This window comes from Oncorhynchus tshawytscha, linkage group LG01 (genome assembly GCF_018296145.1).
Source record: "Oncorhynchus tshawytscha isolate Ot180627B linkage group LG01, Otsh_v2.0, whole genome shotgun sequence".
Taxonomy (NCBI): domain Eukaryota; kingdom Metazoa; phylum Chordata; class Actinopteri; order Salmoniformes; family Salmonidae; genus Oncorhynchus; species Oncorhynchus tshawytscha.
Genome location: NC_056429.1, coordinates 85,090,190 through 85,204,085, shown reverse-complemented (window position 1 = coordinate 85,204,085; position 113,896 = coordinate 85,090,190). Strand labels below are relative to the sequence as shown.

Here is a 113,896-nt window from a genome sequence, read left to right as displayed (position 1 = left end):
GGTCATTTGTGCCTGTGTGAATTATGGTGTGGCTGGAGAACCCTAGTCCGTCCTCTGACAACAGCTCCAGGGCATGCCTAGTGTTTGGGCACCAGAGTTTAGCCACTTCGTATTTGGGAAACAGTTTTTCTTCATGAATGTATTTGCCATTTGAGTCAATGAGGAGCACAATCTCTGGCTTTTGTGTGTCCTCAGTGGATGTGGGCAGGTTGTAAGGAGGGCTATCGGGGGAGCCGACAAGAGGGCTGTTAGGATGGGGTGGGGTCTGTTGGGTTGGTGAGTCCTGTGTTGTCTGTCCCGTTGTGGCCCGGGTCTGAGGTGGGCTGTTCTGCTGGCTTCTCTGGGGGAGTGTCCTGCTCTCTGTCACACCTCAGCATTCTGACCTCGTCCTTCGGTGCCATGTGTTCTCTAAGTTCTCTCACGTCAGTCCGTAGAGCAGCCAGCTCTCTCGGGAGGGGGACAGTTTGAAGAGGTGTGATCAGTCGTCACAGAGAGAGAGCGTTTCCTGCTGTACTCTCTCTTTGATCCCGTAAAAGTCTGCTTGAACTGCATGAGGATGCACTGCATACAGGACTGTCCCAGTCTTGTACACGTTGACAGAGGTTGTTTTAATTTCCTTAATGTCTACTATTCTGAGTTTCCACCCTTGGCCAATACCCTCTATCTTGACATATAGGGGTAGTGTGCTCTTACAGCACTGTGCCATGCCAGGGGATGGTCTGTTTTTATTTATTTATTTAACTAGGCAAGTCAGTTAAGAACAAATTCTTATTTACAATGATGGCCTACCCCGGCTAAACCCTAACCCAGACGACGCTGGACCAATTGTGCACCGCCCTGCACCACCACACACACACACAGACACAACAGTGTTCCATGAGGCATGTGCATGCCAGCAGAGCAGAACTCTCAGCCTGTTGCTCTGGCCTGGCTCCAGCCTGACTCTAGGCCTTGGCAGGAAGATAAAAGAGAGGTGCCTGAAAGAGGCATGCATCTAAAATGGCACCCAATTCCATATATAGTGTACTACTTTTGACCAGAGGCCATAGGTGTCTGGTCAAAAGTAGTGTACTAATTAGTGAATAGGGTGCCATTTTGGTGCAACGCTGTTCTCTGCTCATGTTGTGATGATAGGCCCTGGCACCTTGAGACCAGGCTGTTGTCATGATATTTTAAGCTAGAGCAGGGATGGGCAACTGGCAGCTGCGGACCCCTTTTGTAAGCCTGCGGATACATTTTCAGAATAATTACACAAGTGCAATTTTAGAATTTTGATTGTGCAGTTTTTCTCTAATGACAGTCTTTTGCTTCTGTCTGGCCACTCTACCTGATTGGTGGAGGGCTGCAGAGATGGTTGTCCTTCTGGAAGGTTCTCCCATCTCCACAGAGGAACTTTGGAGCTCTGTCAGGAGGTGACCAAGAACCTGTGACCATCTCCCCTGATTGCTCAGATTGGCCGGGCGGGCCAGCTCTAGGGAGAGTCTTGGTGGTTACAAACTTCTTCAATTTAAGAATGATGGAGGCCATTGTGTTTTGGAGGACCTTCAATGCTGCAGAAATGTTTTGGGTACCAGATCTGTGACTCTACACAATCCTGTCTCGGGGCTCTACGGACAGTTCCTTCGAGCTCCTGGCTTGGTTTTTGCTCTGACATGCACTGTCAACTGTGGGACCTTATATAGACAGGTGTGTGCCTTTCCAAATCATGTCCAATCAATTGAATTTACCACCAGTGGACTCCAAGTTGTAGAAACATCTCAAGGAGGGTGAGATGAAACAGGATGCACCTGAGCTCAATTTCAAGTCTCATAGCAAAGGGTCTGAATACTTATGTAAATAAAATATTTACGTTTTTTATTTGTAATACATTTGCGAACATTTCTAAAAACCTGTTTTTGATTTGTCGTTATGGGGTATTGTGTGTAGATTGAGGAAATGTTTTCATTAAATCAGTTTTAGAACAAGGCTGTAACGTAACAAAATGTAGAAAAAGACAAAGGGTCTGAATACTTTCCAAATGCGCTGTATATTATTACAGCATTTTATGAGACCTATTTCAGATGTATTTAATACAATGTTAATGAGGAGAAAAGGGAGAAGACCCTGTCAAACGGCATGCACTGGTCAGAACTGAAATCAAAGGATTTGGCACTGGCCATTATCACCTCCTAGCACCTGTAGCCCAATACTTTCACAGCCAGTAGACAGCCTGTCTCTCAACCCTTCAAATACTGTAACTACAGTGATTCTAGTCTCTGCACATCAACACACCCACAGATCACCATTTGAGTTGATTTCAGTTGAAAGCTTTCATGGAGGAAATATTGCATTTTTTGTGCACTTGTGAGGTGTTAAGCGCTTTCGTTATCAAGGAAGAGCATTTTTTATGGTGTTTCAATATGGATTATTGGGTGCCTTGATTTCAAGGAGGCATCCTCAAACTCTCTGGACAGATTTGTTTGAGTCGTCAATGGACTGTATAATTACGAAGCTGTTACTGAATACTGTTATTGGTTATTTATTTTCATGACCTTTTGATTACTGAATACTGTTGTTGGTTATTTCTTTGAATGACATTTGATTACTGAATAATGTTGTTGGTTATTTCTTTGAATGACATTTGATTACTGAATAATGTTGTTGGTTATTTCTTTGAATGACATTTGATTACTGAATAATGTTGTTGGTTATTTCTTTGAATGACATTTGATTACTGAATAATGTTGTTGGTTATTTCTTTGAATGACATTTGATTACTGAATAATGTTGTTGGTTATTTCTTTGAATGACATTTGATTACTGAATAATGTTGTTGGTTATTTCTTTGAATGACATTTGATTACTGAATAATGTTGTTGGTTATTTCTTTGAATGACATTTGATTACTGAATAATGTTGTTGGTTATTTCTTTGAATGACATTTGATTACTGAATACTGTTGTTGGTTATTTCTTTGAATGACATTTGATTACTGAATAATGTTGTTGGTTATTTCTTTGAATGACATTTGATTACTGAATAATGTTGTTGGTTATTTCTTTGAATGACATTTGATTACTGAATAATGTTGTTGGTTATTTCTTTGAATGACATTTGATTACTGAATACTGTTTTTGGTTATTTCTTTGAATGACATTTGATTACTGAATACTGTTGTTGGTTATTTCTTTGAATGACATTTGATTACTGAATAATGTTGTTGGTTATTTCTTTGAATGACATTTGATTACTGAATAATGTTGTTGGTTATTTCTTTGAATGACATTTGATTACTGAATAATGTTGTTGGTTATTTCTTTGAATGACATTTGAGTTGCATGTTTTCTTCCAGCCAATCTTAACTTGATTTTCTTCTGTATTCCATGTCTAGCCATGTGCCTGGCATTTACCTCATGTTTTGATGGTGTTTCATCAGAAGACATCCCCTTTATTGAGGCTACTATAATTTGTAGCCTAATCTCAAACTGTTTTTCCAAGACATCAGAACTTGAGTTGAAAACCTGGTATTCCTCAGGATGTGGTATGTATGTATGTATGTATGTATGTATGTATGTATGTAATGTAATGTATGTTAAACAACTATTTCTCACAACACCCACACAAAACTAAAACATTCACACAGGTGAAGGTTGCCCAAAACACAGAGATCATGACGTATATTCATTTTTCAAACACACTGTAAAAAATTCCTCAGAGCATTATCCACCCCAGAGTCCTCTGCCAGGGCCTTGGACACTGATCTGTCTGGAGTTGAGTCATCAGGCACCAAATTACCTCCCATACACTCCCACCCTTTTCAGCCAGCAAACATATCCAAGACTATTCTATTCTGCCAAGCCATTCATTACATCTCTGGTATAATTGATGAAGCGCTGTGGATTATAATAAATATAATTGATCCAGTTCACATTCTTATTGAGAGTGGACCACTAGAAAATACTTGACTCTAATCCTGCTAGGATCTGATTTCTTGCTTTGAACTCATCTGGCATTCTCTCTCTCTCTTCTACCTGGCTCTGGGTAAGGGTAAAGAGCATAATGTCATTCCCCCACACAACCACCAGATGTCAGCCCTGAGCCACTTAATCCTACTGAAATCCCTAGAGTTTAACCAGCCTGTCAGATCACTCATAGTTTCATCAGTAGTAACATTCCCTGTAACTGTGAAAGAGAAGAATCTGGATGTAATCGGCACCTGGAGACACATATCACAGATCAATGCAACTGTCATTGTTCAGCTGTCAAGTGTCTTATCTACTTTAAGAGGTATCTGTGCTGCTTATATATGTTCTTAAATATATATTTATAGATTTAAACAGTAACCCTTTTCTCTCCTATCTTTCAAATATTAACTAAGCGTCTCACTATTTGGCTTTATCTAAAATCATTGATTTTGATAAAAAACATGTCTGGTGGCAATCTCTAAAGTCCTTACATATCCTTAATCAACCTATCAATAATCCTAAATCATCACAGATGTCATATCCCTGTTAACTTTAATACTATTTAAATAAAAAACTTCCAATGGTCAAATAAAACCAAACCAAATGCTAACCATATCAAATTCTTCCTATACTAATAAGCTCTTTCCTTCAGGGGTCCACAGTATTTTATCTAACAATAACATGAGTTATCCTTAAAATCAGTTTCATCAATAATTTAATATATGTTGCATAGTGTGGGATACCTTATCTTCAGTAATTTACCACCCCTAAGAACTGAAACTTATTTATTTTCATTAATAATTTTAATGCTTATAAAATCACTCTTTTTCTATGTATTTTCCTGCCCTATTGGCTTAAAATATCTCCTGTCCAAACCTCAATGTACCATATCTCCCCCTATTTATTATCGATGATAAATACGATTTTTTTCTGTTGTAATACCAAATCAATAATAGCCAATTCAAAAACTTCACAGCCAATGTTTTAAAGCAGAATCCTGAACCACTTCCTCTTTTCTCACTAGAGTTTATTTCCCCGCTCCCCATAATTTGTCCTACCTCCTACTATAATTATATCCAAGAACTATAAACTCTATTATAATTAATTTACCTTAAAACTAGTATCCCAAATGACCACAAATTCATTATCCAAATGCCCTCCCGAGGCTGATCAGACCACAAGAGATAGCCATGATAAGGTCAGAGGTTATACCACCCTTTTATAGTCATGTTTCATACCACATTAGACATTTTAAAGAACCCTTTAATCTAAAAAAAAAAGAATCACTTGTAATTAAAACTCTAAATAAAAACTCATAAAATTCCACGTGAGTGTGCCCCTTCAAGATACCTTTGCACTAAAACAAATGGAAAACTCACCAAACCCAAAGGAAATTTAAAAAACAAATCAAACATTTTTTTTAAACACCAACAAATTGTCCTAACAAATGTTTTGTGTGTGTATTTGCAAACATTAATGAAAAAAAAAAAAAACTTCCAGATCCTTTTCAATTTGGTCTTTTATGGCCTCAATCTCACCCACTCTCCCCAAGATTATAGTCCCAGGAAACATCCAAATCCAGAAGAGAGACAATGAAACACCCACTCTCCCAGGAAAAACACAAAACACCTAGCTAACATTCACTATGCTACATCGATTCAGAAACTCAAAAGCGAACTACAAACCAAACCCAATGACAATTCCTCTGTACCTCAAATCATCAATCACAAGCCCCGATCAATGTATATGTATGCCCAAGTGAACACGCTACCTAGACACAACCATCCAAATGCAACACTTTTTTCCTCTGTCGCAAATGCAGCACATCTCTCAGTGTAAGAAACCAGCAATTCAATCCCAGGTATTCAACTAAAATGTAAACGTGTTCTCCCACAGCTCCTCCAACCCACACAGCTCCTCCAACCCACACAGCTCCTCCAACCCACACAGCTCCTCCAACCCACACAGCTCCTCCAACCCACACAGCTCCTCCAACCCACACACTTCCGTCCCGGAAGAAGGAATCTTACTCAAACACATCCGTCCCGGAAGAAGGAATCTTACTCAAACACATCAGATAATAGTGTTTAAGTAAAATCAACAATAAACAGTAAACAAATAAACAAACCAAGAATCAACAACCATCAGAATACATTATCACAATGTTTTACGATTCAAACATTCAGATCTCCCTTTCTTATAGCCAAATATAGCCCAGCGAACGCCACCAATCAGTGATGGCCACCTAGCGATTTTGTTGCTAGTTTTAGCATCTTTTCAGACTACCCTGACGATATACAGCTACTTTTAAAAATGTATTTGGACATTTTTATCAACTTCTGAAAAGTGACTCAAAGCATGACACAAACAATGTTCTCTGACACCCCCAGTCACAACATCATTGCCGTGGCGACAAAAGTGCATTGTAAGTGTTGTCAGTAACAGGCGCTCAGCCCAGCCCAAGCCGCAGCGACTTTCAATGAATTGCAAATTATTGTTGGCTCTCTGTAGCAGCAGTAGTACGGGTTCGATAACCCAAACCCCAATTTATCACAAATGTTGGACCTTGAATAGAACTTAGAACATCAATCAACATATCTCAATCAAATTGTACTGCCAGAAGTACAGAAAAGAGTGTACCTGAACAACGGTCAAACCAATTTGAGTAACGTTATTGTGTATCCAACGTAATGATGCAGTTTTACGTTATTTCACACCAAATCTACCTGCCTCTGGCAACTTACACTGAAAATAAGTAGCCAACACAGCAACTAACTCTCTTCCTTACTTTCAGCATTTTAATTACGACTCCATTCCCAATACATTATTCAAACAGATAATTTAGCGAACAGACATCGTCTTGCACCAAAATTCGCTTCGCTCTTATTTTAAGTTTAATGAATTAGTCTTTCAATTTGAACCAAACAAACTATTTAAAACGTCCAGTTTATATATTATACAAACACTAGCGACTATAACTTTCTAGGCAAAACATACAAATAGTTTAATTACAAACAAAAACTCTGATTTTAGTAAAAGCATTTACCGGGAATTGAACCCAGGCCTCGCGTGTTGCAGGCAAGAATTCTACCACTGAACCACAAATGTACATATGTAGATAGTTTTCACACAATGTAAGGACACATACATTGGAATAGTAACCATATTTCTCGAGATCAAAATAACTATAAGAAAGTAGTGAAGTTGTCGACGGTAGCCAGATGGAGGTATGCCGGCTGGTCATTGTCATCCTCCTCCTCGCCCGTCTGCTCCCCTCCGTCCCTCCCCGCCCTCCTCTGCTTCATGGACAGGGTATTCCTCTTCTCCATGACCTCTGACCCCAGCGAACGGTTGTCCAGACATTCCTGGATCATCTTGGCCAGATCCTGCTGCAGACGCTGGCAGTTCTCCCTGCAGGGAGGGACAAGAACGTAGGAGTTAATTACAGTATATATGGTAGATCAACATAGATATCTAGCTCTTATGACCTCTGTTTACCCTACAAATGGAGAAGGACATAGAATGTAGAAGTTGATAATATAGATGTAAATATGACGTGTAGCTCTAGTGATGTACAGATGTATAGGTGAGCATTTACATGGATTCTCAGGGCTGGATGGAGAGAGACAGAGTTGTATTTACTCACCTACCATGACAGCTGATGAACTGTTTGTATAGAGTTTATGGCATTTATTGTAGCTGGGGATTTTAACAAAGCTAATCTGAAAACAAGGCTCCCTAAATTTGATCGGCATATCAAATGCTGGCAGCATTCTGGATCATTGCTACTCTAACTTCCGCGACGAATACAAAGCCCTCCTCCGCCCTCCTTTCGGCAAATCTGACCACGACTCCATTTTGTTTCTCCTTTCCTATAGACAGAAACAAAAACAGGAAACGCCCGTGCTCAGGTCTGTTCAACGCTGGTCCGACCAATTGGACTCCACGCTTCAAGATTGCTTCGATCACGTGGACTGGGATATGTTCCGGATAGCCTCAGACAACATTGATGTATACGCAGACTCGGTGACCGAGTTTATTATCAAGTGCATCGGTGATGTTGTACCCACGGTGACTATTAAATCCTTCCCTAACCAGAAACTGTGGATTGAAGGCAGCATTTGCGAAAAACTGAAAGCGCGAACCACTGCTTTTAATCATGGCAAGGCGACATGACTGAATACAAACAGTGCAGCTATTCCCTCCGCAAGGCAATCAAACAAGCTAAGCATCAGTATAGAGAATGTAGAAGTTGATAATATAGATGTAAATATGACGTGTAGCTCTAGTGAGGTACAGTTATAGGTTAGCATTTACAGTAGCAGGAGGTTAACTCACGCTGTCGGTGGCATTGGCAGGTTGTAGTCCTCTCCTGTTTCACCTGTCAGCCAGTAGGTCAACTCTGTGCCTTTACCCTGGCATAGACACACATGCGCAATCTTCTATGATATTCAACACAGTAGACAAGAGTACTATACAGAACAAATTCATCTGTATGATTCTATCATGACAAATGGCAAAGTGGCATGTGCCATGTCCATACCTTGAGGATAGTCTCCCCTCTCTTCTCGTACTCAAACTTGCAGTCTGTCCTCTGTAGGATGCTGATGGTGGGCTGACTGACGTGGATTCTCAGGGCTGGATGGCGAGAGACAGAGTTGTATATTACTTACCTGCCATGACAGCTGATATGAACTGTTTGTATAGAGTTGGTATGGATATCTCTTGTGTTCCTGTAGCCTGCTTACGATGTCCCGTTGACTCCATGCTAGAGGCAGTGTTGACTGTGTCTCCAAACAGGCAGTATCTGGGCATCTTTATCCCCACCACTCCTGCTGCACAGGGGCCTAGGGAACAAGTAGTAAGCATAAAGGGGTATTGATAACAGACAGAGGGAAAGAGTGAGGAAAGTTACAGGAAGGAGGGAGAAGGAAAGAGCAGAGACCAAGGAGGCTTGATAATATAGAGAGGAGAGAGGGAGGTGTCATGAATTCAGTATTGGGACTTGGGGAGCTAGGGGTACCTGAGTGCATCCCAATGCGGATCCACACAGGTAGCCCTGGCAGGTGTCTGAGCTGGAAGGTCCCCATAAATGCCAGAATGTCCAGGGCCATGCGTGAGATGTCCACCGCGTGCCTGTTACCGTTCCGCTGCGGCAACCCCGACGCCACCATGTACGCATCACCTATGGTCTCCACCTGACACAGGACAAAAAGGAAGATTGGACTTGGTTGGACCACAACCCTAACCCTAGCCTCAACCACAACCCTAACCCTAGCCTCAACCACAACCCTAACCCTAGCCTCAACCACAACCCTAACCCTAGCCTCAACCACAACCCTAATTCTAGTCTCAACCACAATCCTAACCCTAGCTTCATGTCCACATCCCAGTTCAACTCTCTCACCACAACCCTAACCTAAACCACAACCCTAACCCTCAACCCTAACTTCAACCACAACCCTAACCCTCAACCCTAGTTTCAACCACAACCCTAACCCTAACCCACAACCCTAACCCTCAACCACAACCCTAACCCTAGCCTCAACCACAACCCTAACCCTAGCCTCAACCACAACCCTAACCCTAGCCTCAACCACAACCCTAACCCTAGCCTCAACCACAACCCTAACCCTAGCCTCAACCACAACCCTAACCCTAGCCTCAACCACAACCCTAACCCTAGCCTCAACCACAACCCTAACCCTAGCCTCAACCACAACCCTAACCCTAGCCTCAACCACAACCCTAACCCTAGCCTCAACCACAACCCTAACCCTAGCCTCAACCACAACCCTAATTCTAGTCTCAACCACAATCCTAACCCTAGCTTCATGTCCACATCCCAGTTCAACTCTCTCACCACAACCCTAACCTAAACCACAACCCTAACCCTCAACCCTAACTTCAACCACAACCCTAACCCTCAACCCTAGTTTCAACCACAACCCTAACCCTAACCCACAACACTAACCCTATCCCTAACCTAAACCACAACCCTAACCTAACCTTGTATACGTCGTGGTGGTCGAGGATGCAGTCGAATCCTTTGTAGATATCGTTGAGCATGTCCACCACTTCCATGGGGGTGCTGTACTGGCACAGGGTGGTGAAGCCCACAATGTCGCTGAAGTACACCGTTACCTCCTCAAACAGCTCCGGCTCCACAATGCCCGTCTCCTTCAGAGAACGCACCACAGGACTGGAGCGAGAGGAAGAGAGAGATGGAGAGAAGTAATTTGCTGGTCTTAAAGTGGTTTTCTGGTTGTGCAGTCTGGCAAAGACCTTCTGGTCAAAATATTGCACTTAATAAAACAACAGGAGCATTGAATTGTGTTTGGATATGTTTATTTTTGTTGTTGTTGTTGACAGACCCAGGCAGCAACATAAAGTTGAGGCAGTCGGCCCTGTCTCTCTCAGCCTTGTACAGCGCCGTCCTCTCCTCCACCAGATGCTCCAGGTTCCTGGAGTACATCTGTAGACGACGGATCAGGTTGTCCATGTAACTCTCATTAGCTTGGTTGTGCAGGTTACTGTGGAGAACAGAAGAAAGGATCAGTCACACACACATACACACACACACCACTTTACAATGTAGGTGTTGCCCTTTCTCAAATGTCTCTCTACAGTAATTAAATATGAATGTTATTTTGAAGCACTGCAAACCATAACCATGCTCCCTCTCACTCATACCTCTACAACTCCATTTTGACCATTTATTATGTTACAGAGATATTTTACCATCTTTGTACAATGTCCAGTCTCTTGACAACAAGATAGACGAAATTCGAGCAAGGGTTGCCTTCCAGAGAGACATCAGAGATTGTAACATTCTCTGTTTCATGGAAACATGGCTCACTCAGGATATGTTATCAGAGTCGGTACAGCTACCCGGTTTCTTCACGCATCGCGCCGACAGAAACTAACATCTCTCTGGTAAGAAGAAGGGCGGGGGTGTATGCCTCATGATTAACGATTTGTGGTGTGATCATAACAACATACAGGAACACAAGTCCTTTTGTTCACCTGACCTAGAATTCCTTAGTCAAATGCCGACCGCATTATCTTCCAATATAATTCTCTTAAATTATAGTCACGGCCGTGTATATCCTCTCAAGCAGATACCTTGATGGCTCTGAAAGAACTTCACTGAACTCTATGTAAACTGGAAACCATATATCCTGAGGCTGCATTTATTTTAGCTGGTGATTTTAAAATGCTAATCTGAAAACAAGGCTCCCTAAATTTTATCAGCATATCGAATGCGTGACTCGAGCTGGCAGAATTCTGGATCATTGCTACTATAACTTCCGCGACGCATACAAAGCCCTCCCCCGCCCTCCTTTCGGCAAATCTGACCACGACTCCATTTTGTTGCTCCCTGCCTATAGACAGAAACTAAAACAGGAAACGCCCGTGCTCAGGTCTGTTCAACACTGGTCCGACCAATCGGACTCCACGCTTCAAGATTGCTTTGATCACGTGGACTGGGTTATGTTCCAGATAGCCCCAGACAACATTGATGTATACACTGACTCAGGGAGCGAGTTTATTATCAAGTGCATTGGTGATTTTGTACCCACGTTGACTATTAAAATCTTCCCTAACCAGAAATCGTGGATTGATGGCAGCATTCGCGCAAAACTGAAAGAGCGAACCACTGCTTTTAATCATGGCAAGGCGACCAGAAACAGGACTGAATACAAACCGTGTAGCTATTCCCTCCACAAGGCAATCAAACAAGCAAAGCGTCAGTATAGAGACAAAGTACAGTCGGAATTCAACGGCTCAAACACGAGACATATGTGGCAGGGTCCACAGTCAATCACGGATTACAAAAAGAAAACCAGCCCTGTCGCGGACACCGACGCCTCGCTCCCAAACAAATTAAACAACTTCTTTGCTCGTGGCCAACACGTGGCCAACACGAGTAAAGCATTTAAACGTGTTAACTCTCTCAGGGCTGCCACTGCCTGTTCACCCCGCTATGATCCAGAAGTCGAGGTCAGTACAGGTGCATCAAAGCTGGGGCCGAGAGACTGAAAAACAGCTGCTATCTCAAGGCCATCAGACTGTTAAACAGTCATCACTAACATTGATTGGCTGCTGCCAAAATACAGACTCAAATCTCTAGCCATTTTAATAATTAATAATTGGATGTAATAAATGTATCACTACTCACTTTAAACAATGCCACTTTATATGTTTACATACCCTACATTACTCATCTCATATGTATATACTGTACTCTATACCATCTACTGCATCTTGCCTATGCCGCACGGCCATCGCTCATCCATATATTTATATGTACATATTCATCCCTTTACACTTGTGTGTTTAAGGTAGTTGTTGCGAAATTGTTAGATTACTTGTTAGATATTACTGCACTGTCGGGAGTAGAAGCACAAGCATTTCGCTACACTCGCATTAACATCTGCTAAGCATGACCAGTAAAATTAGATTTGATTCTACAACTTTCTGATAAAATGCCCTGGCAAGTGTTTAGCTCTATCCAATAAAATAGAGATAAAAGTAGGTAGCTGGTACCTGAAGATCTTCCCCAGTGAGCTCTCTATCTTCTTAAAGTCAGGCCTTCGCTCTGGGTCCTCATCCCAGCACATCTTCATCAGCATGTACATCTGTGGGCATGAAAGAAAAAACACACGTGGATTTTAGTGTCTGTCTCTGTCTCTCACTCTCACTCTCACTCTCACAAATGGCAATCTTACCTCCAAATCCTTTTCTCCTGCAGTCTCAACATTCAGATCAGGTCTGAAATAGATTTCACTGGGGTATTGCACTCTGGACATTTTTTCTGATGAAGACAGAACAACATGTGAGCGTCTTGTTTTTCTGCTACCCTACGTGGCACTCAACTGAACAATGCTACATTTGGCCTCAAGAGGGGTCGATAATTCCCCAGAATTAAATGCAGCACCACATCAACGTGACAAATTCTAAACAAGGGTGACTACAGTATAGTGAAACTGATGCATTGATTCTGTTGCAAGTTTCTATATAAAGTGTTATATATGAATGTGTTTTACCTGCGCGGTCGGAGCAGGCCTGGGTGTAAAAGGTGCTCCTCCTGAGAACTATCTCCTGGGCGATAATGGCAAAACTGTAGACATCCCCCTTCTGGGAGATCCCCTGTCTACGCAGGTGCTCTGGAGCTGTCCACAGGTCTGATGGAGAGAGAGGGCCAGATAAAGGAGGGGGGGGGGAGAGAAGGGAGTGGAAGGATGGAGAATAGAGTGAGGGGATACGGGATAGGGGAGGATAGGTAAAAGAAAGTAGCTAAAAAAAATAAGGGGACATATCCACAGACCTCAAGGGATGTGTATGACATGAATGCTAACTATGCTAGCAAGCTAGACCTACAGGAGAAATAGTTCCTACCTCTGCCTGGGTCTAGAATGGTGTTGCAACCAAAATCAGTGATCTTGACCACCATGCGGTTGTCCACCACACAGTTAGTGGACTTGAGACGGCCGTGGACCTGAATGTCACTGGAGTGGAGGTAGGACATACCCTGTGGAGATGATGGAGGTTTTGTCTTTGAACTTACTGTATTTCAATGACTCAATGTTGCCAAACGGATCGAAGCACTTTCAGAAATGTATATCAATATTGACTAGATCAAAATTCTTGTCTAAGGTTCCAGCTTGGGGTCAGGTCATCTCACAGGTCATCTTGAGTTGACATCTTCTGAGCTCATACAAACCAACAGCAGACTAGAGTTGTTGCCAGCTCACCTTAGCGATGTCGTACATGACAGAGATCTTAAACTCCCAGTCCATGAAGGTTTCCTCCGGGTACGAGATCTTGTCATTCAGCACATACTGAGGAAGAGGATGAAAAGTCAAAGTGTGTGTGTGCATGCGTGTGTGCACGCATGTGGCCGTTTGCGTGTGTGTTTCTCACCCTTAGGGATCCTCTCTCACAGTACTCGAACACCCCAAACACACCATGATCATACTTGACTGTGCCGTAGAACTTAGTCAGGTTGTAATAGTCAATACGCAAAAGCTGTAAATCAGGAAGGATAGGTATGATAAGCAATAGGAGTTATAATCAAATCTAATACAAAAACAAAAATAATAAGATACCACATGAACACACATAAAAATGCATACTTGATACACTTAAGTAGCCTACTCTACGTTGACAGACTTGCTGTGTAATCGATGACTCACCGAGTTGAGTTCTATCCTCTGACTCTCATTAAAGTTCCAGTCCGAATGGTTCAACTCCTTCAGGATCACAATCTGAAACCATGACAACAACCGTAGCATTAGTACACTGACCTCCATCACCATGACAATGGGAGAATTAGTACACCTGACCTCCGTCACCATGACAACCGCAGTTGCCTCAGTAAGCCTGACCTTCATCACCATGACAACAACAATAGACTCAATGCATCTGACTTCCATATCCAGCTCCCTCAAGATCCTGCTTCAAGTGTCAAAGTGAAGGACTTGACGAGTCTATGGAGTCTGGCAACATGAGACTACAATACACCTGACAAGACCACTGATGCAGCACTCCATCACTCTCCTTCTTGGTCAAATTGCCAGTACACAACCTGGAGATGTGTTTGGTCATTATCCTGTTAACCCACGACTGCTTGGCCATGCGCGCCTCTAACTCAATCATCAAGTTTGCAGACGACACAACAGTAGTGGGGCTGATCGCCAACAACGACGAGACAGCCTACAGGGAGGAGGTGAGGGCACTCAGTGTGGTGTCAGGAAAACAACCTCTCACTCAATGTCAACAAAGCAAAGGAGATGATCGTGGACTTCAGGAAACAGCAGAGGGAGCACCCCCTTATCCACAACGAAGGGAAAGCAGTGGAGAGGGTGGAAAGTTAAGTTCCTGGGCGTACACATCACGGACAAACTGAAATGGTCCACCCACACAGACAGCATGGTGAAGAAGGCGCAGCAGAGCGTCTTCATCCTCAGGAGGCTGAAGAAATTTGGCTTGTCACCCAAAACACTGACAAACTTTTACAGATGCACAGTCGAGAGCATCCTGTTGAGCTGTATCACAGCCTGGTACGGCAACTGTACCGCCCTCAACCGCAAGGCTCTCCAGAGGGTGGTGCGGTCTGCACAACGCATCACAGAGGGCAAACTACCTGCCCTCCATGACACCTACAGCACCCGATGTCACAGGAAAGCCAAAAAGATCATCAAAGACATTGACCAACCGAGCCACTGCCTGTTCACACCGCTGTCATCCAGAAGTCGAGGTCAGTACAGGTGCATCAAAGCTGGGACCGAGAGATTGAAAAAAAAGCTTCTATCTCAAGGACATCAGAATGCTAATCAGCAATCACTAACTCAGAGAGGCTGCTGCCTACATTGAGACCCAATCACTGGGCACTTTAATAAATTGATCACTAGTCACTTTAAACAATGCCACTTTAAATAATGCCACTTTAATATTGTTTACATATCTTACATTACTCATATCACATGTACGTCCCTTTTTCAGGACCCTGTCTTTCAAAGATCATTTGTAAAAATCCAAATAACTTTGTAACATTGTAAAGCGTTTAAACACTGTTTTCCATGCTTGTTCAATGAACCATAAACAATTCATGAACATACACCTCTGGAACGGTCGTTAAGACACTAACAGCTTACAGACGGTAGGCAATTAAGGTCACAGTTATGAAAACTTAGGACACTAAAGAGGCCTTTCTACTGACTCTGAAAAACACCAAAAGAAAGATGTCCAGGGTCCCTGCTCATCTGCGTGAAAGAGCCTTAGGCATGCTGCAAGTAGGCATGAGGACTGCAGATGTGACCAGGGCAATAAATTGCAATGTCCATACTGTGAGACGCCTAAGACTGCGCTACAGGGAGACAGGACGGACAGCTGATCATCCTCGCAGTGGCAGACCACGTGTAACAACACCTGCACAGGATTGGTACATCCGAACATCACACTTGCGGGACAGGTACAGGATGGCAACAGCAACTGCCCAAGTTACACCAGGAACGCACAATCCCTCCATCAGTGCTCAGACTGTCCACAATAGGCTGAGAGAGGCTGGACTGAGGGCTTGTAGGCCTGTTGTAAGGCAGGTCCTCACCAGACAACACCGGCAACAACGTCGCCTATGGGCAAAACCCACAGTCGCTGGACCAGACAGGACTGGCAAAAAAGTGCTCTTCACTGATGAGTCACGGTTTTGTCTCACCAGGGTTGATAGTCGGATTCACGTTTATCGTCGAAGGAATGAGCGTTACACCGAGGCCTGTACTCTGGAGCGGGATGGATTTGGAGGTGGAGGGTCCGTCATGATCTGGGGCGGTGAGTCACAGCATCATTGGACTGAGTTTGTCGTCATCTCAACGCTGTGCGTTACAGGGAAGACTTCCTCCTCCCTCATGTGGTACCCTTCCTGCAGGCTCATCCTGACATGACTCTCTAGCATGACAATGCCACCAGCCATACTGCTCGTTCTGTGCATGATTTCCTGCAAGACAGGAATGTCAGTGTTCTGCCATGGCCAGTGAAGAGCCCGGATCTCAATCCCATTGAGCACGTCTGGGACCTGTTGGATCGGAGGGTAAGGGCTAGGGTCATTCACCCCAGAAATGTCTGGGAACTTGCAGGTGCCTTGGTGGAAGAGTGGGGTAACATCTCACAGCAAAAACTGGAAAATCTGGTGCAGTCCATGAGGAGGAGATGCACTGCAGTACTTAATGCAGCTGGTGGCCACACCAGATACTGACTGTTACTTTTGATTTGGACCCCTCCTTTGTTCAGGGACACATTATTCAATTTTTGTTAGTCACATGTCTGTGGAACCTGTTCAGTTTATGTCTCAGATGTTGAATCTTGTTATGTTCATACAAATATTTACACATGTTAAGTTTGCTGAAAATAAATGCAGTTGACAGTGAGAGGACGTTTATTTTTTTGCTGAGTTTATAGACTGTATTTTATACCATCTACTGCACCTTGCCTATGCCTCTCGGCCATCGGTCATCCATATACTTATGTACATATTCTCATTCACCCCTTTAGATTTGTGTGTATTTGGTTCTTGTTGGGGAATTGTTAGATATTACTGCACTGCCGGAACTAGAAGCACAAGCATTTCACTACACTCGCATTAACATCTGTTAACCATGTGAGCAATCAAATTTGATTTGATTTTGATTTGAAAAATAAATGATAGCCCCACTAAGCCCAACTCCTCCTCCATGCTTTACGGTGGGAAATACACATGTGGAGATCATCCGTTCACCTACTCTGCGTCTCACAAAGACACGGCAGTTGGAACCAAAAATCTCCAATTTGGACCCTAGACCAAAGGACACATTTCCACCAGTCTAATGTCCATTGCTCGTGTTTCTTGGCCCAAGGAAGTCTCTCCTTATCAGTGTCATTTAGTAGTGGTTTCTTTGCAGGAATTCAACCATAAAGGCCTGATTCACGCAGTCTCCTCTGAACAGTTGATGCTGAGATGTGTCTGTTTCTTGAACTCTGTGAAGCATTTATTTGGGCTGCAATTTCTGAGGCTGGTAACTCTAATGAACTTATCCTCTGCAGCAGTTATAACTCTGGGTCCTTTCCTGTGGCGGTCCTCATGAGATCCAGTTTCATCATAGCGCTTGATGGTTTTTGCGACTGCACTTGAAGAAACTTTCAACGTTTTTGAAAGAAACTTTCAACGTATTGACTGACCTTCATGTCTTAAAGTAATGATGGACTGTCATTTCTCTTTGCTTATTTGAGCTGTAATATGCCATAATATGGACTTTGTCTTTTACCAGATAGGGCTATCTTCTGTATACCACCCTTTACCTTGTCACAACACAACTGATTGACTCAAACGCATTATGAAGGAAAGAAATTCCACAAATTAACTTTTAAGAAGACACACCTGTTAATTGAAATGCATTCCAAGTGACTACCTCATCAAGCTGGTTCAGAGAATGCCAAGAGTGTGCAAATCTGTCATCAAGGCAAAGGGTGGCTACTTTGAAGAATCTCAAATATCATGATTTGTTTAACACTTTTTTGGTTACTACATGTTTCCATATGTGTTATTTCATAGTTGTGATGTTCTCACTGTTATTCTACAATGTAGAAAAAAATAAAGAAAAATCCTTGAATGAGTAGGTGTGTCCAAACATTTGACCGGTAGTTTACATGGTTCTGTAGCAGTCCCAGAGCCATGGTTGTTGCTTGAACCTACATATACAGTGCATTGTGAAAGTTTTCAGACCCCTTTACTTTTCCCACATTTTGTTACATTACAGACTTAATTTAAAATGGATTAAATAAATATTTTCCCTCATCAATCTACACACAATACCCCATGATGACAAAGCAAAAACAGGTTTTTAGAAATGTTTGCAAATTTATTACACATAAAAACTGTGGGCCTCCCAAGTGGCGCAGCGGTCTAAGGCACTGCATCAAAGTACTTCTGGTGTCACTACAGACCTGGGTTCGATCCCAGGCTGTGTCACAACTAGCCATTATCAGGAGTCCCATAGGGCGGTGCAAAATTGGCCCAGCATCGTCCAGGTTAGGGGAGTGTTTGGCCTGGGGGGGCTTTACATGGCTCATCGTGCTGTAGCAACTCCTTGTCGTCAGTTGAACAATGTTTCCTCTGACACATTGGGAAAGGAAAGGGGATACCTAGTCAGTTGTACAACTGAATGCATTCAACTGAAATGTGTCTTCCACATTTAACCCAACCCTTCCGAATCAATGTGGATAGTTAAGGGGGCGGGTGTTAAGAAGTGTGGTTTGGCGGGTCATGTTTTGGAAGTCGCATTACTCAACCTTCGCCTCCCAAGCCCGTTGGGTAGTTGCAGCGATGAGACAAGATCGAAATTTGGAGGAAAGGGGGTAAAATAGCAAAAATATATAAGAAAAAAAAGAAATAGGGGAAGGGTAGCAAAACATTTCTGCAGCATTGAAGGTCCCCAAGAACACAGTGGCCTCCATCATTCTTAAATGGAAGAAATTTGGAACCACCAAGATTCTTCCTAGAGCTGGCCACAGCGTCAAACTGTGCAATCGTGGGAGAAGAGCCTTGGTCGGGGAAGTGACCAAGAACCTGATGGTCACTCTGACAGAGCTCCAGAGTTCCTCTGTGGAGATGGGATCAACTTCAAGAAGGACAACCATCTCTGCAGCACTCCACCAATCAGGCCTTTATGGAAAAGTGGCCAGACGGAAGCCACTCCTCAGTAAAAGGCACATGACAGCCCACGTGAAGTTTGCCAAAAGGCACCTAAAGGACTCTCAGACCATGAGAAACAAGATTCTCTGGTCTGATGAAACCAAGATTGAACCCTTTGGCTTGAATGTAAAGCATCACTTCTGGAAGAAACCTGGCACCATCCTTATGGTGAAGCATGGTGGTGGCAGCAGCATCATGCTGTGGGGATGTTTTTCAGTGGCAGGGACTGGGAGACCAAAGGAATCAAGGGAAAAATTAACGAAGCAAAGTACAGAGAGATCCTTGATGAAAACCTGCTCCAGAGCACTCAGGACCTCAGACGGGGGCAAAGGTTCACCTTCCAACAGGACAATGACCCTAAGCACACAGCCAAGACAACGCAGGAGTGGCTTCGGGACAAGTCTCTGAATGTCCTTGAGTGGCCCAGCCAGATACCGGACTTGAACCCGATCGAACATCTCTGGAGAGACCTGAAAATAGCTGTGCAGCAATGCTCCCCATCCAACCTGACAGAGCTTGAGAGGATCTGCAGAGAAGAATGGGAGAAACTTCCCAAATATAGGTGTGCTAAGCTTGTAGCTTCATGCCCAAGACGACTTGAGGCTGTAATCGCTGACAAAGGTGCTTCAACAAAGTACTGAGTAAAGGGTCTGAATACTTATGTAAATGTGTTATTTCAGTTTATTTTTAATACATTTGCACAAAAAAATCAGAAAACTTGTTTTTGCTTTGTCATTATGGGGTATTGTATGTAGATTGATGAGGGAAAAAATAATTTCATCAATTTTAGAACAAGGCTGTCACGTAACAAAATGTGAGAAAAGTCAAAAGGTCTGAACACTTTCCAAATGCACTGTATATGACTCTGTATTAGTCCCTGAGCTGTGGTTGTTGCTTTAACAAACATATATAGAAGGAGAGTGATGGAGTGCTGCATCAGATGACCTGGCCTCCACAATCACCCGACCTCAACCCAATTGAGATGGTTTGGGATGAGTTGGACAAGCAGCCAACAAGTGCTCAGCATATGTGGGAACTCTTTCAAGATTGTTGGAAAAGCATTGCAGGTGAAGCTGGTTGAGTGTGCAAAGCTGTCATCAAGACAAAGGGTGGCTACTTTGAAGAATCACAAATATGAAATATATTTTGATTTGTTTAACACTTTTTTGGTTACTACATGGTACTACATGATATGTGCTATTTCATAATGTTGATGTCTTCACTATTATTTTTTTCACAAAAAATAAAGAAAAACCCTTGATTGAGTAGGTGTGTCCAAACTTTTGACTGGTACTGTATACTGTATAGTATATTTACGGCTCTGGTGGTTTTATGCAAAAGTTTGAGTTACCTTTTTGTCATAGCGTCCTTGGTGGATATTATAACTTGTGTTTTTTCTGTGGTCTTCGTCAATCTGACAAACAAACAGACAGAGACAGGTTAGAAGACGTACTGGAGTATGTGACTTAACTTTCAGGGGTTATCGCACACTGATGACAAGCTGACCTTGAGGGAGACCAGGCTGCGTTCATTGTACTCCAGCGGGGTGATGAGGTCAGAGTGCATGTGTGACCATCTCTTCCTCAGCCGGCGCTCTCTCTTGTTCCTCCTGGTAACAAATAGCAGCAAAGTATGAGAGGTCTCCCTCATTGAAATATAATTACTAGAATGGAGATCCCCATTCAAGTAAATAATATGTGATGGCTGGAACCCCATATCCCTGTTCTAGTAATTATATTTCTATGAGCGAGACCTCTCTCACACTGCGCTGCTATCTGTCATCTAACTCTTACCTGTAGAAGATGAAAGCGATGGTAGCCACCCCCACCACAGTGACAGCTAACACAATGACAATGATAGCATGCGCCTTCAGACCTGGGGGGGCACACCGCACTAGTTAGACCTAGGCACGCATGCACGCACACACACTGTTTCGCTCGGGCATTACTACGTCTATGATACGATGAGCAGACCAATAAAAAAGACTGCGTCAGAACTGTAAAATGTCTCAATGAGTGTTCAGGCCAGGGGGTAATTGAGTTGGTATTAGTGTACATTGAATCTGGAGTTTGATCCCTCCACACCGGTTCTGTACTGGATTGTCCCATATCTATCAGGAATGACAGCTAATGATCCGTTAATGCTGCCAACTAAGCCAGTCACAACGGCTGTGGCTCATGAATTAGGGAAAAACAAGCCAGACTCAGATGCACAAGTTGAGTCGTGTGTGTGTGTGTGTGTGTGTGTGTGTGTGTGTGTGTGTGTGTGTGTGTGTGTGTGTGTGTGTGTGTGTGTTGAGCACATACGCTGGGATGGAGCGTCATCTGGGAGGCTTCTGCCCCAGATGAATGATGGGTTACTGTTAACGACCTTGGTGTAGTTGTAGACGGTGTTGAATATAAATAAAGTTTCATACTGCGGAGGAGACAGGAGAGGACTTATGTTAAAACATTAACTTTGACACAATAGAATCATATGATATGCATGATAGCTGACCTACCTTGTTGTCAGTGGTGGTGTAAATGACTGAAAAATTCACATCTCTGTCCCCATAGTCATCCAGCTTGTAGTGGCCTGCAATGCCTGCATGGAAACACAGAACTACACTACAGAACTACACAAACACACACACACACACACACACACACACAGACAGGGGCGTCATGCACCCCAAAAATCTGAGGGGGCACAAAATATGTGAGGATGGCTGAGTGGTGAAGAATTCTGCGTTTTTCAAACACCTGGAAGAGCTTTTTCCTGCGGTCTGCATTGATAAACTGAAATGGGGTCATCATTAGTTACTACAGCCACAAAGTCCTAAACACTGCCTATGTCTACAACTTCTGTTCTTAAAATCTGATTTTAAACTGAAACCTAAACATAACCCTAACCTTAACCAAACTGCTAACCTTACACCTAATCTTAAATTAAGACAAATAAATAAATAAATAAAAAATGCATTTTTACAATATGGCTTTGTGGCTGAGGATTCTAGTGGAACCACTGAAATGGCTTCTTGATAGCTAGTTGGGAGATTGGGAACCTATCTGGGCTAGCTAAAGCCAATGTCATAAAACTGCACCCACTGTCGAAAAATTGTTCCGCTGTGTCTGACTGTGGCCTGCAACGCATTTTCTATATTTGCGGGTTAAGGTCGGGTGGGGACCCTCCTTTTTTTCACTTTATCAGGCGGTTGTGGATGGGTTATTACCAATTGTGGTCGCGTGTGGGTGAACAAACAGCTGACCAGCGCACCACTACTACACACATGTATACACACACACACACACACACAAAACACACACACACACAGGTGGCCACATCTCCAGGCCAGACCACACAGCTTGATGTGTTGCTTCTTGGTCTCTTACCGTCAAAGGAGACGTTTCTGAAGTGGTTGATGCTGACTACCTCCATGGGGTTGAGCTCAGACTCAGGCTTGTTCCAGAGCTTCCTCATCACCTGACCAAACATCAGCACTGCATCATGGTACGCTGCCATATAGTCATTCATCTGGACAGAAGGCAGATTTATTGGACCCTGGTCAAAAGTAGTACACAATATCGGGAAAAGGATGAATAGGACACCTCAGAGTACAATGATAGACGGGGCCTCAACCCAGCAGGGAGTCTCACCATCACGTTGTTGCCCAGGTCTGTGTCCACAGTATAGTTCCTAGTGTTGGGCATGGTGAGAACCAACACGTTCTTCATAGCAGGGATAGAGGACTTATTGGTGTAGTACTTATCACTGTGTGGAGTCATGGGTTCATTGTCAATGACACTGAAAACACTGGTGCTCTCAAACACTCCCTGAAGCATGGCGATTACAATATTAAACCTTTCTGAACTTTTTACAAGGAAAAATGAAAACACAAAGACAAATAACAGACTGGGGAGAGCGAGAGCATTGCAGTTCACCAGACCCAAATCAAGAGCTGTAAGGCTCTCACACACACGTGCACACACACGTACACACCCCTCGACCCACCGAGTAGTCAGCAGCGAACACGTTGTAGGTGGTGAGGACGGCGAGGGAGAGAGGGGGAGAGACACAGAGACACAGAGAGAGAGAGAGGACTAACTTGTAAAGATTGATCAGGATGAAAACAACACTAGGATCAGCCTCTATAGTTCCATTCTTCAGGTCCACGATGTCTTCTGGTGTCCCACACACTATGAACACTGCACAGTGAAGAGGAGAGAGTCAATGTAATAGAAATGGAGACTGTTGGTATCTGTTCACTGCCCTGTCGACAGTATGTGCAAATGCTCCCGATTTGTTAGATGTTGTGGGCTTACTTACAATTGCTTGTCCTATTTTTGGAGCTTAATTCCTTTCTAAGGTCCTCTGCTTTGCTTATGACGTTTGTTTTTTTTATGTGTAAGGAAAAGTGGGCTGAAGCTGTACCCAGTGCATTGATATACCTGAAGAGGGATGGGCAGATACCATGACATCAGTATCAACATCACATCTAAGCAAATATAATAAACACAAATAAATCATCTCAAAGTCATCTAAATGTCCATTAGATTAGCATACAGAATCACATGTCTAATTCGTATCCACCGTCACCCTTTTCCATCATAATTACACTTAAAAGAATTCACAAACAAGTCAGGACACCTGTGACTCAAAAGGAACTCACAGGCGACTCACAAGCCACTCACAAGTGACTCACTCACCAGAAGCAGTCCTCAGTGTTCTGCTTCTTATAGAGGGAGGCTGTGGACCACTTGGGTTTGATATCATTGTTGAAGTCCCAAAACTTGATAAAGAAGGTGGAGATCTTGCGTGCGGGGGGAAGTATGCGTGTCAGATATTCTTTGTAGTCACAGGACAGAGCAAAGCTGCCTGCTGAGATGATGGGCATTTTGAGCTCCAGACCAACCTCAAGACTGACACATAGATAGAGGGGAGATGGTGAGGGGGAGAGAGAAAGCGAGAGAGAGAGAGAGAGAGAGGTGCAAAAGAGATAGAGAGTTAGGGAGAGGGGGGGAAGAGAGAGACGGCGGGAAAGAGAGAGAGCGAGAAAGAGACAGAGAGAAAGAGACAGAGAGAGAGAGACAGAGACAGAGAGAGAGAGAGAGAGAGAGAGAGAGAAAGAGAGAGAGAGAAAGAGAGAGAAAGAGAGAGAGAGAGAGAGAGAGAGAGAAAGAGAGAGAGAGAGAGAGAGAGAGAGAAAGAGAGAGAGAGAAAGAGAGAGAGAAAGAGAGAGAGAAGAGAGAGAGAGAAAGAGAGAGAGAGAGAGAGAGAGAGAGAGAGAAAGAGAGAGAGAAAGAGAGAGAGAAAGAGAGAGAGAAAGAGAGAGAGAGAGAGCGAGACAGAGAGAGAGAGAGAGAGAGAGAGAGAGAGAGAGAGAGAGAGAGAGAGAGAGCGAGAGAGCGAGAAAGAGACACAGAGACAGAGAGAGAGAGAGAGCGAGAAAGAGACAGAGAGAGAGAGAGAGAGACAGAGAGACAGAGAGAGAGAGCGAGAAAGAGACAGAGAGAGAGAGAAAGAGAGCGAGCGAGAGAGAGAGAAAGAGAGCGAGCGAGCGAGCGAGAAAGAGAGCGAGCGAGAGAGAGGGGTGTGAGAGAGAGAGAGAGAGAGAGCGAGAAAGAGACACAGAGAGAGAGAGAGAGAGCGAGCGAGAGAGAGGGGTGTGAGAGAGAGAGCGAGAGAGAGAGAGAAAGCGAGAGAGAGAGATATATAGAGGTAAGTAAAAGGGATAGAAAGGGATATGGTGTCACGACAACACAAATCATATCAAATCAACACTTACTCAACCATCTGAAAGGTTGCATAGGTGCAGGTGGGCCCCAGGAGAGCACAGCCCACCTCCCCTGTCCTCTAAAACAGAGGAGAAGCAGCTTAGATATGTGAATATTTGAGCGACACAGTATGTGTTTGTGTTTCTCTGTGTGCGTGTGTGAGGTGGTTAACACTCACATTTAGGTTCTTCACGGTCTCCACCACCTCACAGGTGCTGCTTCGACAGCCTTTATTGCTGTACAAACTAGTCTCGAGCCCTCGAAAGTTGGCAGTCAGGTTGCGCTTCACTCCTTGGCAAAGACAGTGCCAATACACCATAATGATGAAAACACAGATTGTGGACCCACAGATAGTGATTAAGCCAAAGAACATCAACACTTGATGACAGCTATAACACAGTGTAGGCCTAGGATATCCTTATAAACCAGGGCTCTTCAACCTTTTCTTGCTCAGGGACCCCTGCCCAGGGACCCCCATCATATGTTAGCAAAACATGTTTTTTCCCATGTCTTCTCTTATCATCTGGTGAATGATAATGGCAAGGACAAGTAATAAACATGTTTTTATTAATAGATTTGTTAATCAACCTCCCCATTCCCAACATTATAATTGGAAGAAGTGTAGACTCTAACATAGACTAATAGCATTTCGCTGCACCTGCGATAACATTTAAAAATACGAGTATGAGGTCAATATCATTTTTTTATTTTTTTAAAACTAAAACGGTATCTCTAAACACATGTTCACTAATAGCAGCTGTTTAGCTGGTTAAACAAAGGTTAGCAATGTGTTGGCAAAAATGAATGTCCAAGTCAAGAAAGCTTACCAGCAGCCAGCGGTACTTGCTGCGACTGGTACTATGTCAGATACCTCAGTGCATAGCTGCAGGAAGTAGATTGGGGTGGGGGTGATTTTTGCCAGCACTGAAGGAGGACTAGTAAAGGCCCAGTGCACTACTTTTGTGTTTTAAAAAATGTACTAAATGTTTTTGAGTGTTTACGAGCATTTGTAACTTGAGTCTGATAATTATCAGTACAAAACAGTTAATCTGATAATACTTGTGGAAATTCTTTGCAAATGCAATTTATTTATATGTGAAAACTGAAACGGTCTATTCATTCAACCAGAGCCACATTTTCACAGTGGTCCCCTGTGGGAATGGAACACACAATCCTAACATTGCAAGCACCATGCTCTACCAACTGAGCCACACCATCACATCACATCATCACAAACCACTTGATGTCTCAATATACTCATTTACTGTATTGTGCATTGTTATTCTTCATGGTGATGGAAAGTCTACAGGTACAAACCTAGATGACCACCAGCCTATGTATAATACAGTAATGTACATTTACATTAAGTAGTTTGTAAGGATGGTAAATGAATACTGCACAAAAAGTGGTTGTTCCCATGTTATTTGAACAAGAAAAATATTTAATTTGATGTGGATGTTTGTGTCTTTGCCCAAAACGTTGCACTTATTGATGTAAAGGCCCCCTTTACACTACTTTTGTGAAAATTATATTCTTCTTCTTTTATGATTCTGATTTATCAGAGCACAGCACCCCTACTACCAGCGGCTATGCTCCAGTGAGTGTAATTAGTAGACTCCCTGCAGTACCCTGGTTGAATACCCCTAAAAACCTATGTTGTTGTTGTTTTATATCCTGCCCTATTAGTGCTTGCATACTACCAATTAAGGGGGATCAGCCGCAGTTGAACATGAACCAGCAACCTTGTGTCATCTCACTATTCATTTGCAGTTGTACAATTCTGATTCCATTTACCATTTGGACAGCAGGTGAGTTCAGCGTCGTGCTGTATCGCACGTTCCACAGCACCACGGACAAACTTCATACTCCAGGGAGAGACGTCGTCATCCAGCAGAACCACGTTCATCATGATCCCATCCAGACACGGTGGATAGGTCGCCTCGCATCGTCCTACGATCAGCACCAGCCAGCAGACCCACAGCGACAAACCTCTATAAGCCATTCTGAGGACTGTTCCAACTTTTCACAAAGTGAGTCTGGATTTTCCAGCCTCGACGACTTGTTCTCTTGTCAATTCTTTTGAGATGTTCAATTACAAGGCATTTGAGCTGTGGGTTGGCAAAATCCAATTGCCAGAAATGTTCTACTAATTCCAAAAAGTAAAAACTTAACAAAAAAGATGGTTACTTGTCACCCCTTATGATTCTGTATTCCAAATATCTCAATATTCTGACGCTATATTCCTTTCATATGTTCCATTCAGTCCAGACACTTTTTCCAGTTTGAAAAGAAAACATAAAACCTGTGTGCAAAAACCTATGAAGGCTATGAAAATGTAGCTCTCAGAATGTCCCAATGTTTTTTTAAATGTAATGACTGACTATGACTTGACTGCTTTGTTTAAAAAAAAGATATGTGGATTTACACACCTGCTTTGTTCCTCTTAGATTTGGCAACTCACGTGTGCTTTCCTAACGCACCTGTTAATGAACAACTGGAATCAACACACAGCCTGAGGGAGGTGGTCAGACAATAATAACCTTCTCACCATTGTTCCAAGGTCCATCAAAACCAATAATCACACACACTTCACATCATCAGGGATCGTGTCAATTCCAGTCAATTCAAGAAGTACACTGGAATTGGGTTTGCTTTCTGAATTGCCCTCAACCCTGCACATCAGACAACCACAATACACACAGTCCAGTACACGGCCATAGGCCTGTAGAGGGCATGTAGGCCTATGGGGCAGTGGGAATTACTGGGGGCCAGGGAGGGCTAAACAATTTCTATTAAATGCAATTTGTACCGCTACAGTGGTAAATATGAAAATTCCAAATGAAATCGGAAACATTCCACCTCTGTGTCATGATGTAAAGAGAATAATAATAATGTATTCCAGCATGTATTCAGGTGTCCTTTAGTCAGCAAGACGCATCAATTCATTCAGGCTACAAGAGTGTAGACCTAATGACATTTGCTGAATGTCCTTACACTTTTTGGTGTTTTGTAACAAATGTATCTTTCCCTTCATCTTGGACAAATATGCGCAGATAGCCTACTTTTTGGGGTGATTTGTTTGACAGTAAGATGAAAACATCATGACTTTATGTACCGTTTTCTTAGCTGAAGAGCTACCACTCCAACTTAACTTCGAACAATGGTAAAACAGGAAATTAGGGTTTCTAATCGCAAAGCTAATTCTAAATTCTACATTCTGTTTCAAATGGCAGCCGAGATAAGAGCATAACCATGTGTAGGCATAAGGTGGACTCAGTGTCAGAACATTTTGGAACTCAATTATGTTTCAAATTCAGATTCAAAGCTAGATGGAATGGGCAAGTGGTTGCAATTGATCAATGACCCATGCTGTTCATTTGGCAGTGAGGGTAGGAATAGAGGGGAGCCGTCAGCATCATGCCGTCAGCCTCGTGCAGTATTGTTAGGTTTAGCACACCTAGTCATAACAGATGGACACACTCACCTGTTTACTCAGATACAGAACACACCAATGCCTGTCTTTTGTCTAAAGGTGATCTCAGCTGAGTTTCACCAAAACAGCTCACCTTGTAGATCATCCTGTCTGTAGACACACCTCCAGACAAACATTATGTCCGGCTATGGCCCTATTTCCCACGCCCCCCCCCCGTTACCTGCACAAACATCTCATTCATCAATATGCCAAGTCAAGAGGACAGACCATTAGGTTTACTTAGTTCTGTGTGTATATTTTAGCTTGTGTGTGTGTGTGTGTGTGGTGTGCATGCGTTTGTACGTCCATTCAAGCATGTGTCTAGGGGTGTGTGTGTGTGAGTGCGTCAGTGCATGCATTGTTATCATGGACCTGGGGCAGGAGGTCCTTATCTATTAAGGCAAATGCTTAATAGCAGGTTTAAAGTCTAAGTCTGGTTACTGACCAGCATTCTGATCACATGTTTCTGATGGGCTCTGTATGTACAGTTGAAGTCAGAAGTTTACATACATCTTAACCTCAGTTTTTCACAATTCCTGACATTTAATCCTAGTAAATATTCCCTGTCTTAGATCAATTAGGATCACCACTATATTTTAAGAATGTGAAATGTCAGAATAAGGGTAGAGAATGATTTACTTCAGCTTTTATTTCTTTCATTACATTCTCAGTGGGTCAGAAGTGTACATACACTCAATTAGTATTTCGTAGAATTGTATTTAAATTGTTTAACTTGGGTCAAACATTTCAGGTAGCCTTCCACAAGTTTCCCACAATAAATTGGGTGAATTTTGGCCCATTCCTCCTGACATAGCTGGTGTACATGAGTCAGGTTTGTAGGCCTCCTTGCTCGCACACACTTTTTCAGTTCTGCCCACACATTTTCTATAGGATTGAGGTCAGGGCTTTGTGATGGCCACTCCAATACCTTGACTTTGTTGTCCTTAAGCCATTTTGACACAACTTTGAAAGTATGCTTGGGGTCATTGTGCATTTGGAAGACCCATTTGCAAAGCTTTAACTTCCTGACTGATGTCTTGAGATGTTGCTTCAATATATCCACATAATTTTTCTGCCTCATGATGCCATCTATTTTGTGAAGTGCACCAGTCCCTCCTGCAGCAAAGCACCCCCATCACATGATGCTGCCACCCCCGTGCTTCACGGTTGGGATGGTGTTCTTCGGCTTGCAAGCTTCCCCCTTTTCCCCACAAACATAATGATGGTCATTATGGCCAAACAGTTCTATTTTTGTTTCATCAGACCAGGGGACATTTCTCCAAAAACTATGATCGGTTGTCCCCATGTGCAGGTCTTGGCTGATTTCTTTTGACTTTCCCATGATGTCAAGCAAAGAGGCACTGAGTTTGATGGTAGGCCTTGAAATACATCCATTGGAACACCTCCAATTGACTCAAATGATGTCAATTAGCCTATCAGAAGCTTCTAAAGCCATGACATCATTTTCTGGAATTTTCCAAGCTGTTTAAAGGCACAGTCAAATTAGTGTATGTAACCTTCTGACCCGCTGGAATTGTGATACACTGAATTATAAATTAAATAATCTGTCTGTAAACAATTGTTGGAAAAATTAATTGTGTCATGCACAAAGTAGATGTCCTAACCGACTTGCCAAAACTATAGTTTGTTAACAAGAAATTTGTGGAGTGGTTGAAAAACAAGTTTTAATGACTCCAACCTAAGTGTATGTTAACTTCAGACTTCAACTGTATGTATTTAATTATTTAATTCATTAAGATATTTTCTTTTTGATGCTGGCTTGGAGGATAGTTGGCAGTCTGGAGGACAGATTAGACAGAAGCAAAGTTGACATCCTCATAAAAAATAACTGGAAAGATTTAGATCTATACCGTGTTTTAAACCGAAGCAGTGTCCTCATGGCTTATCTATCTTGGATTTACAGTGCCAAAAAGTGGATCGTCCAAAATACTGTATGATGCATGACATCAGGGGTTAAAACAGGTCAGGTTTAACCATTACTTCACCCCCACTTTAAAGAGCTTGAGAGTTCACCTGTTTTGTGAAGTACTGTGTTGTGTATACCTTTGAATTTCTCAGAAATTGGTTGAGGATTACTTGTCCTTGTCTGCCCTCTAATGGACTATCAATATTACATACCATTGTAATAAGCAATATTTTAATTGCTAATAAACTTTTTTTGACCACAAGTTAACTTATTAATGCAAATAATCAAATGTTCACACAGGTATGTGAATAATACAGTAGGAATGACAAGCCGCTGTCCCAATGATTCAACAGAAAAAGTGCTCTTGAACACAGTGAAACTTCAGTTTCCCAACAGAAGAAGAGCGTTATGTAGTACACTAGCTACTATATATTTTTTTTGTCGCAATCAAACATGTAATTAAACATGCATCGAACCCTAATTATGTTTACAAAAGGCTAAAACAAGGACACTGCATGATGAAAGTATGAGACTATTGACAACAGCGTATGTCCATTTAAAAAAAAAAGAAGCTGTGTCTGTTAATCTGGATAGCATTGGTTTTAATGATAAAAAATGGGGTTTGAACCACATATAGTAATCATCAGTAACCTGTTACAAAGATGAACAAATGGTCATTGGTCAACATTAGACTGAAGGAGTAGGTGTTACCAGGGCAGTATCATCAGAGTGAATTGTGTAATGGGTTAGACCAGGTATATATTGACACAAAAACACACATTTATAAATAATCTGATCAACAACATCTACCTCACCTGTCATAACAAATGGAAAATAAATAAGTCAATCAATCAATCAAAAGTATGAATAAAAACAATACAATTTAGGAAAGTTTGATGCTCTGTTTCACGTTTTCCCTACAACAGTGATTTATTAAACTTACTCGACTCCTGCTATTTTAAATTATCTTAAATAAACCATCAACCTTTAATCTTAAATCAAAGTTAACCTTGATATTTTTTCTTAAAATTAAATCATTTACTTTTCCTCATTCACATTCCAACTGAAACCTACGTAAAAACCATCTTAAGCCTTATACCACATTCCAACCCCTTTACTTATTCACTCCTTCCTCTGCTCCCCTTGCCCGTTTACCTCTCTAGGCTCCTTCCTTCCCTGCCTTCTCTCCCTACCCTGGACTCCACTTCTCCCTCTTCCCTCCCCTTTACCTATCCAGGCTCCTTCCCACCTTCCCTCCCCAACCCCACCCTCCACTCTTCCCCACACCGCCTCTCTGAAGGTGCAGGTGGAGGTCTAGGAGCTGATGATCTGTCCAGACCAGGTCTCATGCTTGGTTCCTGGGGCCAGGTGGGTGATGATCACCTCCACCGCCTGCATCTTCTGGTTCTTGGGGGGGATGGAACAGACTTTGTACGTGACCTCGTCGCCTTCCATCGGAACATATTCTCCATCGATACTAACGAGGGAGATCATTTTTATGAGAGACTGCAGACCTCTCTAGGTCTCGGACATTCTAGGTTCAATTATAATCTACAGCAAAACACTTTAGGACTGACAATTCAAATCTACACCAAAATACTTTAGGACTGAAAATTATAATCTACACCAAAACACTTTAGGACTGACAATTATAATCTACACCAAAACACTTTAGGACTGACAAGTGTTATACCGCTATGCGCTGTACATAATATCAGATGTTATAATCACAATATACCTTATTGCTTTATCATACAATTATAATCTTAATGCTTCAGAACCACTCACTCAGAGATGTGTACAAAGATATCCTCTCCACCGTTGGAGGGCTTTATAAAGCCATGACCCTGGCACCTGTAGAAGGTCCTGCACACGCCCTTATACACTGGGCCTGATCTGGCCCGCACCGTCCTGAGACACACAGCAGAAAAACAACACACATTAACCCTTGCAGAATATTCTCAGACCTCCCCAACATTATCCCCTGCAGACTGTTCTCAGGCCTCCCTAACATTATCCCCTGCAGACTGTTCTCAGGCCTCCCTAACATTATCCCCTGCAGACTATTCTCAGACCTCCCTAACATTATCCCCTGCAGACTATTCTCAGGCCTCCCTACATTATCCCCTGCAGACTATTCTCAGACCTCCCTAACATTATCCCCTGCATATTCTCAGGCCTCCCTAACATTAACCCCTGCAGGCTATTCTCAGGCCTCCCTAACATTAACCCCTGCAGACTATTCTCAGGCCTCCCTAACATTAACCCCTGCAGGCTATTCTCAGGCCTCCCTAACATTATCCCCTGCAGGCTATTCTCAGGCCTCCCTAACATTAACCCCTGCAGACTGTTCTCAGGCCTCCATAACATTAACCCCTGCAGACTATTCTCAGGCCTCCCTAACATTATCCCCTGCAGGCTATTCTCAGGCCTCCCTAACATTATCCCCTGCAGGCTATTCTCAGGCCTCCCTAACATTATCCCCTGCAGGCTATTCTCAGGCCTCCCTGACATTAACCCCTGCAGACTATTCTCAGGCCTCCCTAACATTATCCCCTGCAGACTATTCTCAGACCTCCCTAACATTATCCCTTGCAGGCTATTCTCAGGCCTCCCTAACATTATCCCCTGCAGGCTATTCTCAGGCCTCCCAAACATTAACCCCTGCAGACTATTCTCAGGCCTCCCTAACATTAACCCCTGCAGACTATTCTCAGGCCTCCCTAACATTATCCCCTGCAGACTATTCTCAGGCCTCCCTAACATTAACCCCTACAGGCTATTCTCAGGCCTCATAACATTAACCCCAGCTGACTATTCTCAGGCCTCCCTAACAGTAACCCCTGCAGGCTATTCTCAGGCCTCCCTAACATTAACCCCTGCAGAATATTCTCAGGGCTTGCTTCCAAAATGGCTCCTTAATCCCCAATAGTGACCAGGTCACCCTCAAGGTCATGCACACACACACACAATCACATACACTACTACTTATACCACCACAGATTATTACTACTCACGCTGAGTATGTGCGGGTGCGTTTGGTGGGCAGAGGGCTGGGTAGCTCGCCTGGCATCAAGGGGGGTTTCCTCTCCCTTTCCCACACCCGACTTCCCTGCCTGAGGAAGGGGAAGGACAGGGAGAGGGGAGTACGGGGGGAGCTCAGAGGCTGTGGTGGATCGGAGGGGGACGAGGGGTCAGAATCAGCCATCTCTGTGGTGGTCCCCCTGGGGGTGTGGAGCTTCGTGGGAGAAGCTGCCTCAGTCTCGAGTGGGACACAGCTTGGGAGACAGGCCTAGACTGCCAACATGATAAGGGTGATGTTGGTGTGTCAGTGGTGGTGGTGGTGATGTGTCGGTGGTGGTGGAGGTGGTGGTGGTGGTAGTGGAGGTGGTAGTATTACTGTTAGGATACGTCTGGAAAGCGGGACAATGGAGGAGCTTGGAGGTTTCCTGGAAAGAGAGGAAGAGAGAAAGAAAAAAAGTGTAAGAAATAGAGAGATAAATATATGAATAAATCCTCAAAGACTGCAAAACAAGGAGGGACAACAACACAACAACACACTCAGTGAAATAACAATAACACAGTGATTTGGTTTGAAGCACCAGCACTGACCTCAATGTTTTCAAAATATCTGTCTATATAACCCAGCCTCGCCGAGTAGAGCCTTAGCTCCAATATTGAATACATTATTATAATACCAACCCCACTATTCACATAGAGCTGGGTAAGCATTACGTTACTGCTCTTATACTGTATTTTGTATTCAGACGTCAAACCCTTTAAACAGACTGAGGCAGCGCAACCAGCAGATTCTTTGACTGAAGAATCCCTAGACAATATCAAATTATTTAGCCATTGGGAGCATTGTTGTGTCATTTTGAGACTTATTACCATAGCCCTCCCCTCTTAGAGTCTGCCTGCTGATGTCTGTCAGTGCTCTCTATGTAAAAGATGAGTGAAATGTGTAGCAGACCACATCCCTAGGGCTTCTCCATCTTTCTATGTGACAAGTGGCACCATCTAAATATGGCTGCCTGCATGGTGGAGTAGAGTCTGCCCCATTATTGACTGGAGGGTCAGGGTGGATACCAGGGTTTAGGGAGGAGGGTTTAGTGTGGTAGAGATCAATAATGATCCAATAACGAGGAATGGGCATCCTTTATTGTTTATTGGTAAGAGGAGGTGTTCTGTTTTATCCCAAAACGAATTTAAGGGAAGGGATTAATCAAATGTCCCCCATCCATGTGTCAAAGAAAGATGGCAGGTTTTATTCTGATGACAACATCACATAGGCTGGTGCAATGTTGACTTGAAGGTGTACACATATCTGTCACAATTTGGCACAGAAAAAATACACAGTTCGAAAACTATTATTGACTTGAATTATTAGCTACTAAATGACACATCATGATATATTGATAACAACTACCTTAATATAACAATAAAGTTTATCTAATCGTATGTGTCTCATGAGGAACATTTCATATATTCTCGCTTGTAAAAGTAGTGAGAGTGACTGTAAACCTATCAAAGAGATAATGGGATTATAGGCAGTACGCTGATATTTGGGTCGTTTTGGAGCACTGGAAACCCCAGGGCGGACCAGAGTGGCTTCAACTAGACAGAAAGGCTGTCCCAACTAGCCTTGCGCCTCCCAAAATCAGAAGGGCACTGTGGCTGCTTGTCATTAGCATCATCAGCATGGGAGACACGTAAATATTCAGTACACTACACACACAGACAGTGACACTCACGACGCTGCTCTTTTCCTTTCTGGACACCTTTAATGTGTCTAATCCTTTTTAATTTGTCAAATAGCGGTTTCAAATATAATGTTGTCTAGATTCTCACTCGCTCCCAAAATGAATCCCACTGGCATCTTGATTCCAGAACATTCTCATGTGTAGCATACCAGCTGAGACAACAGGAGAATACATTGATCACTCAAAATAAAGTAGAAGCGGCACAAAAAAACCAAAAAAATGTAAAGGCTAGTCTACTCATCATAAAATATTCATCAAGATAACAGTTTACATAGAATATAACTATTTAACCTGGGTGGTAAATTGTATATAAATCGGACCGATAAGAAAATATATAGCCTAAAGCGCACTATCAAACTAAAGGCTATTGATTTATCGAGCTCTTACCGTAAAATGTCAAGCTGTTTTCGGTCAAACGTGCAGATGTCTTGACTCTTAACTGTTATATAACGATAATTATATAATTAAATAAAAAATAAACCTGCACAGACATGTGGAGAGAATACCTATTGCTTGTGGCTGGCTGGCTGCGCGGCACAAGCTGGTCTGTCTTGATGATTAGGGAGCAAAATGAAAAGGGAGCAGAAAGAGAAGGGTACAGGGGTTCTTGTGCCGACAAAATGAAGACTGCAGGTGCGTTTATGTTTTGTATATTGTAATAGGCCAGGCGGCTATAAATTCCTAGTAGTCCTAATCATAGAAGAAGTGGGCTAACAATTGTGAACATCGGTGAGCTCTGATCAAATAAATATTGTTGAAAAATAACATCAAACTGTATGAGAGCAGTCAGATAAGATTCTGATATAGTCACTGTGAGTGAAAAAATATAACATGATAGGTCTAAGAGACCATAAGGACTTCTAGAGCAGAGAGTCAAATTAATTTTGCATTCGGTCTTCAACGAGGCCCGGACGGAGGGCCGCTCTGACAATGTGTTCTATTTCCTCGCCATCAAAATCTGCAAAAAAAATTGCCCTCTATCCATCGGTTTTTAAATGTTCGATTCTCCCTGACTGTCTAGCTTTTATTATGGTGATTATTAGCGAGCTGGAGACAGTCCAAAAAAACTGCGTAATGTAGGTCCATTATCATTTATACAGTTTCGATTTTGTTTTTGTGTTCCCAGAACACATATTTTATGTTCTTTAAATGTTTCATTGGGTTGGTGGCAAATGTTCCCAGAATGTTTCATTAGGTTGTGGGAACAGTCTGGTGGGAACATTGTGGAGACATCACAAAATATATGTTCCCAAAATAAAAATAAACTGTCCAGTTGTGCCGATGATTATGCAATGTTTATTTTAGGGTGCAAAAAACCTTCACCTGATGTTACAAGAACGTTCCCACAACACATTTAGTCGGTTCTTAAAAGGTTCCCAGAATGTTTCATTAGGTTGTGGGAACATTGGGTCAAGGACATAGAGGCAGGTGTTACTTAGACTAGTATTCTAGGCCCACTACAGGGTGATATAGACACTGCATTTTAATTTTATTCATAGGACATTTGACCAGCATTTAATCATACAAACATATGGACATATACAACAAAAAGGTCAATTGAAAAAAGGTCAAATGAAACACAGCTTATTTGCAGTCTTTCCAGCTTCAATTTGAAGTGATTGTGCTACTGTAGCTGTGAACAACAGCGTTCCGATGAGAGAGCACATTCTCTATGCCAGGTGAAATCGCACTTTATTAGCTCATTGTTATGGATGTATCCAAATAAATGTCACTAGAAAAGAGCTTAAACAATTGCAAACGCAGTTACTTTGCTGTTATTCTGGCTGAACTTTTTGATGTGACTAAGTTAGCCGTAGATGCCTAGCTAGCAAGCAAGGGATAAGAATGTTGCAAGGGATAAGAACGATGCCTCGACTTCGTCTCAGGCCTAATTACCTGTGCCAATATCCTCCAAACACCGGCTTCTCGGGCATTATCACGTAATTGTATACTCAGTGTGTTCTAGGAACGTTCTTGCAACATCAAGCAAAAGTTTTAGACAAACATTCTATAATCATCAGCACGACTGGGCAGTTTTGGTGTTATGAAAACATTTGCCGCAACCTAACGAATGTTCAGGGAACTCTTGCAGAACGAATGTTGGTTTGCTGGGTTCTCGCTCAACCCCACACACAAATGAACAAAGGAAAACTCCAGACAACACAACTTAACCCACAGAAGCAGTGGTCTATATTCATTGAAATGTCAGTTTATTTTACAACCCACCGTGACCGAATAACACTAATTTATTCAACATCAGAGAAAGGAAAACCAAAAATATTTAAATATACATGATCCAGACATTCAATACTATAGACAGGAGGGGAGTGGTGATGGTATACAATGGAGATTATTACAAAGCAGAACACACCACAACAGACTCAGAAAGTTGCTGCCCTTGGTCACAATTTTAATGCTGTTGGAGTCAATGTTTCAATGTGGTTAATAACTTTACAGAAATTCATACAAAATGTGTAATTCATTGTTGAAATGTTTCTAGGAAGAGTTAGCTAGTGTGTTTGAGAGAGTTCCCATTCACTGCCAAGCAATGGGAGTTGTGCAGTGGTTTCTAACCTTTTTCGGTTACTGTACCACCAACTGAATCTCTCTCTGCCTGGAGTACCCCTGGTTGGGAACTACTGGTCCAGCAGTATCTAGCTTTGACACAGGGGTTCACTTCTGTGATAAAGACACCATGAAAAACACATAAGGGCCAGGAGTTTTTCCCTGACCAGGACAAACTCTGCACCCTAACATAACAACACCCCCCCACAAAAAAAAAAGAAAAGGCACTCAAAAATACACAGGACAGCACGAAAGAGTCTAGTAGTCCAAATAACACATTTCTCCAGAGGAGACCGAAATAAAAAACGAGCAAAATACCACTTTAATGCACATCCAAGCTTTTAGAGGAAAAATAGGTAAGTAATCACTCTAAAATATTGGAAGCTTTGACCAGTGTGGTAATATTCAGTAAGATCCAAAAGCACAGGGGTGTTTGGCTGTTGTTACGAAGAGTTAACGCATACACACTAATTAATATATAGACAACACATACATACACAGATGTCCGTTTGCTGTGTGTTAACCAGTCTCTGTGTATTCTAGTTTTTGAGACTACAAGAAAATGAACAGCAGCTTACAGGGTGTGGATGGAGCTGAAAGGACAAAGCAAACACTCCATCACACAATCACTAAAGCGGATATCTCATGCAGCCTGTGACAGATACAGCGTTAAGACTCAGAGACCAGGTGAGCGACTACAGTTTGGATGGACTGTTTGAACAGCTGTGATAACTGGAGGAGCTGCAGTTGGCAGTGTGTTAGGTTACCGTTCCACTCAAAGAAGAACATGTTGGTGTGTGTCTCAAAAGCGGTAAGCCTTCCTTTGTAAACAGTATCTGAGTCTACTACAGCAATTCACACTACCTTAAACTGTACAGTAGTACTGGTCTGTGTCTACGCACTCCTGTCGTCTGTACTGCGAGGTTAAACATGTCTCTTACATATGAGAAGTTGTTGGACTCTCTACGGTGTGGGCAGCGGATGACACATGCAGTGGTTGATGATTGGACTGGACTGGAAGCTTCATATAATCTGAGGGGGTGTGGCTTTTATTCTTTACCATGGCCATGTCTCAATACTCTTTAAATAGTTTCCTCTCCTCCTTTCCCTACTTATCACTGATTGGTTAAATGGAGCAGATAGTCATTAAAATTTACCTTCAGAACAGGGTAACGAACATAAGGAGAGGAGGAAAGGAAGCCGTTCAAGATTGAAACACATCCCATGTCTTTAAACACTGAAAACCTGCCCCCATCTCTGCCTAACCAGTGTCCCCCATCTTCTCCACGCCTCCCCCTGTATCCGTAGATCTCCCTCTCCAGTTACTGGAGCTCCTTCATCCTGTTGAGGGCGGAGCCGGCCTGGAACCACTCGATCTGTGTCTCGTTGAAGGTGTGGTTCAGCTGGAAGTCATCTTTGCTGCCGTCACTGTGCTTCACTACTGCAGACAGGGGCTGGAGGGGGCAGCAACACAAAGACAGACATACATGGTGAACCTTATCTGGAAACAAACTTCAAGCCTAAACACTGGAGCTGGCTGGTTCGGATCTTGTCTAATTTAGACCATGATTAGTTAAATCAGATGTGATCATGACGGGCTGAAACTAAAGCCTACAGATTGGCATTTACACCACTCACCTTTCCTGGGGTGAAGTTTGCGAGTCCTTTGATGGAGATCTTGTCGTCTGGTCGGATCTTGTCGTAGTCAGCAGGGATCTGGAAGGTCAGGGGCAGCATACCCTGTTTCTTCAGATTAGTCTCTGCAGATAGAAGAAAGAAAAGGTTCGCTTCAGGAAAGCAAACTGGTGAGGATCCCCCCCAAAATGTAACTTTTTCCCCAGTACAGAAACACAAATTAATTGTGAAGTGCAAGAAAATCCATTTGCCAGTTCAGAGAATAATTAAGTGTGTATTATGCATTTGTTAATCTGAATACTCCTAACTTCCCAACTCACAAGACAGAAAAATTGTGTCATGGGGGGAGCGCTTAAGGTTGTTTATTTTTAAAAATATATTTGTACATTACCCCCTTTTCCTCCCCAATTGGTAGTTACAGTCTTGTCCCATCGCTGCAACTCCCGTACGGACTCGGGAGAGGCGAAGGTCGAAAGCTGTGTGTCCTCCAAAACACAACCCAGCCAGCCCGCACTGCGTTTTGACACAATGCCCGCTTAATCCAGAAGCCAGCCACTCCAATGTGACGGAGGAAACACCGTACACCTGGCGACCATGCACTGCGCCTGGCACGCCACAGGAGTCGCTAGTGCATGATGGGACAAGGACATCCCTGCCTGCCAAACTCTCCCCTAACCTGGACAACGCTGGGGCAATTGAGAGTCGCACCATGGATCTCCCGGTCGCGGCCGGCTGCAACAGAGCCTAGACTCGATCCAGGATCTCTAGCGGCACAGCTAGCACTGCGATAGTGCCTTCGACCACTGTGCCACTCAGGAGGCCTAGGAGCTTAAAGGTTTATCATCACATGAAATTATAAATGTCTCCACCGACAGGAAGACAAAGGGAACTATAAAATCTTTGTTGCCAAATTAGTTTTTTCTCCTTCAGGTTCTCAAAACAAAAAAAAAGGTAGAAAAACTAAATTGGATGTTCTAAGTCCACAACAATGTTTAAACCACAAAGGGAGACATTTTGAGGTCTGGGGATGGGAGAGACCAGACCGCCCACCAGATTCATAATGATATCATTCTGCCAGATAGGCCTACTTTGTAGTCAACGTTTAATTGAGAAGGTTCTGGAAAAGCCTTTTTAGGCATGCCAACTGCTTATACATCATACGGTACCAGTCAAAAGTTTGGACACACCGACTCATTCAAGGGTTTCTTTATTTTTACTATTGTATACATTATAGAATAATAGTGAAGACATCACAACTATGAAATATCACATATGGAATCACATAGTAACCAAAAGTGTTAAACAAATCAAAATATATTTAATATTCTTCAGATTAGCCACCCTTTGACTTGATGACAGCTTTGCACACTCTAGGCAGTCGCTCAACCAGAATGCATTTCAATTTACAGGTGTGCCTTGTTAAAAGTGAATTTGTGGAATTTCTTTCCTTCTTGATGGTTTGAGCCAATCAGTTGTGTTGTGACAAGGTAAAGGGTGGTATACAGAAGATAGCCCTATTTGGTAAAAGACCAAGTCCATATTATGGCAAGAACAGCTCAAATAAGCAAAGAGAAATGACAGTCCATCACTACTTTAAGACATGAAGGTCAGTCAATCTGGAAAATGTCAAGAACTTTGAATGTTTCTTCAAGTGCAGTCACAAAAACCATCAAGCTTCTATGAGGAAACTGGCTATCATGAGGACCACCACAGGAAAGGAAGACCCAGAGTTACCTCTGTAGCAGAGGATAAGTTCATCAGAGTTACCAGTCTCAGAAATTGCAACCCAAATAAATGCGTCAGAGTTCAAGTAACAGACACATCAACTGCTCAGAGGAGACTGCCTTCATGGTTGAATTGCTGCAAAGAAACCACTACTAGGACACCAATAAGAAGAGACTTTCTTGGGCCAAGAAACACATTAGACAAGTGGAAAGCTGTCCTTTGGTCTGGTGAGTCCAAATTTGAGATTTTTGGTTCCAACCGCCGTGTCTTTGTGAGTAGGTGAATAGATGATCTCTGCATGTGTGGTTCCCACTGTGAAGCATGGAGGTGGTGGTGTGATGGTGCTTTACTGGTGACACTGTCTTTAATTTAGAATTCAAGGCACATTTAACCAGCATGGCTACCACAGCATTCTGTAGCGACTATCATTTGTTTTTCAACAGGACAATGTCCCAAAACACCTGTGTACGGGCTATTTGACCAAGGAGTGTGATGGCACTGCATCAGATGACCTGGACTCCAAATCACCCGACCTCAACCCAATTGAGAAGGGTTGAGGAAAAGCAGGCAAAAAGTGCTCAGCATTTTTTGCCTGTGAGTTGGAAAAGCATTCCTCATGAAGCTGGTTGAGAGAATGCCAAGAGTGTGAAAGCTGTCATCAAGGCAAAGGGTGCTACTTTGAAGAAACTCATATTTTGATTTGTTTAACACTTTTTTGGTTACTACATGCTTCCACGTGTTATTTCAGTTTTGATGTCTTCACTCTTATTATACAATGTAAAAAATAGTACAAATAAAGAAAAATCCTTGAATGAGTAGGTGTCCAAACTTTTGACTGGTACTGTAGGTGCAAATAAACAGGCATTACTTCAGAAAGTGGCATGTTATGATAAACGGTACAATTAATGTTCCATACATCTAACTTTCTGTGCCGAGCCCAGAGGCTCAGTCAATGATTTCGATACGAGACACGCCCCCTCCCCTTCGGATCTACACGATTCACTTGGATGGTCTATTTTGAGATCAAACCGGTGAATATCGCCAAAAAGCAATGACTTTGCATCCCTGCATTTAGGTGGATGTTGGGAAGGAAGCAATGTACACTGCTCAAAAAAATAAAGGGAACACTTAAACAACAATGTAACTCCAAGTCAATCACACTTCTGTGAAATCAAACTGTCCACTTAGGAAGCAACACTGATTGACAATACATTTCACATGCTGTTGTGCAAATGGAATAGACAACAGGTGGAAATTATAGGCAATTAGCAAGACACCCCCAATAAAGGAGTGGTTCTGCAGGTGGGGACCACAGACCACTTCAGTTCCTATGCTTCCTGGCTGATGTTTTGGTCACTTTTGAATGCTGGCGGTGCTTTCACTCTAGTGGTAGCATGAGACGGAGTCTACAACCCACACAAGTGGCTCAGGTAGTGCAGCTCATCCAGGATGGCACATCAATGCGAGCTGTGGCAAGAAGGTTTGCTGTGTCTGTTAGCGTAGTGTCCAGAGCATGGAGGCGCTACCAGGAGACAGGCCAGTACATCAGGAGACGTGTAGGAGGGCAACAACCCAGCAGCAGGACCGCTACCTCCGCCTTTGTGCAAGGAGGAGCACTGCCAGAGCCCTGCAAAATGACCTCCAGCAGGCCACAAATGTGCATGCGTCTGCTCAAATGGTCAGAAACAGACTCCATGAGGGTGGTATGAGGGCCCGACATCCACAGGTGGGGGTTGTGCTTACAGCCCAACACCGTGCAGGACGTTTGACATTTGCCAGAGAACACCAAGATTGGCAAATTCGCCACTGGCGCCCTGTGCTCTTCACCGATGAAAGCAGGTTCACACTGAGCACGTGACAGACGTGACAGAGTCTGGAGACGCCGTGGAGAACGTTCTGCTGCCTGCAACATCCTCCAGCATGACCGGTTTGGCGGTGGGTCAGTCATGGTGTGGGGTGGCATTTCTTTGGGGGGCCGCACAGCCCTCAGTGTGCTCGCCAGAGGTAGCCTGACTGCCATGAGATCCGCGATGAGATCCTCAGACCCCTTGTGAGACCATATGCTGGTGCGGTTGGCCCTGGGTTCATCCTAATGCAAGACAATGCTAGACCTCATGTGGCTGGAGTGTGTCAGCAGTTCCTGCAAGAGGAAGGCATTGATGCTATGGACTGGCCCGCCCGTTCCCCAGACCTGAATCCAATTGAGCACATCTGGGACATCATGTCTCGCTCCATCCACCAACACCACGTTGCATCACAGACTGTCCAGGAGTTGGCGGATGCTTTAGTCCAGGTCTGGGAGGAGATCCCTCAGGAGACCATCCGCCACCTCATCAGGAGCATGCCCAGGCATTGTAGGGAGGTCATACAGGCACGTGGAGGCCACACACACTACTGAGCCTCATTTTGACTTGTTTTAAGGACATTACATCAAATTTGGATCAGCCTGTAGTGTGGTTTTCCACTTTAATTTTGAGTGTGACTCCAAATCCAGACCTCCATGGGTTGATAAATGTGATTTCCATTGATAATTGTGTGATTTTGTTGTCAGCACATTCAACTATGTAAAGAAAGAAGTATTTAATAAGAATATTTCATTCATTCAGATCTAGGGTGTGTTATTTTAGTGTTACCTTTATTTTTTTGAGCAGTGTAGTTGCAATGTTCTAAAGGCATGCACACATACACAACACACACGGCCCCTTTTGGCCTGTGCTTAATGTTACCGTGGATCCTGGCGAAGCTTTTGACGATAATGCATCTTCCTCCCAGGTGTCTGGGCTCCAGGGCGGCATGCTCTCTGCTGGATCCCTCACCGTAGTTGTCATCTCCCACGACCACCCACGACAGGCCGTTGGCCTGGGAGAGATCAAACACATCAGGGATACTATTAACCCTCCTGTTGTGTTTCGGTCAAATTGGACCGATGTTCTCTCTGAAAAATGTAGTTCAATTAATCTGATTGTCATAAGGTTCCATGACTTTGTTCACGCAGGGCATCTGAACACACAAAATGTAGGATTTTCATTTAAAAAAAAAGTTTTTAAAATGATTTAACTTTTGTACACCTGTGGTGTTCCTGGTCAAAAATGACCGGTCATAAGAAATCAATGGGTGAGACTACATTTAGTGTATAAAATTGAGTTCAGGCACATGCACATTCATCAGATGGACACACTTCCTCTCCCAGGCCCCCACATGCATGTGTGTTTGAGCACACACACACTCAGATTAAATATATTGGCTTCCATGGCAACCTTTCCCCAATAGAATCTTTCCCCCACGGGAACCACACGTTGGCATTCTCATAAATAATTGCAACATATATTATTAAAACTATAGAACTTTTGTCGCAGCTCAGGTATATAAAGATTTTAAGGCCTTGCTCACAATTCATTCTGTGGCAGCACAATGACCAAACGATATACTGTATGTGAGGCTCTTGAGCATATCTTTGATCATGACACTGGTGAGGAGAGTCCTTGTTAAACTTTGACACAAAACAGTCTGTGATAAATAGCACAATATATTTAATCTGAGTATTTGTTATAGTCAAAATAATCCAAAAATTACACTTTTTTAACTCAAAAACAAGTTGTATGAGCTCAGGTCAATGAGGCCTACAGGCCATAAATAGAAGTTCAAAACTTGTAATGTTGTAAAGAACTTAAGTTGATAAAAAGATCTAACACAACATTAGGTGATAATATATGTATTATTATGGATTTATAATCAGCTAAGGAGCGGAAACACAGACTGAATTAACATGAAACAAACAACAGGAGGATGGAAGTCACTCATTGCTATTTCCTACACTGATGGCCAAATGTTTATGGGTATTCTGTATCTATGAAAAGCGCACAGCATCCTTTCAAAAGGGAAATTTAAATCAACATTTTTTAGCCCTAATTTCATGGTATCCAGTTACAGTCTTGTCCCATCGCTGTCTCTCCCGAGTCCGTACAGGAGTTGCAAAGGTCGAGAGCCATGCATCCGCACTACTTTTTGACACAATGCCACGCTTAACCTGGAGGAAACACAATACCCCTGTCGACCATGCGCCCGCCACAGGAGTCGCTAGAGCGCGATGGGACAAGGATGTCCCTGCCAGCCAAACCCTCCCCTAACCCGGGCGACGCTAGGCCATGGGTCTCCCGGTCGCGACAGAGCTTGGACTCAAACCAGGATCTCTAATGGCACAGCTAGCACTGCGATGTGCCTTACACCACTGCATCACTCACTTTTTAATTTTATTTTCAATTTTACCCCTTTTTCGTGGTATCCAATTGTTTTAGTAGCTACTATCTTGTCTCATTGTTACAACTCCCGTACGGACTCGAAGGTTGAAAGTCATGCGTCCTCCGATACACAACCCAGCCAAGCTGCACTGCTTCTTAACACAGCGCGCATCCAACCCGGAAGCCAGCCGCACCAATGTGTCGGCGGAAACACCGTGCACCTGGCAACCTTGGTTAGCGCGCACTGCGTTCGGCCCGTCACAGGAGTCGCTGGTGCGCGATGAGACAAGGACATCCCTACCGGCCAAGCCCTCCTTAACCCGGACGACGCTAGGTCAATTGTGCATCGCCCCACGGACCTCCCGGTCGCGGACAGTTACGACAGAGCCTGGGCGCGAACCCAGAGTCTCTGATGGCACAGCACCACCCGGGAGGCCCCCGAGGGTACACTTTTTAATCTCAAGTGAGGATGTTGTTTGAGCCAGGGGTCAAGGTTCATCATCCGGAGAGCTAACCTTGTAATGGCGGGCGACGTCAGGAACACCGCCATACTCTCCCGTCAGCTGGTTCTTGATCTTGTTGATGCCGTCGTTCTCTATGTTGACTGCTCCGATCAGCATGTTGTTAGAGATGTTGTCAAGGTGACCACGGAACTTTAGCCAGGGGCCGGCAGCACTGATGTGGTCTGTGGTGCACTTCCCCTTCACCTGGATGGACAGAGAGAGCGAGCATGGTGGGATGCAAGAAAGAGTAAGTTTGACCAGAAATATATTTTTAAATCAGAAAGATATGCAACTCTGCACCCTCCTGAACAGACCCTAGTTTTCCCCCTTTGACCCCTGACCTTGATGAGGACTTGTAGGTCCTCCAGATCTCCGCCCGCCCACTTGTCAAAGGGCTCCAGCAGCTGCAGCCGGGTGCTAGTGGGGCTGACGTCCACCCTCAGCTTGGATCCACCCTCTGCAGGGGGGTGCTGGTAGGTGTCCTGACCAGGGTCAAAGTCCAACTTGGGCAGCTCGTCTGCGCTGGGAGGCTCCAGCTTGAACTTCTCTCCGTTGGCGGCAGTGAGGTAGTCAACCTCAGGGTTGAAATCCAGGGTTCCTGCTATTGCCAGGGCTGTGACGATCTGGAGGAGGAGAGGACAAAGTAGTTGGTGGTGTGTAGTGTTTACCGGTGAGAGCAAGTGTACAATATCTATCATGGGAGTGAGTGAGAACAGTATGAAGGCGAATCAGCAAAGAAGCAGTGTGTGTGTGTCAAGGTATCTATTAGCCGGTAATCAAAATAAATAAATACATAAATACAACAGGACAACGGCCCTAACTGGCGCCGGCCAGAAAAAAAGAAACATGACAAAATAATGCTTTTTAGCCTATTCATTGATGGAAATACAAATAACATGTAATGCTTATCGATCTATAGGTTGCATGATTTTGTGGAATTAAATTGGCTCGTGTCTATTTTTGTTTGTGGTTGTGTTTATCACACGCGCACAGCATAAATATTTTTTTTATTTATTTCACCTTTATTTAACCAGGTAGGCTAGTTGAGAACAAGTTTTCATTTGCAACTGCGACCTGGCCAAGATAAAGCAAAACAGTGTGACAGACAACAACACAGATTTATACATGGAATAAACAAGCGTACAGTCAATGACACAATAAACAAGTCAATGACACAGCAGAAAAAAGAAAGTCTATATACAGTGTGTGCAAAAGGCATGAGGAGGTAGGCAATAAATAGGCCATTGGAGCGAATAATTACAATTTAGCAGATTAACACTGGAGTGATAAATGAGCAGATGATGATGTGTAAGTAGAGATACTGGTGTGCAAAAGAGCAGAAAAGTAAATAAAATGTAAAAAACAGTATGGGGATGAGGTAGGTAGATTGGGTGGGCTATTTACAGATGGACTATGTACAGCTGCAGCGGTTGGTTAGCTGCTCAGATAGATGATGTTTAAAGTTGGTGAGGGAAATGAAAGTCTCCAACTTCAGCGATTTTTGCAATTTGTTCAAGTCACTGGCAGCAGAGAACTGGAAGGAAAGGAGACCAAATGAGGTGTTGGCTTTGAGGATGATCAGTGAGATATACCTGCTGGAACGTGTGCTTCGGGTGGGTGTTGTTATCGTGACCAGTGAACTGAGATAAGGCGGAGCTTTACCTAGCATAGACCTATAGATGACCTGGAGCCAGTGGGTCTGGCAACAAATATGTAGCGAGGGCCAGCCGACTAGAGCATACAGGTCGCAGTGGTGGGTGGTATAAGGGGCTTTGGTAACAAAACGGATGGCACTGTGATGGCAAACTGGATGCAGTCTGAGTAGAAGGTTGGAAGCTATTTTGTAGATGACATCGCCGAAGTCGAGGAAGATAGAGCCTATGAGTGGAAAATCTGTCAGACAGCTACAGCTTCTCAAACAGCTAATTTCTTTCTGCTGTTGTGCTTTTATAAGACCAATCATTGCATAACAATTCTAATTGCAAATCACCTGTTTTTTTATTTATCTACTGGTAATTGAAGCATGCTTCCCATTCGCCATTCAAGTGCATATAGGTAGGCAGGCTTCAGCTTCACACCACTCTGCATTGAGCTGGAGACCGTATGCATTTTGAAAACACAGTGCATTCGGGAAGTATTTCAGACCCCTTCCCTTTTCCAAATGTTGGATTAAATAAAAGTCCTCACTCTACACACAATACCCCATAATGACAAAGCAAAAATAAGTGACTTTTTTGAGCACAGGTGCATCCTGTTTACATTGATCATTGATTGGAGTCCACTTGTGGTAAATTCAATTGATTGGACATGATTTGGAAAAAGGGAAGGGGTCTATATAAGGCTCTACAGGAATTGTCCGTAGAGCTCCGAGACAGGATTGTGTCAAAACATTTTTGCAGCATTGAAGGTCCAAGAGCACAATGGCCTCCATCATTATTAAATGGAAGAAGTTTGGAACCACTCTTCCTAGAGCTGGCCGCCCGGCCAAACGGGGGAGAAGGGCCTTGGTCAGGGAGGTGACCAAGAACTCGATGGTCACTCTGACAGAGCTCCAGAATTCCTCTGTGGAGATGGGAGAAGGAGGGAACACCCCCCTATCCACATCGATGGGACAGTAGTGGAGAGGGTAGTAAGTTAAGTTCCTCGGCGTACACATCACAGACAAACTGAATTGGTCCACCCACACAGACAGCATCGTGAAGAAGGCGCAGCAGCGCCTCTTCAAACTCAGGAGGCTGAAGAAATTTGGCTTGTCACCAAAAGCACTCACAAAACTTCTACAGATGCACAATCGAGAGCATCCTGTCGGGCTGTATCACTGCCTGGTACGGCAACTGCTCCGCCCACAACCGTAAGGCTCTCCAGAGGGTAGTGAGGTCTGCACAACGCATCACCGGGGGCAAACTACCTGCCCTCCAGAACACCTACACCACCCGATGTCACAGGAAGGCCATAAAGATCATCAAGGACAACAACCACCCGAGCCACTGCCTGTTCACCCCGCTATCATCCAGAAGGCGAGGTCAGTACAGGTGCATCAAAGCTGGGACCGAGAGACTGGAAAACAGCTTCTATCTTAAGGCCATCAGACTGTTAAACAGCCACCACTAACATTGAGTGGCTGCTGGCAACACACTGACTCAACTCCAGCCACTTTAATAATGGCAATTGATGTAAAATATATCACTAGCCACTTTAAACAATGCTACTTAATATAATGTTTACATACCCTACATTATTCATCTCATATGTATACGTATATACTGTGCTCTATATCATCTACTGCATCCTTATGTAATACATGTATCACTAGCCACTTTAACTATGCCACTTTGTTTACATACTCATCTCATATGTATATACTGTACTCGATACCATCTACTGCATCTTGCCTATACCGCTCTGTACCATCACTCATTCATATATCTTTATGTACATATTCTTTATCCCTTTACACTTGTGTGTATAAGGTAGTAGTTTTGGAATTGTTAGTTAGATTACTCATTGGTTATTACTGCATTGTCGGAACTAGAAGCACAAGCATTTCGCTACACTCGCATTAACATCTGCTAACCATGTGTATGTGACAAATAAATTTGATTTGAAGTACACAACCAAGATAACACAGGAGTGGCTTCGGGACAGATCTCCGAATGTCCTTGAGTGGCCCTGGCAGAGCCGGGACTTGAACCGGATCAAACATCTCTGTAGAGACCTGAAAATAGCTGTGCAGCGACGCTCCCTGTCCAACCTGAGAAAGCTTGAGAGGCTCTGCAGAGAAGAATGGGAGTAACTCCCCAAATACAGGTGTGCCAAGCTTGTAGCGTCATACCCAAGAAGACTCGAGGCTGTAATCGCTGCCAAAGTTGCTTCAACAAAGTACAGAGTAAAGGGTTGAATACTTATGTAAATGTGATTTATTTTTTAGGAAAAAAAACAATTTAATCAATTTTAGAATTGCAATCCCCCCAATAGAAGACTTTCAAATATGTGCGTTTTTTTTTTTTTTTTTTTTAAATATATGGAATCGTTCTGTCAAAGAGAGAACTTGCTTTCGTTATATTCTTGTAACATAAAATTCAAGGGGTCTGAATACTTTCCGAATGCACTGTATCATCCCACAAATGTCCCAGTGTTTGGAATAAGCTATTTCTTTCTCACACAGAATGATAACTAACCAATAGAATAGGTAAACTTTTCTACTATGGGGGATTCACATAGGCTAGTGATTTTGCAGTTCATTAGTTGTCTTTTTTTACTCATTTTGGCTGAGGAAAAGTGCGCATTGGAATTTGGTAAGAAGGACGCACACCCTTCCGTCCTCGAGTTCGATGTTCTGTTAAGAGGAATAACCCTAATCTTAATATGATTTCTGTCATTCTGAGCACCATGAATTGATGCCCTAATCAGGTTACGCTCCCAATGTATATGTGTCTGGTAAATTTCTCAAATGTCCGTTAAATTAAAATGCTGCCAGTCAAATGTCCAGTGCCACATTTCCTTAACGGAAACCCTGGTGTTTGTGTATTCAGTCTTAACAGTACCTCAGGGGAGGCGACGAAGGCGTGTGTGGCTGGGTTGGCATCATTCCTAGCGGTGAAGTTCCTGTTGTAAGATGTGACGATGGTGTTTTTCTCTCCTTTCTTCACGTCACGCCTGAACAGAAACAACAACTTACCACGGTCCCAAATAGCACCCTACTCCATATATAGTGCACTACTTTTGACCAGAGCCCTTGGGCCATGGTCAAAAGCACTGCTCTACATATGGAATAGGGTGCCATTTGATACACAGGCAATATCTTAAGACACTTTTAATAGAAGACTTTCAACTTCAAAATGAATGTTAACAGAATGAACATGAATGAGTAAGTCAACTGACTATTACCTGTCCCACTGTCCAATGCAGGGTCCACATGCGTTGGCCAGGACCATTCCACCAACATCACCGAGGATCTTGGACTACAGAACAACATACATACATCTTCTGTCAGGAGGAGCTAGCAGTAGGCCAGTCAGGAGGAGCCCAGGACACAGCAGTATCCTCCTGCTGAGGATCTCAACATCCAGAGCTCCAATTACAAACCCCCTACTTGCGATGCCCTTAAAATAGAGAGCAGAGCTGGGCCAATGTTAACATCCTTGATACTTAGGAGGATGTCAACAATATTTTACAACTGTTATCCTGTTGCCCTGATTTGTTGGGTGGAGAGAACAGCACCCCAGACACCCCTGCAGTTCGAACCCTGGTCATATCCCCTTCCCATCTACTGGTACCAGGGACTCACATATCCGTCTCTCTCGATGGTGGCACGGATCTGTTCAGACCCGGGGGTGATGGTAAATGCAGCCTTGCACTTCAGCCCTTTGTCCAAGGCCTGTTTGGCCACGGAGGCAGAGCGGCCCATGTCCTCATAACTGGAGTTGGTGCAGCTGCCAATCAGACCTGAGGGGAGGGGGCAGATTAAGCAGCCACCCACTGCATGTCTACTTTCTCATATTGAATAGAACAGCTATACATCTGTGTATAAGGCTAAAGACAGATAAAGTATATATAGTAATATCAGTTATAGCCAATTAATATTAAGGTCTGAACAGAGACACATGGTGGTGAGACGCAGTGGCCAGCTGTGAGGTCAAAAAGATCTGAAGACTGCACTGACCTACTTTGACCTCCAGGGGCCAGCCATTCTTTGCTGCCGTGGCCCCAATGTCTGCCATGGGGTGAGCCAGGTCGGGGGTGAAGGGCCCATTGATGTGGGGCTTCAGCTAGGAAGGACAGGGAAAGATAGCACGGGTCAGGTTGGATGTATGTGTGTGTATGTGAGAGAGAAAGAGCAGGGGAGGAGACTCACCTCATCCAGGTTGATCTCGACAATCGAGTCATATTCACAGCCCGGGTCTGGAACCAACAGGTCAGCATAATGGTCAGCCAGGGAAGCAATGTCTGAGAGGGGTGGGAGGGCAACGGGGTCAGATAAATGGATCAAGCATATCTTATAAAAAAATTAGAAACCTTCCTGGAAGCGTCCCAAATGGCACCCTATTCCCTTTAAAGTGCACTGTGTAGGGTGCCTTCTGGGATGCAGTCCCAGAACTTCACACAAACATATTCAGCACATCACCTGACAGATCATTGCACATCACGCACACAGACAGGCTTGTTTGATGACATGGACTGACCTCCGCGGCCAGTCTTCTCCAGGTAGGTCTTCATGCGGTGGTTGTAGGGGAACACAGAGGTGGTGGCTCCAATCTCAGCCCCCATGTTGCAGATTGTGGCCATTCCTAAAACACACAATATGCTGGGGGTTTCTATGGGCATTCCTACAAACACAAAATGTCCTACAATGTTGCTTGATAGTGAACACTGTCGATTGATGATTGTGCTCCTCACACCATAAATAGAAAAACAGAAGGACATTAGACCAAAGAGCAGCGGTGGTCAGCTGGTCACCATCCTAGTTAGATAATGACAGTAATACAGTGTGCAGTAGACCTGTGCAGGAGATGGAATCCACCCCAGGTCCGTGGTACTCCACAATGGCTCCAGTACCCCCCTTCACGGTCAGAATCCCAGCCACCTTCAGGATCACGTCCTTGGGGGACGTCCACCCTGACAGCTTGCCTGTCAGTTTCACCCCAATCACCTGACAGGAGGAGAACATGGTTTAGTGAGGTTTATGTAGTATCATATTGTACTACATTACTGGGACTGGGGAAAAATAAATGTGTTCAATATAAACTGGGAATCCCACTTACCTTTGGACATTTGAGCTCCCAGGGGATGCCAGCCATGACATCAACAGCATCAGCCCCTCCCACTCCAATGCAGATGGAACCCAGTCCACCACCATTGGGTGTGTGAGAGTCTGTGCCAATCAGCAACACCCCTGGGTAGGCATAGTTCTCCAGGATTATCTGAATGGGTGAGATATAAGAGTCAGTTATGGCACTTACCACTGTAAACAGATCGCTCTGCTCTTCATTATAAAAAGGTGCAATATCTTATGTGAATAAATAATGAAATTCATATCAACATTTTTAGGAACTTAATTCTATAAAGACAGCTTATCTATTATCAAGTGAGTGCACTGCCAGCAATTAACACCAGGGAAACATGAGGCTTCAGTGTCATTTCAGAGTAGCCTTGTTACAGTACCTGATGGATGATGCCAGAGCCTGGTTTCCAGAATCCCACTCCATATTTGGCTCCAGCACTGGCCAGGAAGTTATACACCTCTGCATTAATGTCCTAAGGACCAAGAGAAAAGGCCAAATATTATTATGGGTACATTATTCCCTATTCCTGTATCCAGCCACCAGGACTGACGACCTTGTCCTGGGGCTCCCGAGTCGCGCAGCGGTCTAAGGCACTGCATCTCAGTGCTAGAGGCGTCACCACAGACACCCTGGTTCAAATCCAGGCTGTATCACAACCGGACGTAATTGGGAGTCCCATAGGGCGGAGCACAATTGGCCCAGCGTCATCCGGGTTTGGCCGGTGTAGGCCGTCATTGTAAATAAGAATTTGTTCTTAACTGACTTGCCTAGTTAAATAATATATATATATATTTTTTAATCCATCCCCTGCTCAGGCCTTCCCTGACCTTTCACCTTTGCTCTCGCTAGGTCCTTGGCTCCGCCGATCTGGGCCTCGATCAGATGATCACAGTGGATAGTGGAGGGCACAGCCACACAAGGCAGGCCACTGCTAATGAACTGCAGCATGGCCATCTGGGCCGTGGCATCCTGCATGGCCACGCGGTCCGGCCGCAGACGTAGGTACGTATGCCCCCTGGCGATGTCCTGCCCCACAGGGTCATCCAGATGGCCGTAGACGATCTTCTCAGAGAGAGTGAGGGGACGGTTGAGTCTGGAAGGGAGGAAGGCAGAGAAGGTGCTAAGTTAATATAAAGGCCAAGTGCTACAAATAGCTTTAATTGTAAAGCTGACACTGAACAGAAAAAAACTTGGGTTACAGTCCCATCATTGCCTTGGCAAGACAATGAAGTTTGCTAAGTCAGAAACAAACTGGCACCCTGGCCTGTTGGCCATCTCACTATAAGCATGGAATGAAACAGGGACACATGCTGATGTAAACGGTGGAGGGGTAAACTGACCTTTTGCGCACAATGTTGACGTTCTCATTGAGCTTCTCATAGCTGACGTAGTTGCTGGGCTCAAAGCGGCTCATTGAAACTTTGGCCTTGGCATTGAAGGCTGCAGACACATGCAGACGCCGCACACCCTGGCCCAAGGCAAGCTGACAACAGAGTTAATTCAACATGAACAAAAAACAACAACATGTACATCAAAATAATTTGGGCCTAGATTTAGATAAGTCTTTGGTTGCAGTACTGTAGCCCACCCTGGATGACAAAGAGCACCTGCACCAGCAACAAGACAATAAATAAAGCATGAAGAGTGGGTTTATTACAGGAAGTTATGCACAAGAGTGTGTACAGAGTGCAGTATGTGAATGGGACTGTCCAATATATTTTAGTCTTTTAGCAGGCGGCAGACACGCTTATCCGGAGCGACTTCCAGTTAGTGCATTCATCTTATGATAGCTAGGTGGGGCAACCAAAAATCACAGTAAGTACATTTTTCTTCAATAAAGCAGCCATCAGCAAAGTCAGAGTTATTAACAGAAAAAAGTATAGTACTAATGTCAGTAAAAACAGACAGATTTTCTTGTTGAGCACATAAAGAATGATTCTAACGCAAGGTGAAACAGATTAGAAATATAAAATATCAGGCAGAAAATTATCTGGCAAATTCAAATGTTTAGTCAATAATCAGCCCTAAATGGGTCCTTCAATGAAAATCCCTGACTACAACAGCCGAGACATACATGATTGAAATTGTATTTTGCCTTTCCGTGTCGACAAGGAGGTGCTGTCACTCAAAGGTATGGGGAGGAAACCATATTAGGATCAGCAAACACCTATAAAATATCTATAACATATCAAAAGAAATAAAAAGAGCCGACTAAGTTTAGCATAAGGCCAATCACTCCCTTTGGGCTTTGAGATAAAAAATAAAAAAAACAGTTAAGACTCGTATGACAAACTGTTTCAATGACACCTCTATGGGGGACACTATTCTAGCGGTGTTGTTTTGGTCACTGGCCAGACTGCGTCGTGCATGCCAGCGCCCTGTGTGGTTGCTATGTACCCTAACCTTGCGTTAACCTTGCAATCAATAAACGTGTCCTCGGTTGAAATAACATAGAGAGCGATAATATCTTAAAGTTGAGCATATTCATCAAACTGTACACAATACAAGTGTCTTTAAATAGCCATATCTGTGTGTCAATGACAAACTTGAGCTCCTTGACGAAGCTAGCTAGTGAGCTTCGTGGTAACCCAGGACACGATGACCTGGGTCAGTGGCCGAAAAGAATTTGATCGTACTCTCTCAAACAAACATCATATCTATACATAAGATTCACAAACAATGTGCTTTCACTTGTATTTAAGAGTGAATTCTCACACATCGATGGCGCATAAATTCAATTAAACTAGTGAAAAACTGTCGCTTACCTGGAGCCGAGCAACGGTAAGACAGTAGGTCGCCATTTTGTTCACTGACAAAGATGTGTCGAGCAGAGGTGACGTCAGATTTCGCAGCTGTCAAAGTCGCGTGTCTTTGCAGGAAAATAGAACGGACGTGTAAAGTTGTTTTAGAAATAGAGATGTTATAGATCCTACTCAAATTTTTAATTCGGAGATGTATATAGAATATACTGTTCTTAACTAATATGCGATATGACTGCCACAAATGAAACCCTGAAATGTCTAATCTAATATGTTGTTAATAATGTAGCTAAAATGACCACGGGATGAATTCTGTGCGTTTCATATGTAATATTCACTCCTTGAATTTAGCTGGATTAATTCACTGACATGTCCATAGCAATAGTAATTTTAACTAACGTGAAATAAACAAAAATGACATGATCCGAAAAACAAACTAAACTTAAATTAAATACAAAGTTCAAATGTCACGTGTTTCTGTGGGTCAAAGTTGAAAGTTCAAAATAACTATTGTATTGCCTCCGTTCGCGAGAATGGCTAAACATCATCCAGATTTGATCTTTTGTAGAAAACAAGCTGGTGTTGGTAAGGTGTTTATTTGATGTTTATCATTGCATTAGTACTTACTTCTAATAAGCAATGATAAGTGCCGAGCTCTTGCCCTTTGTTGAAAGTGTCTGGCTAGATAAGATAGCTTGCTAGAAACAGTTAGCACATTCATTTGCTAATTGTATTGGTCGCATACACATATTTAGAATATTTTATTGCGGGTGTAGCGAAATGCTTGTGTTCATGACCATAACCTGCTTCTTCACCAACTTATTAACGTTATTGCATCCGCATGTCATATGCAGTGTTGCCAACACATTTTCAGGGTAAGTTGCTAGAGGCAGGTTGACTTGTTGCTTGTTAGTGTTTATATATTGGAGAGTTGAGACCAAATCACGGACGCTGGACAGAGTGGATTTCAGTTGTAACAAAAGACAGTTTTAATGAGTCAAAGATATCTTGTCACGCAGTTTTACGTGCACGGATCTAGTTCATATAACTCGGCAAGGAGTCAGGTGAAAAAGAGGCCTTATACAAAGGTTACATTCATTTTTATACATAGAATAAAGTAGGTGGAGTCTTGTCGTTTTGGTCTTCTGACTGGTCACAAAGGGTTGGAGGCGGGCCTTGCTCTAGCCAGAGCGGGCCCCATTGGTGCACAGCAGAGTCTTGTTCTGAGCAGCCGACCAGTAGAGGGGGTGAGATGTGTGTTTATACAAGGAGACATTTGTGTGTCAGGAAATCTGACACATGAGAGCAGAGGGGGTCAGTTTTATGGCTGGGTGTATGTGTTCTTGCGATGGAATGTCTTTGTTTCCTGGGGTCGGGAGACAACCAAGCTGAGGGGATAGTATTAGGGGGGTAGTTTTATTGCTGGCTGTGTGAGCTAGTTCCTGTTTTAGCAAGGGTACGTAAGATGACTTGAGTCAGGCGGTTTAGCTTAGCGCTGTATAATATGAGCTATGTGTATGAATATTTATATAACATGCTAAATAATAAAACTGCGTCATTACGTTACACAAATTGACTGACCATCTAAAAAAAATTAAAAAAAAGTGGCCACATTCTTGACCAACTATATTCATTGGGTTTGGCTCGTCGAACCCCTACTGATGTTGCAATCAGCCAACAATGATTTGCAATTTGCTGAAATTGCTGCAGGCCTTCTGCTGCCGTGCACGAGCTGAGCGCCTGCTGCTGACGTCACTCACGTGCCTGGCTGCAAAAGTGCATTGTGTGTTGTGACGGAGTGTGACAGAGAAAGTCGTTTTTGTGTCATTTAGAGGGAACATTTTAGCGTTTAAGTCACTTTTCAAAAGTTGCAAATCCATTTTTTTAAAGTGGCAAAATTTGTTGCTAGGTACTGTTTGAAAAAAAAGTTGCCAGGGTAGTCTGAAAAGTTGCTCAACAGAATTGCTAAATTGGCATCACTGGTCACATGTGCAACCAGAGGGGGGAAAAAACTCTAGACCACCTTTACTCCACACACAAAGCTCTCCCCTGCCCTCCATTTGGCAAATCTGACCATATTTCTATCCTTACAATAAAAAAAAACTAAAGCAGGATGTACCAGTGACTCGCTCAAAACGGAAGTGGTCAGATGACGCGGATGCTACGCTACAGGACTGTTTTGCAAACACAGACTGGAATATGTTCCCAGGATTCATCCAATGGCATTGAGGAGTATACCACCTCAGTCACCGGCTTCGTCAATAAGTGCATCGACCAGAAGCCATGGTTTACAGGCAACATCCGCACCGAGCTAAAGGCTAGAGCTGCCGCTTTCAAGGAGCGGGACACTTTTTCCCCCACCTTTTATTTAACCAGGTAGGCCAGTTGAGAACAAGTTCTCATTTACAACTGTGACCTCGCCAAGATAAAGCAAAGCACAGAGTTACACATGGAATAAACAAACATAGTCAATAACACAATAAAAAAATCTGTATACAGTGTGTGCAAATTAAGGAGGTAAGGCAATAAATAGGCTAATAGTGGCAAAATAATTACAATTTAGCTATTTACACTGTAGTGATTTATGTGCAGATGAGGATGTGCAAGTAGAAATACTGGTGTACAAAAGAGCAGAAAAACAAAACACATGGGGTGAGGTACGTAGTTGGTTGGATGGGCTATTTACAGATGGGCTGTGTACAGCTGCAGCAATCGGTAAGCTGCTCTGACAGCTGACGCTTAAAGTTAGTGAGAGAGATATGTCTCCAACTTCAGTGATTTTTGCAATTTGTTCCAGTCATTGGCAGCAGAGAACTGTAAGGTAAGGCGGCCAATGGAGGTGTAGGCTTTGGGGATGCCCAGTGAAATATACCTGCTGGAGCGCATGCTACGGGTGGGTGTTGCTATGGTGACCAGTGAGCTGCGATAAGGCGGAGCTTTACCTAGCAAAGACTTATAGATGACCTGGAGCCAGTGGGTTTGGCAACGACTATGTAGTGCGGACCAGGCAACGAAAGCATACGGGTCGCAGTGGTGGGTAGTATATGGGGCTTTGGTGGCACTGTGATAGACTGCATTCAATTGGCTGAGTGGAGTGTTGGAGGCTATTTTGTAAATGACATCGCCGAAGTCATGGATTGGTAGGGTAGTCAGTTTTACGAGGGTATGTTTGGCAGCGTGAGTGAAGGAGGCTTTGTTGAGAAATAGGAAGCCGATTCTAGTTTTAACTTTGGATTGGAGATGCTTAATGTGAGTCTGGAAGGAGAGTTTACAGTCTAGCCATACACCTAGGTATTTATAGTTGTCCACATTAAAGGTTGACCGAATATGATTTTTCAACGCCGATACCGATCATTGGAGGACCAAAAAAGTCGATACCGATTAAATCGGCCAATTTAAAATAATAAATAAGAATAAATAAATAAAAATACGTTTTTTTTTGTAATAATGACAATTACAACAATACTGAAAACTTATTTTAACTTAATATAATACATCAATAAAATCTATTTAGCCTCAAGTAAATAATGAAACATGCTTCAATTTGGTTTAAATAATGCAAAAACAAAGTGTTGGAGAAGCAAGTAAAAGTGCAATATGTGCTATGTAAGAAAGCTAGGGTTTCAGTTCCTTGCACAGAACATGAGAACATATGAAAGCTGGTGGTTCCTTTTAACATGAGTCTTCAATATTCCCAGGTAAGAAGTTTTAGGTTGTAGTTATTATAGGAATTATAGGACTATTTCCCTCTATACCATTTGTATTTCATTAACCTTTGACGATTGGATGTTCTTTATAGGCACTTTATTGCCAGTGTAACAGTATAGCTTCTGTCCCTCTCCTCGCTCGAACCAGGAACACATCGACAACAGCCACACTCGAAGCAGCGTTACCCATGCAGAGCAAGGGAAACAACCACAGGCTCAGAGCGAGTGACGTTGGAAACGTCATTAGCGCGCGCTAACTAGCTAGCAATTTCACATCGGTTAAACCAGCCTCATCTCGGGAGTTGATAGGCTTGAAGTCATAAAAAGCGCAACGTTTGCCTACCACCGCTCAGTCAGATACTTAGATGCTTGTATGCTCAGTCAGATTATATGCAACGCAGGACACGCTAGATAATATCTAGTAATATCATCAACCATGTGTAGTTAACTAGTGATTATGATTGATTGTTTTTTATAAGGTAAGTTTAATGCTAGCTAGCAACTTACCTTGGCTTACTCCATTCGCGTAACAGGCAGTCTCCTTGTGGAGTGCAACGAGAGAGATGCAGGTCATTATTGCGTTGGACTAGTTAACTGTAAGGTTGCAAGATTGGATCCCTCGAGCTGACAAGGTGAAAATCTGTCGTTCTGCCCCTGGACGAGGCAGTTAACCCACCGTTCCTAGGCCGTCATTGAATATAAGAATGTGTTCTTAACTGAGTTGCCTAGTTAAATAAAGGTATATAAAAAAATCGGCGCCCAAAAATACAGATTTCCGATTTGTTATGAAAACTTGAAATCGGCCCTAATTAATCTGCCATTCCGATTAATCGGTCGACCTCTAGTCCACATATTCTAAGTCAGAACCGTCCAGAGTAGTGATGCTAGGCGGGTGCGGGCAGCGATCGGTTGAACCAGATTGCATAGCGGAGAAGGTACGTGGGGTTCAAAATGGTCGGTGTTCTGTTTGTTCACCTGGCTTTCGAAGACACTAATCCGGACACAAATAAGAAATCCCACAAGGCCCTCAGACAAACCATAAAACAGGCAAAGTGTCAATTCAGGACTAAGATAGCGCCGATGTAGTATGATTCAAACGGTCGTCGGAATGTGGCAGGGCTTAAACTATTACGCGCTAGAAAGGTAAACACAGCCACGAGCTGCCCAGTGACACGAGCCTACCAGATGAGCTAAATGCCTTTTATGCTTGCTTTGAGGCAAGCAAAACTGAAGCATGCATGTAAGCCCCAGCTGTTCTGTATGACTGTGATCACGCTCTCCATAGTCGATGTGAGCAAAACCTTTGGACAGGTCAACATTCACAAAGCCACGGGGCCAGACGGATTACCAGGACGTGTACTCAAAGCATGCGCAGACCAACTGGCAAGTGTCTTCACTGACATTTTCAATCTCTCCCTGATTGAGTCTGTAATACCTACATTTTTCAAACAGACCACCATAGTCCCTGTGCCCAAGGAAGCGAAGGTAATTTGCCTAAATGATTACCACCCCGTAGAACTCACGTCTGTAGCGAAAAGGTGCTTTGAACGGGTGGTCATGGCTCGCATCAATCGCACTCCACTACCCTTTTCAACCTGGACAAAAGGAACACCTATGTGAGAATGCTGTTCATTGACTACAGCTCAGCGTTCAACACCATAGTGCCCACAAAGCTCATCACTAAGCTAAGGACCCTGGGACTTAGGGCTGGGCGACATGGCCAAAATATTATATCACAGTATTTAAATTTTAAAGAGACTATTTTTAGTTTCTGAATAATAAACGTTCTATATTTGCTTTATAAGTAGTGTGTGACCCTCGGGTGGCAACAAATACATTCTAAGTGATTTTAATGAGTCTTTCTCCATTCTGATTGTTTTATACTGTTCAAATCAACTTCAACCAAAACAAATTTCAGCACTTATCATTTCTGCATTTACTGCACTCAATTGCACTGGTAGAAAAAGTACCCAATTGTCATACTTGAGTAAAAGTAAAGATACCTTTTAATAGAAAATTACAAAAAGTAAAAGTGAAAGCCACCCAGTAAAATACTACTTGAGTAAAAGTCTAGAAGTATTTGTTTTTAAATATACTTAAGTATCAAAAGTAAGTACATTTTATACATTTAAGTATCAAAAAGTGTGAATAATTTATATTGAGCAAACCAGATTGTACCATTTTCTTTTTTAATTTATGGATAGCCAGGGGCACACTCCAACACTCAGACATAATTTACAAACATTTGTTTAGAGAGTCCTCCAGATCAGAGGCAGTAGATGACCAGAGATGTTCTCTTGACAAGTGTATGAATTTGACCATTTTCCTGTCCTGCTAAGCATTCAAAATGTAATGAGTACTTTTAGGTGTCAGGGAAAATGTATGGAGTAAAAAGTACAGTATTTTCTTTAGGAATGTAGTGAAGTAAAAATACAATTTGTCAAAAATAGTAAAGTACAGATACCAAAAAACCTGCCTTAAGTAGTACTTCAAACTATTTTTACTTAAGTACTTTACACCACTGCTCAATTGAGAATTTCCACACTGCCACGTAGGGCTGCATGATATGGGCAAATAATGTAGAACTTATTTTTAACCAAATGTTGCGATTTGACTTGCAAATTAGAGCAAAACTGTTGGAATCATGGAAATAGAATGACTATTCTAATTACATAGTTAGAATATAATTGTGGGCACTTTGAATACAGTGTTGTTTGAGATGACAACAAATTAAAATGCCGGCGAGGAGTTATTGTGACAGGGTAGGAAATAAAGTGTTGATAAGTGTTTCCTACTGGACCCTATAAGCTTTGGCTACATTGCATGTTTTCTCTTAGCTACTTCATGTTGCTAACATATTCTTGCTTTGCTTATTCCTCTTTTGATTTAGAAGATACTGTTGCACAAACAGCATGCTGATTTAGGTCTACACCATCACTTGTATTAGCTAGCTACTTTTGCTCGTACTCAGTACATTTATTAGCTAGCTATTAGCATTAGCGGCTAACAATTAGGGTCTCACAAGATTTAGGGCAACTTGCTAAAAAAATACAAACTAGCTGTTTGCTGATGTAAGAAACAAACGAATAGTAACATTCTAGAACGCTAGTGGATTTATATTAAGAAGCAAAGTGAAAACAGCATTGTTGTCATCAACATTGTTGCATGTGCTGCATTGACCATGCAGACTGAATTGCAAGTGTCTCGTAGTTGAGGAACATCAAATGCGCCCCTTAAGTGACGGGGCGTGGCTAGTTCTGTGTGGAAAGTGGCATGGAGAGAAAACGGAGAGAGATGACTCAAGTAGCGAAGTAAACTATATTGACATTACACATGGCGTATCACATTTAACAAATCAAACATTCACATACCGGTATAGAAGGTAAAGTAAAAACCCTAACCGGTCCCTGCATAAATACCGGTATATCATAAAATACTGTGTACCGCCCAGCCCTACTGGGAATAAACACCACCTTCTGCAACTGGATCCTGGACTTCCTGACAGGCTGGCCCCAGGTGGTAAGGGTAGCAACAACAACACATCTGCCACGCTAATCCTCAATACTGGGGCCCCTCAGGGGTGCGTGCTTAGTCCGCTCCTGTACTCCCCGTTCACCCATGACTGCGTGGCCAAGCATGACTCCAACACCATCATTAAGTTTTCTTAATCACTGATGAGGCAGCTTATAGGGAGAAGGTCAGAGACTTGGTGCCAGGACAATAACAACCTCTCTTTCAATGTGACCAAGGCAAACAAGCTGATCATGGACTACAGGAAAAGGAGGGCCGAACAGGCCTCCATTAAATCGACGGGACTGAAGTGGAGCGGGTCGAGAGTTTCAAGTTCCTTGGTGTCCACATCACCAACAAACTATCATGGTCCAAACACACCAAGACAGTTGTGAAGAAGGCACGACAACACCTTTTCCCCCTCAGGAGACTGAAAAGATTTGTCATGGGTCCCCAGATCCTTAAAAAGTTAAACAGCTGCACCATTGAGAGCATTCTGACCGGTTGCATCACCGCCTGGTATGGCAACTGCTCGGCATCTGACTACAAGGCGCTACAGAAGGTAGTGCGTATGGCCCAGTACATCACTTGGGGCCAAGCTTCCTGACATCCAGGACCTATATACTAGGCGGTGTCAGAGGAAGGCCCAAAAAAGTGTCAGACTCCAGTCACCCAAGTCATAAACTGTTTTCTCTGCTACCGCACGGCAGGGGGTGCCGGAGCGCCAAGTCTAGGACCAAAAAAACAAGACTACTGAACATCTAAACTAATGAAATGGCCACACGGACTATTTACATTTGTAAACGCAGCAAAAAAATAAACATCCCTTTTTCAGGACCCTGTCTTTCAAAGATAATTTGTATAAATCCAAATATCTTCATTGTAAAGGGTTTTAACACTGTTTCCCATGCTGGTTCAATGAACCATAAACAATCCATGGACATGCACCTGTGGAATGGTCGTTAAGACACTAACAGCTTACAGACGGTAGGCGATTAAAGTCACAGTTATGAAAACTCTGAAAAACACCAAAAGAAAGATGCCCAGGGTCCCTGCTCATCTGCATGAACGTGCCTTAGGCATGCTGCAAGGAGGCATGAGGACTGCAGATGTAGCTAGGGCAATAAATTGCAATGTCCGTACTGTGAGACGCTTAAGACTGCGCTACAGGGAGACAGGACGGACAGCTGATCGTCCTCGCCGTGGAAGACCACATATAACAACACCTGCACAGGATTGGTACATCCAAACATCACACCTGCGGAACAGGTACAGGATGGAAACAACAACTGCCTGAGTTACACCAGGAATGCACAATCCCTCCATCAGTGCTCAGACTGTCCGCAATAGGCCGAGAGAGGCTGGACTGAGGGCTTGTAAGCCTGTTGTAAGGCAGGTCCTCACCAGACATCACCGGCAACAACGTTGCCTATGGGTACGAACCCACCGCCGCTGGACCAGACAGGACTGGCAAAAAGTGCTCTTCACTGACAAGTCGCAGTTTTGTCTCACCAGTGGTGATGGTTGGGTTTGCGGTTATCGTGGAAGGAATGAGTGTTACACTGAGGCCTGTACTCTGCCGCGGGTTGGATTTGGAGGTGGAGGGTCCGTCATGGTCTGGGGCGGTGTGTCACAGCATCATTGGACTGAGCTTGTTGTCATTGCAGGCAATCTCAACGCTGTGTGTTACAGGGAAGACGACATCCTCCTTCATGTGGTACCCTTCCTTACATGACCCTCTAGCATGACAATACCACCAGCCATACTGCTCGTTCTGTGCGTGACTTCCTGCAAGACAGGAATGTCCGTGTTCTGCCATGACCAGCGAAGAGCCCGGATCTGAAGCCCATTGAGCATGTCTGGGGCCTGTTGGATCGGAGGGTGAGGGCTAGGGCCATTCCCCCACAGAAATATCCAGGAACTTGCAGGTGCCTTGGTGGAAGAGTGGGGTAACATCTCACAGCAAGAACTGGCAAATCTTGTGCAGTCCATGAGGAGGAGATGCACTGCAATACTTAATGCAGCTGGTGGCCACACAAAATACTGACTGTTACTTTTGATTTTGACTCCCCCCTTTGTTCAGTGACACATTATTCAATTTCAGTTAGTCACATGTCTGTGGAACTTGTTCAGTTTATGTCTCAGTTGTTGAATCTTGTTATGTTCAAACCAATATTTACACATGGTAAGTTTGCTGAAATTAAATGCAGTTGACAGAGAGGACGTTTCTTTTTTTTGTTGAGTTTATTTGTACACTGCTCAAAAAAATAAAGGGAACACTTAAACAACACAATGCAACTCCAAGTCAATCACACTTCTGTGAAATCAAACTGTCCACTTAGGAAGCAACACTCATTGACAATACATTTCACATGCTGTTGTGCAAATGGAATAGAAAACAGGTTATACAGGAAATTATAGGCAATTAGCAAGACACCCCCAATAATGGAGTGGTTCTGCAGGTGGTGACCACAGACCACTTCTCAGTTCCTATGCTTCCTGGCTGATGTTTTGGTCACTTTTGAATGCTGGCGGTGCTTTCACTCAAGTGGTAGCATGAGACGGAGTCTACAACCCACACAAGTGGCTCAGGTAGTGCAGCTCATCCAAGATGGCACATCAATGCGAGCTGTGGCAAGAAGGTTTGCTGTGTCTGTCAGTGTAGGGTTCAATAGCATGGAGGCGCTACCAGGAGACAGGCCAGTACATCAGGAGACGTGGAGGAGGCCGTAGGAGGGCAACAACCCAGCAGCAGGACTGCTACCTCCGCCTTTGTGCAAGGAGGAGCACTGCTAGAGCCCTGCAAAATGACCTCCAGCAGGCCACAAATGTGCATGTGTCTGCTCAAACGGTCAGAAACAGACTCCATGAGGGTGGTATGAGGGCCCGACGTCCACGGGTGGGGGTTGGGCTTACAGCCCAACACCGTGCAGGACGTTTGGCATTTGCCAGAGAACACCAAGATTGGCAAATTTGCCACTGGCGCCCTGTGCTCTTCACAGATGAAAGCAGGTTCACACTGAGCACATGTGACAGTCTGGAGACGCTGTGGAGAACGTTCTGCTGCCTGCAACATCCTCCAGCATGACCGGTTTGGCGGTGGGTCAGTCATGGTGTGGGGTGGCATTTCTTTGGGGGACCGCACAGCCCTCCATGTGCTCGCCAGAGGTAGCCTCTGCCATTAGGTACCGAGATGAGATCCTCAGACCCCTTGTGAGACCATATGCTGGTGCGGTTGGCCCTGGGTTCCTCCTAATGCAAGACAATGCTAGACCTCATGTGGCTGGAGTGTGTCAACAGTTCCTGCAAGAGGAAGGCATTGATGCTATGGACTGGCCCGCCCGTTCCCCAGACCTGAATCCAATTGAGCACATCTGGGACATCATGTCTCGCTCCATCCACCAACGCCACGTTGCACCACACTGTCCAGGAGTTGGCGGATGCTTTAGTCCAGGTCTGGGAGGAGATCCCTCAGGAGACCATCCGCCACCTCATCAAGAGCATGCCCAGGCGTTGTAGGGAGGTCATACAGGCACGTGGAGACCACACACACTACTGAGCCTCATTTTGACTTGTTTTAAGGACATTACATCAAAGTTGGATCAGCCTGTAGTGTGGTTTTCCACTTTAATGTTGAGTGTGACTCCAAATCCAGACCTCCATGGGTTGATAAATGTGATTTCCATTTATAATTTGTGTGATTTTGTTGTCAGCACATTCAACTATGTAAAGAAAAAAGTATTTAATAAGAATATTTCATTCATTCAGATCTAGGATGTGTTATTTTAGTGTTTCCTTTATTTTTGAGCAGTGTATTTATTATGGATCCCCATTAGCAGCAGCTACTCTTCCTGGGGTCCAGCAGAAATTAAGGCAGTTTATACAATTGTAAAACATTACAATACATTCACAGATTTCACAACACACTGTGTGCCCTCAGGCCCCTACTCCACCACTACCACATATCTACAGTACTAAATCCATGTGTACGTGTGTGTATAGTGCGTATGTTATCGTGTCTGTGCCTATGTTTGTGTTGCTTCACCGTCCCCGCTGTTCCATGAGGTGGTTTTTTTAAATCAAATTTTACTGCTTGCGTCAGTTACTTGATGTGGAATAGAGTTCCATGTAGTCATGGCTCTATGTAGTACTGTGTGCCTCCCATAGTCTGTTCTGGACTTGGGGACTGTGAAGAGACCTCTTGTGGGGTATGCATGGGTGTCCGAGCTGTGTGCCAGTAGTTTAGGCAGACAGCCCTGTGCATTCAACATGTCAATACCTCTCATAAATAAAAGTAGTCATGAAGTCAATCTCTCCTCCACTTTGAGCCAGGAGAGATTGACATGCATATTTTTAATATGAGCTCTCTGTGAACACCCAAAGGCCAGCTGTGCTGCCCTGTTCTGAGCCAATTGCAATTTTCCTAAGTCTTTTTTTCTGGCATCTGACCACATGACTGAACAGTAGTCGAAGTGTGACAAAACTAGGGCCTGTAGGACCTGCCTTGTTGATAGTATTGTTAAGAAGGCAGAGCGTCGCTTTATTATAGACTGACTTTTCCCCATCTTAGCTACGACTGCATCAATATGTTTTGACCATGACAGTTTACAATCTAGTGTTACTCCAAGCAGTTTAGTCATCTCAACTTGCTCAATTTCCACATTATTTATTACAAGATTTAGTTGAGGTCTAGGGTTTAGTGACTGATTTGTCCCAAATTACAATCCTTTTAGTTTTAGAAATATTGGGGGCCAATTCCTTGCCACCCACTCAAACTAACTGCAGATCTTTGTTGAGTGTTGCAGTCATTTCAGTCGTTGTTGTAGCTGACGAGTATAGTGTTGAGTCATCCCCATACATGAAACTCTGGCTTTACTCAGTGGCATGTCGTTAGTAAAAACTGAAAAAAGCAAGGGGCCGAAACAGCTACCCTAGGGAATTTATCTATGCATTTACCTATGCATACCTCAACAAACCTGTACACCCGCACATTAACTCAGTACCAGTACCCCCTGTATATGACCTCGTTGCCGTTATGTAAATGTATTGTTACTTTTTTATTGATTGGATTTTTAACTTTTGTTTATTTAGTAAATTTGATTAACTCTATTTCTTGAAGTGCATTGTTAATGGCTTGTAGTAAGAGTTTCACGGTAAGGTAACACCTGTTGTGTTCGGCGCATGTGACAAAACATTTGATTTGAACGTTAGTTATGTGATGGTGGTTAAGTAGACTAGCTAGTAAGATAATAGCTCTTGATCATGACTCTCAGTTCCATTAAACATGAGTCATTGGACAAAGGCATCTTCTGTAGTGGGGAGTTTTTTTGTTAAGATCCCCGACGCTCGGTCTGAACATTTAAATTAACATGCATCGCTTGTGGTATGGTTTTGGAAGCATAAGAAACTTAGCAGCGAGAAATGCTGAAGAAGAAAAAAAGTCTACACACCTTGATAGGGTTAGTGTTCTCACACTGCCGTATCTCCATGTTACACGCTTGTCTATGTTAGGCGAGGCCACCACCTGTGCTAATTAGCTATCTAGCATGCTCCTCCAAACACCTGTGTGTAAGCATGAATCGGGAAGTGTAGTTTTGTTGGATGGATCTGTGAAACACGTAGCAGTTTTATTTTAAAAAATTGTGCGTTTCTTTCTCACTGATGAAAGGTAAGCGCTATATGTTTCGAAAGCCGTATAGCAAGCGGTGATTATTTTTGTTTCTAAATGTTAAAAACAGCGTCGGGATTGTAGTTCACATGAGGCAGTTGTGGGCGACGCTAATGGCTAATAACTAGGGAGAAGGCGGTAAGCCCCTTGAGTTTTTGAGAGCTTGTAAAATGTCTTATTGAGTGCATAACCCTTAGCTTTATGGAGCAATGCTTTGTTGGCTAGCTACATTATTCATGTTCACTCACTGTTTGTTCTATTGTTTACTTTTCAGCTATTGGAAGATTGTGCGAGAAATGTAAGTTTCAAAAACATATTTTACATAATGTTGTCCCTTTCTCCCATACAGGGTGTATTTGCTGCCCTTTAATTTACCCTCATAACTCCTAGAATAGAGACAGTAATCATCAACACATGGTTTACTTTTATATTTAATTACCCCAGTTCAAAATGCCACGGCATTAAAGTCCCCCTCTTCCCTCCTCTCCTAGGTGATGGAAAGTGTGTGATCTGTGACTCGTATGTGAGGCCTTGCACACTGGTGCGCATCTGTGACGAGTGCAACTACGGGTCGTACCAGGGGCGCTGTGTCATATGTGGAGGTCCCGGGGTGTCTGACGCTTACTACTGCAAAGAGTGCACCATCCAGGAGAAAGACGTTAGTCACCTGCTCTCTCTCTCTCTCTCTCTCTCTCTCTCTCTCTCTCTCTCTCTCTCTCTCTCTCTCTCATAAAAGGTGTAGAAAAACCTTCACACCATTCAATGCTCCCATATGCAATGTTTCCAATAAACTATACAGAATCAATCAATATTGTGCTTCTTCGACATATTCCGTTCTTGATCAATGTCGTGTGAAAAATGGAAAGGTGTCTGAGATGCTGAGTAATGATATGTGGTTGTACAAGTAATGTGTGGTTGTGAAAGTGGTTTTACAAGTAATAGTCATTTTGAACAATGTCAATGTAATGTGAGAATACACCAACAAGTTATTTTTTCTACTCCTCTCTACTGGATGTGACAGCGAGATGGATGCCCCAAGATTGTGAACTTGGGCAGTTCAAAGACTGACCTTTTCTATGAACGGAAGAAGTATGGCTTCAAGAAGAGGTGAAGACAGGCCTGTCCAACGAGTGCTTTGCTTCTGTTTTTTTTGTATGAACGTTTTTACCTTTGTGTGTGAACATGTTTTGACAATACAATAAAGCTTTATTTTACATTATTGCAATGCACATGATTGCATTTTCCCTGTAGTTTTGGGTTAATTATCTAGTGTTCATCATTTTATGGGATGAACTGAGTTTTACACATGAATGAAATCTAATTTCATATAATGAAACTAGAACTGGGAAGAACTACCATCGGGAAAGATTGGCAATAGTTTCCCACAAATCTCTATTTCCCCAAACAATGAACTGGGGTGCCTCTCGTTGTTTAAGGGAGATTTTCAGGGATGGTTCCATCACTTGCAAATCTAATAAACCTCTGCATGTTAATTTGTTAAAAGCATGTGCTTCCACAATGCTGTATTCTACTGTTTATCGGTTTAATGGTGGAGTTAGACGACCCGTTTAGTTTTTACATGCCAAAGTGAGTGCTTTTTGTAAAAATGCTTTATCTGCCTTCACAATGGAAACTACTTTGTAAATTCGAACATATTTTATGGAAAATAGACGTATTGTAAAAACTATTGGTCGCTAAATCCGGAGAAATGACGGACCATGTAAAAAAAAAAAAAAAACTATTGGTCACTAAATACGGTTAGAAGGACCACGTAAAAACGATTGGCTGGTATGCCTTCACCTGTTTGAGCAGTCGGCTGTAAATGCCCTCACCCGCTATATACTAAACGTATGGGTTGGTTCTGTTCTCAATAGTGCTGTCCAGTTAGAACATGATGTTGAGGCCCATCACTGTACTCATGATAGTCACCACCACACACAGACCCAGCTGTTTCCTTTGAAGATGTTTATATGGTTTTGGTAATCCGAATGACTTGGAATCGTATTGTTATGGCTATTTTGATGCACACACAACATTCAGACATTCGTGTTACTGTCGACAATAAACAGTCCTAAGGAACATGTCTTCTCCCTTCGGATAACGCTGACCTGAGTGGACGGGTGCAGTGTCCAGTTGTGCATTTCCAATCGCTCTGATTGGTTGGGAATGGCAGGTCTATGATGGTTGAGGGATAACTAAGGTAGGCTGAGTAGCCAAACTAACGGGACTTTAGCGAAACTGAAGGGACTGTGAGGGGAAGTTAGGCAGTAGTGGGAAAAAGTACCCAGTTGTTATACTTGAGTAAAGGTAAAGATACCTTAATTGAAAATTACTCAAGTGAAAGTCACCCAGTAAATACTAGAGTAAAAGTCTAAACGTATTTGGTTTTAAATATACTTAAGTATCAAAAGTAAATGTAATTGTTAAAATATACTTAAGTATCAAATGTATAAATCATTTCAAATTCCTTATTTAGCAAAACAGCACCATTTTCTTTTTTTTGTTTGTTTTGTTACGGAGACCCAGCGGCACGATCCAACACAACACATTTACAAACGAATAATTTGTATTTAGTGAGTCCGTCAGATCAGAGGCAGTAGGGGTGTTCTCTTGAGAAGTGCATGAATTTCACAGTGTTCCTGTCCTGCTAAGCATTCAAAATGTAACGAGTACTTTTGGGTGTTAGGGAAAATGAATGGGGTAAAAAGTACATTATTGTCTTTAGGAATGTAGTGAAGTAAAGGTAGCCAAAAAATATATGTAGTAAAGTAAAGAACAGATACCCCCAAAAACTACTTAAGTAGTACTTTACACCACTGAAGTTAGGATGTTTTCAAATGTAGTTGTATGGTTTGTAAATGGCTTTAAGCTATATCACCGCCATCTAGTGGCCACAAATGAATGACACAAGATGTGATTCAGGACTCCAGCACTGCGGGTCACGGTAAATCACCATTTTAACCATTATGCTTTTTTTCAACACAAAATAAGAACATTGACTTCTTCAAAACGGAGATGGCCTCAATGGCAAGTATGGGTAACTGCATTCGTGGAGTATTGCTGCGTTCAAAACAACTCAAGAAAAAAAAACGAGCTCTGACTGGGGGAAAAAATAAGAGGTTTTGAACGGTCATTCAACTCGGAATTCCAAGTCAGGAACTTGGGCCTATTTCTAGCGCTCTAAACATTCTGACCTGAAGATGACTGACGTCATGATTTGAACTTTTTTCTACAAGTTCACAGTTAACTTAAAAGCACCATGTGGCCTCCTGAGTGGCGCAGCGGTCTAGAGGCGTCACTACAGATCGGGGTTCGATCCCAGTCTGTGTCACAGCCGGCCGCGACCTGGAGACCCATTGGCCCAGCGTCGTCTGGGTTAGGGAGGGTTTGGCCGGCTGGGATGTCCTTGTCCCATAGCGCTCTAGCACCTCCTTGTGGCGGCCGGGCACATGCACGCTGACGAGGACGTCAACTGTAGGGTGTTTCCTCTGACACGTTGGTGTGGCTGGCTTCTGGGTTAAGCAAGCAGTGTGTCAAGAAGCAGTGCGGCTTGGCGGGGTCGTGTTTTGGAGTTCGCATGGCTCTCAACCTTCGCCTCTCCTGACTCCGTACAGGAGTTGCAGCGATGGGACAAGACTTTAACTACCAATTTGGATATCACAAAAAAGGGGTAAAAAAAAAATAAAAGCACTATGTGTCTAAAAGTGGGCATTGTGAAATAAGTGGGAGGGTCAACATATGGAAACAACAGCAAATTGGGCAGATTGGTTGCAACGCAAGACAAATAAAATTGTATTTATTGCGTACACAGTTTAGCGGGTGCAGCTAAATGTTCATGTTCCCAGTTCCTATCAATCAATGCAGTAAATGTCCACAAGCACACAATAATCCAAAATGTGAAAGAAAGCGAGCCGGCTTTAAGTATTTTACTGGTTTGTGACTAACTGACACTGCCCCCGGTTAGAGGGGCATAAAGCAGTCCAAGAGTTAATACACCCCGGAACTTTATTCAATCACAGTAGAAGATGAACATGGGATGCAAAGTGGGAGAGATAGTGGAATAGTAGTGGAATGGTAGTGGTTCTGTAACAGGAGAAACAGAGTCATAATCCAGTCCAATGTACACAATACTATAACTGAGAGTACAAGTAGAGCAACAAGGCTATTAACAAGATAAGGACTGTATGCAAATGTATATGCTACCTGCAGGGTAGAGTACCCAATGGTAGCCGGCTGGTGAATGAGGGGCAGAGTACTGGGTGGAGGCCGTCTAGCAGTGGCTGTTGAACAGTTTGATGGCCTAGGGATAGAAGCTGGGTATCAGTCTCTCGTTCCCAGCTTTGATGCACCTGTACTGTCTCTGCCTTCTAGATGGTAGTGGGGTTAACAGGCCGTGGCTCGGGTGGCTGAGGTTCTTGATGATCTTTTTGGCCTTCTTCTGACACCGGGTGCTGTTGATATCCTGGAGGGCAGGCAGTGTGCCCCCCCCCGATGGTGTTTTGGGCTGACCACACCACCCTCTGGAGAGCCCTGAAGTTGTCGACGGTGCAATACAGCCCGACAGGATGCTCTCAATGGTGCATCTGTAGGAGTTTGTGAGGGACTTTGGGGCTGCTTGCTGTTTTCTTGTAGCATTTTAGCTAAACTGGTTAGGAGAAGAGTTAGGCTTAGGCTTAGCTAAAATGCTATGAGGAAGTAACAAAACAGACTCGAGTATCAACCAATCTGTCCAATTAGCTATTGTTTCCATAACCCCACGTATGTTGTTCCTCCCAATTATTTTGCAACACCACTTTCAGAAACACTCCACATATGCAGTTATTTATGACTCCTCTATAGTCCTGCCTATGCTGTTAGACACCATAATGAGACAAATAAAGATGAGTCCTCTAACTAACTCTATGGTTGGTCCCATCGCATAACCTCATGGACTACCCACTGGGCAGATGTCAGTTCAATGTCTAGTTAAGATTTAAACCTTTTGTCGAGTTAAATTCAGCATTTTGTGGTTTCTCCCAGTCTCAGAGACTTATACAAGTGACTGAATGTGTTACAACACCTGGCATGGCCAGAGGTTTCTTTTAAGCCCAATAAAATGCCATAAATGCCCTAATGTTGACTTTTTGCAAGTCCAATCAGTTTGCCATGTTGATTCAACATCACAATGATTTTTTTGGTGTGGAAATTACATGGAAATAACATTGATTCAACCAGGTAAAACATGTTTCATGGGTCAATTGTGACTGACTGACTTACAATAAGTAATGATTAGTTATTTATGATGCAAGGTTCGTTGCAGATCTGTCAGTCGATAGTCGGCTGCACTGTCGGCTGCAATTTCAATCAAGCCCTATTACTTGCTGGTCTTGGCCATTTCCTCATCATTTCTTCCTCCCTATCTCCCCCAACAGATGGCATCGTTTCAGAGGCTTATACAAGTGACTGAATGCGTTACACAACACCTGGCATGGACAGAAGTTTATTTTAAGGCCAAGTAAAATGCCAAAAAAGAGCCAATGGATAAACTCTGTCCTGAAAGGCTATTCATGGTGTGTTCCTTTGTCTGGCTGGTTTCTTCTAAAGACTCTGTCTGTCAGCTTTTACCCAGTGCCTCATGAAAGTAGATAGTACTGCAGCGAGACAGGGTGTCATATTACACTTAAAACACAGACATGTAATTTAGCCACAAAACAACACCTTCACTGTAAGCTCAGTTTTCAACAATGCTTTATTCATATACAGGGCATACGTTATCCACACATAAAATGCCACAAAATTTGTATACAATGTTAAAAAAGATTAGATCATTCTCCAACAGTTCTAAAAATTTTCCCCGCACCAGTTGTATAACATATGTGCACATTTTCTTAAAACGTTGTAGCATACTTTTTTCCCAAAAAAATATTGAACATGTCAGGAAGTGTGCTAATGTTTAGCGGTAACCCAATCAAGTCAGTGTTTTACTAACATTGTTTACTGGTTTATGGAAATCAAGATATTATCTTATGTTTTATAAAACTTACATCGTCTACCAGCTTTTCCAAATCAAAATCTTGGAACGCTTCCCTACATTATTGATGAAAGCCCTAATGATGTTACACATTATTTTGTGCAGATATCAGCTTTGAGCACTGATCTAGAGTTATAGTGGATTATAACAGCCAACGGAATTCATATAGAAGAGCAGAAAATACTGGTTATTTAAGCCAGGGTAATAATGACTTTAGTTGGAAACTGACCCTAGAGAAGTCTAAAGACTGGAAGACCTCTAACACACAAAGGGTTGTCTTATCTTGTCCAGATTTAGCAAACAACCAATAAATGAATGTTTCCATTTGAATGAGGTTCTTATCTGTTAACACACACAAAACAAACTATCAAATATCTTTACAAAAATAAAATCCAGACTACTTTCCAAAAGGTAAATCTTCAAAGAATTTCCCAAACATGAGCTGGAAGCACTGTATTCACCTATTTTCCTCTTATTACATCGGCAGGTATTAGGAACGTGACACGCAGGTTTGGTAACACGGAAACACACAGGCCAAAGAGCAAAACCCAGTAGACAGAACCCCGAAAAGAGACTTGAGTTTTGGGGTCTGATATGGTCATGTAAACAGACACTGGGCATCGCAATGAGTCGGCTGAAGACACTTTGAGGTCCTTGTTGAAACTGTGAGGCCCAGTTCAAACCACATCGATGAGTTGAGAAACCTGGCTTTACCAAAAGGAATTTCAAAAACAGTAACATTTATCAAAAGCTATTTTAAAAACCGTCAACATACACAAACTTAACCAAATTTCATGTGTAGCCTGTTTACCGGTTTCATATGAGGTAACTAAAATGTATTCTACTCATTGCAGACGGAGCACAAGCACAATAACATTTCACCTTTTTACATTGAGTGTGGTAACTGTCCATATCTGTATGTCTGTAGAAGATCAAGGTCCCAGAGAAGTTGGATAAACTGCTTTCCAAGCATTCCAAAGTAGTAAACAGGAGCAAGTTTGGAGTTTTACTTTTGGTTGAACACATACTCTAACTGCAGAAAACTCATAAATTGCACAGTTATGTCATGGATACTGTAAGTCAACTGGTTTATAATGTTTTTGAATCGAGTTATACTAAGGAACTAAGGAAAGTCTGGAAAATATAGCTCTGCTACTATTTACATTTTTTGTGGGTTCTATACTGTACACCACTTTTTGAAGCATTTCTTAATAAAAACCACAAAACACAGAACCTGAAGAGTGAATCAATTTCCTTGAAATGACAAGGATCCAAGAGCAGTGGACAATAGACTGAAGACAGAGAGACTTTGAAATATTACAAATCATTATACACAGTTTGGAGCAAGTTTTGACATGTAATTGTACATTAAGAGATTTGTATTGAAGGTCTTCCTAACATGGTTTTAAAACTACTACCAAGCAGTAATAGTCCCCTGATTAACTTGAGTTATTGTATTTGAAGGTTATTTATGCATTTTCTTTAGCTGTTTTTCTTTTGCAGGGAAGTCCCATTGAGACCAAAGTTCACAATAAAAGTATAAGCCATGCTAGTTTAGACTAAAACCCTAAAAGATAAATCCTTTTCAGTTTACTAAGTAAAATATCACCCACCCTCACCCCACCAATTTCAATCCCTCAAAATATGAACACAATTATCTTTTTACTGGCCAATGGTATACAAAACATGACCAAAAATACACTCATTGTAGTGCATTGAAATAAGCACTTAAATATGAAAATCTACTCACACAAGTTTTAAAAACAATAAGCAGGGGTCTTCCACATTCCTCCTCCTCCTGTTCTTCTTCATCATCTGATCCATCAATCCAGTCGACTCATTTATTCACTGTTTTGCCACAAATAAAATCACTAGTAGCCTACTTGTCTTCCAGCGGTGCACTTGAAAGAAAAGAGGAAAAAGTAGATGATTTACCAGGAGAGGAAGAGGAGTTAACATGAGGTGAAGAGGGGAGGGTTAATGTTTCATTATCACATGAAGCGCAACAGTGGGTATTCACAACTGATTCCTGACCACAATAAACTAAGGATGTTACTACTTAGTGACCTGACCAAAATGAAGTGACTGGCTGATGCAATCTGTGTGCACCAGCCAGCGGTTGTCTGTGTTTGGTCCCTTACAGCTCTCCGAATTTGGCCGCGTATTGGGCCACAACATTCTTGCTGCGGGCAAAGTCCTTCCGTAGCTCGCCCACTTCCTGTCGTAGTGCCGTGTTCTCGCGCTCCAGGAATGCCGCCCGCACTGTGATCTGGTTCTCCTTGAGTCGCCGCGCGTCCCGCGAACGCTTCGCTGCCACATTGTTCTTCTTCCTCCTCTGCCAGTACTTTTCATCCTGGTGAGGAGATAGAGGTGTAGAGGGAGAAAGAGCAGAGAGTACCAGGAGAAAGAGAACAAGGTTTTTATTGAAAGCGATCTTGATGCTGAGAGCATGCTTTCAATTCAATGTCGCTGCTAAGTTATTGAAAGCGTCCTTGAAAAGCAAACTCTTGTTTTCCCTCACTGGTGATAAGTAATTTAAAGCGACCTTCAAAATGGCTGAATGCTCTATGAACTAACTGATGGTACTGTAATACAAAATTAAATATTACAATTTTTTTATAAAACAATTCCTCTTCTTGGAATTAGAAAAAGCTGTGTACACCTACCTACATACCAAACCCACATTTCCAGCCTCCATGTCTCTGATTTACCTTAGAATCCTCAGGTACATACACCTTCTTGGCCTTCTTGATCATCGGTTGAGGTTTGAGTTCCTCCTCTGAGAACTTGTGTTTGCGTGGGTTGAACAGCGCTCCTCCAGGAACACTGGACAGGACCAGGTCGGTAGGATCTGGGTCAAAGTTCACGTCCACCTCAATCTCCTCTGGGTCGGTGGGTTCAGGGGTCAGCCTGTCCTTGTCTGTCACCACCTCTGTGGGGAGACACAGGTGACCAAGCATTAGGGTTCAAGTATACCGTTTGGGTTAATGTGAAAATGCTACTATCAGTTTTATGGGTTGGTAAATAAATGCTCCTGGTGTAAATGAGGCATTCTTTTATGTGAGACTGCAAGTAATGTAAGTCCTGTTCCAGAACCATATATTTGGCTATATCCTGTTAATATCCTGAACTGGAGTAGATTAGAATAAATCCAGTGACTCAAATTGGCAGACATCAAGTTAAAGACTTCTACATTTGATAAGGATGGCCTCCAAGGAGCCCAGCCCACATCTGTTGGTCAGCATAGCTACGATCTATTTTCTCTACCATCTACGGCAGCGACAGTGTTTCCCTGTACATGTGTCGTGTGTCCTTGGTGCTCAGATTATCTGCCTGTCTATAGCAGAACCGAGAACAACTTACTTGGTTTACTTTGATCTTTAATGCATTTTTTCTCTCACTTTTTGTATTACTTACACATTATACCATGTAACTACCAGTGTAACAACACTAACAGGCTAATATTTAAATGCATAAGGCCCTAAAGGTCTCACAGATGTCGGCCTACCTGTCTCATCTGCGATATCAATACTGTTGAGGGTGATAGTGACCCCTTCTTCCTCACACTGATCCAGCTCCAGGATGGGCAGCAGAGAAATGGGGGCGGCTGGGGCTCTCTTGGTCTTGGCTGCCATGGTGGTGGGCATCTCTGTCTTCGCTGCATTCTCCATGTTGAGAGCATCGTCCAGGGATGAGGGTGAGGTGGAGATGCCGTTCTCCATGAGGAACTCCTCCAGGTCCATATACTCCAGGTGGAAGGTCTCCCCATTGTACGGGATAGTCTTATCCCAGATGGCAGGGGTCAGGGCGGCCGACGGACCCATCCCACTCCCTCCTTCAAGGTCCACATTGTCCCCCATAAGCAGCTTCTCCTTGTCATTGTCTGTGGCAGTAAAACAGAAAAGCAATGGTTAATTTTATGAGTTATAGCAGGGTGGATAAAACAAATGGAGGAGAAGACAATCATTGGAAAAGGGTTTATTTGACATGATCATTCAGTAGATTGTAAATGGCTGTGGATAAAACACTCAGGACACACACACATGCATAAATAAATAAAGTGGTCCATGTGACAATCTAGCCCACAAGTTTGATCATGCAGGCTTCATGTTTCAAACAATGGAGGAGATTTGATGAAATACTACATCAGAATTTGGTAGAAAAGTGGACCATGACACTAGGAGACAGAGAAATGTGACCTACTAAAAGTGGTTCCAGTAAAGTTACGGAGTTGTGATGAGGTTTAGAGAAGAGTTTACTGTCAACTAGCCTTATGCTATTTTTAGTGCTACATTGATATTGCTTCCTCCATTGTTGTTGGCGCTTGCAAGAAAGGCATTTCACTGTACGTGACATGTGACATTAAAAATGGTGTGCTGTCTGCGAACCCCAGAATTTAAGTGTAGCTACCTAATTTTAGTTTAAATTCAGATGAAGGGATAGCTGAATTCTTATAGATAATAACACTATAAAAACAACAAACAGAAAGGGTGTGAGTCTGTGTACCAATTTCCTGCATTGCATACGTTGTATTCGCATTCGGCTTTCTCCGGCACAATTCGGCCTCTTCTCAGTTATTTTCCTAGAACAAACGATGCGTTCAAACCCCACACAGAGAAGCATCTAGAGTAGACTTACCATCGTCGCCCTCGAGTAAATTCGGTGGGGGCATTTCCATTATTTTCTTCAATACCACGGGAAAAGCACCCGGTGACCCCATGAAGGTTTCCAGTGTGGTGGTGATCGGCTCTCCTGACATTTTTTACGGCAATTAAGCAAAAACAAATTTTAAGATAGACTCCTCCAACAATGAAGCATAGGCGAATGTAACAGAATATCCTCTCCGTAAAACAAAAGTATCTGTTAGTGAAACTGCAATTTGGCTAAATGTCACAATGTAACAGCGAACGATACTACATTAGACTACCTCTTCAGAGTATGAACTGACTACAAATAACGCAACAAAAAACGTTTTGTTGGTCAACAGAAACCACACCTCTTGAGTAGAAAATATACAATAGCCCTGTTCTGATTGGTGTTTTTCTTCTCTACCATTATGAATATTAACATTCTCGGAGCAACGTAGGCAAGGTGTGATATACCATTGGTTGACCGAATTATATATCTGTTGTAACTCTGCATAAATTAGAGGAAACGTGTTGGGAGGGTGGAACAACCTCAATGATATATATATCCATACTTTAGACTTAGGAAAGCAAATGTTGGTACAGTTGGTGTGTAGTGACAGTACCTTACGCATGCAGTGTCAAAATTTCTCGAGGAACAAATGTGTTTTTAGGCCTATTTATTTGACCAGCTATTCTGGGCATCAAACAATAATCTATAGGCGGTATGACTCCTTTGTGAGAAAATAACATTTGTTTTATTGTCTAGCCTATGCCATATAACATTACAATTGTGAGTCACAAATTACCCGGTTTCCAAAAATCATTTAAAGTCTAAAATAAAAGGAAACCGAGCCCTGGTTCATTCGCTTCGTTCTCACATGGCAACACGTGCCATCATCGTATGCTAAAAAAAAAACACGGAGAACCAATGAAGACTGCGCAGTGATCGCCTACTATTCAAATTGAGTACAAGTGAAGGACCGGTCTGCTCTGCTGCATTGCCAGGGGGAGGTGCGGAGCTTTGCGATTTGAGACAGGTGTCGCTATTTTACCATGACACATTTTTTTTTAGTCACTGTATTTATGGACATATCTCCGTACGATATTGTGCCAGTCACTCACATTAAGCATGATACTTTACTATACACACTACACTTATTTAGACACTAAACAGCCTACATATATTCAGACACGGGCTAGTCCATACGGCTGCGCACAATTGGCCCAGCGTCGTCCGGGTTTGGCCGATGTAGGCCCATCATAGTAAAGAATTTGTTCTTAACTGACTTGCCTAGTTAAATAAAAGGTTAAATTAAAACATGTATATGCATATACACCAGTGGAGGCTGCTGTGGGGAGGATGACTCATAATAATGGCCAGAATGGAGCAAATGGAATGGCATCAAACACATGGTTTTAATGTGTTTGAAACCATTCCATTTATTCCATTATACTCAATTCCAGCCATTATTATGCCCAATAATATTTTTTCCATGTTTTGTCCTGCTACCATGTTGTTCTGCTGCCATGTGATGCTACCATGTTGTGTTGCTACCATGTTGTGTTGCTACCATGTTGTGTTGCTACCATGCTGTGTTGCTATGTGTTGCTATGTTGTTGTCTTAAGTCTCTCTTTATGTAGCGTTGGTGTCTTGTCCTGATGTGTGTTTTATCCTATATTTTAATTTTCTTTATTTTTGAATTGTTCTGCAACTGACTTGCCTCGCTAAATACAGGTTAAATAAAACATGTAAAATTTTAATTATGAGCCTTCCTCCCCTCAGCAGTCTCCACTGATATACATCATGAAAACCAAATGCACAAGCCCTTACTAAAAACATGATTCTAAATTGTGAGTTGTCAAACATTTGTTTTCAAACTGATCAAGCAAAGGCAAGGACAGCATTCATGTATTGTAGTTGTTTTTAAGAGTAGAGTTAGCTGTACTGTCAGTATAGCATAGCTCTTCCCACCAGCCACCTCTGACACAGAACTAGTCCAGCATCCACACCACAGCACAAGAAGAGAAAACAGAGATGCTGTCCACTGCTATGTCTTTATGACACCTTCATAAATCCTTTACAAGGCCTTCATAGATGCTTCACAAATTATTGAAAAGCTGTTAATAGTCCTAATATACAGTATAAAATGACGCCGGAGAGGACGGCTGACGTTTTACATGCTCCTAACCAATTGTGCTATTTTGTTAGGTTTTTATGCGTTGTTCGTAACTTATTTTGTACATAATGTTGCTGCTACCATCTCTTATGACCGAAAATAACTTCTGGACATCAGTGATTACTCACCACGAACTGGAAGGATAGACTGCTCTCCCGGGAACAGGCTCAAATCCGCGTCATTTGCATGATGAAAAGACAGAGGAAAAGAGGACGCAGATCAGGCTGCCTTCTGAGAATCCATAGGCAAGCGAGTAAACTCCCACTGCCATCCTCCCTATTTGCTAACATGGAAAATAAAATTGATGACCTACGATTAATGATTATCCTACCAACGGAGCATTAAGAACTGTAATATCTTATGTTTCACTGAGTCATGGCTGAATGACGACACGGCTAATATAGAGCTGGTGGGATTTTCCTTGCACCGGCAGAACAGAGAATCTACGTCTGGTAAGACGATGGGTGGGGGTGTGTGTCTTTTTGTAAATAACAGCTGGTGCGCAATGTCTAATATTAAAGAAGTCGCAAGGTATTGCTCGCCTGAGGTAGAGTACCTTATGATAAGCTGTAGACCACACTATCTACCTAGAGAGTTCTCATCTATATTTTTCATAGCCGTCTATTTACCTCCACTAAGACCGCACTCAACTAACTCTATAAGGCCATAAGCAAACCAGAAAATGCTCATCCAGAAGCAGCGCTCCTAGTAGCCGGGGACTTTAATGCAGGGAAACTTAAATCAGTTTTACCACATTTTTATCAGCATGTCACATGTGCAACCAGAGGGAAAAAAACTCTAGACCACCTTTACTCCACACACAGAGATGCATACAAAGCTCTCCCCCGTCTTCCATTTGGCAAATCTGACCATAATTCTATCCTCCTGATTCCTGCTTACAAGCAAAACCTAAAGCAGGAAGTACCAGTGAATCACTCAATACGGAAGTGGTCAGATGAAGCAGATGTTAGGCTATAGGAATGTTTTGCTAGCACAGACTGGAATATGTTCCAGGATTCCTACGACAGCATTGATTCATCCAAAGGCACTGAGGAGTATACCACTTCAGTCATCGGCTTCATCAATAAGAGTATCGACGACGTCACCCCCAGTGACCGTACGTACATATCCCAACCAGAAGCTATGGATTACAGGAAACATCCACATCGAGCTAAAGGCTAGAGCTGCCGCTTTCAAGGAGCGGGACTCTAACCCGGAAGCTTATAAGAAATCCCGCTATGCCCTCCTAACCCAGACGCGAGCTGCCCAGTGACGCCAGCCTACCAGACAAGCTAAATTCCTTTTATGCTCATTTCAAGGCAAGCAACACCGAAGCATGCACAAGAGCACCAGCTATTCTGGATGACTGTGTGATAACGCTCTCGGTAGCCGATGTCAGCAAGACCTTTAAACACAGGTCAACATTCACAAAGCTGCGGGGCCAGATGGATTACCTGGACGTGTACTCAAAGCATGCGCAGACCAACTGGCAAGTGTCTTCACTGATATTTTCAACCTCTCCCTGACTGAGTCTGTAAAACCTACATGTTTTAAGCAGACCACCATAGTCCCTGTGCCTAAGGAAGCGAAGTTAATCATTTAGGCAGGTTACCGCCCTCAGAGCACTCACGTAGGAAAGCCATGAAATGCTTTGAAAGGCGGATCATGGCTCACATCAACAGCATCCTCCCAGAAACCCTAGACCCACTCCAATTCGCATTCCGCCCCAACAGCTCCACAGATGATGCAATCTCTATTGCACTCCACACAGCCCTTTCCCACTTGGACAAAAGGAAAACCTACGTGAGAATGCTGTTCATTGACTACAGCTCTGCGTTCAACACCATAGTACCCATGAAGCTCATCACTAAGCTAAGGACCCTTGGACTAAACACCTCCCTCTGCAACTGGATCCTGGACTTCCTGATGGGCCGCCCCCAGGTGGTAAGGGTAGGCAACAATGCATCTGCCACACTGATCCTTATCACTGGGGCCCCTCAGGTGTGTACTTAGTCCCCTCCTGTACTCCCTGTTCACCCACGACTGCGTGGCCAAACACGACTCCAACACCATCATTAAGTTTGCTGACGACACAACAGTGGTAGGCCTGATCACCGACAATGATGAGACAGCCTATAGTGAAGAGGTCAGAGAACTGGCAGTGTGGTGCCAGCACAACAACCTGTCCCTCAATGTGAGCAAGACAAAGGAGCTAATTGTGGACTACAGGAAAATGGGTCCAAACAGGCCCCCATTAACATCAACAGGACTGTAGTGGAGTGGGTCGAGAGTTTCAAGTTCCTTGGTGTCCATATCAACAAACTATCATGGTCAAAACACACCAAGACAAGAAGGCACAACAAAACCTTTTCCCCCTCAGGAGACTGAAAAGATTTAGCAATGGTCCTCAGATCCTCAAAAAGTTCTACAGATGCACCATTGAGAGCATCCTGACCGGTTGCATCACCACCTGGTATTGCAACTGCTCGGCATCTGACTAGGGTGCTACAGAGAGTGGTGCGTACGGCCCAGTACATCACTGGGGCCAGGCTTCCTGCCATCCATGACCTAAATAATAGGCGGTGTCAGAGGAAAGCCCATAAAATTGTCAGAGACTCCAGTCACCCAAGTTATAGACTGTTTTCTTTGCTACCGCACGGCAAGTCTAGGACCAAAAGGCTCCTTAACAGCTTCTACCCCCAAGCCATAAGACTGCTGAACAACTAAACTAATCAAATGGCCACCTGGTTTATTTACATTTGTAAACTCAGCAAAAATGAAACATCCCTTTTTCAGGACCCTGTCTTTCAAAGATAATTTGTAAAAATCCTAAAAACTTCACAGATCTTCATTGTAAAGGGTTTAAACACTGTTTCTCATGCTTGTTTAATGAACCATAAACAATAAATGAACATGCACCTGTGGAATGGTCGTTAAGACACTAACCGCTTACAGACTGTAGGCAATTAAAGTCACAGTTATGAAAACTTAGGACACTAAAGAGGCCTTTCTACTGACTCTGAAAAACACCAAAAGAAAGATGCCCAGGGTCCCTGCTCATCTGTATGAACGTGCCTTAAGCATGCTGCAAGGAGACATGAGGACTGCAGATGGGGCCAATAAATTGCCATGTCCGTACTGTGAGACGCCTAAGCCGGGCGCTTCAAGGAGACAGGATGGACAGCTGATCGTCCTCGCAGTGGCAGACCACGTGTAACAGCACCTGCACAGGTTCGGTACATCTGAACATCACATCTGCGAGACAGGTACAGGATGGCAACAACAACTGCCCGAGTTACACCAGGAACGCACAATCCCTCCATCAGTGCTCAGACTATCCGCAATAGGCTGAGACAGGCTGGACTGAGGGCTTGTAAGCCTGTTGTAAGGCAGGTCCTCACCAGACATCACCGGCAACAACGTCGCCTATGGGCACAAACCCACCGCCGCTGGACCAGACAGGACTGGCAAAAAGTGCTCTTCACTGACAAGTCGCAGTTTTGTCTCACCAGTGGTGATGGTCGGATTCGCATTTATCGTCGAAAGAATGAGTGTTACACCAAGGCCTGTACTCTGGAGTGGGATCAATTTGGAGGTGGAGGGTCCGTCATGGTCTGGGGCGGTGTGTCACAGCATCATCGGACTGAGCTCGTTGTCATTGCTGGCAACCTTAACGCTGTGTGTTCCAGGGAAGACATCCTCCTCCCTCATGTGGTACCCTTCTTGCAGGCTCATCCTGACATGACCCTGCAGCATGACAATGCCACCAGCCATACTGCTCGTTCTGTGCGTGACTTCCTGCAAGACAGGAATGTCAGTGTTCTGCTATGGCCATCTCAATCCCATTGAGCACGTCTGGGACCTGTTGGATTGGGGGATGAGGGCTAGGGCCATTCCCCCCCCAGAAATGTTTGTGAACTTGCAGGTGCCTTGGTGGAAGAGTGGGTAACATCTCACAGCAAGAACTGGCAAATCTGGGGCAGTCCATGAGGAGATGCACTGCGGTACTTAATGCAGATTGTGGCCACACCAGGTACTGACCGTTACTTTTGATTTTGACCCCCCTTTTGTTCAGGGACACATTATTCAAATTCTATTAGTCACATGTCTTTGAAACTTGTTCAGTTTATGTCTCAGTTGTTGAATCTTGTTATGTTCATACCAATATTAACATAAAAATATTTATCGCTAGACAACCATTTTCAGGTCTTGCCATAGATTTTCAAACAGATTTCATTCAAAACTGTAAGTCGGCCACTCAGGAACATAACCTGTCTTCTTGGTAAACAACTCCAATGTAGATTTGGCCTCCTGTTTTCGATCATTGTCCAGCTGAAAGGGGAATTAATCTCAAAGTGTCTGGTGAAAAACAGATTGAACCAGGTTTTCCTCCAGGATTCTGCCTGTATTTAGCTCCGTTCCGTGTATTTTTTATCCTAAAAAAACTCCCCAGTCCTTCACGACTACAAGCATACACATAAATTGACGCAGCCACCACTATGCTTTAAAATATGGAGTGGTACTCAGTAATGTGTTGTATTGACAAAAAGTAAATTGCCTTGCCACATTTTTTTTGCAGTATTACTTTAGTGCCTTGTTGCAAACAGGATGCATGTTTTGGAAAATACATATCCCACCTCGCACTGCCTGGCAGTTGAGGTGTGTGCAATGAATTAAGTGCTGATAGATTCATTTTTGGAGGCGCTGCGCACAGTTAGCTATTTAGCTGACAACTGTGGCTAGCCAAAAAGGAATCATTTTGAAAGTTGGATAATCTTATCCTTTGAGGCTTTAAATTAATAAATTATGCTTTTGAACATTCAAAGCAACTGGGAAACGTCCAGTATTGTTGTCACCTTAGCTTTCTATATAACTTCTCAGTGATAGAAAGCACGAGCACCACCAATTAACCTACACACACGTCGTTACTATGACAACTAATGTAGCCATGTCAGCAAACGACTGCTGTTTGAAAACACAAACATCCGATTTGGTGTTTGAACAGTCAGTAGTCCAAAACTGATTTCAGCGTTAAGGCCTGCTGTGTGAACAAGGCTATAGTCAATTGCACAACTTCCGCATTAACCCAACCACTCTTAATCGACATCCACACCAGGGGAGCAGTGGTTTGGTTAACTGCCTTGGTCAAGAGCAGGGTAGATTGTTCCACCTTGCCGGCTCGGGGATTTGAACCAGCAATCTGTATTTTACCGGCCCAACGCTTTAAACCTATAGCCTAGCTCGAACCAGCCACCGTTCGGTTACTGGCCCAACGCCCTTACACACGAGGCTAATCTGAGGTCGTTCTAGTAACCACTGTCAAAATGGCACCAGGATTTTATTGATGTTACGCAATATATAGGATTCGCAGTGAGAAATCACTCCAAAATATTGTATTTGTAGTCGAAGAGACTGTTAAGATACATTTATTGAAAACAAACGTACTGTATCAAATATGTTTTGAGTTGCAACATTGTCGCACGTGGATTCGTTTACTACAGCGCTGGGAAAACATTATTCCTGATCATTCAGTCACAATGCAATTGATTGACAATTTGCACACAAAAAAATACGATTATTTCGCTTCTTCTTACCGTTGCAATCAAGGGTAGGAATAGTGAAGGGATCCTCAAGCAGAGCTTTGAACATCTCAGGAATCTCAAAATAAGACATATTTCTCGACTTTTCTAAACGCTTGTAAAGATGACCTGGTCTGACTATCAATTAAAAGCTGGAGCAGATATATGAAGGTGACAAGGTTTGTCAACGCTTCCAAGTTCATCAGAAGACAAACAAAAAAATCACATATAGAACGAAATGTTGATGAACTGAGAAAACTGAAACTTTTTTTCACGACTGGTTTGTATGTCCCGCCCCTTAGCGCCTTGTTTTTCCATTGTTTTTTTCCCCAATCCTGGCTGATCTAGCCAATTACTGCCAGGTATTCACACACAATTATAATACCAACGACGGAAAGATTCGTGATAGGTGTCTGCTTTTGTCTGATAAAATGGAAAGCCAATTTGAAGCGTTTTCCATATTTACCCAAAGAAAATAAGCACAGATATATGGGACTCCCGAGTGGCGCAGCGGTCTAAGGCACTGTATCTCAGTACGTGAGGTGTCACTACAGACGCCTTGGTTAGAATCCAGGCTGTACAACTGGCCGTAGTTGGGAGTCCCATAGCGTGGCGCACAATTGACCCAGCGTCGTCCGGGTATTGGCCCAGCGTCGTTCGATACATAGCTTCCTGTCAACTGGATTGTAGCCATACTAGCATCAAAGTTGCTCCTTTTATCATTATCTCTGTAAATTAATATAATCATATTTCTATAGCGTTTTTTTTAATCATTCTTGTTGAAAATTCTGTTTATCCATTCAGTTAGTGATTTTTGTAATTCAATTATTGTGTTCTGTGTCTTTTTTTGTCTCTTAGCTAGCTAGCTATTAACACGCTAACTAGTAAGGTGGCTGGCAATTACCAACCATGGCACTGTTTTACTCAAGGCGCTTGCAAGAGCTGCCAAAGACTACAGTGAAGGTTGTACATCGTCTGTCCAAAACAAATAGCAAAGCACCAACCTCCAAGTGGAAAAAAGGATTCAAACGTTGTCTCCAGTTACCTTTTCAACTATGTATAGCCAAGTTGCCTATCAGACCAGACAGACATATACTGAAAGCTGTAATGTAGTTTAAGACATGCCTTTTACAGTAGCTAGCTAACATGATTGCTCATTCTTTTTATTCCAAACAGTTTTGAACAGGGACAAAGTGACAGGAGAGGTCAGCAAAAGGGTTTTCCGCTACAGGTCCATGAGGAAAAATGAGAAACCACACAGTTTGAGTGTAGGGTGAAAAGTCAGCTGTTTGTCACACTACAGTCGTGGCCAAAAGTTTTGAGAATGACAAAACATAAACATTTTCACAAAGTCTACTGCCTCAGTTTGTATGATGGCAATTTGCATATACTCCAGAATGTTATGAAGAGTGATCAGATGAATTGCAAAGTCCCTCTTTGCCATGCAAATTAACTGAATCCCCCAAAAACATTTCCACTGCATTTCAGCCCTGCCACAAAAGGACCAGCTGACATCATGTCAGAGATTCTCTCATTAACACAGGTGTGAGTGTTGACGAGGACAAGGCTGGAGATCACTGTCATGCTGATATGAGTTCGAATAACAGACAGGAAGCTTCAAAAAGAGGGTGGTGCTTGGAATCATTGTTCTTCCTCTGTCAATCATGGTTACATGCAAGGAAACACGTGCCGTCATCATTGCTTTGCACAAAAAGGGCTTCACAGGCAAGGATATTGCTGCCAGTAAGATTGCACCTAAATCAACCATTTATTGGATCATCAAGAACTTCAAGGAGAGCGGTTCAATTGTTGTGAAGAAGGCTTCAGGGTGCCCAAGAAAGTCCAGCAAGGGCCAGGACCGTCTCCTAAAGTTGATTCAGCTGCGGGATCGGGGCACCACCAGTACAGAGCTTGCTCAGGAATGGCAGCAGGCAGGTGTGAGTGCATCTGCACGCACAGTGAGGCAAAGACTTTTGGAGGATGGCCTGGTGTCAAGAAGAGCAGCAAAGAAGCCACTTCTCTCCAGGAAAAACATCAGAGACAGACTGATATTCTGCAAAAGGTACAGGAATTGGACTGCTGAGGACTGGGGTAAAGTAATCTTCTCTGATGAATCCCCCCCTTGTTTGTGGCATCTGGAAAAAAGCTTGTCCAGAAGAAGACAAGGTGAGTGCTGCCATCAGTCCTGTGTCATGTCAACAGTAAAGCATCCTGAGACCATTCATGTGTGGGGTTGCTTCTCAGCCAAGGGAGTGGGCTCACTCACAATTTTGCCTAAGAACACAGCCATGAATAAAGAATGGTACCAACACATCCTCCGAGAGCAACTTCTCCCAACCATCCCGGAACAGTTTGGAGACGAACAATGCCTTTTCCAGCATGATGGAGCACCTTGCCATAAGGCAAAAGTGATAACTAAGTGGCTCAGGGAACAAAACATTGATATTTTGGGTCCATGGCCAGAACTCCCCAGACCTTAATCCCATTGAGAACTTGTGGTCAATCCTCAAGAGGCGGGTGGACAAACAAAAACCCACAAATTATAACAAACTCTGCAAGAATGGGCTGCCATCAGTCAGGATGTGGCCCAGAAGTTAATTGACAGCATGCCAGGGCGGATTGCAGAGGTCTTGAAAAAGAAGGGTCAACACTGCAAATATTGACTCTGCATCAATTTCATGTAATTGTCAATAAAAGCCTTTGACACTTATGAAATGCTTGTAATTATACTTCAGTATTCCATAGTAACATCTGACAAAATATCTAAAGACACTGAAGCAGCAAACTTTGTGGAAATTAATATTTGTGTCATTTTCAAAACCTTTGGCCAGGACTGTACATGCCGGTTACAAAGTCAGAGATGAAGCCTAGTCTTAGACTAAGAAGTTCCTGTCAATGAAAATCTGCATTAAGAGGCATTGCTTAGTCTAGGACTAGGCCTAACCCATGTCTATGAAACCGTTCTTAGTGTAGTAATTGTTCAGTTGTCTTCCTTGCTGTTTATGTAAACTCTTATGTTGGACGCATTAAATTATATTTAAACAAGGGAATATACCCTTAATGGAACGTTAAAACACGTATTGCTGTAATGAATTTAGTGGCTGTTGCATGTTGTGTCAGTCAATGTCTGTTTGCTGGTCGTGACACATGTTGAGTGATTTTATTGTCAAATCATTTTATTTTTATATCCCCACGTAGGTTGTACTGAAGCACTCTGAGCCAGTAACAATGACAACATCACTGTTCATATGTTTCTGGCACTGCACTATGCAACCACACAGTTGCATTACTATTCCAGTCTGCACACTATTCCTAGATGGGAACATCAGTCGTCCCACCTGTGCACAGCTGCACAAAGGCCGAGCAGCAGTGGCATAAGCCAAGGACTATGGTATGTTTTAATAGCTATACCACATATTAACATCATATGTTTATCATCACATCATAATAATCACAGCGGCAGCTAATAAATTATTTAATGAAAACTTAAATCGTCTCATGATTCGATTTAGAATAGAGCCCTTGTACTGTCTTTTTACAGGGTCTACAACCTGTGCTCATAGGCAAAATGGCCATCACCAAGCCCATCAAAAATCACATGGCAGAAGGAGGGATTAGGTGAGTATTCCCTAATAGCCAGTATAGTAGGTAGTAGCTGGTCATATCCGATTACACTTTGACGATATAAAATTATTTAATTTCAGGTGCAGCCTCCAATCACTATGTAACACATAGTTCACCATATGGAGACACCACCATTCCCTTCACTGCCCCTGGATGGCTACAGGCTGCATAGCAACTTTCAAGGCTGCACATTTGTGGTCAGTGAAGAAGACCAGCTTCACATAGTCTCTTCAGGTGAGAGAATACATAGAGACCCAGTGGTGTTCTCACTAATTAGAGAGAAGGGTGACTGGTACTACTTATGTGTACATGCAAATGTTCTTTGGCAGGAAATACTAAATAACAAGGGACAGCGTCCTTTATCTTTCAATGAAAGAGAAACAAACCAACAAATCTGTCTGTGCAATTAATTATTTAAAATAATTCAGTTACATTTTTCTGTTCTCTTGTCACTGTAAATAAACTCTTTATAATATTTTGTTTGGAGAAGAAGCAGAGGTGTTTATTAACAATAAATTGACTACAGGGTGTTAGACAATGTGGAGGGTCACAGCAAAAAAAAGGAAAGATGCATTGCAGTAGTAGCTCATTGCTCCTTGGCCCACACCTTCACAAGAGGCCGACACTGTTAGTTTTGTGAGGCGAGCCACAGCCCAGATGCAGTTGATGCTTCCCATCAGTGACATGGTAATATTCCACTGGAATAGCAACGGTACTGCTCCCTTCTTCAGATGTCGAAGCCCACTAGAAGGTTCAATGAAATCTTATTCATTTCTTAACTTTCAATAAAGATGCCATACCAACTAATAACGTTAACGTCGTTTGCATTAGCGTTAGCTAGATACTGGTAGCTAACGTTTTCTAGATAGAGACAATAAAACACGCAGAACACGATAGAATTACAAAAATCACTAACTGAACGGATAAACAAAATTTTCAACAAGAATTTCACTGCTCAAAAAAATAAAGGGAACACTTAAACAACACAATGTAACTCCAAGTCAATCCCACTTCTGTGAAATCAAACAGTCCACTTAGGAAGCAACACTGATTGACAATAAATTTCACATGCTGTTGTGCAAATGGAATAGACAACAGGTGGAAATTATAGGCATTTAGCAAGACACCCCCAATAAAGGAGTGGTTCTGCAGGTGGTGACCAGACCACTTCTCAGTTCCTATGCTTCCTGGCTGATGTTTTGGTCACTTTTGAATGCTGGCGGTGCTTTCACTCTAGTGGTAGCATGAGACGGAGTCTACAACCCACACAAGTGGCTCAGGTAGTGCAGCTCATCCAGGATGGCACATCAATGTGAGCTGTGGCAAGAAGGTTTGCTGTGTCTGTCAGCGTAGTGTCCTGAGCATGGAGGCGCTACCAGGAGACAGGCCAGTACATCAGGAGACGTGGAGGAGGCCAGGCCGTAGGAGGGCAACAAACCAGCAGCAGGACCGCTACCTCCGCCTTTGTGCAAGGAGGAGCAGGAGGAGCACTGCCAGAGCCCTGCAAAATGACCCCCAGCAGGCCACAAATGTGCATGTGTCTGCTCAAACGGTCAGAAACAGAGTCCAAGAGGGTGGTATGAGGGCCCGACGTCCACAGGTGGGGGTTGTGCTTACAGCCCAACACCGTGCAGGACGTTTGACATTTGCCAGAGAACACCAAGATTGGAAAATTCGCCACTGGCGCCCTGTGCTCTTCACAGATGAAAGCAGATTCACACTGAGCACGTGACAGAGTCTGGAGACGCCGTGGAGAACGTTCTGCTGCCTGCAACATCCTCCAGCATGACCGGTTTGGCGGTGGGTCAGTCATGGTGTGGGGTGGCATTTCTTTGGGGGGCCGTACAGCCCTCCATGTGCTCGCCAGAGGTAGCCTGACTGCCATTAGGTACCAAGATGAGATCCTCAGACCCCTTGTGAGACCATATGCTGGTGCGGTTGGCCCTGGGTTCCTCCTAATGCAAGACAATGCGTTAGGAGGAACCCAGACCTCATGTGGCTGGAGTGTGTCAGCAGTTCCTGCAAGAGGAAGCCATTGATGCTGTGGACTGGCCCGCCCGTTCCCCAGACCTGAATCCAATTGAGCACATCTGGGACATCATGTCTCGCTCCATCCACCATCGCCACAGTTGCACCACAGACTGTCCAGGAGTTGGCGGTTGCTTTACTCCAGGTCTGGGAGGAGATCCCTCAGGAGACCATCCGCCACCTCATCAGGAGCATGCCCAGGCGTTGTAGGGAGGTCATACAGGCACGTGGAGGCCACACACACTACTGAGCCTCATTTTGACTTGTTTTAAGGACATTACATCAAAGTTGGATCAGCCTGTAGTGTGGTTTTCCACTTTAATTTTGAGTGTGACTCCAAATCCAGACCTCCATGGGTTGATAAATGTGATTTCCATTGATAATATTTGTGTGATTTTGTTGTCAGCACATTCAACTATGTAAAGAAACTATGTAAAGAAAAAAGTATTTAATAAGAATATTTCATTCATTCAGATCTAGGATGTGTTATTTTAGTGTTCCCTTTATTTTTTTGAGCAGTGTATAATATTATAATATATTAATATACTGAGGTAATGATAAATATTAATGATAAAATATTATGGTATGGGTACAATCAGGCTGTATCAGGCTGTATCGGGTAGGAAGTTGGCGGAAGTGGGCGTTGCTACGTTGCGCAAAAGGTCTATTGACAAGCATCCGGTTGGCGTTTCCACTCACTACCAAATATGGTCATCCAGTGGCCGGCAGTTGGAGACGATGTGGCGAGATGGATTTTTCAGATATTATACTAATTGTCTCATCAATTAAACGTTTGATCTCAAAACAGTTTCCTGTTCCCAAAACAAAATTCTGTTACGAACAGAATTGATTAAGTTTAGTAGATTTTACCCTTTGCAAAAGTTTTTAAAAAATGGGTTGTTTAGAAGGAGGGAAGAGGTGAATTGACGTATTGCACTTCAGAGTAGGCGTTGCCTAATGGAAATATGCAAATATGTGGTAGAACGTGCCAATAGGCTCTCGCTAGAATGTGCTTGGCCCTGCCCCTCTCCTTTCTTGTTATGCCCACTGTGACTAATTTGTTTCTATTGGAAATGACAGGCTCTGTTCTATCTTGGGGATAGTTATAAAAACTTTTGTATGTGCTCTACAAAAAACCTCTGAAGTTGCCTCCTGCTGCAGTTAGTATACTGAACAAAAATGTAAAAGCAACATGTAGTGTTAGTCCCATGTTTCATGAGCTGAAATGAAAGATCCCAGAATTGTTCCATATGTACAAAAAGATTAGTCTCAAATTTTGTGCACAAATTTGTTTACATTCCTGTTAGTGAGCATTTCTCCTTTGACAAGGTAATCCATCCACATGACAGGTGTGGCATCAATCAATCAACCAATCAATCACATTTATTTATAAAGCCCTTTTTACATCAGCCGATGTCACAAAGTGCTGTACAGGCATATCAAGACCCTGATTACACAGCATGATCTTTAAACAGGTGCACCTTGTGCTGAGGACAACTAAAGTAACAATGGTGCCGGAGAAGAAGGCTGATGTCCACAACCGATTGTGTTTTTTTGTTTGTTTATTTGCGTTGTTTGTAACTTATTTTGTACATAATGTTGCCGCTACCGTCTCTTATGACCGAAAATAACTTCTGGACATCAGGACTGTGATTACTCACCACGGACAGTCTGTGGTGAAAAAGGGGCCAGAGGGCAGGCTGCCTTCTGAGGATTAGTAGGCGATCGAATAAACCTCCACCTCCTTCGATTCTGCTAGCAAACGTGCAATCTTTGGAGAATAAAATAGATGACCTACACGAAAGATTAAACTACTAACGGGACATTGAAAACTAATATCTTATACTTCACGGAATCGTGGCTGAACGACAACACTGTCAACATTCAGCTGGCTGCATATACGCTGTACTGGCAGGATAGAACAGCGGCGTCTGGTAAGACAAGGGGCGGCGGACTATGTATTTTTGTAAATAACAGCTGGTGCATGATATCTAAGGAAGTCTCGAGCTATTGCTCGCCTGAGGTAGAGTATCTCATGATACGCTGTAGACCACACTATCTACCTAGATAGTTTTCATCTATATTTTTCGTAGCAGTTTTACATACCACCACAGTCAGAGGCTGGCACTAAGACAGCATTGAATGAGCTGTATTCCGCCAAAAGCAAACAAGAAAACATTCACCCAGAGGCGGCGCTCCTAGTAGCCAGGGACTTTAATGCAGGGAAACTTAAATCCGTTTGACAACATTTCTATCAGCATGTCACATGTGCAACCAGAGGGAAAAAACCTCTGGACCACCTTTACTCCACACACAGGGACGCATACAAAGCTCTCCCTCGCCCTCCATTTGGAAAATATGACCATAATTCTATCCTCCTGATTCCTGCTTACAAGCAAAAATTAAAGCAGGAAGCACCAGTGACTAGATCAATAAATAAGTGGTCAGATGAAGCAGATGCTAAGCTACAGGACTGTTTTGCTATCACAGACTGGAATATGTTCCAGGATTCCTACGACGGCATTGAAGAGTACACCACATCATTCACTGGCTTCATCAATCAGTGCATCGATGACGTCGTCCGCACAGTGTCCGACGTACATACCCCAACCAGAAGCCATGGATTACAGGCAACATCCTCACTGAGCAAAAGGCTAGAGCTGCCGTTTTCAAGGAGCGGGACTCTAACCCAGAAGCTTATAAGAAATACCGCTAAACCCTCCGACGAACCATCAAACAGGCAAAGCATCAATACAGGACAAAGATCGAATCATACTACACTGGCTCTGACGCTCGTCGGATGTGGCAAGGCTTGCAAACTATTACAGACTACAAAGGGAAGCACAGTCGAGAGCTGCCCATGATTGTGGACTACAGGAAAAAGAGGACCGACCACACCACCATTCTCATCGACGGGGCTGCAGTGGAGCAGGTTGAGAGCTTCAAGTTCCTTGGTGTCCACATCATCAACAAACTAACATGGTTCAAACACATCAAGACAGTCGTGAAGAGGGCAAGACAAAACCCATTCCCCCTCAGGAGACTGAAAAGATTTGGCATGGGTCCTCAGATCCTCAAAAGGTTCTACAGCTGCACCATCGAGAGCATCCTGACTAGTTGCATCACTGCCTGGTATGGCAAATGCTCAGCCTCTGACCGCAAGGCACTACAGAGGGTAGTGCATACGGCCCAGTACATCACTGGGGCCAAGCTTTCTGCCATCCAGGACCTCTATACCAGGCAGTGTCATAGGAAGGCCGAAAAATTGTCAGACTCCAGCCACCATAGTCATAAACTGTTCTCTCAGCTAGCGCACGGCAAGCGGTACCGGAGCCCCAAGTCTAGGTCCAAGCCATAATACTCCTGAACATCTAATCAAACGGCTAACCAGACTCCCCCTTTCACACCGCTGCTACTTTCTGCTGTTACCATCTATGCATAGTCACTTTAACAACTCTACCTACATGTACATATTACCTCACTAACCGGTGACCCCGCACATTGACTCTGTACCGGTACCCACCTGTATATAGTCTCGCTATTGTTATTTTACTGCTGCTCTTAAATTGCTTGTTACTTTTCTTTCTTGTCTGTATTTTTTAAAACGGCATTGTTGGTTAGGGGCTTGTAAGTAAGCATTTCACTGTAAGGTCTACACCTGTTGTATTCGGCGCATGTGACTAATGCAATTTGATTTTAACTAACGGCCACTCTAAAATGTGCCGTTTTGTCACACAACACAATGCCACAGAGGTCCCAACTTTTGAAGGAACATGCAATTGGCATGCTGACTGCAGGAATGTCCTCTAGAGCTGTTGCCAGAGAATTGAATGCTAATATCTCTACCATAAACCACTTCCAACATTGGTTTAGAGAATTTGATAGTACATCCAACTGGCCTCCACATCCGGCTTCTTCACCTACAGGATCGTCTGAGAACAGCCACCCGAACAGCCATCCGAACAGCTGATGAAACTGAGGAGTATTTCTACCTTTAATAAAGCCCTTTTGTGAGGAAAGACTCATTCTGATTGGCTGGGCATGGCTCCCCAGTGGGTGGGCCTATGTCCTCCCAGGCCCACCCATGTCTGCACCCCTGCCCAGTCGTGAAATCCATAGACTAGGGCCTAATGAATTGATTTCAATTGACTGATTTCCTTATATGGACTGTAACTCAGTAAAATTGTCGAAATTGTTGCATGTTGCGTTGATATTTTTGTTCAGTATATTTTCTAAATACAGAAAGTCACTCATCTATGTGTATACTGACATAAAATGGGAAAACTGTTCTCTGCACAGAAAATAGGATTATGCATATTAGATAGAAGTAGTATTCCATTTATTCCTTTGAGGTAAAGTAGGGCAATATACAGTACCAGTCAAAAGTTTGGACACACCTACTCATTCAAGGGTTTTTCTTTATTTTTACTATTTTCTACATTGTACAATAATAGTGAAGACATCAACTATGAAGTAACACATATGGAATCATGTAGTAACCAAAAAAGTGTTAAACAAATCAAAATATATTTTATAATCTTCAAAGTAGCCACCCTTTGCCTTGATGACAGCTTTGCACACTCTAGGCATTCTCTCAACCAGCTTCATGAGGTACTCACCTGGAATGCATTTCAAATAACAGGTGTGCCTTGTTAAAAGTAAATTTGTGGAATTTCTTTCCTTCTTAATGCGTTTGAGCCAATCAGTTGTGTTGTGACAAGGTAGGGGTGGTATACAGAAGATAAACCTATTTGGTAAAAAAGCAAGTCCATATTATGGCAAGTACAGCTCAAATAAGCATAGAGAAATGACAGTCCATTGTTACTTTAAGACATGAAGGTCAGTCAATGTGGAAAATTTCAAGAACATTTAAAGTTTCAAGTGCAGTCACAAAAACCATCAAGCGCTATGATGAAACTGACTCTCATGAGAACCGCCGCAGGAAAGGAAGACCCAGTTACCTCTGCTGCAGAGGATAAGTTCATTAGAGTTACCAGCCTCAGAAATTGCAGCCCAAATAAATACTTCATAGAGTCTCAAGAAACAGACACATCTCAACATCAACTGTTCAGTGGAGACTGTGTGAATCAGTCCTTCATGGTCAAATTCCTGCAAAGAAACCACTACTAAAGGACACCAATAAAAAGAAGAGACTTGCTTGGGCCAAGAAACACGAGCAATGGACATTAGACTGGTGGAAATCTGTCCTTTGGTCTGATGAGTCCAAATGTGATATTTTTGGGTCCAACTGCTGTGTCTTTGTGAGACGCAGAGTAGGTGAACGGATGATCTCTGCATGTGTGGTTCCCGCCGTGAAGCATGGAGGAGGTGTAATGGTGTGGAGGTGCTTTGCTGGTGAAACTGTCAGTGATTTATTTAGAATTCAAGGCACAGCATGCCTACCACAGCATTCTGCAGCAATACGCCACCCCATCTGGTTTGCGCTTCATGAGACTGTCATTTGTTTTTCAACAGGACAATGACCCAACACACCTCCAGGCTGTGTAAGGGCTATTTGACCAAGGAGAGTGATGGAGTGCTGCATTAGATGACCTGACCTCCAATCACCCGACTTCAACCCAATTGAGATGATTTGGGATGAGTTGGACCGCAGAGTGAAGAAAAAGCAGCCAACAAGTGCTCAGCATATGCAGGAACTCCAAGACTGTTAGAAAATAATTCCAGGTGAAGCTGGTTGAGAGAATGCCAATAATGTGCAAAGCTGTCATCAAGGAAAAGGGTGGCTACTTTGAAGAATCTCAAATATAAAATATTTTGATTTGTTTAACACTTTTTTGGTTACTACATATGTGTGTTATTTCATAGTTAGGGTAGCCTAGTGGTTAGAGCGTTGGACTAGTAACCGGAACGTTGCAAGTTCAAACCCGAGCTGACAAGGTACAAATCTGTCGTTCTGCCCCTGAACAGGCAGTTAACCCACTGTTCCTAGGCCGTCATTGAAACTGACTTGCCCGGTTAAATAAAGTTAAAATACTAGAAAATAGTCAAAATCAAGAAAAACCCTTGAATGAGTAGGTGTCCAAACTTTTGACTGGTACTATTTCTTGGCTATAAATGAATGTCTATTTTGAGTATGCAAATAAAGGGATTTCTTCAAATCAAGAAATGTAATGTGGGATTGATGGTCTTCTCTCTGGTCCACACCCAGACAGTTCATTTTATATGATCAACATTCTATTTATATTGTTACATATACCGGATAGGTGTAGTGAAATGTGTTAAATCAGCCGGGCTAGACAATCTGGACCCGGTCTTTCTAAAATTATCAGCTGAAATTGTTGCAACCCCTATTACTAGCCTGTTCAACCTCTCGTATCGACTGAGATTCCCATAGATTGGAAAGATGCCGCAGTCATCCCCCTCTTCAAAGGGGGAGACACTCTAGACCCAAACTGCTACAGACCAATATCTATTCTACCCTGCCTTTCTAAGGTCTTTGAAAGCCAAGATAACAAACAGATTACCGACCATTTCGAATCTCACCGTACCTTCTCCGCTATGTAATCTGGCTTCAGAACTGGTCATGGGTGCACCTCAGCCACGCACAAGATCCTAAACAATATCATAACCGCCATCGATAAGAGACATTACTGTGCAGCTGTATTCATCGACCTGGCTAAGGATTTCGACTCTGTCAATCACCACATTCTTATCGGCAGACAACAGCCTTGCTTTCTCAAATGATTGCCTCGCTTGGTTCACCAACTACTTCTCCGATAGAGTTCAGTATGTCAAATCGGAGGGCCTGTTGTCCGGACCTCTGGCAGTCTCTATGGGGGTGCCACAGGGTTCAATTCTCGGGCCGACTCTCTTCTCTGTATACATCAATGATGTCTCTCTCGCTGCTGGTGATTCTTTGATCCACCTCTACGCAGAAGACACCATTCTGTATACCTCTGGCCCTTCGTTGGATACTGTGTTAACTAACCTCCAGATGAGCTTCAATGCCATACAACTCTCCTTCCGTGGCCTCCAACTGCTCTTAAAAGCAAGTAAAACTAAATGCATGCTCTTCAACCGATCGCTACCCGCACCTGCCCGCCCATCCAGCATCACTACTCTAGACGGTTCTTACTTAAAATATATGGACAACTACAAATACCTATAAACTGACCATCCTACCGATCCTTGACTTCAGCGATGTAATTTACAAAATAGCCTCCAACACTCTACTCAACAAATTGGATGCAGTCTATCACAGTGCCAAACCCACTGGCTCCAGGTCATCTACAAGTCTCTGCTAGGTAAAGCCCCGCCTTATCTCAGCTCACTGGTCACTATAGGAGCACGCGCTCCAGCAGGTATATCTCACTGGTCACCCCCAAAGCCAATTCATCCTTTGGCCGCCTCTCCTTCCAGTTCTCTGCTGCCAATGACTGGAACAAACTGCAAAAATCTCTGAAGCTGGAGACTTATATCTCCCTCACCAGCTTTAAGCACCAGCTGTCAGAGCAAATCACTGCAGCTGTACATAGCTCAACTGTAAATAGCCCATAAATCTACCTCATCCCCATACGTAGTTATTTATCTTGCTCCTTTGCACCCCAGTATCTCAACTTGCACATTCATCATCTGCACATCCTACCATTCCAGTGTTTAATTGCTATATTGTAATTACTTTGCCACCATGGCCTATTTATTGCCTTACCGCTCTTATCCTACCTCATTTGCACATGCTGTATATAGATTTTTCTACTGTATTATATGTTTGTTTATTCCATGTGTAACTGTGTTGTTGTATGTATCGAACCGCTTTGCTTTATCTTGGCCAGGTCGCAGTTGCAAATGAGAACTTGTTCTCAACTAGCCTACCTGGTTAAATAAAGGTGAAATAAATAAAAATGTACAGGGTCAGCCTGCCATAGTAGTACGGCACCCCTGGAAAAAATGAGGATTAAATGCCTTGCTCAAGGGCACAGACAAATTTATTTGAACCGGCGCCCTTTCAGTTACTGGCCCAACACTCTAACCACTAGGTTACCTGCCGCCCTCATCCTGTTTCATACACACGTGAAGCGTCCTGACAACCTGCCCTATCTCGGGCACGTGCAAAACACTGATCACCAGTCAACCTCAGCCAGGTTATAGTAGTACTGGATCAGAATCCTAGGATCATTGTGGATTCAGTAGATCAGGTTTTTTTTTGGTTTCAGCATGGAGACATTGCTCACCAGTAACTAAAATCTCAGAACTACTGGCAGCCTATTGAGTCCAATAAATGTCTCCAGTCCCTCTCAAACTTTGCGAGTATAGAAACAAATACAACAGATGACAGAGTTCAGATAAACATTTATCAATAATCCATTCATACTTTCACTAAACATTTGGGGAGAATAATAAAAACAATGTCACACCATCTCTCTAAAACACTCTGTTTATTGTTAAACACCTTCAAGAGATTTGGTCCATTTATCATCGTAATTCACTTCCAACCAGGGAGGGGAAAAAAAGAGAAAATAAAGACAAAACAGAGTTAACACAAATAGAGGCCTTGTTTTTCACTTAAAACTCTGGTTCCTATTCCAAATAGTTGAAAATAATCCAATAACTCTGAATGCTAATGTAAATTAATATCAGCTCATTGTGGCTATGGGTGGTTGTGGCTATGGGTGGGTGTGGCTGGGTGAGTGTCAATTCACATAAGTGCATCTCTTTTTTTAATACAGGGAATGCCTGTGTGGCACAATAATGAACATGGAGTGAACCAAGGTTTACAAGAGTGTCTTCAGCCTTCTACTTGGAAAGACAACAGGAGAAATAAACATCTGACTGTAAGCTTTTTGGGGTCAAAGCCTCTTCTTAAACCAAGACGAATCAGTCAGTCTCATGATCGAATGCAGAGCTCTCTGGTGGGTTTGGATACAGTCTGGTCTGACCACTTTTCGGTTCCTCCAGTCCCCTCTAAGCACAAGGCCTGAGATTATTATTGACCCTTCTGATATAACTGTTTGTTTACAACCATGAGTCAGTTAAAACAACAAAGGCTGTTGATTGAACACTTCTAAAATGCCAGCCTGTCTCTGACCCCTTTGTTTGGTAACCGCACACTGTGATGACAAAGGAGGACCCTCAAACCTAGTAACAGAGCAGATACAAGGACTTATGTAGTATGGTGTGCACTGTGCACATAACCAATGAAATCAGACTATGACCTTTTCAAACAACCAGAGAAAACCAGAACCGCTTATCTAAATTAATTATACAGGTGTCTAAGTATAATTATATGTATCATAGAAAGTAGGATTATATGATAGGGGTATGTATACTTTTATATAGGTATATATTGAATAAGGTGCTATACTGATGTATACAGACGTCAATGTATGCTTGGAGTTTTTCCAGCAGGGTTAATGACTAAATAAATGATAGAGTATTATTGATTATATAATCTCACTCGGTAGCAGTCAGGAAAACAATCATTTGCGATTTACATGGCTTTTGGAAATTCAAAGTGTCACTAGCACATTCCATTGGACTGACTGACCAACCTTATCTTCCATACAATCTCAACTCCCCTATAATCCACTAACCTCAAGCAACCAAGACTATATCAAATCAGATCTTCAGCAACAACCTGGTCCAGTAACTGGTCTGCTGTTATCTAGGGTGCCCTGTGAACACTGATGCTATGTTAGCTTGTGTTCCTGTTACGTAACCAACTTGCGGGGAGTGAGGTCACAGTCAGCAAGTATGTTAAAACTGAACCGAGTTGTTCTTCGTACCAGTTTGAGCAAGGTAAACTATGAACTCTTCCCTGTCTGGCCTGCCTGCTGGACAGTCCTGTTTAACATACACATACGTCTGTTTACAGTAAAGTATTATATTCATACATGGATACATTTATAAAGAGAGTTATACATAGCAATTAACATATATACGTATATCAATAGCATATAGGAGAATAGAAATAGTCATAATGGCAATCATTATCGTCATCATAATTCATCATCATCATAATAATAGTAGTTGTAGCAGTAGTAATACGTTCCCTCAGTTAAGCAAATACCTGGGTCATTCCAGAAGAAGCCTCTCCCACCTCTTGTTACTCCTCTAAAACTGATTGGACAGTTTATTGACCTACTCTACTATCTAGGTGAATCTGTTAAATCACTGATGTTTATAGAAGGGAGTACCTTGGCATTCTATTGTTTATTGATCAACGGGAAAAACTGATTAGATCAAAAACTGTTTCCAATTGAGTAACACTTTCCCTACCAGACCCATTACTTCCACATTGATCAAATCTCTCATCAGATGGCAAGTACACACCATACGTTGTCTGGGTTCTGAGATGATCATGTCCCTCATGTTGACATTTAACCCAACCAATCCCCTTTCTTTTGGCTTAGCTAAAACCATTCAATTCATATCCTGTTATGAGAATCAGTCAACCTTGCTCCTACAGACATCTCTGGAATGACCCTCACAGAAGCAATAAAATCACTAGTCATCTAGTTCAGCGATACATGTCATATAGCATAGCTCAATAACAAGAGGTTCTATGTAATCAATACAAGTTTTAGGTTATATTTAATTAAGCTTAACTGCTAAGTTATCAATTATATTTAGTAGTATACCAATATCTGTAAATATGTATATATAATGTATATGAAGAGACATACCTCCATTACATAATGTCTGGTGCGGGTATAAGGGAACGAGATGCTGGCCATATGGGAAAAACCTGTCCCTGCCTAGATATATTTTGTGAATTAATGTTAGTTAGTGTGTGTATGTATGTATATATATACACACACACACAGTCTCACTAGCCAACATTATGGGTAGTCAGCCTACATTATAGATAGTCAGTCTTCTTTAGCCTACATTATGGGTAGTCATTTTACTTTTAATTTACTTTTTATGTATTCATCATTGCTTCCATAATGCCCTCCCTCTCTCACAATACCCGAGCCTGTCAGCCACCAACCCACCCCAGGATCCAGCTACCTGTCCAGTGCCCACCCACCCCAAGATCCAGCTACCTGTCCAGTGCCCACCCACCCCAAGATCCAGCTACCTGTCCAGTGCCCACCCACCCCAAGATCCAGCTACCTGTCCAGTGCCCACCCACCCCAAGATCCAGCTACCTGTCCAGTGCCCACCCACCCCAAGATCCAGCTACCTGTCCAGTGCCCACCCACCCCAAGATCCAGCTACCTGTCCAGTGCCCATCCCCTAACCTGTCCACCCATGTGACCAAGCCACCATACTCCAGGATCCATTCAAGCTCCATCCTGCTGCACTACCCTACAATCCCTCCCCTTTCTTGTGGAATCCCTTATTGGAATCCCTAATGTTCTGTCATATGCATCTTAACCCCATGTATTGTCCCTGTACTCAGTCTTTGTGATTTGGAGCTTATCTTTTCTCCCTGGTAAATCAGCATAGGTTTACATTGGAGGGCTAACAGGGCAAAGGTAACCTCACTTTTTCCTAGTTAAACTGGTGGTAGACATGCCAGATGAAGTCACGTCACCTGACCCGGATAACATCTGGAGCCTTGTTATAGAGTGGCTATAACTAGGAGGACGCAGACTTGTTCATGTAGTCCGTGAAAACTCCAGGTTTTAAGCATACGGTACAGTATGTTGTTTGACTGGGTCTGAGTGAAGAGTCTGCAGTCACTCCCTATAGCCCTCCAATGCAATATTATGAAATTGCTCCATTCTGAGCCTACTCAGTGTGTATGTGAATGTGTATACGTGTCGTTGCTGGCCACAGGTAAGGCTGCCTAGCTTGCTTACAGTATATAACCAAGACTACTATGCCATTTCTATTAATAAAAGGGGGGATAGGGGGTCATTTTAAATGTTATATAAGATTTGTCTTGGGTATTCCGAATACATTCCACAACCATAATTATTTTTATGACTTCCTCATAACGACTGGCTTTACATTCATACTCTACCAATATGGCAGACGAATAGAGTGAAGCACCAACTCCCATGGACAAACAAAATGGCGTACAAACCATTTCTGTCCGATTTCTCTCTCCCTCTTTCTACGTTCCCACAAGGGAAGGAGGGTAGGAATTGGTTGTAGACATTTGCCCGTAGCTACATAGATAAGGGGCTTATTTTTAAGGTTGATGCTGCATGACCGAATCCAACCACCCCATTCTGCCCATGCACTGCCCCCCTGGGCGCCTCATTCCCAGAGCTAAACAACCAAATCACGTTCTGCGCATTTGCCTCATATTTCTGAACAGCTGAAATTTTTTTAAACTAGGGCGATTTGAACAAACTTTTTTGAAATATATATTATGCAGGCTAATTTGTTTGGTTGTTTTAGTCACCAGGAAGAAGTATCAGCCACACAGCCACTCCGTATTCGTTAGAAGGGGCGACTTTGGGGCCTTCTCTTTTTGCTGACAATTCGATATTTGCCTTCAATGGTAATATAATGGACACATATAAAGTACATTGACATCTGCAGCGTGTTAGAGATACACTGAGGTTCAGATTGAAGTTAATTGCCAAACCCTTCAGATTATGGGCGTGAATGTTCTTATACACAACTTTCTGTGTGTGTGCGTCACACGAGTTGGTGCCTGTTGCAACAGCAATTTGTTGTACTGTAAGGTGTGTATGTGTGTTTGCATTCAGACTGATGTCACAGGCGGTAGGTACTGTGGCTGGTCTCTGGTGTAGTGGGAGCGGGGTCTCCTATCCACATCTCCAGGGCCAGCTCCTCCTCAGCACGACAACACTCACATATCTCCTCCTTCCGACAACCGCTGCCCAGACTGACACAGAGACAAATCAAATGGTCTTTCCATATCAAACAACACAAAAAGCCACTCGTCTTTAATGAAACTCATGACTTGAAAGCCCCTCACCAATGACTCGGTGTAGTCGGTTGTCATCGAAACCTGTTTCTCCTCCGGAGGCGGGGTCATGAGGCTTCTGTCAGTGCGTCTGTTCTGATTGGTCATCGTGAGCCACATGTCATACATCTGCTGCATGTCCCTCACTGTGTACAGGACAGGGGTTAGCATTTCCAACAGATACATTATTTGTTTGGCACACAAAACGAGAGGAACATGAGAGGAAAAGCAACAGAAAATCTTACAGCTGTTGTCCTTCATGTACGTCCAGACGTCCCTCTCCTCCAGACTGTGGGCGAAGGAACAATTTCCGATGTAGTGGCACTTCTTCTGCTTCATCACATGGACACACATCTAGGGAGACACTGCTTTATTACTACCATACTACTACCGCTGCACTGCCGCCGCACTACTGCTGCACTACTGCTGCACTGCCGCCGCACTACTGCCGCACCACAACTGCCGCCGCACCACCACTGCCGCCGCACCACCACTGCCGCCGCACCACCGCCGCCCACCACCGCCGCACCACCACCGCCGCACTACTGCCGCCGCACCGCCGCCGCACTACTGACGCACCACTGCCGCCGCACTACTACTGCCGCAGTAATGTTTTAACATGTGAAATCAACAGTTTCTACATTTAGCTCATTTATTTACTCCACCAATTAGCAAGCTGTTCTACCTGCGTTGTTTGATTGGTCAGATAAGTGCAGGCGCGAGATGCAACAAATTTCACAGGCGGGGAGAGAACAAGAGGGCACTGAATATCATGACGTGGATTTGAATGTGTTTAGGCTATTACAAGCATCATAACTAAATTACAGAATTACAGTGCATTCGGAAAAATATTCAGACCTCTTGACTTTCCCACATTTTATTTTAACTAAACACAATGCTTTACTACCACTGCAAATGTATTAAAAATAAAAAACAGAAATAGCTTATTTACATAAGTATTCAGAAATGGAGTTCTGCTTCCATTGATCATCCTTGGAGATGTTTCTACAACTTGGAGTCCACTGGTGGTAAATTCAATTGATTGGACATGATTTGGAAAGGCTCACACCTGTCTATAGAAGGTCCCACAGTTGACAGTGCATGTCAGAGCAAAAACCAAGCCATGAGGTCGAACGAATTGTCCGTATAGCTCCGAGACAGGATTGTGTCGAGTCACAGATCTGGGGAAGGGTACCAAAACATTTCTGCAGCACTGAAGGTCCCCAAGAACACAGTGGCCTCCATCATTGTTAAATGGAAGAGGTTTGGAACCACCAAGACTCTTCCTAGAACTGGCTGCCCGGCCAAACTGAGCAATCGGGGGAGAAGGGCCTTGGTCAGGTAGAGTGCCCAGACGGAAGCCACTCCTCAGTAAAAGGCACATGAAAGCCCGCTTGGAATTTTCCAAAAGGCACCTAAAGACCATAAGATACATTATTGTCTAGTCTGATGAAACCAAGATTGAACTCTTTGGCCTGAATGCCAAGCGTCATGTCTAGAGGAAACCTGGCACCATCCCTACGGTGAAGCATGGTGGTGGCAGCATCATGCTGTGGGGATGTTTTACAGCAGCAGGGACTGGGAGACTAGTCAGGATCGAGTGAAAGATGAACAAAGCAAAGTACAGAGAGATCCTTGATGAAGTCCCGAGCGCTCTGGAGCAGGTTCCCAGAGTGAGGTGAACATTCACCTTCCAACAGGAGAACAACCTTAAGCACACAGACAAAACAACACAAGAGATGCTTCGGGACAAGTCTCTCTCAATGTCCTTGAGTGTCCCAGCCAGAGCACGGACTTGAACCCGATTGAACATCTCTGGAGAGACCTGAAAATAGCTGTGCAGTGACACTCCCGATCCAACCTGACAGATCTTGAGCAGATCTGCAGAGAAGAATGGGAGAAACTCCCCAAATACAGGTGTGCCAAGCTTGTAGTGTCATACCCAAGAAGACTCAAGGCTGTAATCGCTGCCAAAGGTGCTTCAACAAAGTACTGAGTAAATGTGACTTCTTTTTTTTTTAAACTAATACATTTGAGCAAATTTTGAAAAAAATGTTTTTGTTTTGTCATTGTGGGGTATTTTAGAATAAGGCTGTAACATAAAATGAGGAAAAGGGGTCTGAATACTTCCCGAATGCACTGTATATACTAGACACATATACTAGACACAAGTGGTATTCAAGATTAGAAAAATAACGGTTCTGTTCTGGAACACTACAGATCACTTTCATTCCCGGATCTGATTCTGTTCCTCCAAAAAAAAAAAGAAACCTGGTTTTCAGTTTTGTTCCCTGAACCGGTTCCAACCCCTGCTTTCCTGTGATTTTATTGTGTTATTATTTGAAACCGAAACCCTTTTCCTTCACAAGTATTAGCAAGAAATAGCTAACCTATTATGGAAAAAAGGTAAAAATGCTTATTAGGTAAACACTATATGCAGGCAATGTTATAGGGGATGAGAGGGTTGCTGAAACAGAGGTAAATGGGAGATTGGATAAGGGCTATAGACAGTCAGCTGTACTCAGCATGTGAGAGGTCTCCTGGATCTGACTGACTGGAGAGATTAAAAACAGACCCAGAGAGAAGGGAGGGATGGAGAAAAGGAGGGGTGACTCAGGTCATACTTATGTGGCTGTGTATGAGAGAGGGGGGAGAAAAGAGGGAGTGAAGGAGGGGGAGACACTTACGTCGTACTGCTGTGGGTATGTACGGGAGAAGGGAAGCGGCCGCACAACGACCCACTTCTTCTTCTCAAAGGATTTCACAAGCAATACCCGACGCTCCTTAGTCCAGCTGGAGAGAGGGTGAAAGAGGAAGAGAGGGAGGAGATATGGGCAAAAGAAAATGAGTTATTTTTCCCCCTATCAAATTAGTGAAATTGACCATTCAGAGCGAGGTATTTTGTATTTCTATAGAGTTAATCCTTTAATGGGCCTATTTCATTAACATTCCTTTGATCCAATAAATATCAGTTCAGGCCTGGTCATAAATCAGATGGTAGCCCCTGCAGCCTTATATTGACAAGAGAAGTGCAGATGTCAGTTTGATATGGCCCCAGGCTGCCCTAGTCTCTCACCTGTGCCTTGCTTTAGCAGTGCAGTACTTGAGGGCCTTGTCTGGTTCATTGACCTGTCCGTCCCTCCAACACTGGCCACAGACAAACTTCATCTTCAGGTTCAGCCCTCTGCCTCTCCCTCCTCCTCCAACTCCTCCACCTCCGGAGCCAACCCCTCCACCCCGAGATTGTCTCCCCCCCCTATTCCCCCTACCCCACCACAGCTCTGGTGTGGGACATGCATAGGCTGAAAGAGAGAGGGACATTTTATAAATCAGGCCCTTAAAATAACTAAAATTATGTATTGTATTAGGGCATGGTGCCCATCTCACGCTCACCTTCTGTCTCTGAGCATTTTGCTCTAGCCTGTACCAGTGCCTCTTGGACTCCTGTACCATCTCCTCGTGGGTGATACCTGAGAGACAAAGTAACAGATGATAGAATGAACTTTGGTTATTTTGCAGCAATCCTTTGTAGTGTGTGTGTGTGCATATATATATAAACATGTGTACTTTGTGTACCTGTGTCCTGCTGCAGTACCCAGCACTTGAGTTCTATGACGGAGTGGGCGAAGGAGCAGCTGTCCTCGCGCTGGCAGCCGTAACGCACCTCGTGGCGACACACGTCAAACTGGCAGAGGGGGTGCAGCGGGCGCACCTTACTGTAGCGCACGTTGGCCGAACGCACCACATGCACTAGGCACCTGAGGAGACGTGGAAGAGAGAAATGAGATGGAGAAAGAGAAAGAAGGAGAGGGCGAGAAGAACATAAAAGGGGCCAGGGTGGAAGTAGCTGACTGTAATATTGTCTGAGGGAAATTGGATTATGCTAAGATCAACTGCTTGTCTGGATCTGATACACTCAAGGACAGAAAGTTCTAGAAGACACACTTGTTATCATCGAAGGGATGTCGGGCGGTGAGGTTTGAGCAGACAGCCAAGTTCTCTTTGCTGCGTTTGCTGATAATGCGAGGCTTACTGTCAAAACATTCCTGCAGAGGAAGAAAGAGTGTGTGAATGTTCTGTACATACTGAATTCTTCAAAGTTCTCCATGTGGAGGTCTGTGTGTATCACACCCTACCTCACAGAGGAACATGAACATGCCCATGTGTAGCTGCAGCAGGCGTGTGACGCTGAGTGCCCGTCTCTCGGTGCTTCCCAGCGGGTCAAACAGCAGCTCCCTGCTCAGAGCCCCCTTCCTCTCCTGGGTCCACACGTCTATTTCCTCCTGGCAGTATGCAAACGTGCAGTTCTCCCCATACTGGCACTCCTGGCGCTCCTGGACCTCTTCAGGGAGACGGAGGAGGAAGGTAGAGAGTAGATGATCTTTACTATCACTGATGGGCAGCAGGCATTAAAAAAAACTACTGCCAAAATTCTGCAGTGAGAGATGATGTTCAACCATCAGTGCTTATTTGAGTGAGTGAACACACGTACGTACACACACACGTACCTTTGCAGAGCACAAAGGCCCCGAGGAAGTTGTTTCTAGCGGGGCGAGGCCTGACTCTCTTCCATGTGGGGTCGTCTGTGTTTTTAAAGCGACACAGCAGCACGTCCCTCTTACAGCGGTGAGCCGCCTCTGGCTGGTACTGGTAGTCAATCACCCGTGGACCTGCAGAGAGAAGAATAGGGGGACATCCAACTGCAGCACTCAATTCAATATACTTGATTTATCCCACAAGGGTCAATTATGTTAGCATTGATGTAACAGACAATATTGACTCAATACTGCTCAGTATAAAAGAAAGAAATCATTAACGTAACATATTCTGGAGTGGGAACAGAAAGGTGAAGGTCTCCGTGTGTACCTATGCGGCTGTAACAGGCATGGCAGGCCTGTCTGAACTCGTGGGTGGCAGCCAGTGGGTTCCGGGAGAGCAGGGAGAGGTTAGTACCTGCTGGGACATTCTGAGGGGGGGAAGACAAGCCAATCCATCAACAGATTTAAGTGTCTTATCAAAAAACACAACTTACTCCTAGTTCCGATAAATTGCATGTATCTCAACAGCGAGAAATAACAACGGAATAAATGTAATCTGGGGCCTGCAGAACACAAGCAGAGTAAGAAGAGAGACATCCATGTCATGATAAAAGAGGAGAAAGAAGTTGAGTATCCATCGTGGTGTTCAGAGGCGTTGTGCTGCTGTCTTACCGTGTGAGTGGAGCTGTGGTTGCAGATCCCAGGGATGAAGCTGTGAGAGATTCTTCCCCCTGGAGAACAGCAACACAAAGTCACAGATATCAGACACCATATGGCCTTACAGCAGTGCTGCTGACACGGACTAGCTTCAACAACAACTAATGCCCCGAGGACTGTTCAGGGTCGCTGGGCAGTCCCAGTGACCCTGAACTGTATGGTTGTAAAAAACTGGATAATGGCCAAAAAGCCATTATGGCTTTACTGTTTTGATGGAATTGACATCCCCAAACACACACCCTGACCCATACACCTTGTTCATGTCTCATCCACTCACCAGGCAAAGTGTACTCAGAGAGTGAGTCCAGGCCTCCAATTCCAACCCCTCCTTTACCCTCCATGTCCCCTGTCCCCGGGGAGAAGGCCCCCAGGGCGTCCAGCGCCTGTGTGGAGGTCTGGTCCCTCTGGCCCAGTGAGGGGTAAGGCTCCAAGGAGGGCATCTGGCTGACCGAGGAGCTGAAGAAGGCAGGGGGGAGCTGGGGCGAGGGGGCGGGGAGGCTGGAGGAGTATGGAGGGTGCAGACCCACAGCTGTGTTGGGGAGGTTGGTGGGGATAGCACCCTGGACTGGGCTTTGTGACTGAGGGAGAGAGACATGACATTATCCATCTCATTCTAAATCTCCTTCTAGACCAGAAATACATACAGTGGGGCAAAAAAGTATTTAGTCAGCCACCAATTGTGCAAGTTCTCCCACTTAAAAAGATGAGGCCTGTCTGTGAGAGCCAGAAATCTTGCTTGTTTGTAGGTGACCAAATACTTATTTTCCACCATAATTTGCAAATAAATTCATAAAAAATCCTACAATGTGATTTTCTGGATTTTTTTTCTCATTTTGTCTGTCATAGTTGAAGTGTACCTATGATGAAAATTACAGGCCTCTCATCTTTTTAAGTGGGAGAACTTGCACAATTGGTGGCTGACTAAATACTTTTTTGACCCACTAACTCTGTGCTCCGTGTAATGTACTTGTGTACAGTGGTGTAAGTTAACGAAGAAGACTGCTTTTTTACAACCAAATCTATTTTGGTTGTAAATGGGATGTTATAGAATAGTCAAGATATTTTTTTGCGATTTCACTTGTTTTTGAAAAACTTACCCCAAACCAGCGATTGACTTCCTCATGCTCGGGGTGCAGTATGGGGGATCTGAAAAAACATGAACAAAAGCTCAAAAAACACCCAAATATGTTGTTTTAGAAACAGGAAAGCTCTCAGTATAGTGATGCAGGTCTTTAGATGTCGCACACATGAAATTGTATCATTCCGAACATTATATTACATTTTGTAGCAACTCCTCTCCAGCCACTCTAGCAGCAGGCTACACAGAGAATGGAACAGCTGCATAGGAGAAACAGCTTGAGTCGCACAAAATTGAATATAACGTTGCGGATAACGTACAGAATGCCACAATTTCATGTGTACAACATCTAAAGACCTGCATCACTATATGGAGAGCTTTCCTGTTTTACAAACCACATATTTGGGTGTTTTTAAGAGTTTTTGTTCATGTTTTTTCAGAGCCCGCATACTGCACAACGAGGAAGTGAATCTCTGGTTTGGAGTAAGTTTCTCAAAAAAGTGAGAAAAAAAATTAAGATCTGGACCCTTCTATAACATGCCATTTACATCAAAACTAGAGATTAGGTTGTAAAAAAGCAGACTTCTCCTTTAAACCACTAAAATGTGCACCCTTGGTCAGCCAAGTCACAGAGATACTTTCTTAAATATTCATATAGTGTTGTCTGTACATCCTCTCCCATCAGAGGGAGGGCACAGCACAACCAGCATCCTGCCTTGGAGTGATCCTAGTAGCAACCCTCTCACCTCGCTGACTTTCTTGGAGATGCAGTCCCCCAACAGGCTGTCCAGATCGTCAGCGATCACGCTGCACTCCTCCATGTGCTCCGACACGGGAACGGAGTAGGGCATGGGCGGTAGGACCGTACTGGGGCTCTCTGATAGGTCAGCACAGGGCATGGCCACTGGGCTCGAGGGCTCGTCGCTGACAGGGATGGGCGTGGCCAGAGGGGCAGGGATACACTGGGCACTGGACAGATCAGCTGGAACGGAGGGACGAAGAAAAACTAGAAATTAAGAAATAGGACCATAGAGAGAAGGGAATTTTAGAGAAGAACGATAATGACAATGACAAATAAATCATTCAAGTTAAACGATGTTACGTTTTCATGTTGAGCTGCCATACCTGATGCAATGTCAGTCAAAGATTCTAGCCCGTTGGCAGACGTCTAAACAAAAAGAGACAAGGCTTGATAAACATGTTTTTAACCTTTATTTAACTAGGCAAGTCAGTTAAGAACAAATTCTTATTTACAATGACGGCCTACTCCGGCCAAACCCTAATGACCCTGGGTCAATTAAAACAACCATTCATCCCATTAGCCCTTAATAAGAAAATGGCAATGAGAAAGAAAAAAAACCCCAAGACAACCAGGCACTCACCTCCCCTGTGGGTGAAGAATTCTCTCTATTGCTCTCCCTCCCTGACGTTGAGGACTCCACCTGTGAAGACAACAGTAACATTTATATTGACCGTGGCAGATATCGTTTGGATCTTTGAGGGGTGCATTCCTACTATTGATAGAGTAAGATGTGTCTGAACTCACCTGAGAGCTGATGTAGGCCTTACGAACCTTCAGGCCCAGTTTATTAGCCAGGTCCTGGGCCAGTTCACCCACCTGCCTGTCCTGTATGACACAGAAAGTACATTCCATAAACAATAAGACTAACTGACATGACACATTAAAGAAATGTGAGTAACTAAAAATGATGTAGTGAAATAAATTGGTGATCCCATATGAATCCTACAAGGATTCATCATTTTAATTTAACTACAGTTCAAGTGCCCTTGGGTGCCATGTGGCCTTGACTTACATGTGGGGCAGTGAGCAGGCACCCGGTGCCACACTCATAGGCCTCCCTGAGTCGGCCCAACTCTCTCAGACATAGAGCTTTCCTGTAGAGAGCCCTGCGACTGCCCTCACACACGCACAGCGCGCTATCGCAGTCCTGTACGCCACGCTCAAACTCCCCCTGGGGGAGAGAGACAGACAGGGAAAGAGAGACAAACAGAAAGAGGGGAGGTGGAAAGGGAGAGCGAAGATGGGGACGGTGTAAGAACTGACTTATATGTGGGATCCATTACGTATAGATAAAGTGCTTGACCTGATATAATTAAGCAATAAGGCCAATATACCACGGCTAAGGGCTGTTCTTATCCACGACGCAACGAGGAGGGACACAGCCCTTAGTCGTGGTATATTGGCCATATACCACAACACCCTGAGGTGCCTTATTGCTATTATAAACTGGTTACCAATGTAATTAGAGCAGTAAAAATACATGTTTTGTCATACCTGTGTTATACAGTCTGATATACCCCAGCTTTCAGCCAATCAGCATTCAGGGCTTGAACCACCCAGTTTATAATTACTGCTTTAACAACTTTTGAGAATATGTTAATCATTTCAATATTGTTAAGTGTGTGTATGTCTTACAAACTGAGAGTGTGCCGCTGCCCTGTTGACATAGAGGCTCTCCAGAAGC

The 113,896-nt window shown here is 43.4% G+C and overlaps 6 protein-coding genes across 9 annotated transcripts in view; 1 reads left to right on the top strand and 5 right to left on the bottom strand.

Moving 5' to 3' along the window:
• Nucleotides 1-5,138: 5,138 nt before the first annotated feature.
• On the bottom strand, nt 5,139-27,392 carry LOC112258624 (heat-stable enterotoxin receptor). 2 transcript variants are annotated; one of them, XM_024433132.2, is made up of 27 exons: nt 26,721-27,392; nt 25,105-25,217; nt 24,938-25,005; nt 23,859-24,071; nt 23,479-23,600; nt 23,258-23,357; nt 22,809-22,923; nt 22,545-22,686; nt 21,674-21,756; nt 21,480-21,588; nt 20,967-21,048; nt 20,680-20,782; nt 20,525-20,587; nt 14,144-14,215; nt 13,872-13,976; nt 13,703-13,789; nt 13,347-13,479; nt 12,995-13,132; nt 12,677-12,762; nt 12,495-12,586; nt 10,319-10,477; nt 9,954-10,146; nt 8,968-9,142; nt 8,693-8,791; nt 8,488-8,582; nt 8,283-8,359; nt 5,139-7,355 (listed from the first exon to the last, which is right to left on the bottom strand). In XM_024433132.2, the coding sequence occupies exons 1-27, from the start codon at nt 26,926-26,928 to the stop codon at nt 7,130-7,132; spliced, it is 3,258 nt and encodes a 1,085-aa protein (XP_024288900.1). In that variant the 5' UTR covers nt 26,929-27,392; the 3' UTR covers nt 5,139-7,129. The 2 variants fall into 2 exon arrangements, with proteins under 2 accessions (XP_024288900.1, XP_024288909.1); XM_024433141.2 differs by having other exon boundaries at nt 10,089-10,146.
• A 3,518-nt stretch (nt 27,393-30,910) lies between these two features.
• On the bottom strand, nt 30,911-35,989 carry LOC112253829 (cold shock domain-containing protein C2). Its single transcript, XM_024425890.2, has 4 exons — nt 35,476-35,989; nt 33,343-33,774; nt 32,114-32,236; nt 30,911-31,802 (listed from the first exon to the last, which is right to left on the bottom strand). The coding sequence occupies exons 2-4, from the start codon at nt 33,531-33,533 to the stop codon at nt 31,640-31,642; spliced, it is 477 nt and encodes a 158-aa protein (XP_024281658.1). The 5' UTR covers nt 33,534-33,774; nt 35,476-35,989; the 3' UTR covers nt 30,911-31,639.
• Nucleotides 35,990-37,275: 1,286 nt separating this feature from the next.
• On the bottom strand, nt 37,276-55,408 carry LOC112258617 (aconitate hydratase, mitochondrial). Its single transcript, XM_024433119.2, has 17 exons — nt 55,302-55,408; nt 53,877-54,019; nt 53,371-53,629; nt 52,916-53,008; nt 52,516-52,674; nt 52,253-52,403; nt 51,937-52,041; nt 51,609-51,700; nt 51,417-51,522; nt 51,042-51,199; nt 50,642-50,715; nt 50,299-50,410; nt 46,096-46,377; nt 45,767-45,958; nt 43,740-43,872; nt 39,292-39,413; nt 37,276-39,107 (listed from the first exon to the last, which is right to left on the bottom strand). Exons 1-17 carry the CDS (start codon nt 55,335-55,337, stop codon nt 38,976-38,978), a joined length of 2,349 nt encoding a protein of 782 aa, XP_024288887.1. The 5' UTR covers nt 55,338-55,408; the 3' UTR covers nt 37,276-38,975.
• A 357-nt stretch (nt 55,409-55,765) lies between these two features.
• LOC112258606 (PHD finger-like domain-containing protein 5A) lies at nt 55,766-69,399 on the top strand. 2 transcript variants are annotated; one of them, XM_024433097.2, is made up of 4 exons: nt 55,766-55,880; nt 68,455-68,478; nt 68,672-68,838; nt 69,202-69,399. In XM_024433097.2, exons 1-4 carry the CDS (start codon nt 55,829-55,831, stop codon nt 69,289-69,291), a joined length of 333 nt encoding a protein of 110 aa, XP_024288865.1. In that variant the 5' UTR covers nt 55,766-55,828; the 3' UTR covers nt 69,292-69,399. The 2 variants fall into 2 exon arrangements, with proteins under 2 accessions (XP_024288865.1, XP_024288875.1); XM_024433107.2 differs by lacking the exon at nt 55,766-55,880 and adding an exon at nt 68,009-68,180.
• A 4,491-nt stretch (nt 69,400-73,890) lies between these two features.
• On the bottom strand, nt 73,891-86,859 carry LOC112258597 (thyrotroph embryonic factor). Of its 2 annotated transcripts, none has more exons than XM_024433084.2 (5): nt 86,591-86,859; nt 77,699-78,073; nt 76,902-77,122; nt 76,332-76,543; nt 73,891-76,091 (listed from the first exon to the last, which is right to left on the bottom strand). In XM_024433084.2, exons 1-5 carry the CDS (start codon nt 86,667-86,669, stop codon nt 76,070-76,072), a joined length of 909 nt encoding a protein of 302 aa, XP_024288852.1. In that variant the 5' UTR covers nt 86,670-86,859; the 3' UTR covers nt 73,891-76,069. The 2 variants fall into 2 exon arrangements, with proteins under 2 accessions (XP_024288852.1, XP_024288842.1); XM_024433074.2 differs by lacking the exon at nt 86,591-86,859 and adding an exon at nt 78,829-79,164.
• Nucleotides 86,860-100,606: 13,747 nt separating this feature from the next.
• zc3h7bb (zinc finger CCCH-type containing 7Bb) overlaps nt 100,607-113,896 on the bottom strand; it is a 14,896-nt gene continuing 1,606 nt past the window's right edge. Inside the window, exons 4-22 of the mRNA XM_042326823.1 lie at nt 113,848-113,896; nt 113,225-113,383; nt 112,957-113,037; nt 112,793-112,852; nt 112,536-112,578; nt 112,157-112,392; nt 110,610-110,910; nt 110,288-110,346; nt 109,944-110,043; nt 109,586-109,747; nt 109,214-109,419; nt 109,023-109,123; nt 108,654-108,835; nt 108,471-108,547; nt 108,154-108,356; nt 107,765-107,870; nt 105,323-105,431; nt 105,090-105,223; nt 100,607-104,996 (exon numbers count right to left, since the gene is read on the bottom strand). The exon at nt 113,848-113,896 is cut by the window's right edge and continues 149 nt beyond it. Of these exons, the coding sequence (XP_042182757.1) occupies nt 104,961-104,996; nt 105,090-105,223; nt 105,323-105,431; nt 107,765-107,870; nt 108,154-108,356; nt 108,471-108,547; nt 108,654-108,835; nt 109,023-109,123; nt 109,214-109,419; nt 109,586-109,747; nt 109,944-110,043; nt 110,288-110,346; nt 110,610-110,910; nt 112,157-112,392; nt 112,536-112,578; nt 112,793-112,852; nt 112,957-113,037; nt 113,225-113,383; nt 113,848-113,896 (2,404 nt within the window). The 3' untranslated portion in view covers nt 100,607-104,960. The remainder of the gene's footprint in view (nt 104,997-105,089; nt 105,224-105,322; nt 105,432-107,764; nt 107,871-108,153; nt 108,357-108,470; nt 108,548-108,653; nt 108,836-109,022; nt 109,124-109,213; nt 109,420-109,585; nt 109,748-109,943; nt 110,044-110,287; nt 110,347-110,609; nt 110,911-112,156; nt 112,393-112,535; nt 112,579-112,792; nt 112,853-112,956; nt 113,038-113,224; nt 113,384-113,847) is intronic.

Bases quoted from the DNA above. Each gene is read 5' to 3' on its own strand.
- LOC112253829 (XM_024425890.2), bottom strand. From the start codon at position 33,533: ATGGCTGATTCTGACCCCTCGTCCCCCTCCGATCCACCACAGCCTCTG. The intron at 32,237-33,342 runs GTGAGTAGTAAT...TGTGTGTCTCAG, and splicing joins CGCACCCGCACATACTCAGC to GACGGTGCGGGCCAGATCAG. The intron at 31,803-32,113 runs GTGAGTGGTTCT...CTCCCTCGTTAG, and splicing joins ATCTTTGTACACATCTCTGA to TATCGATGGAGAATATGTTC.
- LOC112258617 (XM_024433119.2), bottom strand. From the start codon at position 55,337: ATGGCGACCTACTGTCTTACCGTTGCTCGGCTCCAG. The intron at 52,042-52,252 runs GTCTACTGCACA...TGTGTGTTTTAG, and splicing joins GGATTCCATCTCCTGCACAG to GAATGGCCACAATCTGCAAC. The intron at 50,411-50,641 runs GTAATAGTCAGT...GTTTCTGTTCAG, and splicing joins TGCATTGGACAGTGGGACAG to GCGTGACGTGAAGAAAGGAG.
- LOC112258624 (XM_024433132.2), bottom strand. From the start codon at position 26,928: ATGGCTTATAGAGGTTTGTCGCTGTGGGTCTGCTGGCTGGTGCTGATC. The intron at 21,049-21,479 runs GTATGTGCTCAA...GTGCCCCCCCAG, and splicing joins AGATGACGCTCCATCCCAGC to GTCTGAAGGCGCATGCTATC. The intron at 13,133-13,346 runs GTAGGAACTATT...TCTCTCCATCAG, and splicing joins CATTCTAGACCCAGGCAGAG to ACCTGTGGACAGCTCCAGAG.
- LOC112258606 (XM_024433097.2), top strand. From the start codon at position 55,829: ATGGCTAAACATCATCCAGATTTGATCTTTTGTAGAAAACAAGCTGGT. The intron at 68,479-68,671 runs GTAAGTTTCAAA...CTCCTCTCCTAG, and splicing joins TGGAAGATTGTGCGAGAAAT to GTGATGGAAAGTGTGTGATC. The intron at 68,839-69,201 runs GTTAGTCACCTG...TGGATGTGACAG, and splicing joins GCACCATCCAGGAGAAAGAC to CGAGATGGATGCCCCAAGAT.
- LOC112258597 (XM_024433074.2), bottom strand. From the start codon at position 78,949: ATGTCAGGAGAGCCGATCACCACCACACTGGAAACCTTCATGGGGTCA. The intron at 77,123-77,698 runs GTAGGCCGACAT...GTCTCCCCACAG, and splicing joins TGATATCGCAGATGAGACAG to AGGTGGTGACAGACAAGGAC. The intron at 76,544-76,901 runs GTAAATCAGAGA...TCTCCTCACCAG, and splicing joins ATGTACCTGAGGATTCTAAG to GATGAAAAGTACTGGCAGAG.